At 45.1% G+C, this 107,397-nt stretch overlaps 3 protein-coding genes across 4 annotated transcripts; 1 reads left to right on the forward strand and 2 right to left on the reverse strand.

Moving 5' to 3' along the window:
• Positions 1-9,117: 9,117 nt before the first annotated feature.
• Positions 9,118-29,197, reverse strand: hsf1 (heat shock transcription factor 1). Of its 2 annotated transcripts, XM_035429965.1 has the most exons (14): positions 28,667-29,197; positions 27,692-27,800; positions 27,450-27,586; positions 26,219-26,343; positions 22,393-22,468; positions 22,122-22,183; positions 21,377-21,473; positions 21,079-21,215; positions 18,328-18,540; positions 17,553-17,630; positions 15,080-15,185; positions 14,631-14,696; positions 14,407-14,470; positions 9,118-12,474 (listed from the first exon to the last, which is right to left on the reverse strand). In XM_035429965.1, exons 1-14 carry the CDS (start codon positions 28,796-28,798, stop codon positions 12,275-12,277), a joined length of 1,602 nt encoding a protein of 533 aa, XP_035285856.1. In that variant the 5' UTR covers positions 28,799-29,197; the 3' UTR covers positions 9,118-12,274. The 2 variants fall into 2 exon arrangements, with proteins under 2 accessions (XP_035285856.1, XP_035285857.1); XM_035429966.1 differs by lacking the exon at positions 17,553-17,630 and having other exon boundaries at positions 28,667-29,196.
• Positions 29,198-29,797: 600 nt separating this feature from the next.
• Positions 29,798-101,360, forward strand: bop1 (BOP1 ribosomal biogenesis factor). Its single transcript, XM_035428174.1, has 16 exons — positions 29,798-29,953; positions 30,436-30,687; positions 37,213-37,380; positions 81,976-82,130; positions 82,407-82,524; positions 83,286-83,387; positions 84,823-85,035; positions 85,822-85,983; positions 86,116-86,196; positions 88,220-88,289; positions 96,872-97,004; positions 97,319-97,499; positions 98,130-98,418; positions 99,321-99,405; positions 99,528-99,635; positions 100,396-101,360. Exons 1-16 carry the CDS (start codon positions 29,855-29,857, stop codon positions 100,547-100,549), a joined length of 2,370 nt encoding a protein of 789 aa, XP_035284065.1. The 5' UTR covers positions 29,798-29,854; the 3' UTR covers positions 100,550-101,360.
• On the reverse strand, positions 59,324-66,770 carry scxa (scleraxis bHLH transcription factor a). The gene is made up of 2 exons (XM_035428184.1): positions 65,876-66,770; positions 59,324-59,825 (listed from the first exon to the last, which is right to left on the reverse strand). Exons 1-2 carry the CDS (start codon positions 66,359-66,361, stop codon positions 59,787-59,789), a joined length of 525 nt encoding a protein of 174 aa, XP_035284075.1. The 5' UTR covers positions 66,362-66,770; the 3' UTR covers positions 59,324-59,786.
• Positions 101,361-107,397: the final 6,037 nt, after the last annotated feature.

Consider the following 107,397-nt stretch of genomic DNA (forward strand, 5'->3'; position numbering starts at 1 on the left):
GTTGAGGTCAGGGCTCTGTGCAGGCCACTCAAGTTCTTCCGCATCATTATCAACAAAACCATTTCTATATGGACCTCGCTGTGTGCCTGGGAGTATTGTCATGCTGAAACAGGAAGGGCCTACCCTAAATTGTTGGGGAAGCACAGAATTGTCTGAAATGTGATTGTATGCTGTAGCATTAAGATTTTCCTTCACTGGAACTAAGGGGCCAGGCCCAAACCATGAAAAACAGCCCCAGACCTTTGGTCATATAGAGTAAGTCATGGTGAATTAATACATTGGGCTGTTCAATGAAATTTGCTTCATATGGATACTTGCATGAATTATTTGTTGTGCAAAGCAATACAGAATATAGGCATGCAAGTCTGGCATGTCTTCACTGTTGGATGCATATGTATGAAAGAGATCTGACTTGTCAGTTGTAACAGGTGGTGTAGAAGGTCACACCATAATCCCTCAAACAGATGTAATGGGTAAGTTGACCTTTTTTCCAGGTCATATATCATATGAAGGATGAGTGGTACACACATGCATCTTAGATTTTCTACATGAAAATTCCATTAATCTAATATATGTATATTGACAGGTCTCTTTGTCATTTTTCTACGTTTTTAGACAAATGCCTTTTTTCAATTCCCGTGCTATTCCCATGGAATGTTTTCTTATTTCAGGACAAGGGAGCTCGCATGAATCAGTGCCCCACACAGACATTACAGGTATCAGCTCTTATTTTTCTAGCTTTTTTACACACCTTTGGTCAGTTATGCAAAAACATCACCTTATAGTTCCTACATGAAATTACAAGCAACAGAAATGCATACACATATAATGATATGCCATTTGGTCCAATAGCCATATTATTTATCACAAATAATGTATAAATTGTTTAGCATTCTTTGTTGTTTTTCCATTATGACAATGTAATCATTACTCTCCCACAAAATATATCTCTTTTAAACAAAGAGAAGCTTGTGCTGGAGCCATGTAGGTAGAAACCTTCCACTAAAGCTGATCTTTTACAGAATTTTGTTGAAAACTGACAAAAAAAGAGGTATCAAAAATGTTTGACTACAATTTCAGACCAAAAAGACAAGGAGTGACAATGGTCCATAACACTACACTATCAATTTTTAAAAAAATCACATCATAATTGACTACATATAGCCTAAGTAACCTTGATGAGAATGGTGTTCAATGGTGATGGGATTTTCCATTCTTCTCAATTTTCAGCCAGTATAACGTTTTCTCTATATTACAAAAGCTTTACACAGGTATACTATGATAGCCATTGAGGGCACTTTGGTAGTTCATAATCTGAGTGTCATTGTATGAACAGATCTGGGAGTGGAACCTGTGACCAGCTCCCACGTACAGGCAGACATCACAGGTAAGAAATAAACTCCTCGGTGCTGCAGGTTTCAAAAAACAATACTGTATCTGACATTTTTACAAAAATGACAAATACATTTGGGCATTCATCATGTAACCCCTCCTCGTTCTGCATATTTGACTAGATTATTTCAGTCCACAACCTTACTTTCAAGCCATCTTTTTCACCAGTTCAGTTCTTTAGCACCCCATAATTATCACCACCAAATATCTTCTATGGCTTACTAAGTTCAATAAATGGTACTTTTCAACTGTTCACAAATTCACAATTTACTATTTAGTCATTAGGCAGACGCTTTCATCCAAAGTGACATACTATATACAGTATACACATGTATGTCTATATCTATATAAGTATGTACAAAAATATGAGCATATACACACATATATAATAGACAGCTAAAGATATAAACCATGGCATGTTGGTGTTTTAGCTCCAGGGGACATGCTCAGCACCAGTGTACTGGATACTGCAGGTAAGGATCTGGGGTTTTAGGAATGTCCTCACCAATTTTATTCAGCCCTTATAATGTTCATCCACTGTGTTGTCAGTACTGGATTTAAACCTAACTGACAGCAAGCAAAGATCTGTAATGTATCTGATTATACATTCCCTTCATTAGTTTCATAATGTTTTCCCATTGCCATCGGCAGACTTAACCATGTAGCGTAGCACCATAGGTCAGGAATATTTCCCACTCTGGGGAAATGAGTGATTTTGCTGATGTCTCCAGGTTTCATGCGGTAATATGTGGCTCATCTCCTTACACAGGGCTTGGAGGGGAGGCCTTGGCCACTGGGTATACAAACAGCACAGGTCAGTGCATTCCTCAAGTATATATATATACACAGTTATATTCTACTATAGTCCTGTGGCATGGGAGGAAACGTTGATTTAATTCTGGTGCATACACATTACTGAAACACCCTAACTCTTGAGGTGAGTCCAAAATAATCCCCTAACGTGAAGTTTAGCCCTCCTTATTTTTGGGTAATTATATCTAGTTGTGATTTATGAGCTAGTCACAAAAATTGTTCTCCAAAAAAAAAAAAAGTATAAAATAGTGATAGTAATAGTTTTGCTCAAACTGATAGTCCATCGGTGCAGTGGTGAATGTGGAATAAATGTTTATTTCTGGATTTCAGAATTGTTCCCTGGGGCTGGGCTCGAGGCAGGCTCAACGGGTAAGTTCAGCCAGCTCACAGCTTTTTCACAGTGGTATTAAATAGGGTTTCTACATAATCATGAACAACACAATCCGTATTTGCGTGCTGTTTTGAATTCCTGGTAATGGATGTCAGACTGAACATATGTAATTGATTCCTCTCACCTCTCGTAGTCAGATGTACAGCTTGGCATGTGTGCTTGACACTCTCTCAGCGCATATCATGTGCAACATGGCATCGCTCATCCGAATGCCTGTTTTTCTGCGCTTCAGATTCAGCCAACCTGCAAGGTGAACACATTGAGACGGCAGTTCCAGGTGGGTTCGCCTGCATTTAGTGTCTGACTGACTGACCAATCACAGTCACAGAATTGGTGCTCACGCCGCCAGGGGGTTTAAGCAGCCTCAGTGACTGTGTTAATGTGGTGCTTCAGTTACAGGAGACGCACTCAACACCATGTCTCAGACAGACGGCGTGGGTATGGGTAAGAGCTCGTGCACTCATTAGACCCACACCGTTAAAGTGGGTCTCCAATGCGACTCAATAAAAGACACGTATTTCAATAAGGAACCTTGTTTCTAACCTAACATTAATTTTTTTCTGAACTATAGTTACAGCTGATCCACAAGGAGTTAATGATGGTTTAAGTAAGTTTGGTCATTGCCATTATTTTTATATCACTCCATTTCCAAAAGAAGCAACACATTCTAACAGAGAATACACCACACACACAAATCTGTTAACTGAGAATGCAATATACTAGGAGGCAATAATTATGCAGTAAACTCATTTGTAGCTTTATATTCACAAATAAATATTGAAAATTGGAACAGGTGGTTGGGATGCTAAGTGCAGAAATATCTTTTCCCAGGGTATCCAGACATGGATTTGGTTGACCCTATTTGAAATTATTCTGTTTGCAGAATAACTCAACCCCCAAGTTGTGGCAATCCTCATATTTAAACATCAAAAGCATTCATAAAATAGCAGCAGCTCCAGACACAATTTTGAATGGACACTGCATATGTTGATTTGGTCCTGATGCAGTATACATCAGTAGCACATAAACAGAATCTGAATCACTGACCAGAACAGAGCATGACACTGGATGAATTTGAATTGATTGATTGAATTGTTAGCACATCTTGGGAATGGCTATGTAATTCTGCATAATTCATGCCTCTCATAATGTGGCAGTGTGTGTGTGTGTGTGTGTGTGTGTGGCAAATAAATCCACTGCCATAAAAAGCTCTTCCTATGATATAGTTTCATGCAGTTTGTTCATGCCTTGTCTTTGTCTCAGTAGGTCAGACAGGAATCACACCACAGGCCCAACCTGCTGGTAAGTTTAATGGGAGTTCACCCTCTTTTCCGCGCACACAAAATGGCTCCAGGTGGGGGTGGCCTGCGGACGGACGAGCTCGCCTGAGCGGATACTCAAGTGCCCTTCTCTTTTTTCTGTTTTGCTTGCTCGTTTCAGCTTCCGCAGCTGAACAGTACATCACCTCTGGTCAGGGTCCTGAAGGTGGGTATCTCAGATAGCCGTTACCTTTCTTACACTTGTCCTTCTTCCTAAGACACCCCCACACTACTGCTGAAAATATGTGTGCCTATAAAATGATATACCAGTATCATAGATATGTACTGGACCCATATCTGCCGAAGACATTCCAACATGCGTATTACAATAAAACACAGTACTGTCCTTGCACTCGAGCAGTGTTTCTTAAACTATGGGTCGGGACCCAAAATGGGTCATGGGAGTGTGTGAGCTGGGTTCCGGAACAAGTCTGTAGTCCACTAAGTTATGCCAGTATGTGAAAGGTACAACATTTCTAATTTGGGTCCCATTATTCATATTTAGCAGCCAGTGCACTAGAGGGACTGATCCCTATGTGTACACTGACGAAGAACCATTGACAAAAACATTCGCCTTCTTTTGCTAATAACTTTTGCACTTTTAGTTGATCATTTATGATTATAACCATTTGAAGACAGTCGCTTGATGAGCACAATGGCTGTGTTTTGAAGCTTTCTTTATTTGTTACTTTAAACTGAGAACACGTCCTGGCTCATTTTAATTTTGCTCATGAGATTTCATGCACTAACACAATCTTGGACAATTAACTAAGGTGTATTTGCTTCAGTGATGAATATGTACACTATACATGACTTCATGTTCTGCAGGTCTTGTGAGAAGATGATCTGTCTTCCATTTTACTTGGAAAGATTCTGAGTGTTCATTCTCAGTGATTATTTCATGAAGCTTTTTGTTTTGAAAAAATCTTGACAGTGCCAGTGCTAATTGTAGCTGGGAGCCTGATTGGCAAGTAGTGGCTGGTTGCAGATGATTGGAAGGATGTACAAGTTAGACCCTTCCCAAATGTATGTAAGATGTTACAGCAGTGGGTGTGTGTGTGTATGTTTGCATTTGGGCATTCCAAATTGAGGAATACAGGAAAAATGGGGGGGGGGGGGGGGGGGGGGGGCGAATGAGGGAACTGCAAATGGTGCCAAAAGTAACCCCACATTAAAATACAGGATGTATAAATTACCTTCACACTCTATGGTATAGTGAATGGTGAAGACCGATGATGGTGATGACAGGCCAGCCACTTAGGGCAGGCAGAGTAACATCTGACTGTTCAAGGTAACAGTATCATGTTTGACGGCTTATCTTATGCAATTATGCAATTACTCAATACTTTTAAAAATATTTTCTTTTACCACATTTGGTTTAGTGACAACAAAACTAAAGTTGTCAACATACAGTGCAGTAGCATATCTATTATTCAAAATAAATGTCAAGCCATACTGGGATTTATTTGAATCTGGGCTTCGCCATTTCTGTGGGCTTCAACATTTCTCTATGACCCCCCTCAAGGTGCAGAAAATGTGGAACTGGAGGATTCCTGCTGATTTCCACATCAAGCCTCGAGTGAGGATCCTACGCTACAGGTTCCAGTGTATGAACCAGCCTACCTGGAAGAGCAGCGAACCAGCCCACTAGCGATAGTCTCATTTGTTTTATGTTGTATTTTGACTATTTAAACAAAGATAACACTGTAAGTTTACTTTTACTATGTCTGTTAATAAACACCTGGCAAATCTTATTTGATGTCAAGTGAGGGGAGAAGAAAGAAATTTTTAAAAACCCACCAGGTTTCAGGGTGTGGCTTTAAACTGAACATTGTTACCCCGTCAAAAAATTAAGATGTACAAAAGCACAAAATTATTGAAACTTTTTAAGCTTCTATTTTTGCAATATGTGCAAGTACTGTATTTCTTTATTTAGATATATTTGAGCAATACTCATCACCATTGTAACAAATTGTACATTGCCTAATGTATGTCATTTGAAAATAATCTTTACATTAAAGTTACAGTCTATTTTGAACATCAAATTACATGTGTTCCTTCTGTTCTATAGAAAGGAGGCATAAATTTAATTATTTTATTGAGTAGAACCCTTAAGTCATATAATTTCATGATCTCAAGAACAAACAACTATTAACTCAACTGACTAACTAACTGAACCATCAGTCTGAGTAATGCTACTTGAGGCTACATTAAAATACAAATATGGCATACATAGCACACCACTTAAACCAAATTACTTAATTAAATTTGCCAACCCTCGATCCACATAATAAAAAAACCAGAAACATCATGAAATTCCGCCATTTATTGACCAATAAACAGCAATATACGTACACTTCCCCCATATGAAACAAGCCCCAAAGTTCATTTGAACAACCAAGAGATTCTCTCATCTTCTCTCATATAGCTTATTGGAGGAAAAGACCATAATATGAAAGTATTGCAGAATCACATATCACTCTGCAACTTTTGTTTAGACAGATCTTTCTTATAAAATTGAGACCGGGTAAATGGAGGGTAGAGGAAATGCGAAAATGCATTTTGATGAAAATATGGAATTAAATTTTGCGCAGTTAACTGACTGCTATGGAGACTAATTTGCTCTGTAAATGCCGAATGAACTGCTGAAAACAATATGCTAAGGAACATCATGAAGGAGAAATTAACAAAGAAGCAGGAGTAACATGCTTTCTATAACACACCAACACTGAACCAGCCCGGCAGAAATTAAATGCCCCCTTGACCATTTCACTGAAAACCTAAATTTTAGTAATCCAAACAGTAAAGACACATTTTCTCAACCAGGTGCATAATTATTTGTAGTGGATATTCACACCACTCAAATACAATGAAATGTATGAATATCAAGAATACTTCTGATAAAAGGTTCTACAAAAAATAAAGAATTAACATGCTTTAATATAGCAAAAAAACAAGTAGACTATGAATCTTTGCAGCATTCCTTGTATATAAAAAAGAAAAAACATTTCATCCTTTCAAATGACTACTTCCAGTGTCAACTGTGTGACAGCCAAGTGTATTACTGTATTTGCAATGTCTGGCATTGCATATATATTCACTAAGGTCCAATTAATACTGTAGAGGCAACCGATGATTCCTAACAATCATCATGCTCTTTTAAAATATAAATACAAATAATGTGCATATTTTAAAACTACTAATTTCCTGTAGTTTGTCTCACTATTGGCCATCCTCCACAGAAACATTCCATGTGTCCCTAATCAAACATGGTATAAAAACAAACAAAAAGTCATTTCAGTAATATACAGCAATGAGAGGGTAAAACAAACACAGGCTATATTTGCAGCTATCGCATGAAATGCAGAAATCTTGTGGCTTTCAAGTGTCTTTTGTGCACTCAGGAGGATATTTTCAGCACATTATTTTCTTTTTCAACTTCTAAAATTTCTGGGAAGTTGGCATACACTCAAAATATTTAACAAAAATCTGGAGGGCAAAAACATTTAAAATTTAAATTTAAATAACAAACATGTTTTAAAAAAAACAAAAAATACATTTTTTAAAGGCATACTATGCAGGATTTCCACTATCATAAATCATAAATATCATAAAACAATGCTCAGTCATGATGATGCACAATGATGCACTGGCAATCTGTGTCAGTCCTTGCTTGTCTGCCTGTATTTGTTACACTAAAAAATGTTCAGGACGTTTCTGGGTGACATTTTTTTGTGTGGGCTATATATGAAAAGCATGTGACTAACAGAAGAAGAAGAAGAGGAAATGTGTATAGATTGGCTACATTGAGTGGTGCGTTTTCAGCTGGGATAGTGCTGGAGAGATAGGGTCACCTTGGTGGCTAACCTAATGCTATCCCAATGGCTGTTCAGTGTTTGGGTTAGGGACCTGAAGTAATTAGCTAACTAAATTAAGTTGTGTTTGCTAACATTAGCTAGCTGGCCATGATGGCCCAAGAATGTTCTGTAGGGTCCAATATTTTACAAAGTAACAACTCAATACAGGAGAATAAGATTCCAATCCACTAATCTCGGCTAGGTAATGAGGGCAGTCCAACGAGTCAGAAAACCTACCACCTATATATAGGTATTTTTTCCAGATGTGACTGCAGTTTGAACTACTACAGAGCAATATCCTTGGTTGAAGAGACATTTTTCACTAAATTCATTCAGCGATTTAGGTGAATGTGCAGTCATGTGCCTTTGTTGCCACAGGGGTTGGCTGGCTACTTCGCCAGTCTGCTGAAGGGAGAAGCCAGCCTCCCATCAAACTACGTGGTGGGAGAGGCAAACGATTTGATGTGCATGTGAATATGTGTGCTTATCTTACAGACTGAAACCTGTCGGTGCTGTGCTAGCAGTGGCCAGCTTAGATCTGTTCCATTACCACTAACCTAAAGTCAGCTAGCATGTAACTTTGCTTTTGAAAGAAACATGATACCAACAGTGCAATACAAAGTCATATAGCTACCGATATAGCAAGACAGAGCAAAATACACTACATCACCAAAAGTGTGTGTACACCAGACATCTAACATCACATCAAAAATTATAACTATAACAACCTGTACTCTTCAGGGAAGGCTTTATACAAGATGATAGAGCATTGTTGCAGGGATTTGCTTCCATTCAGCCAGAAGAGAATTGGTGAGATCGGGCACTGATTGGGCGACTAGGCCTGGCTCACAGTTGGCTTTACAATTGATCCAAAAGGTGTTGGATGGGGTTGAGGTCAGGAATCTGTGCAGGCCAGTCAAGTTCGTCCACACCTATCTCTACAAAACCATTTCTATATGGACTCCATTGCGTGCCCGTGGGCATTGCCATGCTGAAACAGGAAAGGGGCTTCCCCAAACTGTTGCCACAAAATTGGAAGCAAAGAATTGTCAGTAATGCCATTGCATTAAGATTTGCCTTCACTGGAACTCAGGGGCCCAGCCCAAACCATGAAAAACAGCCCCAGATCAAGGGGTATCCATATACCTTTGGTCATATAGTATAACTACTTATTTTGTTGGTGCATTAGCTTTGTCATCTTGGGGGTGTAGGCAGGGTTGAGAATGGAAGAAAATGTTTTAGACTGTAAACACAGAAGCGAAAAAAACAAATCCTGCATAGTATTCCTTTAAAAAACTGTCATGTAAATATAAGTATGGCATCAGCAAAGAACAAACCACACACAACCAGTTATGTGTATTATATTTGCCAAAGCCTGTATTTGAACATTTTAAAATAACCATGATAATCTGTGACAAAACATGCCAAAAACAAGGTTTCATCCTTATACACAAAATCTTTTCATACAGGAATTCTCACGCAGTGACATTTGCCAAACTAACAGTTTGAAAAGAATGTTAAGGTTCATCTATTGGACACAGAAATAAACACCTCAACACTCATCAGCATAAAAAATAAAAGTTGCTTACAAATTCAACATTTTCAGGAATTGGTAACACCCTTATACAAAGCAATGCTTGGCAATGCAGTATGCCAATATACAGTTAAATGCAAAAGTATTGAGACTGTGACAGAATATTCGTTGTTTCTGCTCTGGACTGGAAATAAAACAATGCGAGGTTAAAGTACAGACAGTCAGCTTTAATTTGAGGTTATTATAATTTGTGATCCATGTAGGAATTACAGCTCTATTCATACATGGTCCCCACATTTTAGGGGAGCAAAAGTAATGGAACAATTGGCTGATCACCTGTGTCTTGGCCAGCTGTGTCTTTGCATCACCAGTACATGAACAAGAAAGCTAAAAAAAAAAGTATAGAGTTAATTCTAGGTGTTGAATTAGCATTGTTGCTGTTGTCTCTGAACATGAATCTGAATAAACCCAATAGAGACATTGGGTCAAAATAAACTGTTTGATACACTGCAAGAATGACACTGTAGGGGATGACCAAATACTTCCGACTGTGAATACTACCATAAAGAATAGACGACACCAGCACAACCTCAGAGCGTTCCCTCCAAGATGCAAACCACTGATAAGCCTGAAGAACAGAGTGGTCAGGTCAGAGTTTGCTAAAAGTAACAAAAAACATCTTTAGTCAGATCCATCCAAAGGCCTCAAAACTGATTGGTGCTTCACCTTCCAGGACAATGACCCCGAACACACTGGTAAAGCAACACAGGAGTTTTTCAGGACCAAAATGTGGAATGGCCAAGTGAATCTTCCTGCAGACAAGACTGAAGGCAAAACAACCTAGGAACAAACAGGAACTGAAGATGGCTGCAGTACGGGCCTAGCAAAGCATCACCAGGGAAGATATCTAGGAAGATATCGAATGCAAAGGATTTGCAACAAAGTACAAAAAATTATGACTTCATTTCAGGTTGTGTTCATTCGTCCAGTTACTTTTGCTCCCCTAAAATGGGGACAGTATGCATGCAATGTAAATACGCTCAAATTAAAGCTGACAGTCCACACTTTAACCCCATATTCATTGTTCTACTTCAAATCCAGTGTGCTGGAGTGCAGAGCCAAAACAATAAAAACTGTCACTGCCCAATACCCGTGTATTTAACTGCAAATACAGTGCACACACAGTATATATATATATATATATTTTAAAAACCCAAAAATTTTAAGTAACCAAGTAACACGTATGAAAAATAGTTCTGTTTTCCTTCAGTTAAACCTGAAATGTAAATAATGATCAAGCCCCCTTTCAATAAAGCAAGCCATTTCTAAACAACCCTTTAAAAATAAAAAGAGTTCTTCGTGGATCTTTATTTTTCTGAAAGACAATCCATAAAACAAAAATATGCTGGTATGTATAGGATGATATGGGAACGTGTTGACTATTAAAATTGCTTTTAAACATTAAAATGTATGCATCTACAGTGTACATATGTACAGGAACCTTTTATTATATCATCTCTTTTGGCTGTGTACAATTAATCTGGCTTTCAAAAGCAAATGAGCCAATGCAATAAAAGGCAGATATCTTTTTTATAAAAAAGACAACTATTGCAATTTACACTCAAGATTACAATTGTTTAACCAAGGGTATGGTTTAGTTCAATAAAAACAAAACAAAAAACGGTAGCATGACTGTAATCTTAGTGGTATAATGAATAACAATTACAAATTTTTGTTTTTTTACTTTACCGTTTCAAACCCACATTTTTCTCTTTGCAAGAAAGGGTGAACCAAAGACCCATGCTCTCCTTTTGCAAGAAATAAGTCAACAACATAATTTATATGCAAAAACAAATTCCCTGTTTCCAGGATTCAATATTATCTTTTGGAAACGTATAAATATTCTGTGCCTAAAATGCATATTACAGAAGCTATGTACAGCACAAAGGTCTATCTGTTAAAAATAGATGGTTAGCAAGCTGCTCGAACACCAGAAGGCAAGAATACAGAACATTTCAGCAACACACCAGTGACAGCCTTCTGTATGGGCAATGTTCATCAGGACAGGAAAATAACATTTCAGATTGTACAGCCAAGATATAGACCAACTGCAATGCACTTTCCCTCAGCTTTCAGAGGTTCATTTTTAAAGGCATACTATGCAGGATTTTTACCTAGAAAATATTATAAAAATAACCATGCTGAGACACATCTATGACGCACTGGTAATCTCTGTCTTTATGCACTTTCACCCAATATGTGCACCTTCACCTTATTTTTTCTAAAACATGTCTGGGACTTTACGGGCGGGGCATTCTTTTCTGTGTACGGAGGAGTGGGTGTGGCTGCAGGGCCTGTGGTTCGGGATCACATTTCATCAGGGTGTTTGTTGCTATGTATGATGCCCAGATTCAGTGATGGCTTGTCCTCTGTTGGACCTGTAAAAAAAACGTCGCTTCCAGCTACCCAGCTAGCCTATGTAAGGTGGGGAACTCGGGGTGAGTGGGTGGGGTTGAAGACAGAGTAGGAGACTTTGTTCATTGTAAACACAGGACCAAAGCAAGGCTAAAAATTCTGCATAGTACGCCTTCAATGTGTCCAACATAATACTTATTTAGGTACTTGCTAAAAATATTTTTGTAGAAAACAAGAACGATCATGCAAGGAGCTTAATCGTTTCTATTGCTTAAATTTATTTAATTGAGGATAAATTTATTTATCTTGGTTAAGCTACCCTAATACATCTGAAAAAAGAAAACAAAGATAAACCCAGCTTTTTGGGATATTAAGCAAAAAAAAAATGCTTTCACAACTTGTAAAAAAACGATTGCCTGAATTTACAGTGTTCTCAATTTAATTTCAATTTTTTTGGTTCACCTGTTCATTTCAACCGCCTATGAAACTGGAGCGACAGACACAGCTGTACATCCTTTGTAAAATAAAACTAAAATGAAAAGCCTGTATGTGTTTATGACAGCTTGGGGTCCTCTGTGTCACTGGGGGGGTAATCACTGGAAAGCAGGGAAATGGTAGGGTCCTCCGAGTCGTCGCGGAAGTAGGCGTCGCCCTCCAGCTCCAGCAGAATGGGAAGGTCTTCCCCGCTGTTGTCCATGTTGATGGGGTCTGCCAGGAGGACCTGCTGGGACGTATACTGGACCAACTGCTTCCCTGCGAATCAAAATTCACCCAGACATGTCTGGCTTCTTCTTTTTTTTTTTTTTTTTTTTTAAACAACCGTACAAAAGCTGCCGTGTTCTCCCTCAATTCGGGAGGGGCACCATCCTTGCACGTGTAGCCTGCTGGCTATTTCATTCATCATTTGGTCCACAGGCTCAGGAGCACAGACTTTGCCTAGAGGACTACTGCTTGTAGACCGCAGAGACCGGTTCCCACCAATTCACCGGCAATTAGCATTCGATTCCGGCCTTTGGGATTAGACCGAAAGCTAAATGTTTTATCTGGATGTGTTAAATGGAAGCCCCATGTGATACTCATTTTCAGAATGAAAGTTTATTTTTAGGACGTGCCATATACAACAGGATTTTTCCTGCACTAACAATATTTGGCTGCCAAACTGCGATTTTGAGGAAAAATCTGAAAAGTTAATTTAAATCTGCTAGAAAATTTGCGTTACATAAAAGCCTATTTTAGATGGGCGCAAGAGTGTTTGCGATGAGATGAGGTCGGCCATCCACACAGAGTGCATGTCACTCTCAGTAGTGACAGGACAAACGAGGACTGGCAGACAAGAGTCGTCATGGCAACGGATTTGCTAAACCTGACAAACAAGATGCTCAGAACGCTTTACAACTGTTTTAAAAAGCAGGAACGCGCCATCATAAATGTGTTGTGACATTTTTGGCAAGTGAGGCGTACCAACCCCCCCGGATATAAATGTCACTTTGAAAAACAAACTACTATTTTTTAACGAGTGTCATAGCCTGTACGTGCATTGGCATTGATTTTTACGTGAGCCGATACACAAGAAAACAACCCAAATCAACTTTATTTCACATTATTTCAATGTGCTATAAGGGCGATGAACGCATGCTTAGCCACTGAAAATTGAATCTTGGGAGTTTGTTGAGCTTGGATGCTGCAATCCAGCACAATGCGACCGTGATGTGGAGAGTGGAGCAGCCTTCTCGATTCCAAAGGAATCACTCCTTCGATGGCCGATGGCAATGTCGGATACCCGATGATGTGGAAAAGGAGGAGACAGGATAACAAATCTATTTCATAATGTAGAGTAACGTTTTGACTGCAGTGAGTCATTCAGGAGCGGATAAAACCTTCAGCAAACGCTCTGCATGCTGCAATATTTTGACTGCGACACACAAGTAAATAAAAACGTCTTTTATATTCATTGTTTGTATCTGGCAGCTTACCCTTTTGACCGTTCTTTCATTTTTTGTGTCATATTTAGAGTCTAGCACCAGCTAGACTGTCAGGCCTAAACAGCAAAGGCAACTGAGAGCGTGGATGTGCTACACAGTCAGCTGATCCCAACATATAATTTACATTTACCTAAGGTACATTTATAACTGACATACTGTACTTAAAGATGGAGGTAAGCATATAAATAATAAATTAAATAATAAAAGCATAGTGAAAAAATACTAATGGCCAGATTTTTATCGGCAAAAATGCCCATCTACGTTCCCTCAAAATGTTGCCTGTGTATAATGGCCTTACAGATTGTGAAGGCTATGGTAATCATCTTTAATGGAATTAAACGAAAATCCCAGCCACTGTTGGGAACCAATACAGTGATGAGTTACAGCTGACAAACCATGTACCCACTCTGGTCCTCTTAGCCATGGACAGATTTAAAAAAATGAATTTAAAGATATAACATCCAGAACCAATAGAAATTGCACATGCAAAACAAATATCGTATTCGAAAAATAATAATAGGCAAAATCTATGGCAGGATGCACCACGTTGCATGAACACATGAAGTAGGCAATCGGTAAGATATTGTTTGGTAACTGCTGTTATCCAATAAAACAAGTTTGTGATTTCGTATACTTTACAAATTATGTGCTAAAAGACCATAATTTCTGCCTATCGTATTATAACGAGGGAGGGTAGACTTACCAGCATCTGTTGTGTTTTCGCTCGATTCATTTGACTTCTGGTCTTGTATGAGCAGGTCTTGGATCTTCAAAAAGAAGCAAGTTAAAATTAATGTACACACCTTATCCTTTTATAAATGAGCTAATGGAAAACAATCACCATAGGGCACTGTTGGCAAGGCCAGAACAACAATTCCACAAATTATTGGTACAATAATTGGTAACAAGTTACTCAATAATACTTACACTGGCAAGGCTGTTGTCCAAATCCGGTAAACTGAATTCGGCGTTTGATAGTGAGGAACTGAACACCTGTGAATGGTGAAAACCTGGGTCACTACAAAATACACAGTGAAGCTCATAAAAATAACCCTCCTCAGCATCTGCCAGCTACAAACAAATATTAATGAAAAAACAATATTGTTTAAATTAAAACATAATGCAATCATAGACTGCTGACAGATTAACCTGTCTAGTATTTCATCACTTCTGCTACATGGCAGACACAGAGTGACTTATACAACCAACACAGTACATACTGTCCATTTTATATCAATTTATTTATCAAAACAATTTACCTTAAACTCTTTGCTCAAGATGCAATGGGCAGTGTCTGATCCAAAATATGTACCTGCAACTTCAGTTCATTTGGGTCTTTACTTAATATTGCCATATCGGAAAATCAGGGTACTTACATCAAAAAGGTGCGAAGAATCAAAATTGATAGCCTGCCCATTCATGATTGTCTGGAGGTTCTCCAATCCGGAATCGATGCCTTCCAAATGGTCGCACAGTTCGGACCTAGGATTGAGATCAGACGGGGGTCGTGAAGTGAGCACAGGGGGTTTGTCGCGACACTGTCGGCGGACACATCGGCCGTTGTGAAAATTGCTATGTGAGAGAAATGGTGCTTATTCAAACAAGTGGGTCGCATTCAGGCAACACAGCAGTTCCACACGTTATTGAAAAACATTTTGAGCCTGTCCCCAGACAGTTAAAGACTGTGACTGTTGCTGACTAGCGCTGAGAAATCAAAGACAATTTCAAGGTACGAGCCCAAACGATTAGTTCAAGCCTGGATGAATGGTTTGGGCTCTTTCAGTCTTTTAGCAGTCCCTGTGCAGGTCTGCTTTGTTAACCCACTGAAGAGTAGGTTTCTTGGTATATTATTTTCTCGAACACTAGAAGTCAGTGTTCTTGAACTCCATTGCTTTCAATCACCAGACGTGCGTTCAAGACGGCGATCGTTCGCTAATGTTTGCAAATGTATTCAAACATATTCAAACTTTATTCTGTCCGCTGCGGAAGTTAGCTAACGTTACCTAACAGTCTGAAACGATAGTGCAAACAACAAAAATGGCTGCTGACAGGAAAGACACTGAGAAAACAAGTAATTTCACAATCATTTGGCTGTTATAATTGACTTTGATCAATGTAATATTCGTTCTGACCTTTAAAAAAAAAATGTAAGCAGAAAATCAGCTGGCTAACATTGTTAGACCTAATCTAGCTATCTTGTTTCACTTATGTTAATGTTGGCCAAGTTGTTTTTTCCATTTAGTTGCATCCATCCGCAAACTTAGTTCACCACGAACATTCGTCATCTTTAACGCACGTCAGTAGTGACGGTTACATCACCATTAGAATGTTCACTCAAGAACATTCAAATCAAATATTTGTGCACTTACACCTTAAAGGGGCAGTTAACCCAAAAATGAAATTAAGGTAGGTTTGCACTTACCCAGAGTACTATCTATCCATCCAGATATTTTTGCTGAGATGTGACCAGTTTCCGAGATATCCGCTGCTGCTCAGCCAGATACAACAGACCACAACGGGTCCATAGCAATGCTGAAACAATGTTTTAAAACAATGTTGACACTGAGCCCCAGAATACTGGCGTGCTTCGGTTGAGACTGCACGGCTATATAGTTGGCGTAGTTTTTAGAAAGTAATTTTCGATCAAACCATGCACAAGTTAAGCTCTGGATGTACACGAGTAACTGTGGCATTACTTTTGGAAAGAGATGTTGTTGAGATTTTCAAATGTAAATTTTTTCCGCTTTGAGGCCACAAAAGTTAGAGACTGTTGAGGTCCACAGTATCAGGATGAGCTACAGTGGATACCTAGAAAACTTGTCAAATCTCAGCGAAACTATCTGGAGGACAGGTAAAGGGTTAAATCTGAAACAGGAAAACGATACAAGCAGTCTGTTTTTCCTCACACATTTTACCAGTACAACGCATTATCAGCTAAAGAAGCTTCTTGATAAAACAAAAATAAACACATATATATATACACACTGATGTCACCAAACAAACTAAAGCCAGCACTAACTCTAGGTTGCTGTGCTAAGAATATCGGTGTTATGCGGCTGGCCTGTACTTGCTCCCGGTTCTGAATCCCATTGTCCAACTGCCACTCACTATTGTACAATGATTAAGGCGTACTCTCTGCAATCCAGACAGCTCTGACAAATTAACCCCCCCAACAATTAGCAACTGGAACATCTAAAGCAGACAAAAGTGTATTATTTTTTCCTCTTTCGAGAGTAAATACCAAGAGAAGACCATAGAACTGTCTGTGAGCAAGCCAACCCTTCTTCTCTGGGGCACAGGAGGATGACAAGATTTACAAGGCCACATACTGCAGTTTCCACTGGACAATTCGCAACTCCATAAGGAAACGAGTGTCCGACACAGAGCTGACAATGGACAACGGATGGGCGCGGAATAATCTGCGTCTGAATTCCCGGCAATTAGCTGGTAACCAAAGGTAGCCCAATGTCTGATTTAGTGCCCCCTTCTGTATTCAAGCATCACCAAGGCTTTTTATTCGCACAGCAGGCATTCAAAAAATCTATGTCAAAGGTTGCCGTGGTGACCCTGATGGGGTAACACAGGTCAGTGTGCAAGCATCTTGAGAATGCGTAGCTCTGTTGATGCTGATAAAAAATCCACCTCATACAGGACAGCAAATGACAATTTAGACCACGCCCACACACCACCAAATTATTCACGGCTAACGGGCAAGTGGTGAAAGCACGACCGGTAGAGCCAATCGGACTGCCCGGGTATAAGAGCAAAGTGCACAGGGATGAGTCAGTTTGGTTTTTAGGGCACAGTGTTGAGCGGTCTGGGGACAGGGAGCCATTATGAAATGCTAACCCTGGTAGTGGTCTGGGATGAGAAGAGGTGGAGGGAAGACTTGAGCAAACATAAGAGACTTCTGACATCTGTGGAGCACTGAAAGATAGAAACACAGAAAGGCACTGGAGCAGAGGGAGACACGCGGCTCACATGGCACAGAGCTCTAAAGCCAGGGAAGGGGGGGGTCGGGGGGGGGGGGGGGGCGGCCTCAACTGACGGGATGGACAATATAAACTCACAATGCCAGTTGGTCGGAAGTTACTTAATGGTGAAGGCTATACGTGCTATCTTTATAGGGATTATATGAGCAAGCTAGATGCTGTCGTGTGCCTGAGCGATGAGCTGAAAGAAGTAGCTGAATGGCGAAGCGCGAGGAATCTACGCTGTGCGTGTGGCATGTCGACACCATGCTAGCATGCTAACCGCTAACTCTTAACCCCTAGGGCCTCATTTACTAAGACCTTTAGCACGTGCAAAACCTTTTAGCAAGACCAATGATCGGGGCAAAACAAATACATTGATCAATCATTTGTCGCGTTATTGGTTTTGCGTGGGCTAAAAGGTCTAAGTAAACCAAGCCCTTGCTGCACCAGTTTTAAATGGAGTTTGTGTGTATTAAAGCATGGAGACATCACACCTCCACTGCTAGTGTGGCCCACTCCTGATGCGTGTATGCAGTAGCATATGTACATCATTACAAACCCCAGAAGGACCCCAGAAGCAGACGCTCTTAGATTGTGATTAAATGGCGGTCAGACAGCGTTCTGGCCTGGGGGGCAGACGGGTCACTCACTTTTCCAGGCAGGCGATGCTGAGACACTTCTGCTCGGGGTCGGGCTGGGTGGAGGCCACGGGCTCGCTCTCCTGCAGGATGGAGTTGATGAAGGTCGTGGGCGACAGAGGGGTGTCGGCCACGGAGCACACCTCCCCCGGGATCACCTCCTCCACCTCCGGGCTGAGGGGGGGGCTCCCCGGCTCTTCCTTAATGCGCACCAGCGGGTTCCTCCTGAGGCAAGAGGGGTCACACAGGCCAGCCCTGTTAACAGAGCGCACCGGTGCGCGTGCCTATTCAATGGTGAAAGTCAGCCACTCCGACTCCAGGAGTATAATCTGATACAAGGTTTACTGGGTTGGGAGAGAATGTTCAGTCTAGATTGCAGTTCTATGACCGGTCCAACTCTTCTGTGCTTCACCAATTCTGTACATGCAGATGGACTTTTGACACATCCTAGACAGTGTTCTCCTGAAAAAAATTTTATTTGTGGGTGGTGGTGATCGTGGGGGGGTGAGAGGGGGTGCTAAGGGGTTAGTGGTAAAGTTTGCACTGGTGACATCATGCATTTAAAAACTGCACTGTGGTAAATAACTCCTCGAACCCGGATGACGCTAATTGGGGTCAAAAAACTCCCTGATGAAAACTCCCCTTTTCTGAACGTAGGATTGCTTTCTTTTCTTTTTTTTATTATGAAGTGGAGACTTGCGACTCTCAAATATGTTGAATCAACAAACGATAAAATCAGATTTAATCTGAAAACCACGAATACATTTTGATAAATTTCAGCTGTTTTGTCACCAACAGTACTAGCTACTGAAAACACACACAAAGCAGCATGCAGCACTGCAGTTGTAATACTTTAGAAACATTCCTCAGAAATAAATGTTATCAGTTACCACTGTAACCAGTACCACGTCATGCCATACCTCATTCTGCAACGAAGATGACTGCTCAGGACGTGAAACTGAAAGTGCACTTTCTGTGAATAGATTGTTTTCTCCCATAAAGGACGACGTGCGATTGAGGACGAAGTGAAATAAAAACCGACGTATTCGCGCTACTCTAATAGGCTACGTGTAGTTTTTGCTGACCTGTGTATATCATCTACTACTGTTTTGACTATTATAACTACAGAAACATAACCATTGTTTCGCCGGCATTACAAAGCCTACAGTTATTCTGAAACTGTGTTTTAAACATTGGGTTTCATGTTACTTCAGTAGGCCGTTTATAACCTACATCAGTAGCTTGTAGCCTAATCATTCAGTTCATGGCAAAAATATATAATTCATAGTTGTATTTTTATCTCATAGTTATATAACGTAAATTTATTTAAATTTTTTTTTACAATTTATTATAGTTAAACAAGATTATTTACCGTTTGAATTGATTGTAGTTTCATCAAAATAAAATAAAACATTTTATTTAACCATTTCAGTACTCTGAGTATATTTCCTCCAGGTACTCTCTTGATATTTTTATATATTATAATGCATTGGACATACCATATACCATTTGGACATACCATAATGCAATGGTACGTCCAATTGACATGGCTCTATGATGTGGCCACTCCATACAACCTATTCTTGTAATGCAAGATGAAATACCTGAGCTGACACTTTTGGTTTTGGAGATATACTCAAGTGAACACACATTTTTTCTGTAAGCAATCATGTTTTTTTCCCCCTCCTATTATAGGACCTACCAGCTAATCCATATCATATCCAGGCCTAAGCTTGACATTTTCTGACAGGGGTAAGTGTTGTAAACAAAAAGAGAGAGTGCATGAGGGGTTATTGGATAAACCGGTATAATCGGCACCCAAAAAAAAAAAAAAAAAAAAAAAAAAAAATAAAACCAAGGGTAGTGAAAAAATATCTAAATCACCTTGCGGTTCAAGGTTAATAAAAGAGGTATACGAGTGGTAAATGAGTAGCAAACTGCTCAGAGAACAGATGGGTAAATTTAAGAAATTACGGTCCTCGTACATCTGTGCGTGCGCCCCATGTTCCAGGGGCTGAAGCACATATGGCCGCCTCCAAGGACAGGACGTTCGGCTCTCACAAAGCCTCGCTTTCATTAGCAGTGCTGCCGCTACAGCAAGCATCTCACTATCGCTGCTACTTTCGTCCATTTTTGCTATATAGAATTCGGTATTTGCCAGATGACTATTGCAAACAACAAGGAAGTAACGGTGAACAAGGAAGTGGTCAGAATCGTTGCGACAGTAAGCAACCATAAGGAATGCCTTGTCGCTTTGATGTAAACAGGTCAGTTTTAGAATGTCACAAATCTTGAGTTTTGCGAAGAGTCGCCAGTTGCAGCTCATCACATCGCAAATCTGGTTGCTTAAAATGGCCACAATATCAATGAGAGGGGCAAAGAAATATAATTAAAAAACACACGACTTAAGTTCTTCCTTGGGCAGGGCTGTTCGTCAATGAATTTGGTTCACAAACTGAATTTAGTTTTAGGACACCGGGTGCCTCGTTTATGAGAGTCAGGAGATGTATTTCACATCCAATGGCCAGCTACTTACAACTATGGCTCAAAATTCTGTTTTATGTACATGGGATGTCGAGGTCTAGGGTACTTGGAATACAAAAATTAACCAATATGTAAATTACGGACACAAAAAAACAACCCTGAAGACCGCCACATACATCCTATAAGAGACGGACAACACATGAAGGTTGGTGTGGGGGCCGGGTAAGCTGACCCTGGATCAGTTGCAGCGGGTGTACTATGCTTATAAGCAGCACTCGCCTGTTCTCTGTCCAGTCGCTGGCGACTTCGGTGGGGCTCGTCTGCGCCAGGTCCGTGACGTCAGAAATGATCGGGCCGCATTTGACGGGCGAGTCGGGGGGGAAGAGGCTCGCTCCCGCGTAGGCTGCCGTGGGGGCCTCCAAGGACACAGGAGAACAAAGGCACGTGAGCATGCACAGAAGGCAAGAGGCCGCCACTGAGCCAGTGCCATAACCGACGAGGACACAGCCAGGGCTAATGTACCACAGCGTATGAATCAAACGGCGGACTGTAAAGTGAGTAAGAGCAGCGTACTTACCGGGAAGGTGGGAGCACCCTGCCGGTGCTCTAAGGAGTACTGCCGGCTGAACTTGGGCATGGAGTGAGCTGAGCTACTGTCATTCAGCATTAGGGGACTGCAGAGACGACACACAACCACTCTTTTCTATACTTAGCATCGACATGTCAAAGATACATTTTGGATAACCCAGATCCCACAATGGCAATTATTACGCACCATCTCATTGGCAATTATTAGACAGTGGAAAGCAGGTGACACCCTTTGCCGTAAACCCCTTGTTTGTTTATAAACATTGGCCTTGAAGAGATTTCCCACTGAATATCTGTCCAGACATGAGTACTGATTCCCTACAAAAAAAAAAATCTATCTGCTTTGTGGGGCGTGTCCATCAAAATGTCTGAAATGCTCTGGACCAGAGAAGCGAAAATGATATAACTGCCCTTTTGCTCATGGGATTCAGTATGAAAGTGCACCCGCCCCCCCCCAATGCTCCAGCTCCTTAATGAGACAACGATAAATTACATGCTAGCAGAATGCTCGGTGTTTATTTTGAAATGCAAAATTTAGGTATGTAATGGTCTCCTAAGTGGTGCAGGTAACACTTGGTTCTTATGGCACCATGGACAAGGCCTTGAATACCCACAGAATTGCAGAATTCCATGAAGAAAGTTTCCGATACACCTCTAGGTAGTCGGCAATTACAGTAACCCTGCACCCCCCCAAGGGCGGGGAATCGAGTTTGAGAAGATTTAAGATGGCTTACATTTTCCTCTTCATCCCGAGAGCTCGGTTGGACTGCACCAGGGTGATCAGAAACTGGATGAGCTGCGGAGACAAAAAAACGAGAGTCAGTCGGACCGTCCGCCAAAAATGGCGTCAATCGCCAATATGACAGCTGAGGCCCTAACAAGCGCGATCGCCAGCCAAAAAAAACTCTGCGGTAAACGACACTAATAATCCGCCAACTTGAATGTGAATGACCGCGGCACATGTTCCGGAGTTTGCTGAACAGATGCGCTGATTTTCGGGATCACCTTGTTGACGACTTTCTGTTGCTGGGCATGCTTCTGCCGTAGGGTGGCCACCTCCCTCCAGAGAGCCTCGTTCTCACTAGGAAGAAGGAAAACACGCACACAGGAGACATTACTGACCACAAAACAATGTTAAATAAAGAACCAACATAAAGCACCGACAACTGGGCGACACAATTCAAGCATTGAAACTTAAATTTTTTTTGGAACACTTTTTGGAATATTCTTGTTTAGAGCCACCAAAACCCCTGGGCTGTCTCTGGCCTGAACCCCTATAGCCAAGGCATATACAAGACACGTTCCTGTCCAATTAAATTTGTAACGTGAAAGCTGAGGGGTGTGAGCTGAAATCATCCTCTGGTACAGAGGGGACAAGACGGACAGAGGGCTCAGCTGCAGGCAATTAAGAGAAGGCCCGCCGCTCTCGTCCTCGGTCCCCCACCAAGGAATTTCGGCCTCCCGCTTTTACAGAACAGTAAAAGTGCGGCAAAAAGATGAGGAACACTTTGGAGCATTTATTTTACTAAGTTAATGGCTAGTGAAAGATCTTAGCAGCCTTTATTTATTCAGGTTTTTTAGTGCAGTCCATAAAGGTTTCCCCCATCCACCTGGTCCTCTTAAAGTGGGTCCCTTGACTCCGTTTAAATGGTAGTGCGTGCGGTCGTAGCCCACTTCCACAGTCGACCTCAAAATAAACCCTTCAAATGACCCGGTCCGAAAACAACAACTGCAATCATCAAAAGAGGCTCAGAGTGAGGCTGAACTAGAGGTTTTAGCTTCTTCACGTTACGTTTGCTGTTGACAGAGACGTCTCGTAGAAAAACGCAAACAAAAACGTTCAAGTAAGCTGGGACAGTCATAACACCGGCATCGGTGTCACACCACAGAACAGAAAATCTGCCACAATTTTAAACTTGGGTCAACCATGGGTCAAAGCGCTAAAATAAATATTTTTCTTTGTTCTTAAACACACTTTTGTTTGTGTAAATAATTACGGTTGCAAAGCCAATAATTGCATCACAACCATGTATGATATCAAAAGAGTTTTAAAAAGTGCAAAACAAAGAAAAAGACCTTGGGGAAGGAAGTCGGCTACCCCTCAGTGACTCAGTGGAGCTGCACATCTTCTCAGCGTTACCGACCGCAGAGCTCCCGACGCGGAAAGTTCTTTATCTTTCTTTATGGCGCTCATCGGGCGGCTCTGTCGCCTTATAAAAGCGCGGGTTCCCGTAAAAGCGGTCTGCACAGGAAGCAGCTCCACCGGGGGCCGTCCCAGGAAAGGCCCCTGGTGCGCTGCGCCCGGGCCGGGAGCTCCCAGCAGGCCGAGGGGCGGGCGGGTTTATAGGGACAGGTGCGGATTCCGGAGGAGCGAGGCCACTGCCGCACGCCCCCCTCCGGCGTGTGCCGTCCCGCGTGGCCCTGCAAGGACGTCCCGGACACGCCAACTCATCAACTCTCTGGACTGACCGTCCAACCGTACACTGTCCGCACGTGCTGGTGCTTCGTTAAAATGAGGGACCTGCCATGGTGTTCCTCAGTTGCACCATGTGCATTCACAGGGCTGCTTTCGATCAAAGAGCTCAACTAATGCGTAGCTTGTGCCAATCAACGGTGCTGTGCATTAACTTGGTTTGCCTGGTTCCATGACCTCAAAATCTCACATGAAATCAGCAGGCGAATGCTTATTACAACTACAAAGGACCCAACCAGTTTAGATGGAAGACCAACAAGTAAACGGGGGCAGAAACCTACTTCTGGAATGATTTGAACATATCACAGGCAAATGCTAGCACAAAGCGCACAAAAATAAAGATAAGGCAAGACTGGTTTATACACCCAGCTGGGGCCTGATTTCCGCTCCCATGCGGTGCGCTTTGAGTCTAACCGTTTTGCATGGAACACTCGAACACGCGGCAGACTTCTAACGACCGAGGGGCCTGGCCACGGGAACTCGCCGACTCAGAGAGCGCACGGAACGCAGATATCACGATGAGACCGAACACCACGATGATAAAGATAAACTGCCGTTTCGCAAGATCTTCTCTGTTCTCTTGCGATAGCGCAGTGCGGCAGAGAGGTGTTGCGCTGGTCTGCGCACGACAAAGTCAGCAATGTCATCGGGGAACGAGGAGGAGGAACACTTGCCTTTAAGAAGCAGGGCCGACACAGACAATGAAGGGTCTGGGGCAGCCGGAGGACTGCGCAATGGGGAAATCGAGAGGTTCTCCTTTAAGATTAGTGACAACGGAAAATTTCGCACCGATAACGCTTGCTTAAAACTGTGCCTTGTGTCATTTTGCAACACGATAATTCAATATTTCTTCGATTTGTGGGCATACTGCAAAAGTGACACTTGGGCTGTATGGGAATAAAAGTAATGAACTATGTCACCGGGAAGGGTGCGTATTGAACAATGGACTACTCTGCGTTAGAACAACACTGCACAGTGTAAAAACGATTATACAAGCATGCTCTAGCAAAGCATTCGGGACAAACTGATCTTTAGCTTGGAAACAAACTGGGATCCAAAACATGCCTCCCCTTCGGGACAGGAGATGTAACAATATCCCAAAATAGCACTGACTTTCCTAATGTGTCGGCAAACATTAGGTCTACTCTATAAAACACACGTTCCCCTAGCTGTGTCATGATTGGTCATAATTTCATACACAGAATCACCGCATTCCGATGTTTGCACTTTTGACTAGCGGTCTTTTAAGTGTGTGAGCAGGCCTGCAGACTGAGATCAGACTATGAGCCTGCCTATTGCGTATGCGCTGCAGGAATTCAGAAGCTAATCGCTGGCTTTAAATAAACTGGCTTACGCAGACTTAATGCAGCAGTAACTGATTCCCGGGAGAAGCATACATACTTCTGATTTCTATATTTACCATGCAACCAAAGGGATGCAGAAATCCTCAATGGGAAAACAGCCGTAGAATAGGCAAGGTTTAGGTCTCTCCCACAAATAATTATTCTCAGGGGTCCAACCCAGAAGTTATGAAAGCAGATTGTTTCGGTTTCTCCTTTCACTTTCCCCTTTTCTTCCAAGCCTATTTAGCGACAGCCCTGATCAAATCAGGCTCGACGCTATTGTTCACAGTCCACAGATTTCAGTGTAGCAGCTCCCTTAGTCCCAAAGTGCCAAGCAATATGGCAACCAAACACGTCTAACGGCATCGATAACCATTCACAAAATGAAGTCATCCTTCTATTTCACACTCAACAGGGCAGGGAGAAGCATACATATTCGGTCAACTCCACTGAACTGACCAGCTGGACCCTAATTTTGTACACGAGTTGCTCCAATGTGACACTTTTCTGCAGTAAAGATGATAAGCCTATTTTACAAACATCAACGACTTTCGAGACCATCTACTCATTCAGGTCTTACTGGCATGTTCATCGGTATGAACTGTAGATGCAAGTACTCTTTAAAAAGCTGTGGTCTGTTGACAGCATCCAACAGAACACATTTTACTCCTGCCGGAATTTTTCAGCAGTAGACCACTGCATGCATGTAATAAACTGTCACGTATTCAACAACAAGCCACATTTCTAAAACGATACGTTTCTTGACCACAGCCGTTTTGCTCGCTTTTAAACTATGAAAAGACTGACATTGCACAACTTCTTTTGAACTTTTTTTTTTTCTCAATCATGTCCCTCTGCTTCCTGTTTTCTTGGAAAAAACCTGTTAAGAACACAATAGCACGAGGGGCGGGGGGTGGGGTGGGGGCTGAGACAAGAGAGGGAAAAAAACCGAGGCGCAGTATTTAGTGCTGATATTGCACCACGGTCCCTGAAACTACCTCGGTCTTTAACTTACTGCTTCATGGCACTGATCTTGGAATCCATGGCTTCCTGCTTTCCCCTCATATGCTGCACATCATTCAGTAGTTTGGAGACCCCGTCTTGGCCGAGTTTGAGGTCCTCGTGCTTAATATTAGAGACCTGCGGGGAGAGCGCAATGAAACCGAATAAATTTCAGTTAAATCCACCTCAACGTTCCTTGAACCCATGAAACACAATGGATATGATGCATTTGGTATTATGTTGCAGCATGAACTGGTCAGTTGGCCATAGGCACGAAACACAGATGGAAAAACCCATAAATCAATAGGAGAGAGAAGCTTCTGCATTAAGGTTCAGGCTTCTGGCTCGTTGTCTCTAACCCACCTAGTCCCATTTGGCTGCAGTCCCGCATCTTTAAGATTATCTCAATCTTTGATGCCAAAAGAGATTAAGTTACAGTGAGTGATATTCAACAAATGGCGAAAAAAATAACATAAAATGGCATATTTGATTAAATTCACCTTTTTTTTATTTTTAGCCTGTTTTCATTTCATTTCCATTTAAATTCTGCCTGATTAAAAAAAAATATTGCGTAAATTAAAACAAAAAATATGAACACTGGGAATTAATTAAAGTTATGCTAAAGCACATCTGTGCTCAGACAAAATCCATTGCAGTTTACGGGAATATTTTAACATTTGAATATACTAATGCCAGAGGGGATATTAAAATTCAGGTCTTCTGTTTCCATCCCCACTCAGGGCTAAGCCACGTGTCTTGTTCTTTACAAAAAAATATTAGTTATTAACAGCATTTTACGGTTCATTAACAAGCGACTGGATCCTGGAAATTTCTGAATGCCTCAATATGATCATTACTAGGCTGAGGTTTCCAAATTGCCAAATAGATGCTTAGATTCTATGATGCATAATGGCATTAAATATTTTAACTAATGTGGGATAATGCAGTCTTTCCTTGGTTAAGTATGTTATTATTATGTTGATGGAACAATAATATTTATTTTTTGGGACAGTTAGTCTGAACTTAAAAGCTTTCATGACACAAAATAAAATAGCATTTAACCCAAGCCAGACATTTAGTAAAGTTACACGATACACCCATTTTATGAAATATTCAATAACAGAGAAATCACCGGCCAACCTCAACGCATGACACATTGCTGCCACTTGTGACAGTTCACCCAAGCAACGCTCAGAAATGCTGTTTGGTTTTTGGGGTGGAGCGGGGGCTTGCTGTGTACTCACAGCGGTGACCTTTCTCTTGATATTCTCTAGCAGCAGCTCGTGGCCTCTGACGAAGTAGGGATGCTGAAACTCCGTGTCGTCTTTCTCCGGCTTCACCAGCCCGCCCTGCTCAATGTGGACGACCTTGCGGAAACCGTCTGTCCACAGTGATGATAGAACAGTTTTAAACATTCGCTCTTACATAAAAATGAACACCTCAAAAAGAGAATAAAAATGGAAGGGTAAATGCTTTTCTCACTTACACATATTAAGTTGGCGGACAAAGCTGGCCATGTTATTGTGTTTGAAGTATTTTGGAAGTACTTCTTTAGAAAATCTTCCCTGGTCAAACACATGGAAGCTGTTTCCACTCTAGAAAAAACAGAATGTATATAAAAAAAAGATCTTGTAGCAAACATAAGGGCAAAAATTATTTGGACAACTTTTTTCACCTTTTACAACCAACACTAATAATTATGCAGTGTCACCCCATTATGTAAAATAATGTTATTACATATTACAAACAACTGAAATAACATCTCCATGTGTATGCTAACAGTTGTTAAAAGGCTCCATTGATTTATTAGCAATGCTCCAAATATTCCTATATTCGAATAGGGGTATGAATGCTGTCACAAGAACTGTATACATAGGCCTATATACTGTATACATTTTTCAACAACTTTGCGTTTTAAAATCTAGGCTACACTATATTACAATACAATACTACTTTTTTAAAATTATGATTAGGTTTATCATAAAATACCAAACAGCCTTATTGACCGATCTTGTAACACGATGTCCATTTTTATTTTAGCAAAACCGGATCCGTCCAAGGCTGCAGGCTAAGCCAATTGCTCATTTTTATTCATAGAACCACACCCCCTCATCCAGCAGCTGACGGCCTTAGTCGTAGCTGTTTGAGTAAGGCTAGATGGCCAATGTTAATTAATAACAAGACCCGAATTAAAACACTGAAACAGGGTGCAAGCAGACACTTTGCCTTGCTTACGCCAATATCATATATAAGGTACGCTCATTTATCTAGCTAGGTAATCGTGCGAACTGTAGGCACGTAAGCTAACTTATTCAGCACTTGGGTTTTTAAGTGCGTAGCTTGCACGTATTTGCATAAGTTTTACATAAATAAAACGGTTGTGGATAGCAGACTGGTTGGAAATGTTCTTGACATAACTGCGTTAACTAAATGTTAGTTGTTGTTACTTAGGCTAACTTACCGGACTCCAGCAAATGAGAGGGTCCGTTTCTGGATCTTCCACCAAAGTCCAAAGTTTCGTTAGGAATGCAGGGACATTACTTCCACTGACCAACACCCCGCCCGTAACACCACCATTGTATTCCATTTCCATAACGGAGAGTAACAGTAAACAAACTATAAAGTAACGTTAGGTCACGACGTAGCCTGGGTGACATCAACCAGGGCCAACTGAGAAATTAGACTTACATTAGCAGACTCGTTAGCTAACCAGCTGTATAGCTAGCTAGCAGGCTAGTCTAACAGAACACAACAGACCTTGATACCCCCTCTTTGATGTCGAGAATACTTTAGTTATTAAAATATTGTAGTAACGACCCTTCTCTCCCCTGCCACTAAATAGCTGCTTTTAGTCGATGTACTGACTTTAAACTGCCCAACCCCAAACAGTGGAAATTTCCATTAAATTAACATTTCCACCAACTGCGTAGAGACGAAATCATCGTTGCATAGTCGCATGGTAGTCGCCATTTTGTGACATCATTCGCGAAAAATTACAAATAATCTCAATGTAACAAGACATACGTAATTCGTCAAAATTCGTTTAAAACTATATATCTTAATAGTAACAATTACAGTGTGTGTATAGCTATTATTTCTATATGTTACTAAAACTTTCAGTAATAGATCTCTGAACTTTGACCCTTCAATGACGTTAAAAAAACTTACCTTTTCATACCTACAACTTGCGGTGTAAATATTTTGAACCATCCGTTTTTTATTGTTTTCACTAACATAATTAGTACTATTTCTATAATTGAACTCTTTTACGAAAGGTGTTGCCGATAGTTGGGAATGTCACTTTAAAAAAAATCAAAGTTGAAATTATTGGGATTAACGTAAAAATTACGAATGAAATTGAACTACAACTACAAGTTCCACTAGTTGCTACGACACCTTGTGCTCCGTGGGAGTTGTAGTTCAACAGCAATTTAGCCGTTTTACGGTAATCGGCCGATAAAATAGTTTTTTCATTAACGCATAATTAAAACAGTGACCCAGAAGTATGTAAGCTATTACCTTCACTTTGATAAAGGACGTTAATGCGTCGTTGACTATGCCTTTTTGAAAGTCCGTCCCGGAAATGGTTCGGCATTGGTTTCAACTATGAACTCTAACCTCTGTGGAAACCACATGGTCGGTTCGCAGCATGTCTGTTTCCAAAATTGTATTGCAACAAAACGGGATCATGAGTAAAGCTAAAGAGAAAAGTGTAAAAAGAAGAAATTCTGAAGAGGACGAAGAACAGGTAGAGAGCAATGAGATAATTACTACTGTAGATGTGTGGTGCCATACATCGGAATGGTTATTCAGCTTTTACTCAGGAGTGATCAAGCTAAAGAGTAACTCACTTCATAGCAGCTCGTCTACTGTTACTATATCACCTGTGAAATCTGGCTAGTCTGCACGATCTGTAAAAGACTAACTCGTATTTGTTTTGCTATTTGGCCCATTTAATACGCATGTGGTCTTTTTAAAAACTTGCTTTCGGTATTTGGCTTGCTAACTAGATACTCCAGCTTCACGGCAAATGTGTAAGGTTAGGGAACTATTTGGATAAAATTCGCATCTGCTTTCCGGTGTACACTGTATCCAAACTGTAACTACTGGTTCAGACTTTTATCCTCTTTTGTTAGTAAACCAGATTTAGTCGTTATTAACCAATTGCTTTTGTATGATATGTTCACTACGTTTCTTGTAATAATGAAAACAACAAAAATGTTCTTTTAGCTTCCTATTTTTAATACTGATGGTGGGGGCAGCAGTCCTAATGATGATGAAGAGGAAGACCTGTCTGACAGTGCAGAGAGCGTGTTCTCAGGTCTAGAGGACTCCGGCAGTGACAGCGATGATGAAGAAAGTGACGATGAGCATGAAGAAGAGGCACCTACTGCTGATGAAAATGGAGAGACTAGCACTTCTGTGGAACAGCCAGAAAAACAAACTCCAGCTCTCCCTCACAGGACAAAGGACAAACCTCAGGTAAATGTAAACCATCTGAAATGGGTAGTGATTTGATGGTTATTTTACTCTCCTCGTGAGCGTTTGATATTCTTACCATACCGCTGTGATTAGCATTTGGATGACTACATGCTCGCCATCTGCATGCATCACTAGCCACCTGCCTTGCCTGGTCCCTCCTTCAGCCCAAATCCTGCCTTTAACATACCCCTATTCCAAGCTCAACTCCTTCATGAATGCCATCAGCTCAGCCCTATTCTGGTCTAGGTCCCAATCTGTGAACACATACTCCAACCCTAAATTTGGCCATTTGCATCACTGCAACTTACTCCCAATTCTGGAGAGCAGGCTTCCACATGCATACAGTTAAATGAAAAAGTATTGGGACAGTGACACAATTTTTGTTGTTATGGGTGCATTCCAGCACATCGAATAAAACAATGGTAATGAGGTTGTGCAGACTCTCCTCTGTAATTTAGGCATATTTACATGTGTACTGGTGACCCTTGGTGGAATTACAGCCTGTTTTATACATTACCCCCCCTCTCCATTTTAGTGGAGCAAAAGCAATTGGTTGCTCAGCTGTTTCTTGGCCAGCAGTGTGTGAAATTTGTTGCTGTTTTCTCAACATGAGAATCAGCAAAAGTGTCAATGCCAATAAAGCAGGTCATCATGAGGCTGAAAAATCAGAATAAACCAATCAGAGATATGGCTGAAACATTGGGTGCATCAAAATGGGCCATTTGATACATTGTTAGGTAGTGAATAGCCAAAGAATACTTTCACTTGTGAAGAAAAACCACTCTCCAAGATGACATAGATGTGTCAAAGACTACCATAAAGCGAGGACTACACCAGCATAACCTGAGAGCGTTCACCACAATATGCAAACCACCGGTAAGCCTCTAGAACAGAGTTCTGGAACAAAGTCTTATTGACAGATGAGACAAGTATTTACCTGTGCCAAAGTGACGGAAAAAAGAATGTGTGGAGGAACAAAGGAACTGCGTATGATACATTGAGTACAGAGCCTGAACAACAGAAATTGTGTCCCTGTCCCAGTAATTTAGCATTTAACTGTATGTGTATACTCCAAGTTGTGTATAGCCAAGCTGCCACAGGAATGGCACAGGCAATTTTTGCGCAGAACTATGCACTTTTCAGGATGTAGATGCGGAAGTTGTGCTCAGTTTTTTTTAATGTCCATCCCCTGCCATAATCTTCAGTGTAAATTCAGTTTTTATGCTGCTGTTTGGTTCTGGCTTTTTGAGGTTGTTAAATTATAATGACACCATGAAGTTTTGTTAAGAAAGTAGATGGGTGTCAATTATTCAATGAAATGATGCAAAGTAAGCCTGTCGTAAGTGACAAATACTCTTACTTGAGAAAACATTCCAGTCATTCACCTGTGTGTATTAAAATATCTGTGCCCCGAAAGGAAGGCGTGATATTCTGTAACTATTTTCTTTTTATCAGATTAAAAAAAAAAACTTTAAAATCTGGGGATGCTGCGCGGTACCACAACCAGCTGAAAGTCACTGGTTCTTGGTGTGGCAGTAAGCTCCAAGGTGTGGAGCCGACTCCTTATCGCAGTACTGTGCCGCAGTGCCAAGTTACCTGCAGCGTTTCGCTTGGTGAGATGTTTTGGCAGGCTGGGTATCGCATGCATCCTCAGGCACTCGTTTGGTCATTTGGTCGATTGTGCGCCTGTACTCTCCCCACAGTATGCCTGCACTGGCTGCCAGGTATTCTTCAGCTTATTCGCTGCATACTTCAGATGGTCGACTGTACTGTGGTAAGAAACAGCTGTTGGTTTTAGTGTGCTTCAAAGGATGCACACGGCGGTCTGTGGAATTGATGGAGGATGCTGTAGGGATAGGACAGAATAAAAGCACATTCCTTACTTTGAGAAAATAAAAAATGGTGAGTAAACAAAGATAAAGAACCTGAGACACATCTGGGATGTCAGGTGAATGTCATTGACCGCTAGAGTTGATTTATTGGTTGTATGTAATTAGGTTTCAAAGCGCTACCTCCCCCTAGTGGTGAGGTTTGTGCGTGATCTTGAAATTGCACAGAATGTCCTACATACAGTATGTTGATGTTCTACACATTAGATATTGTGAAACTTCATGCTCTTTGTTCAAAGCTAACACCCTCACAGTGAAAACACCCCAACCTGGCACATATAGCCATGAAATCTCTCAGACACACTGCCTAAACCGTCACCGATGTCACACAAAAAGAAAACACTTCAGATTAGCTGCTGAAAAGTTCCCACCAAAGGGAAGAAAATAGCTGTACAACATTCAAATACTACTGACTCACAAACACACACACACAAATTCAATAGTGCAAAGTTGACATAGTCATAAGGGATTATTTATTTATAGACCTATTTATTTTACGTTCAGGTGAAAATTACATCAGGCTGCTGTTGTGATTACTCTCTGTAGACCCATGACAAGACAAGCATTTTGAATTTGTGATGGTAACAATTTTAACAACTTTAATTTGAATTTTAAAAATCAGTAAACACGAACAGTAAGGAAATTTTGGAATTGCTACTAGCGTTAACCATCTGCTTCTGTAAAAACTGCACCATCCGAGTCATGCATTGCATTGAGAACTCTTAAAGGAATAGCTCTCTATGGGTTTGTTTGATATTATTTCAGCTTTGGTGTATGTTTTCAATTGGCCCAGTTTTTATGTGCAGCGAAGTATTTTATGTGGAGCTGTATTGCCGTGGGTCCCGTGTATGTGCAACTGCAGTTTGTATGGCTGTGGAGACCCAACCGCTTCACGTGTTCGTTTGCCAAAGAACATTCATGATCACATTTAACCCACTCCTCATTTTAGTGGGTCTGGGCTACGCCCGATTTATGAGAACAGTGCTTGTTGTCGTCCGTTGGCCAATCAAAACTCGGCAAACTACTGCACAGCCGCACAATCCACTTTAGTGAGATTCAGAGAGTGTTGAATGTGATCACAATGGAACCTTTTTTGTGAAATAAAAGTCAAATTTGACAGGGAAGAATACAGTGAACAAAAGCCAGTCGGTAGGGCATCTGTGGAGGGTGGAGTCGGTTTGTGGTCATTTTCCTTGACGAGTGTAAAGACGTGGGAAATCGTAATATGGCGGCCTACCTTCATGCACTTGTTTATGTATTTTCAGCTGTGCATCTTTATTTGGCTCTTGTTCACGTTATAAAGTAATAATGCTATATAACCCAAAGAATTTTATTATTCATCACGTATTTAAACGCTAAAAGTATGCCCCGTTATTTGTGAACAGCAGCATTTGGGTTTGGATCGTACAGGAGTGGTTCTGTATTTTTGGTTTATCTGTCTGTGTTTTTGGGGTTACTTTCTGGTTGTCAGCTGTTCCGTTCACGTTCTGGTCTCTGCCATTTTAAAGTGTATCCATTCACATCGGGTGCGGGCGGGAAACCCATGGGTGCAATTCCGTTCAGATACAACATTTTGGGACCATATTTATCCCGGTGCTCAAGACCGCGAGGAAGTGGATGCAGTGTAACCAAGGGCTAACAGTAAAGATAGCATTTCAGTTTTAAAAAGAAAAAAAAAAAGCAAGGCTTCACAAATCTGGCTGGAATGCTTTTGATTGTCGTGAAGTTTTGGGTTTCGCTTTGCTAAATGGGAACAGTGAGCGTGCCTGACAGATTGAAGTCCTGTGTGTGCTGCTATCAGGCGCGTTCTGGCAGGCTGCTTAGCGATAGCGGGACGCGAGTGGAGTGGGACGGAAAGGTAAGGGACACTGTCTGCCCCCCTCAAGGGCCAGACACCCCTCCAGACGAACAGACAGACAGACAGACACCCGCACGCTGAGCCCTGGGATCAGACTCTGGTCACCGCTGGCAGGGAGTCGGACACGGCAGCCAGGCTGCTTCCGGCTCATTCACTCACTCACTCGCTCAGGAGCTCACTCACTCACTCAGGACCTGCTGAGGAGGCTCTCGGCCACGCAGCACTGCTGGTATATTTAACGAGCACGTGAAGCGCTGTCTCGAGTTAGGAAGCACTCATCTGTCATGCCGGCAGCCTGGAGATATCCATTCTGTTCCATGACCCGACATGTTATACATTTTCAAAGAAAACTGTGGTTCTTTATTTATTGAGCGCGTTCTTATTGGGCTGGGCTATTATCAGTTGTTATATGTAGCCTAACCATTAGGCTGTGTGTTTTTTCCAGTATATAACTGTATGCGAGGTCTTTATGACGGTGGAACCGTTTATGCGCCTTTGCTTTTACTGCAGCGAACGAGGTGAAGTACCAGCGCGCCTCATCTGGAACTTTAACTTCTCTGTTTCACGGCGCAGTGCCCCATCAATTACCCCTCGCCCCCCCCCCTCTCGAACGCGACGCTGAAACCTATTTACTCGACTCATAATGCGGTAATTTACGGCGGACTTGTCCAATAACGTCAGAACCCGAAGCGCAGTGCCGTAAATCACGCGAGACCGCGACTCGAGAGCCGTCGGGGGGGGGGGAAGGGTTAAGTGAAATCTGGCAGAGCGTCGCGTTTTTACGGTATCGAGAAATTCTGGAACTAATTCGGAAACCTTGAAATCTCTGTCTGGAATTAGACCCCGTTCAGCCGGACACACTGTTCCCTCTCCACCAGCCGCGCAGTGCGCTTAGTTCCCAGGTTTTTTTTTTTTTGTTAAATTCCCGAGCGGGTCTGGACGCGGCGGCGGGGTCCGTTACACTCCCGGCTGAAGTTAATGCGGCCGGCGGCGGGGTTTAGGGTCCCGGCGGGGGAGAGAGGGGCCCGCGCTGTGATCCGCCCGCCCGGCGCGTGGGCGGCGGCGGCGGCGGCGGCGGGAGGCGGGAGGCTCGGCTTTCCAGGAAGGCTCCGGCAGTCGCGCACGCACACAACGCGCTCGCCCACGCAGGAAGTTTACCTCGCAGACGCGTCTAGCCCGCTTCCACCGCTGGCCCGCCAGCGCTCGGCCTCTGGGAGAAGGAGGGGGGGGGGGGGGGCGCCGACGCAAAGGCTTTGCCGCCAGGCGCAGCTAGGCCCGAAAACCCGTCCGCGCCGGAGATCCTAACTGACGGAGCTCGGCGGCTCCTGTGAGGGTCGAGCCCGTGATTGGGCGGACGCGGCGAGGCGGCGAAGGCCTGCAGGTGACCCCGGGGCCGGAATCCGCCCCCTCCGAGCGGATCTGAAGACGGCGCGGCGGCGGGGCGGGGGATGAAAATGAGGTTTTGGCGGGAGGGCGCGCGCGTGTGGGCGTACGCCGTTCCGCGTGGGTCTGCGAGAGCGCTCACAAAGGGATTGGAGAAGGTCTGGATTTGAAGCCCCTTTTACGCGGCCATAAATCCCCCGTTTTAAACGGCGCCGTATGCGAAATGGCATCGAGCGGCAAAGTTTTGTTGTCCTCTTAATGGGGGCCACGGTTCGAAAATGATTTTTACATTTATTTCCGCCATAAAGTCGCACTCCACTTGTTTGTCTGCTGGGTATTTCTTTTTTTTTTTTATCTGTCGAGACCTGATCCGGTTGGCCTTTCCTGAGTCCCACACTTCATTTCCCCGGTGGTTGTGGTCAGGCAGGCAGGGAGCCAGGCCCTGCTGGAAGTCCAGCATGGCTGCTTTTCGATCTGCAGTCACTCTTCTAAGACCTCTGTTTTTTGGCTAGATGCACATCATCTGGACAATTCATCTGGCTTTCACCCCCTACCTCCACGAAACCCCCCCTCCGCTCTTCCCCTCCCCCGTTCTTTTACAGTAAACAGATTGATCCTGTTAGCGTCCCGCTGTACCGAGCTGTAGCACTTCATAAGGTGGTCCCGCTCGCTCACCAGGGCCCCCTGTGTCTTTCGCATGATTGCTGCGGTGCGGGGGGGGTCAGATATGTCACCTGAGTCATCTTCCAAACGCGCCTCGTAAGATTCGAGAAAATGGCTGCCAGCAACCGCGTTTCCTCCCGGGGTCCTCCCCATTGTTCGCCGGAATAGCGGGCCCTTCGCTGCCGGTTAGGTCTCCACACATTCGGAATTTTCGGAAAGGATCAACTGCACAGCCGCCTCGATGTCAATTTAACTAGTCGTTGGGGAGGAAGTGTTTCAGCTTGCCTTTTTGCGTCCGAAAGATTCCGTTTCCCCCAGTAGATATAAATCAGAGCGAGTTGCTTACCTGCCCAGAGGTCCTCAAAGACTTTCCTCCCTTTTCTCTAGAATAAATTTGACAGCTGAAGCCACATGAGTAATGGCTCACAGTAAATATTATATTCTGGCAGATCTTTTCTTTCTTCTGCTTGTATGTAAATGGATGCAATTTGTGCTGAATTGTCTTTTACGGTCTCTGTAAATCACGTACAGGAAGCGGCTTTAACAAAATAAACAGATATATCGTAAGTCATGCAAAAACACTTATGTTAGGCACCCCAGATTTCAAAATATGTGTACAATTTTCCACTGAGTAGAAATGAACATATTAGCTACTTTATGAAGGAATTACAACAAAAAAAAGCATTGGGGCTGTTTCTCATGGTTGTTTGTGGTCTCTGCTGTTCACCACAGGGCAAGAAACAGAAGCCACCTCAGAAGGAGAAGATGAAGAAGGGGAGGGTGAGTGTGGCAGAGGTTGGAAGAGAAGGGGAGAGCGGACGGTCGGAGCCGAACAGCGACGCGTCGAAGCCCACACCCCCGCAGGAGGACGAGTACGAGCAGGACACCTCGGACGAGGAGGTAAGGAGACGACGTCATCGTACGCGGTCCAGAGGTCATCACGCATGGAGGGTTGTGGGTTTGAGTCCCGGCCGGCCGGCTCCTCTGCGTGGGGTTTGCGTGTTCTTCCCGTGTGCGCGTGCGTTTACTCTGGGCACTCCGGTTTCCTCGCACGCCGAAAGACATGCACATCAGGTCAGGTGTACTCCTCCCGCTGCCCTTGACCAAGGCGCCGGCCTGGACCCTGGTCCCCGGGTCCCCGGGTGCTGCACTGTGGCTGCCCATTGCTCCTGAGTGACTAGAACTGGTTAAATGCAGAGGACCAATTACCCCACAGGGTTCAATAAAGTGCCTTGTATCTTATTTAAATCCCACCGCTCATGTGGAGCTGCTGCCTCATTTGATCTGAGAGTATACCCAACTGGTTTTATGTGCGAAAACCTCAGTTGAGCATGTGATGAGTCTGGTCAAGAGAAATGATCATAGCGATCAAGAGAACCGCTTTGGCCTTAGGTAACGATAAGGAGAGAAACTTGAGGATTGATTGGCAGTGTTGTCTGAAGTCATTTGAAAACTTGTATCAAAACTTTTTGTAGTGGAATTGGAGAAAGTATGCAGAACAGTGAGTGGTGAAATCGACTGTTAGATTTGCATTCAGACTAATCTCGCACATAATTCTCAGTATGGCAGGTTAATTCATGAAATCCTCTGAAAAAGTTATCCTCAGCCTATCCCAAAACACTCTGTTCTCTCTCGTCCTCTCTTTTCGGAAAAAGGAACTCGATGCCAATGTTACGATAAGGGGAAAAAAATTTGAGAACAATCATTTGGGATGCATTTTAACGTCCGTGTGAAAAAAAATATTTCCTCAGTCGCTAAGTGGGACATGCATATGATGGGCTCTTTGAAAGATAACCAAAATGCATTCCATTATTGATCCCAGAATTCCCTGCAGAACTGTTACTTTAATTCCTGCAGGTGGGCACGGTAATTTTCCCACTGTAACTTACTGCTGCCAAAGTACAGCGTGTTCAGCCAACTGTAGCCAGAGTTTAAGCAAGTGAAGAAACAAACCGTTTAGTACATCTGAACCATTGAGTACATAAATATGAAAGTAATCAAAAACGTATGACTTTTTTTTTTTTAAAAGCAGTTTTTTTTTTTGCCCTCAAAAAAATATTGAAGTCGTTCAGCATGGTTAATTGAAGGGACATTGTGGTTGTAATTATATATAATTGCCGCTTATAAAAGCTTGAGATGGATTGGCTGTTCGATGGGAAAGGATGTTAACTAGGGCCTCTGTAAACTGGTCCACTGTCTGAGTGGAGAAGTAAAGAGCATTTATTATTTTTTACTATTTATTATTTTTAACATTTTTTTTATTGTTACCTTTGGCTGCAGCAGAGTACATGACATTAAATTTGTACCTGCTCCAAGATTATTTGTAGACTTTTGCGTCCTGGAATAAATATTTTAAAGGCTGTATTCAATCCTATGTGATGCTCTGCATGAACCCAATCACTGTCTGCTTGCAAAGGATTTGATCGGGGCCTATTTCCCCCAGGAAGAACTTTTTATTTTTATTTAAAAAAAAACGCTTTTCACAGATCTGAAGCCTCAAACATTAGTGCTAACCTTCATGCCAAATGAATGTGGCCAGACGACTGTACTTTGAATCTTACAATATTTGAATGGGCTTTTTACTTTTCGGTGAACAGACCTTTGTGTCTATGGGAGTATCCTCTCCCTTGGTCAGTTTTCAGAGCTCGGAATTCCATTGACTCGTTCAGGTAGTCATCCAATAAAATCTCTATCTGTCAGTTCCTCGTCCAACAGACCAGGTACATTTTGTCCAATCGTTCTGTGTGCTGAGATCAAAGAGATTACAGTAGGCTAAATGCTGAATAGGCTGGTTCATTGGTCAATTAAAAGCAAATGCCACACTTGTCCAGGGTGAAGAACACACTCTGAATCCGTATAATGTCTTCAGATAATGTCTCTTTCATTTGCATACTGTATGATGTGTTTTTTATTTGTACATTTGTCTGCATCTCCACTACAGTTTACTTTAACCTCTTCACTTGGATACCCAGTCTGGCCCGTCCATACTGTTTGGCTATTGTTGGCTTGTTCCTGTTACAGAATGCTAATTTTTTAGTGAAAAGAATATTTTTCTGAACTCCCAGATAGACGCTAGTGTCATGCTTAGGTATAGTTGCCGATGTATAGGTGCTTGTTCAATGGACGAACTACACGACAATGTGGCAATTAGAAACTCCAGCTAATAAAGCTTGAATACAGAGTTAGTTTTTTCTATTCATTGTTTGATTGCAAGAGCTCTGAATGAGTTGAGCAATCTCTGGACGCCGGCGTCCTGGCCACTCGGAGACGTGCGCGAAGGGGTTAATATTTTCTCTGAATGTGAATTTTGACAGATTTGCCTTTTCTTTCAGTTGTAACAGCTTATGCAGGGTTGTTCTGTCATTTGTTGTGGAGTCTGCAGTGTTATATATTCGGGATGGGCAAAAAAAGCATTGCTAAACGGTTCGGCCTACACGGTGCGCTGCCCAAGCTAATGCCAAGATGTGCTTTTAAATACATAGTGCGGAAGCCGCCGCAGTGTGGGCTTAAAAAGCAAATACTGTGGCCTAAGAGCGCAAATCATGGAAAAGCGCCGTGTGTCGGGTAGTAGCCCTACAGAGCGGACGACTTCAAATGTGCTGAGAGGCTAATAAGTGGGTTTACTGAATCTTGAAAAAATATATATGTTGTACCAAATAAAAAACAGAAGAAATGTTAAATGAATATGTTTTTAGTACAATGAGAGTTGGATGAGGCTGGGCTTGACGATAGGGCATTACATGCTTAATCACTCATAGTCACTGTAGAGCGTTTAGGCTCACGTGTATCTTACATGGTTTCGCATCGTTCCAGTGCCGTTGGAGTATGTTCGCTCAGTGTCACAAAGATTACATTTTACTTTATTTTCTGAAATCTGCTCAAAGTGAGACCAAATGGCGCTTTTTCAGTTTGATTTTTGCCCTGCGTGCAATCAGACGCTTCGCTTGACAGCTGATCAAGGAGGAACGTTGTCCCATGTCAATATCGCTACCTCATTCACTTGTCGAAACCCACACCAAAAAAAAAATTAGACCATGCTAGTCACAGAGAATAGGACACTGAAAGGAAATGGTTATAAATAGTTTTAATGATTTTGCCTTTTAAAAATGCATTGAATCATTCATACATGTTCCTAAAAAATGAGCGTTTTTGTTAAAATTTAGTGACTAAACCTATTTCATATAAACGTGTCCTGTAGTTAAGTGCATAACATATCTTTATTTTACATATGTCACCCACACCCACTTTAAAAAGGGGAGCGGTGGCAACAGTAGGCCTGTGTGGCTGTTTCAGCTGCAGAGCTTCCATGTTGTGGGTCACACTACTCTATGCATGAGTGGCCACATTCCTTCGGTACCAGTGGTTGATTTTTACTGGTGTAAAAAATAAGTTGTTTTCTATACTGCCTCATGATGTTTCTACATTGCGTACCCTCCTCCTTTAGGATAATGTCTGTTCTGTTGCTTGGTATTCCTTGTGCTGAAGTAGGAATCTATCGGACCTTCCCTAAACTTACGCATACATTATGCTGTGGAAACATTGTGCAGTTTGCAACGAAGTCAGTCTTCGCTTTGTATTGTGAATTTGGGAGTGTATGCTTTAACTGTGATCACCAGCTGTTGATGGATCCCACTGATTGAAGACTTAAAAATGGAAATTGTATATTGCGTAATTGTTTTGGATAATTTATGCAGTTGAATTTTAGAATATTTTGGGTCAGTAGGTATTGACATACTCTTGCAAATGGATTTGTTTCCTGAAGAATAAATTCAGTATGTCTTCAGGGTGCTGTAGAAGATGGGATGCCGTACTGAAGCCTTGAAGTCTCTAGACCATCACAATTTTGTTATTCACTTGTCTGACATTCTTCTGCTGTTTAATTTTTAGGGTCCATTGAAAGCTGTTGAACCTCGCCATGCTGTGGTTTGAAATTTACCAGGCCATGTAACCTAAATTGCTGGCCATCCAAATCAGTTTCTGGCAATTCGCTGTGGATGGGGAATCCGTCGTAACTTTAGTGTTGTTCCCTAGTTTGCTCCCAATATAAACAGGGGGTTGGTGTATGTGTCCCGTCAAATTACAAAGAGCACATCCCCCAACAGCTGCTTCACTGACATCAAGGCCATCGGATTGTTTAAAGGTTTTGAAGAGGACTCCCTGGTCTCCTTTTTAAAACGTTCACCATTTTTTTTTCTTCTGCTTGAAATCACAATTTTGGCCTCTTGAGTCACTGCTTTCCTACTGACATCCACATAAGGCGTACTGCAGCTGAAGTGTCAAATTCTCTTGTGAACCTGGGACTATTTTCCATGCTACAAGCCATACAGTCCTGCAGTAGAGCTGGAACTGTTCAGGGGAGAGGATTTTCTCTCCCTGTGATGGCTGCTGATAGCCAGTGGGAGTATGGCATGATATCGGAAAGTGGTGGTGCAACCTGCCAGGACTAAAGTAGCCCTGGGTGGTTCATACCCATTCAACCTTTGGCATTATGGACCCAACTGTGCCATGTTGCCGTGGATCATCGGTCAAACCCAGGCTCGAATCCGAAAAGCCCTGCCTGTGGAGCCTGGCCCGCATTGGCTGCAGATTCTGATTTATGGAAAGAGATCTCATTTTAGAAATGTAGCCTACTGTTCATTAAATGGCTGGCTGAAGTGCTGTCATTCATAACTGTCAGCTCCGGTGGAGCCAGGGGTGTCTGTTCCACGGGAAACTTGTTTGCAGGGCAGTGGCTTTGGGGCGTCCATTCAGCAACATGACCATACGATCCTGGGCACGTCCACCGGGTCTTCCATCCCCTGGATGTGCCAAGTGTCCCTCACTAGGGAAAGCCACGAGGTTTCTTCACAGGAAACGGTGAACCGAAAACTGAACACGTTTCACTGCGGTCCGACCATCAGTGTCAGAGTTCTCCTGAAAATATCTGTCTGCCCCCCTGCCTGCCCCATACTACGCTCTCCAAAGCCGAATTTGTCTCGAGGGTTTATTTTATGAAATGATCCTTTTCTTTTTCCTTGTTAGAGCGTTTATTTTTTGCTCTCGTCTCAGGAAGTGGCTGGGAGCGGACGACGGGGAAACATTTGTCTTCGATCTCGCTTAGCTACTTAGCGTTCCTTCTGCGTTTCAACTTTCCATTCGCGGGGTGCGCTTATTAGGAACCTCAGAGCCTCGGCTTGTACGTGTGGTCAGGGTAGCGCTCCAGTGTACGAGCGTAGCCGTGGTGGTCCGGAGCCAATTTGGCTTGTAGCGAATTAGCCCCCTGCTCGCGGACAGCGGCGCGGCCCCCCGAGCCTCCCGCAGCCCTCGGCACAAGCTGTCCACAAATAAAAGCCCGGAGTTTGAATAATCCACCCCCACCCTCCCCCCCCCCCCAATTCCCTCGCTCGCCCCCCCCCCCCCCTTTATAATAAAGGGGCGCTTCCTGCTCGCGGGCTGAAAGGGAATATGCGAGACGGCCGCGTCTGTCCGAGGCCTCGCTGGGAGGAAGAGGTTTTTCCCCCGCAATGGCTTTTCCATGTGGAGCGCGAAATGAATGAAGACACATTGTGGAATAAAAAGCGCGCCCGGCTCCCGTTGGAAGCCAGCTTCCTGACTCGCGCGGCCGCCGCGCTCCCGGGCCAGGCCGCTCCGCGCTGCGCCACGCCGCGCCGCGCAGGAGGACTCAATTCGGTAGCAGCGGAGGGAGGGGGGTGTGGGGGGGGGCAGGGGGGAGAGAGGAGCGGGAGGGAGGTACGGAACTCAAAAAATATTCAACGGGAGGCCAAGTTCTTAACAAGTTGGAGCGCGAGCGAGCTCCCCCTCTCCCTTCTGGAAGGCGCTCAGGTTTGCGTGCGGCGAGCGCTCTGGATTAGTCACCCGCCCGTGCGTCCGGCGGACTGCTGGCGAGCCCCATGCGTCTGGGCGCTGAGCAGAAACTTGGATGGGATTCTTCGGGGAAGGCGTTAGTTAGCCACTGCACACACCACCCCTCCCCCTTAATTTGACAGTGTAGTCTTTTTTTTTTTTTTTTTTTTCAGTCTGGGTATTTCTGCCAATGTTTCCTCATGATGTAAACCTTGCTCGGGTCCAGAGCATTGTGCTCGCATACCTGTGTGTGTGTGTGTGTGTGTGTGTGTTTTTTCTTCCTTAGAAGGCTGGTGAAGTCAAGCTGTATTTTTAGGATGTGTTTTCATCTCAGAAAAGATGGAAGTCTGGGGAGCTTCAAGAATAAACCCATGATGTGAGCATCTGTAGCCAGAGGTTAGAGATGCATGGACCGCCTTTATTCTTGCTTCTGATTGTGTGGCGGGTTTTTTCTGTTTGGTGTAAAGCCTTTTAGTCTGCACCTTTCGACATGCTGAATTCTTGATTTTTGTGAACACGTCACACTCCCATTTCCTTGTAGTTACCACATGGTGTTTGGTTGACTAATCATTAATGTGGGTGCATTTCATTGATTTCTCTCTCTCACTTGTCACTCCCATTTTTATACGATTTTTTTATTAGTCTGTTTTCAAATGTGAACGACGCTTTATGGTGGAGAGTATATTGTTCTCCATATGCTTTTGGAACCCTTATGAAAGCCATGCGAGCCTGCAATGCGTAGGTCCAGCACGTTTTAATTTCTCTTGCCATGTTCCAATAAAGGCTTTTAACTTTACCACTAAGTGTGCCTTGGATCCCTACTTTTTTGCCACTTATAGTTTTTCATAATTTTGACTGGCAAACTAAACCATTTTTGATGCATTGATATAAAGAAATGTAGCTTAAAATTACGAAAAGAGAAAGAAAACACCAAGAACACTTGGCTGGCTGCTAGAAGTTCTGGACACTTCAGTCATTTTGCTGAGTAATGCCAACATTAGATTGGCCATTTGGCTTAGTGTCTGCTTATTTTCATCCTTTGCCATCATATTTCATGACTCATTTGTCCGTGTGATGTTTGTACCTGGTCATATGACCAAAGCCCTTGGCAACACGATTAATACCCATTTAAAGAGGTATAATTTGCATTGCTGCGCAGTGCCACAATTGCCTACAGAGGGCAGTGTTCAGATATAAATAGACGCCATAATTAAATGAATGCAGTGGCAAATGAAAGTTTTGTGTTAACATGTATATGCGCATATGTTACGGGCAGTTTTTGAATTTCCAGTTTGTTTGCTGTAAACGGTTGGTCGAACGCGAGCTTGAGGCTGAACGTGTGAAACCGTGGATCAGGAACCCGTTGTGTAATTGGCTGGACGGCCACAGGGGGGCGCGTGGCGTGGTGCGCTGGAGCAAGTCTGGCAGCTCGCTGAAAGGCTGAACCCGAGAACCCTAGATGACCCCGCCGGCTGAGCCGCTCGACTCAGACCCACGCTAATTGTGCAGAGAGACGTATATTACTTCTCCAGATCTCTCGCTCTTTCTCTCTTCCCCCCCTCTCACCTCTCTCTCTCTCTCACACACACACACACACACACACACACGCCCATGCACACTCTCTGTAACCACCGATAGCTTCTCCGACATACACTTTTGATTTGCGCCACTCCGGCACTTCGCTGGAAAAGAAAACGTTGCTGGAGAAGGAAATTTCCACTTGTCTGTCACGTCAACTTTTTTTTTTTTTTTTTTTTTTCCACTCGCTGCATTTTGCGATGGGCCGTCCAAGCACTTCCAGCGCACGGAAATAAGTGATATTCCCTAAATTCAAAGGGGTAAACTGGAATTAAGCCGACCCGTATTTCTCCCCGCAAACAGCGCGCGAAACCCGACGCCGCCGTTGACAAAAGACAAAAAAAAAAGGCGGACAGGTTTGAGCGCGCGAAGGTGCGGAGCGTGAGAAGCCGTCGCGCTGGAATCAGAGAACGGCGGGGGCGTGAAGTTATCGCAGGGCCGGTGGCCTTCGGGGACGTTCGCTACGCGCGGCTCGGGGGTCACGGCGTTCGCCGTGCGTTCGGCTGAAGCCGCTGCTAATTCCTCGTAGCGCTGTTTGTTTGTTGTTGTATCACACGGCCCTGTGTAACCCACACCCCTGGATACCAGACTCCGTAGCAGCGGTGAGCGACCGGCAGCCCCTGGACTGTCTGCGTGAAGCCCGATGCCGCAAAATATCAGGAATACTTTACAGTGCCTCACAATCAGTAAATATTTCATGAAGCACAATGCTGTGTAGCGAAATGCGTAACTTCTAACAAAAATGAGCAGGCCTATATTTTTTATCGTTTGTCGTCCTGAACCGTATTTTTGTATTTTGTACATTTCATAAAATGCTATTTTGTTCCTGCTGGTCCATGTATGTATGTGTGCTCAAGTGCTTGCCACCCACTGAGGAGAAATTGGCCTGCTTATAAGACAAGGTTCCTATTAGCTAGTTGCTTCTTGTGTTCAACCTTTTTGGTAGGCTTGGTGTTTTTGTCATCAAAAAGAAAATGACACTGTCTGATGTGTCTGACATTTTGTTTCTATCCATTTTGGGAGTATGAAATGTCAGGTGTAAAATGGAGGCTGATGAATATGTGAAATGATTTTGTAATCAAGGGAGAAAGATATTTTAGCGGTATGGAAACACTGGACTGGTTACTGGAATTACATGCCACGAATGTGCAATGTAAGATATACGTACAACACCAGTCACAAGTTAACATTATTTTTTGTCGACAATGTTCAATTTGTGTATCTCTAACATGACACAATGACAAACCATGGCGGGGGGAGTCCTAAATGCACAACTAACCAAAAATCCTTTTTACGTGCGAAAGACTAACTTGCAGATAACTTGCTAATAGTGTTGACAACTGAGTTAAGAATGGACCAGTGAATCAGTGACACAGCAGGCCTTGTCCTTACTGTCGGCTCCTACTAACCTGAAATGTCAAGGAAACCTGACGTGTGTGTGTGTGTGCGCGCGCGCACGTGTGCAAGCAGTATATAATAATGTGCTTGTCTAAGGCGGTGGCACTGCAGTGGGTGCACTATGTGGCCCTTCGCCTGAGGGGCTGGCCACCAGTCGTGAGTGTGATTTACAGCGGATCAGTCGTGTTTAATTGGCCGTCTTTGGTGGTTTGGAAGGTAGCCGGGTTGATTTCTTGGCCCCATGGCTTGCTTGTTATTATCCTTCATTAAAACGCTCGCTTAAAAACTCCCCGTTCAGTCAGACTGCCCCCGCTGCCCCTCCCTCCCTCCCTCCCTCCCTCCCTGTCTCTCCTGTGCTCGGAGTTCCCTCAGGCTCAGGAGTGAGTGGAGATCAGCCGTTTACTTTCCGTTAGCAAGCAAAACAAACACGCTCCATAATACGATACGCGGGGCGTCCCCTTCTCCGCGAGGTTAGCCTCCCGTGCCCCCCTCCCATTTGAAAGTCTGAAAAACCCCGAGAAGGTGGTACATGTGTCTGGAAGTGGGGGGGTTTTGGATAAATTTTTGGTAATCCCAAAGTTTAATTTTGTGATTGGGAAGGCTCCAGGTGCTGGGTAATGCGCACCAGATGGGATCTGCGGCGATCCCAATTTTCCAGCGCTGGCTGAGGGCAATAAAAGCTGGGATTTTCACAGTTCCGCAGACAGCCCCGCGCTCCCTCTCTCAGAGGGTAATGAGAGCGAGCGAGACCGCAACGTTATACTTTATGTTTTTATTAAAGGCCCAGATTGACAGCAGGGGGAGATTTTTTCCAGTATTAAAATCCAGGCCCAATTGATGAGGACAGAGTGCACTGGGCTCCAGCTGCTGGCTGCAGTGTGGGGCTCAAGGGAGCAAAGCTCCTCTCTCTCTCTCTCTCTCTCTCTCTCTCTCTCTCTGTCTCTCTCTCTCCTCTCTCCCTCTTATCCTCTCTCTCTCCCCTGCTCTCTCTCTTCCTCCTCTCTCCCTCTCTCTCATCTCTCTCTCTCTCCCTCTCTCTCTCTCTCCATCTCATTCTCTGTCTCTCTCTGTCGCTCTCTCTCCGTCTCTCTCTCTCTCTCCCCCTCTCCGTCTCTTTCTCTCTCTCTCCCCTCCTACTTTCACCTCTCTTGTCCTCCTTCCCTTTCTGCATCATTTCTTTCCTTTTTCCTTCCTCTTTCTCTCCCTCCCTTGTGCTTCCCCTCCCATTTTCCGTCTCTCGTAGCACTATAGCCTCCAGTCGTCCGCTGGGAGCAGGCAAATGGAACAGAGGAGGTTAGCCCGTGATCAAAACAGCGTTAGCTCACTTCCAGTCCTGAGGTAGAGTGTGTTTGATGGCCTCCAGGCGACGTGGAAGAAAAAGCTGTCCGCGCTTGTTAGGGTGACAAGAGCACATGTCAGTGTGGAGTGTGTTCAGGTCTAAAGAGCCCCTGTTAAAAGTGCTTGCATTCTCAGCTGCACACCACCACCAGCCACACCTCAGGCTTTCGCCCTCCCCTCTCACTGTCCCCCCGTAGACAGGCTGTGGGGCAGTTCCTGCTTCCCGCCAGCAGGGGTCACTGTGATCCAACCGTGAAATCGAACCAATTAAAGAAGCGATTGCGAGTGGAGGGGGCCCGGGTTTGTCCCTCCCCGGCTTTAAATATTTCTCAACCGGATCCCGAAGATGAAAAACTGGGCGAGCAGAAGAAGAGAAACCCAAAGCGGCTCACCGAGTCACGAAAGCCACCGTATTCTCAGGACACGCGTAAAGGCCTCCCCCCCCCCCCTCCCCCCCCCCCCGCGCGACCGGGGTTAGCGCTGACCGCAGAGGACGGTCCAAACTTGAACTCCTCACCCCCCGCACAAGCCGTAAAGAGTCGGGGATTAGAAGCCTCCATCACAAAGCTGGAGAAACCGGAGACCGGGTCCAGACCGGCCGACCGTATGTGAACCGCACAGCGGAGAGCACGGCCCGGACCCTGCGAAATGAATCCTTTCCTGCTCGTCTTCATACGTGTCATTTCAAAATGCGTCTTACTGGCACTAGATTCAGTGGCTTGAACGCCGCCGTGCTCGGCCGTCGCTAGCCAGGTACATGGGTAACGGGGAGCGGGGCTTCGCTACTGCAGGCAGGCTGAAGTAACCACTGCCAGCCCTCGGCGGCCACTAAAACTTCCTTTATGGAAGCCGGGCGTAGCCGTTAAGAGCCCAGGAAGCGGAGCCGCTCGCGCTTTTTTCCCAGAGCCATCGGCGTTTCCCGGTGTCTGCTTCTGATTTGAGCTCGCCCCACCTACTGCTTTCTTCATTCTGAGGAGATTGTTTCTCTCTTTATTAAAGGCCATAACCAGCCCTTACGTTTTGCATATGGTGAGTTTTATTTCTTTTTTCTTTTCTTTTTTTTTTTTTTTCTCTCCCCTGAAAGCCATTTGGCTGAAATTGATTTTTTTAGGAAGAAGGCGGAAGGAAAAAAAAAAAAAAAAAAACACTTAATGATTAATATATTTTGTATTACGGCAGACGCGATGTGGTTTTTTAAAAAATATCTGCGCCGTTAAAACAAAGAGCAGTTTTGTGCTCGGTGCCATTGGCCCGGGAGCTGCTTTCGATTTATCAAATCGGATCGGCTCGGAGAACACGGGTGGTGTTCGGTTACCGGGCGGGGAAGGAGCGCTCGCGGACCGGGGCCGAGCGATCGGACGCTCGCTCGCTCGCTCGCCGGCCGCGTCGTCCTCCGCAGGGGCTTTGCTGGGAAGCCGTTTCCGATTGAACTTTCACTAAATGAGTCATTTCGGAGCAATAAACCGCCACACGGCTACACCACAAGCCCTGCTGCTTTTGAAGCGCTTCGGTACGTTTCAGCGCTTCGCTTCAAAGGAGCAGGGCATTGTGTTACTGGTGTTGTGTTTGCGTGGCTAGCAAGGGGAACGCCGTGCCCTCAGGCTTTCTCTCGACTCGAACGTTATCGCTAGCGCCGCTGGGCTGCTCTTCCTCTCTCTCCTGGCAGTGTGGCCTGTGGGACATCTGCTGTAGTCTGTCTAAGGCTGTACGCTCTTATATTCACACACACACACACACGTGCACGCGCACACACACACATTCCCTGGGCCACGGATACTCAAATCTGGCCCTGGTTTTCTTTTCTTCCCAGGTGATTAACTGGACAATTAGTGCTGCTGATTGGCCAGGTCGTCTTCCCAGGTAAAGGCAGGGTGGAAAACCAGCAGTTTCTTGGCCCTCCATGGACCGTGATTTGAGTAGCAGGGCCCTTGGCTACAGGTGGAATATTTCACATTGTTGAATACACCCGGTGTTCGTAACGATGCGTTGCCTGGCACGGTGACTTTGTGAATGATGAAACTGGCTCTCATGTCATGGAGGTTCACGAACGGTCTGACAAACCGACGAAAATGTGACAAACCGATGATGATTTTGGTCTCATGCCTGCCAATATCAAAAATTATATCGATCAGAAAATCCCTCCCATCCTCTTTACTCTCGGGTGTCAGGCAATTGGGTAATTTCTTTATGGATTGTGCGAGTGCTTCCTGCTTTCCAGACCGTTCTACGTAGGCGACAAAGGTTCGCATTCAATCCCCTGTTGTTCTTCTGAAATCGATACGGCGATAAAATTGACAGATCAGCGGTAAATTATGCGGAATCTTGGCCTGTCACGGCGCTGTCAGCGGGAAATCTCTTTTTAATAGTCTTTTTTAAGGAGAGCGGAGTTGTGTTTTTCTTAGTCGGGGAATGTTGATACAGAGGACGTGTCCGGGGGGGGGGTGGGAAGCGGCTGGATGAATCGCACGCCGGCTTGGCTGCCCAAGAGGGGTCCAGGCCGCGGGACGAGGGACCCACACAGGTGCGTGGAGGAGGGTGGGGGGGGGGGGGGGGGGGTTGGGGGGTGTGGGCGTTTTGGTGGTGGGGGTGGGGGTTGTGGGGAGCGAGGGATTGCCAAACTAGCCACCTGTCGTTCCGTAGTTTTTAGGACTTCCTTTCATCCGGTCTTCAGCACTGCTCCCCGTCGGCCCAGCGTGCGTCCTGCCAGAAGGCCTGATTGAAACCAACTGCAGGCGGGGGCTGCCATGTGGGGGGGGGGGGGGCGCTCAAAGTGCACCCCTGGGAGCTGGTGGGGGTGGAACCGGCGGTTGGGGAGGATGGAGGTTTGGGGGGTGGAGGGGGAGGGGGGGGAGTCTGGCCCCCCAGCGCAGCCGAGAGATGAGCGTCTAGACCGCTTTGCCTCTCGTTCGCGTCAGACCTTCCTGCCCCCCCACCCCCGTCAGCGGCCGGCCGGTTTCTTTTCGCGGCGAGAACTGCAGAATCGCTTACCGCCCTCCGTCCCTCGAACGCTGCGTGGGAGGACAGCGGTAAAAGTGAACTGTCCTCACCAGAGCCCCGCCGCCTCCGCGCCTTTCATCTGGCTGCGGCTCAGCGGCCTGCACCTCCGCGAGCCGTCTGCACCACCGCCATCCGTCTGCTCCTCCTCCATCCGTCTGCTCCTCCGCCATCCGTCTGCTCCTCCGCCATCCGTCTGCTCCTCCGCCATCCGTCTGCACCTCCGCCATCCGTCTGCACCTCCGCCATCCGTCTGCACCTCCGCGAATCGTCTGCACCTCCGCCATCCGTCTGCACCTCCGCGAGCCGTCTGCTCCTCCGCGAGCCGTCTGCACCTCCGCCATCCGTCTGCACCTCCGCGAGCCGTCTGCTCCTCCGCGAGCCGTCTGCTCCTCCGCCATCCGTCTGCTCCTCCGCCATCCGTCTGCACCTCCGCCATCCGTCTGCTCCTCCGCCATCCGTCTGCTCCTCCGCCATCCGTCTGCACCTCCGCCATCCGTCTGCACCTCCGCCATCCGTCTGCTCCTCCGCCATCCGTCTGCTCCTCCGCCATCCGTCTGCACCTCCGCGAACCGTCTGCTCCTCCGCCATCCGTCTGCTGCTCCGCCATCCGTCTGCTGCTCCGCCATCCGTCTGCTCCTCCACGGCCTGCTCCTCCGCGATCCGTCTGCTCCTCCGCGATCCGTCTGCTCTCCCTTTAACAACGGGGCCGCGTGTCCCGTCGACCAAAAAACATGGCCGCCCTCCTCGCGTCAGGGCACGGGATTCACGAACGACGTCTGCGACCGCGGCCTGACCGCCCGCGCGCCTAAATGGCTTTCTCTTCTGTCGTAATGCGGCCCTGTCCGGGAACGCTTAGGGGCATCCTCAGACATTTAATTTCCAATAAATAACGACTTCTTTGAGCGATATGCCGGATGCGCGTCCAGGTGGAAAAATCGTTTAAAGGCCCGGCCGGCCAAAAACGCAAATTTCCACATGCGTACAACTGAAGGTTAAGCCCCGCGTACGAGGTCTCCGAAATAATTTATTCATCGTGCTAACGTGCTGCCGCGTCCGCGACGGGCGACAGTCGGCCTGGCGAGTTTTTTTTGTTTGGTTTTTTTCCCCCCTGCATCTCAATATAAGTAAATTCGGTTTTGACCCCAAAATGACCTTTTTTTGAATTGTGGTTTTTCCATTTTTGTAATAATGAACAGGCTTGTTTTTATGGGCCCTGCTTCATTCAGCGGGGGCGAGATGTTCGAAATTAAAAAACGGGGGAAAAGGAGGGGGTGGGGCCTTTTGGTGTCCAGCGGCAGCCTCGGCGGCGTCAGGTGAGAGACGCAACGCGACGCAGCTTTGCTGCGAGGCGTTGCCGTCGGTTGCGGTGTCCGTGGACGCTCGCTCAGTATCGCGGCTCCCTCCCTGTGGTTAATCCTTCGAGACCAAAGGTTGATTTTAATGTTTTGCCTCAGATTTTACTGATTGAACCGGTTTAGCCGTGTTAAGGAAATGTCAAGCTTAGGCCTGCATATGATTTGGTTTAGTTGGTAGGCCCCATTGTATGAGAGAAAAATAATCATTTTCACTTGCTAAAGAAATGTGTTCACTTGAGTATAACTCCAAAATCGAACGTGTCAGTTCAGGTATATCAACATGAGAACAGGTTGCATGGAGAGCCGCATCACAGAGCCTTGTCAATAGGACATGCGGTTGCTTTATAATGTATAGAAATATCAGCAGCGTACCTGGCGTAAATATGCTCAGTGAACTGAAATGGTCAAATAAATTGTTTTCTTTTTTGATGAGACTCCAACCAAAACGAACAATACATAACTATATACAGCAATAATTCATTATAAAATAAAATAAATGAACATTATACATAATTATATTATATAGTTCACTTTGTCCTAAATTGCATGGAAAAAACGTCCTCATCCCCAGAAAGTGCACTGTCACGTTCATCACCTGACCCATCATCATCTGTTACTACAATGAAGTATGACTTGAAGCGGCATGTTTCTGATGTATTGCAGCTGCAGAGCAGTGTCTCTCCGTGGGTTTTCAGCAGATGCTAATAGCGGAGACGAAACGGACGAAACTCAGCGAAAAGTAGGCGTAGTTTTCAAACGCGGCCCTGGTTTGAGAGTCGCAAGTCACCCCCGCATAAAAAAAAAGAAATGGTCCTGTGTTCAGAAACGAGAGAGTTATTCTACGGAGATTAAAGAGGGCGCTGTTTGACGCGAACGGCGTCATTCGGCTTTGAAGGGTCAGAGCTCGACAGACCCGGAAGGCGGCGGGACGGTCTGCGGCGAGACGGCCCCAGCGGAGGCTGCGGCACGGGCCAGGAGCAGAGATGATGTCATCGGCCGCGGTACCTGAGAGGTTGAGCGGAGCACCGCGGGAAGTGGTCGCAGCCGCAGGCCCGCTGTGCAGTCCAACTGCAGAAGCCCCAGGAAGCTGGACCGCCGTCAAAGTTCAGCCGAGGGGGCGGGGCCAATGGCTCGCTCCCTTTCTCGAGTATCGCTTTCTTTGCGTTTCAATCCAAAGCTCCGCCCACGCTCTGCAGCTTCCCGCTGGCAAGCCCCGCCCCCCCCCGTCTCCCCTCCCTGTGTAAGGACAGAGACTGCGGTTTCACAGTTTGCACTGTTGGTTGATGACCAGCAATGGCTGACAGGTGCAGGGCAGAATAGCAGTTAACTGTATGTCGTTCTTGTTCAAAATATGGCAGGAAAAACTGTCATCGAGGGTTGTTTTTCTTGGAATGGAGATCGTTACCCCCTCCCCATCCCCCTCCCCCATTCCTTCCCACACACATTTGGGCCACAAACCCCAACCTCTGCCATTGAGCTTGAGCTCAACCTTTCTCCTGAAAGTGAGTGATAGCATTTTTATTTACACCTGCTCTGAGCTGTAAAAATACAACAAAAAATCAAGCTCCATAAATAATGAATCGAAAGCGTCATAAGAATGTGTTGTTGGGTCATAATTAAATAGTTATCCCGCCAGCCTTGTATTTAGACAGTAATTTGATTCAGAAGGCATTGATTTCTTTGCAATGTATGTGGTCCAGAATGAACACAGAGATTTTCGTTTGTGTTCCTCACATGCTTTTCTGCCGATGAATCATTGGCATCTCTGGTTACGATAATCAAATTGTGCAGGGCTCTGTATTTGCATGCGTTTGCTCAGCTTTGGTCAGTGTTGCACGAGGTCACGCCCGCATTTACATGTGCTTTGGGGTCAGATTATTTCACCATTTAGTCAAATGATGAGAGTCCACATTCAGGTTTTTCCACAGGGTTCAGTAAAATTTTGAGCGATTTGACTATTTGGAAGAGCGTACAGGGGAGCACTACTTTGCCATTGACCTCACTAAAATGAATTAATCTCTCCAGGTAGGTTTTGCTTGTGGGAAACGTAGGGAGATGAGCCATTGGAAAACAGCTGTCGGTTGCCTGTTCAAATTCCTTCTGTGACGTTCAGAGGATTAGCTTCCCTTTCGCTTCAGTGCTTTCTCTAAGAAATATCATCGGTTATGAGTGATGTACGGCTTAATGACTTTTAGGTAAAGAAAGGACGAGACCACAGAAAATAAATAATGGTTTCATAATGCGGTTTGGACATCTTAAATGCGAACACTTGTTACTAGAATTTTGAAATTAGTAGCTTTTGTTGAAATTGGTTTTCTGTCCTGCTTTTTTAGAAGTAACGGAAGCTTGAAAATGAGAGCAAAAAATATTAAATTTGAATTTATTTGGTTCAGTATGTACCTTTTTTCTCTCGGCTAAGCGCAAACTGTTTGCGTTAGAGAGAAGCTGGACTGCATCAGCTTAAACAGATCTGCATCATTAAAGACGTGCTGGAACAGCCAAGGCCTCCGCAGCCAAAGTATACACACAGCATGATTTACAGTGTGACCGTGCTAATTTTGTTTTATTTTTTAAAGATTAAATGATCCCACTTTCGTTTTACTAGCCTGCTTATCGTGGGCAAATGCTTAATAACATCAGGAGAAATGTAAACATCGTCTTTTAAATGATCCGCAACTCTTGCTTACTTTAAATATGTTTATTTACAATTAATATGCCGTGATTAACATTTTTAGTCAAGTCTTTTCCTCAGAGAAATAATAATCTTTAGTGGTGGAGATGCAAATGTGTCCTATTCTCCCAGATGTAACACTAGCGGTGTAACTGTACACGTATTCGTACTGAAACCTTTGATACAGGATATTCGGTTCGGCACGCGCAAACCCCGACAATAACAGACAGTCTTGTTTAAGACATGCTGAATAGTTTTTTTGTGCTGAACTTAAATTCACAATAAAGTTCCCGTGATGACTTTGTGCTAAAGTGCCTTATTTAGTTCTGCATTAAATTACGGTCAGTTTGCATTGTTAACATTTTCATAATAAATGCAAAGAAATGTTAGCCTATATTTCACATAAAAAAATTTTTCCGGCTGTACTAAAAATGTACCGAACCATGAAGTCTAAGCCAATGTGCAGGACGAATCAAGATTTTGTGTACCGTTACACCCCTAATATCTGCTCACAGAGATCGTCTGTTGCAACCAGTTGTGATATAACATTACAGAATTGAAATGCTCAAAGACAGAATGGGTATCATTTCAGTGTCTTTGTTATGAAGAGCTCTGATATTGGCTGTGGGGCAGAGATCAGTTAAAGTCTGGCTTTTGTTGTTTGCTTAGCGGCCTGTCTTGTGCATGGTGAAGAAAATGAAAGAATGAAAGAGAGAAAAAAAAAATGGAAAAGCCACAAGCTGACACCACCTGGGTCTCACCGCTTTACCACCACAAACGTTGGTCTGTGATTGCGACTGATTGGAATATCTCGCCAATTTCTACCCCTCTTATCACCGAGTTCTGAACATTTGGTCTCGGGAGATAATGCGGGAGAAGAAGGAAGAAGAAGAAGAAGTCGAAGAAGTGGTTTAAACGGTCGTGTTGTACTGTTGGATGTTCACAGAATGCATATTGGGCAAGATATTGCCAACTGAAACCAGATGTCTGTGCTGAAGCATATTGTGCCTTCTGATGGAGTGTCACACGCTGAGGTGTGCTGTCTGTTGTAAGAACAGCAAAATTACTTTCAGTTGCAACCACCCTCGTACACAGTCCCAGCCACTCACGGCAGGGTCAGGAATCTGTTCTGTAATGCTGAACTGTAAAATTGGTCCGTATTTTGTCAAGATATTGATTTAAATATGGAAATATTTATTTCTGACATTATTTATATGTACTATATTTTTTATGGTGTCTATACTGTGTGTTAATTGTGGTGATAATAGTGGTGTTATGGTAATGGAGAAGGTATAATCGTAGCAATTTGTCACGGTGGACAATAATGAGTAGGACTAATTAGCTGAATGGACATGGCAGACGCGCGCATGCACACACGCACACACGCACACACACGCACACACGCACACACGCACACACACGCACACACGCACACACACGCACACACACAACACACACACACACAACAGCACATCGCAGTTTGTTTTGTGCCGTTTGACCGGACCTGTGGCTCAGTGAGCAGCCTGGGCTTTATCGCTTGGCGGTGTGACGTGTGAAAGAGAGAGAGAGCCCTCTGGGAGGCCGGCAGGGCGGACGAGCGCAGCGGGTTCGAGAAGCGACTGGGGGGCGGAGGACGGACGTCCGAGCGGCGCTCCCCAGAGAGCCGCTGAGGTGGATGAGAGAGGGAATGGAGAGAGAGAGAGGGACAGCGAAAGAGAAAGGGAGAGAGAGCGGAATTCCACAGGTGCGGTTGCTTCCTCCACGGTCAGACGACCAGTTTCGGCGACGGGCAGGGTGCCAGGGACGCCTACCTGCGTATCCCATCTGCCCCCATTTAAAGGCCCGCCCGGCCTGGAGCCCACCCGTCTGCCTCCCTTCACTGTCAGCGCTCCTTTAATGGGCCACTTTGTGCAGTCTGCACCCCCCCCCGTCTCCCACACCCAAACCCTCGTACCCCGCTCCTTACTCCTCGTCCACCGCTGCCCAACCCCTGTCCACCCACTCCCTAACCCCCGTACCCCACTCCCCAACTCCTGTCCCCTGCTTCCCAACCCCTGTCCACCCACTCCCTAACCCCCGTACCCCGCTTCCCACTCCTCGTACCCCGCTCCTTACTCCTCGTCCACCCACTCCTTAACCCTTGTACCCCGCTCCTTACTCCTCGTCCCCTGCTTCCCAACCCCTGTCCACCCACTCCCTAACCCCCGTACCCCACTCCCCAACTCCTCGTCCACCGCTTACCAACCCCTGTCCACCCACTCCTTAACCCCCGTACCCCGCTCCCCAACCCCCTTACCCCGCTCCCAAACCTCCGTCCCCCGCTCCCAAACCCCCGTCCCCCGCTCCCACACCCCCCGTCCCCCACTCCCCAACCCCATGCGTAAATATACTAATGTATGGCAGTTATATTGCACATATTCAAATGAATTATGTTTATATTTAAGTACGCTGATTTACGTGCTTGCTGCTGTAAATAACTGCATTTGGTTTTATACGATGATCTATAACAGCGGTTATGTAATAGTTTGCCATATTTTGCTCCAGTATATTGTACAAAAAGACATTTATTTCAAGGGTCTAATGCTACATTATCAAGCATGCAACAACTAAGATTTTTCCTCTTTGAAAGTCAGCCATGAAACCTGGAAAGCAGGGGTTTTAAAAAAGCCATTGTTTGCAGACAACTCTTTGATGAGTTAGATTAGATTTAAATTGAAGAAATACAAGGAAGCTTTATAATTAATGTCTCGTTAGTGGCTAAGAATGATGGTCTCTCTCTCTCTCTGTATTTATGCACAGATGAAAATGGTGTAATAAATATAAATACAAATTTAAAGATGTCCACAATTAGTCGAATATGAAATATTTATAACTTTATTTGCATAAATATGAATAAAACTAAAAGGGACCATAGTTATTAGTTTTATTCTGTAAATGTAGAAATTGTGTGCAAATACAGTGCTACCAGGAGGATCTTTGCCTCTGTAAAATACCTGTTTGTTGTTTAGTTTTGATTAAGTAGTTGAAAGAAATTCTGCTCCACTAGCATACGGTGTTGAAAAAGCCCATTTCTGAATTTCAGTAGGTACATTACATTTGTTTAATGGATACGCTTGATATACAATATTAGGAGCACTTAATCAGTTGTGGCAAATTCAAGGCATAATTTAATTCTTCAGTTTTGTTTAAGAGTTTTAAAATGATGATGTCTTGTTCTGGTTTTGTGGTACTGGCATTTGGTTCTGTAGCATGTTCTGTCTTTCTCGAGTGCAGTAGCATGTTTTGTTTTGTCCTGTCTTGGTTTCCTCTTATTTACTGATTGACATAACAGATGTGCTTATCTCCTAAAAATTGCCCAAACTTTTTTCCAGTGTTTTTTTTTTTTTTTTTTTTTTTAACCGAAACTTAGTCATTCAGAAAGCATTTACACGGCTGCATTTCGCTGGAGCAGCTGAGGTAAAAGAGATTGCTTGAGGTTATTACAGCACAGTTGGGTTGTTCAAAGCGAAAGTCAGAGCTAAAAGCATCAGGGCCTGAGGTTTGCCGAAGGCGCTTGCGGAAAGTCTAATCGTCGTCACGATTCCCGATGAACGTCCCGGTGCCGTAGCCGCAGCTGTAGTTCGCTCGCACTCTGAGACCGCGGGCTTTCCGTCCCGCGCGCGCTGATTAATCGGAGGAGAGGGCTCTCTCCCCGAGCTTGCGTGATTCGTAACATGCGCATGTTTCAACAGTCTTGTCGAAGTTGTAATTCTCTGGAGCGAAGCGGAGCAGAAAGACATCCATCTTTAAAGCGGTCTTGCATTAATAAAATAGGCTTGGTTTTTATTTAGACGCTACGCTAGGCAGCCCATAAATATGTCACTAGTCCGAAGATGCGATGGAAATACAGCTTTTGCGAATCTCCAGGGACAGGTCAGAAGGATTTTGATCCCAATCTGTCATGGCTCTGTTTCTCATTTGAGGGAACATAGCTGAAGTCCTGCTGAGGTTTCTGTGGTAGCTTGAGCGGACATGCATTATGTATGTGTTACTTAAAGATGTACATCAGCAGGATCAAATTTTCAAAATGCTACGTCTATACCTGTACCTGCGCACACAAGTACACGCAAGCGCGCACACACACGTGAACACACACACACACACACACGTGCGCACACTGCAATAATACAGCAAAAAAAGCAAAAGCATCTTCATGGACTGGATAGGGTTCAAAAACCATTGCTGGCACATAGAACTGAAAGCATTTGACCATATTTTTCACCGTAGTAAGTGTTTATCTTTTTTTTGTGAGAGATTTATTTATTATTTAACAACAATTAAAATGACTGATGCATTGAAGCCAAGGTGTTTGTGAACATATTTTATTTTGTCCAATATAAATGCAGCATTTTATTTCAAACCAAATATTCGCCATTCGATACAGAACATCAGAGACACGCGAGCCCAGCAGGTAGTGGTGAGAACCTGGGAGAGGAGCAAGTCGCAGCCTTGTGTGAGCCACGAACCTGCGCAAAGCGCGACACCATAACGTGTGAAAAGTGAGGCGCAAGAACAGCTGGACTCCCCACCCCCACCCCCGCCCACCCCTCCCTCTCTCCCTCACAGGCAGGAAACAAGCCATGGTGATCTCGCTGATGTAAATTTTCTCCGCGGACAGATGCTCTTTTTTTTTTTGGAGCACACTTGGGCGTGTCCGCAGCGGGCACGCTAGCGTCCGACGGCCCACTGCTGTGTCTGTCCGTTGTTCTGTGTCACGTCACCCCGGTCCGTCCGTCCGCATTTTTTTTTTTTGGAACGTCGTACGCTCAAAAGCAGGACTTCATCTTTCATCTATTAAAGGATTGTTCTGTTTGGTATTTCTTTAACGATGCGTGAGTGTACCCAGTTTAGAATGGAAACGGAAGCCCTCGTCAGACGAGCTGAAGTCCGGGAAGCCCAGTGTCTCTCCAGTCTGAGAATCCCATTTAAGCAGCCGAGCCTTCACGTCCCAGATTTCTAACGTATTTAAATATATATATTTATATTTGCATATATACAACTGATACATGTCTTGTTTTGATAACAGGTCCAGGTTGTTTGTGTTGCATAGTTCACTGCTTTATTATGTGATTCCATTCCCGTCGGTATTAACTTCTTAGAGCTGTTTTCCTTTCTCTGTCTTTGCCCTGAAAGAGAAAATGAATATTTATATTATTCATTAGACTTACAGTAGTAGCCCCACAGCAAAATGCAATTTAAAAAAAATAAGAACCTGGACAGATGAAGCAGCCTCCCTTCTATTTTGTAAAATCTTTTCCAAATTCTGAAAGTGTTGTTTGTTTTACCTTATTAATATTCAGGGGGAAAAAAAAGAAAGAAATCAGTGATGGTGTAAATTGGCAAAGGCGGTTCATTGCCTTTATCAAAAGGACGTGCAGCCTCTCTGACAGGCTGAGAATTGCGCTCTCTTGAGCCGACTGCATTTCCTCCACATGCCAGTTTTCTGGCTCGGAAGGGGGCCTCGGAAAGCAGTTCGTATTTTCTGTTCTCACCTCTCCCTGTTTTGGGGCGCACCTGGCTCAGATTACCCTGGCTGGCGGTGGTGAAAGCGCGAGTGGCTGGAATGTCATTGTTTCCTCCTGTACAACATCTGAAGTTGGCTGGCGCTCGCAGTCAAAACACGCCGCTTAAACAGTAGGTGAAATTAAATCTAGTTTAAAAACATATAAAAACTTTTTTTCCCCCCCATTTTCCCAGTGCCACCTATAAGTGGCACTCAAACACCTGCAGATCACTTAAACCAGACTAACAGGATTGTGTGTAACGTTTATCTTTCATATCCTGTGTTTGGTATGATAATATTTTTCCGTCTTCACCTTTAGAACACCTTCACCTTATTAGAAGACAGTTAAAATGGAAAGGGATTAAGCACTGGCTAGATTATTCAAAGGCTTTCTTTAAATGTATTTTCTCTAGTTTGAGTTTGAGAGGATTTTAATAATTTCTTTCATAAATAGGCAAAACCTTTCTCCCTCAAGAGATGTGCTACGGTCATCATCGCAGAATATTAAATTACCACGTATAGAAGCAGGTTATTTCCCCCCTCCCCAGCCCAGTTGTCACCTAAGACTTGACTTTTAACACAAATATTTTGTTTGGTCCTGGCCTGACAGGTAATGTTGGCAGATTGGTAAATGGTTACAATGGGAGGACTTGTCAGCTGCTCGTTGTGTGTGTGTGCGTATGAGGTAAGAGGGGGATATGAGTTTCCAGCTCTGTAACTTTACCCCTCTCTGTCACACGTCTGTTTGGGTTATTGAAAGCAGCCCCTCTCTCTCTCTCCCCCGGCCCAAGACGGCACATTTCACACCCCTTAGCCGTGCCGATTAGTTCTGATAATGTTATTCATATGAAGGGGATTAGCTGTCATTTTATCACAGAACTCGCGAGTCTCAGTGTTCGTCCCTGTTATTCGAAGAAAAACCCTGATGATGTAATTTGTCTGTGTTTTTTTTCTCTTTTTTTCATTTTTATTTTACTTTAACTGCATATAAGGATTGTGAATCCTATTTACTTGACTAAAATAAATGTAAAATCTTCGAAAATTATGTAAAATAACTTTGTTATAGTGAGGGGTGTTTATCCATTACACATGGTGAAACTACTTCATGTAAAAGTAAATAATTACTTGACAGCAGTCGAAATCACAGCTGCAGTAAATTACTTTGTAGACCAGTGCATTTAAATCTGTGCCAAATTAATGAAAGATTTTTTTTTTCCCTTTATGAAACTTCTCGAAACATGGGTCGAGGCCTTATTTTGGAAAAAGTTCCATTTTAACGCGGGAAGTGTAAATGCAACCAATCGGTAAGTGGTTCCTTCGTTTATCTTCATCCTGTCTGGTTCTTTTGCGCTGCATTTTGTGCAGTATTTCGCGCTGCTCCCGTTTTGTGTGACGCGTCGTACGTGTTCGCGGTTTTGCGGTGACTGACTCCTGTCGCACGGTGGACCAGCCCTGGTGTAACCGCTCCCGCGCGTTGCTAACGAAGGCGCTCGCGTTGCTAATTACAGAGAGTATCGGGCCTAGTTTGGGCAAACGGCTCTGGGACGTGGAATCTCTCCTTACTCAATTAGTGATTTACCCGGTTACCTCCGCAGCGGGAAAAGCAATACGGCAAGCCGTTTTCGCCGCACAGAAGTAGTTTCCCTCGTGCTCGTGTCGAACATTTACATTTGGCACGTCTGCCCCTGTGTGTATGGCTGTGTAATCCCCCAGCACTGTCAGGGGCCAGGCCAGGCCGTCACCTGGTAGACGTATTAAGAGGGAGAAAATTGCACCCCTTTACTGATGCAAGATAATATAACGTTCTGCATTTTTTTTTACGTGCTTTATGCTTTTCATTAAAAAAACATCCCAAACCTGTACCGAAAAAAAAGGCCTGGCCTCACAAAAAAGGCCGTGGGCTGCAAGGTGTGACTCGATTGCATCTTACCACAGCCCTGTGGTCCGTTTTTATTGCACATCCTCTCCCAAACGAGCGAAAAGCCGGAGGGCCTCGGTGGAAAAGTGCGGTTTTTGCGGAGCCCCGAAATACTGAACCGGAGGACGAATCTGTTTATGCGGAGAAACGCAGGCCTCTGCTGCTCCGCTCAAGATGGACGCAAATCTTTGCCAGATGTGTAAAAGCGCGGGCTGGAGGAGGTATGGAGTTTGACAAGACGACCCCGCAAATGAGGGGAGCGGGTCGGGTACGCGGGTCGGGACGCGGGCGCTCGCGGCTCGGCTAGCGCTAGCGCTTCGACTTACGCACCTTTGATGTTATCCTAACGTCTGACAGCCAGCGAACAGCAACATTAGCGCGTCATGAGGTTAAGATTATGGTAATGGTTGCCTGTTTTTTTTTTTTTTTTTTTAAAGTGTCTGGGCAACGTGCAGACAAGCGCCAGTTCCACTCGTCAGTTTTGATCTCCCTGCAGTTTGTATTTTTTTCGGCGTCCCCCATCCTCGCTGACCCACTTGCCCCGACTGCAGCCCGGAAAACGGAAATATATATTTGGCGGCTCTTTCGCGTTTGAAATTCAGAAATCCGTCAATGTGTTTCCTTTTTATTTCGGTTACTTTTTTACTCCCCTGCTTTGAAACAATAAAGAAATGAGCCTTGGCTGAATGGGGCTTTCATGGTGTAATGAGCTCTAAGTATGGGCGAGGAGTGAGTGTGGTTTAAAGTGAGTGGTTTTAGCTCCTAAACCCCGACTTCAAAAGAAAAGGCCAATCTGTTTCAAATATCAGCCCAACCAAAAATTGTATAGACACGGCTTTAATACTGGATAAAACACTTAAAGCACTATTATCTCATTTGCTGGTTTACTCTGCCCGAGTCAGAGGTAGAATTGTTTCCAGCCATGAGAATAGTGTCCAATAGGGGCCATTGTTACTAATGATGTGACCGGAAGTTGCTTTATTTCTCAAATCGGCATTGATTATGGTGAAATGTAGCATTGAAAGATTTACATGAAACAACTTATTGAAGAACAAGTAAAATTCATAAAGAAAATAACTCATAAAAAATTATAAAAATTGTAATATAAAGCTGTAATATTTACTAGTTTAGCCTCAGTACTTCTTGAGCCAATCAGTAGGTGCCGTTTCTATAAGTGGTGTGCGAAATAGCAGTCGGTGTTGATTCTGAAGTCCACAATGCCTTCAGTTGTGTTGCCGTGTAGTTTCTGGAATGTTCTACACCGGTTGGTAGCGCAGGAAGAAAATCACCAAATTTATGCAGATCACAAATGATGTATTTCAATGCAAAGCAGTGTGCTGTAGGCTGCTGTGACTCCCTGAAGCACAGGTGTCAGTCTCTTCAAACAGTGAGAAAGAGAGAAATACACTAATTTTCTGGTAACTCGACTGTGCCTCATGGACTGATGGTTCACACTCGTGGCACCATAGATATTTTGGCTTGAAAGGCATATGTAATCCCTTAGACCTTCTACATTTTGCAACTTCCTTGGCCAAAGTTTGTCTTTGAGATGAACAGCTAAGTTGTAACTATCTGAATATTATGCAGTTATACGTATATAATTGTGTTAAATTTGAGAATATATCATTGCTGCCGCCTCTGCTGTCAATGTGGGAGAGCACGGACAGGCATGTGCCATTCTCCGAAGCACATTCAGCCGGAAGCTGTTTATCGCAGCGCAGCTGAGAGTCGGGCTGTAATCAGACTGAAACCCTCCCAGACCTGGCTGAGGCTACGGCCGGCTGTGCATGGCCTAGCGGGGCCACCGTCCATGGTCGGCGCTGGCACGGTCCAGATTTGAAACCAGACATCCATACACTAGGACAGTGCTTTAAGACGATGAGCCACCCAACAGCCCTCTAGTTCAGTGCTTATTGAATCTACTTATTTGTGCAACTGCTATATGTTTTAAAAATATTAGCACTTTATGCAGCCTATGTTCACTTAATAGAACAAATACCATATTAGTGAAGTGAAATTAAACAAAATGGAACCTGTTTTACTTCCATTTTATGCAGGAAGAAGACAATGAAATGCACTTTATTATTTTTGTTTGAAATCAGAAATATAATTAAAACGTGTATGCGTTTTTAGAAAACCCATTCAGATAACATGCCATTATAAAACCAGTAGTTTTAACAGGAAGAAAAGCACAGGTATCTAGCATGTTGAAATGTAGTTGTGCTTTAAACTGATTTAAAATGGTTTAATATGTAGGCTGTTGTTGTATTATAGGAATAATGATGCTGTGACATCTAAGATGCACATGCTTGAATCAGATGGGGCTGAGGAGAAAAAAGAAACCTTATGTTCTAATGCGTTTCAGCTGCTGAGAATATGAAGCAGATTTTAGCAAGTGGTGAATTTGCTTGACAGCATTATTACTTAAAAATCAGGGAAGAGTCAGGATGTTGGGTTAAAGCCTCTGGGATGCCACACAGGTAGCCTTGGGAATAAAGCAGCTGACGAGGCTTGACCTTGCGTGCAGTTCTGCTTCCAGCTTTTAGCTTTTTTTTCCCTGCGATTTAAATCATGCCAACGTGCTTCTTCTGCTCACTTTAGAGGAAAGTTAATGCGCGTTTCTGCTGGAGATTCTGACTCTCCGTTTGATTGACTTTTACTGAGGAAATGCTTTCTGGAATCTTTTTAAGTTCCCTCGGATAAAATGAGGCATTGTGGTCGTGATTTAACCAGAAATGGTATGGAGCGGAGACCGGAGCGCATGGTATATTTCAGATTTGAAAAGCCTTGGCGTGTAAGTCTAAATTACAGCTCCCTCTCTTTCTGGCTTTTGTATTTTCGTGCTCTCTCATGCCTGAGCGTGATACTCGGTTTTATTTTTAATTTATTGCGCCGTTAGTTTTACAAGCTTCGGTCAACAAAAGTGTTTACAGACGAGTACATAGAGACACAGTCGGGCACCAAAAGTTTGTCTTCTTCGAAATGCTGTGCTTTGGTAAGTGTGGAGAAGTATATAGCCTGCGATGCTGCTTAAAAAGCGAAGCACGTCCCCATTCGACTGCCCATTTCAGGCGCTGACCCCCAGGACCCCAATTGCCCCTGACAGCGAGGGGTACAGGTGTGCACGCTGCTTTACAGCTTCACCGCCTGCAGGTGCTACACAAAACGCTGTGTGAACCAAAGTCTCTGTGCTGAAAAGTCAGCAGACTGACACGGAACTGTTGATATTTATAAAAATTCGGTTGCGTTCCTTTCTGAAAGACACAAACGAAAGGGGAGATTCCAGTGACGCATTACCTGAAGTAACGTGAATCTCTACCGTGGCTCTTTCCACCTGACACAAGTTCTGTAGTACAGTCCTGGGAACCTGTCTGAGGCCCTTTTTTAAAAGGATTTGTTTCGAATCAGAACTTGGACCTTGTTTTATGCACGGTGATAAACGTGCATTTTTTTCAGGGTTTTAGCGGAAAAGTCATATTTTATCCCGTCCGGGTCTTGAAAGAGTTCCACCCTGTCAGGCTATTTTAGCGACTAAGCATTCTCAGATTGGCCTGGTTATGATACAGTCGTCCGAGCGACGCATGGATAGATGGGATGGATTCCCGAATGCAGAGATTGCGCTCTTGACCTCAGATCGCTTCTCAGGGAAACCCAGAAGGGCTAAACCTCGGTGGGGTCGCGGTCGCGGTCGCGCTGCGGTGCTGGCGGTAAGGCGGTCAGGCGGTCAGGCGGTAAGACGGTCAGGCGGTACTCACCAGTCTCCTCTGGTTGCTGAGGCAGAACGTGCAGATCTGCTTGGGCTGGGGGCTGTCGGAGTCGCGGGCGGGCGAGCTGTGGTGGTAGAAGGAGGCGGTGGTGTGGCAGGGCTGCCCGTCGCCGCAGGCCTCGCCCACCAGCAGCACGTTGCCCAGGTGCGAGATGTAGCTGGAGGCCAGGCGCAGCGTCTCGATCTTGGACAGCTTGCGGTCGGCCGGCTCGGTCGGGATGAGCGTGCGCAGCGCGGTGAAGGCCGTGTTGACGCTGTTGGTGCGGTCGCGCTCGCGGGCGTTGGCGGCGTTGCGCTGGCGGCCCGTGCCGAACGGGCCCGGCAGCGTGTCCAGCAGCACGCCGGGCTGGCGCTGGCGGAAGGACTTCTCGTCGGAGCCCGAGCTCTCGCTGCCGTTCTCCTCGTCCTCGGACAGCATGCTGATGTCGGAGTACAGGAACCTGCCGGGGGCCGGGCGCACCATGGCGAAAGACATCTTCCCTTCCTCCGTCCTCCTCCGTCCTCCTCCTCCTCCTCCTCCTCCTCCGCCGCTCCTTTCTCTGTCTGCTCAACGTCCGCACACGGGCAGCCTGCGAGCCGCTGCTCTCTCGCGCGCGTGTGTGTGTCGGAGCGAGCAGCCGTTAGCGCTCCGGTACCCTGCAGCTGATCCTTAGGAGCTGAGAACGCTTTGGCCGCTCATGGTTCTGGCGTAAAGTTCCTGTGTGGTTTCCCTTCTGTGAGGGGAAAGGAAAAAAGAAAAAGGGGCTCCCGGTGGCGGCTGGCTCTTTGTCAGAACGGCGGCGTCTGGGGCTGCTCTCGATCGCGTCTCTCTCCCGCTACGCGGATGCACGTGCGATTTCTGTCTGAGTGTTTCAGTATGGTTTTGGGCTTTATAGCCGGTGGGAGTGTCTGCTGCGTTTCTCCCCCCTTCGCTGCATATGCAAATCCCCGGGCTGGCTGCCTGAGCCGGAGTGGATCTGCTCTGCTGCTATTGATACACTTTTTAACCCTCTAAATGCTGGCTGTGCTAGGGAATGGGGTGTAGCCTCTCTTAGCAGGCATGGTAGCAGGCTGTCTGAACTTAGTGTCCTCTCAAGGGCTCTCAACCTGGCTGGTGACAACTGGGCTCTCTACTGTACTGATTAAGAAAGCAGTACACGTGCGCTTAGACCTGTATACACACAGGCGCGGAAATACGCACACACATGCACTCACACACACAATTACTCGCTCACAAAAACACAGGCCCATACACATACGCACATGTACACACACAGGCGCACGCATATACTCACTCACTCGCACACACACAAGCACAAACACACGCACACACGTGTACACACACACACTCAGAAACACATACACATGTACACACACACACACACACACACACACATGCACACCCTCACATAAAGAAACAAACACACATGTGTACACAGTTTCAGAGGCAACACGCATTCATCCCAGATATCACTGGTTCAAAGGGTGGACTATTGTTTTGATTAGTATCTAAGAGTTTACCCACAAAATTCACACCAAAGAGTCAGCGGCAGAAAAAATGTATGGATTAACAATATAGGAAACCTGTTGTCTGGTTTTGCGTTGTCTTTCACCAAGGCTTTTTAATGTAAGTCTTGTGCTGCCGTGAGACTGGCTTCCTGGGCTCGGGCCATCCGCAGATAGCCGGGCAGATGTTCCCCCAGTAGCTGGGCAGACTTGCTAACAGATGGAAACGCGAGCCGGCTCGGCTGCGCGTTCTGCCATTAACCTCCAACTGGATTAGCTCGGTCACGCCGACCAAAACAAAATTTAACAAAATAACACAAACTGTACTCCCTGCTGGGCTGCGTGTCATCTGCACCTGCTCAGTCCTGAATCATTTGTAAGGCAAAATGAGATGGCTTTCCTTTGATGTTCCCCCTTCATTTACCTGCCGGTTCCCTTGTGAGGTAATTCTGCACCAGGTGCAAAGACCTGAGTTTGTAACAGGAGGGTTGTGGCTTCAAACCACTATTTGGGACACTGGCATTGATCCCTAGAACTATGGGACCTAACCAGACCTATCTTTCATTTTATATGCATACTTGTACTCTTAAATTGTGTCTGTTAAGTGTCCAGGCTAATGAATATATTAGCCTGGACACTATATATATATATATATATATATATTATGTAATATATTATGTGTATGCGTATGTATTTCTGTTTGTCAATCTGTGTATTATCTGTGTAAAACTTTTGTTAAGCAAATTAATAATTCAGTGTAAAAGCCAGGTTTCTGAAGAATTTTCAGTAATCAGTAGTGCATTGGTATTAGTGCAGTGCAGTATGTCTGTCCTGGTCAATCAGATGGTAATTTCTTATTTTTTATGTATTTATTAAGTAAGATGAAAAAGTAATAGTTTGGTCGCATGGAAAATATGAAATTATATTTATGACTAGTTTTTTCCCCTCAGAAACATATTATAGGAATTTTTAACTTATACGGTCAGTGCCAGCCAGACAATTTAATGATGTGGTCAGGTGCAGTCTGGCTCTTATTTCTTCACAAATGACAACTTCTGCTTCTCTTAAGCAGTGATAATAGCATCTGAGGAGTCTAAACCCAAATCTGTAACGGAGATGTTGTAAAACCACTTAAATATAGATGTGTCCTTTTCTTCTGGGCCATCTAAGTTAGTGAGGTAAGCCGATGGATTGCATTTGAAATTTTGGCCAGTCTGGTACCTGATTACCCAGAATCTTCCGGAGGTCTGTTATATCAGCCACTGTCCCTCTTCCTAAAGATGCCTTCATGCTGTTTGGTGTGTAATGAATGGGGTCCAAAGGCTGCCTCCTCTGTATTGGGCTACATTAAATATCGCTTTATTTTTGCGTGCGGTCTATGAGGAAGTGGTGGAGGACACAATGGAGGTGATGCAATGAGAAATCCGTTGGCAGGCGGGCAGTCTGAGCTTTGTGCCGTGTCCGATGCGATCTGTATCTCTCCCTCCTCCAGAGCCTCTCCCCAATAAGAGAAATAACTCCAACATATGCTTCACTTGAAATCGCTTTCACACTAACTGGACGCACATGCGTTTAATATAGTTTTTAAGGCAGTTTCTGTACCACCGTAACTATTTTTAATCCTTAATAATCAGCAAAACTATCCAAAAAAACACAGCATGGAAGCGATAGCGCAACAGTATGAATTCAGGAAAAAATTACCTTGCAAATGACTTTATTCATGGCTTGACTGAATGACAACCAAAAAGATTTTTTTTGTGGTTGGAGAGCAGTCCTATACATTAGAAAAGTTAATAAAAAGGCATAGAGTGAGAATTTTTATTGTATTGGGTACTAAGTCATTATTTGCGTTTGCACACAATAGCAGTGTGACCGTTTCCTCATGTAGAAACACATTTGATTATCTTGTTCCAAAGAAATAATATTTCCTTCTGTCACCTACGTAACTGTGAGAAATGCTGAAGTTGCCTGGCTTTTCATTTCCCTGCGAAACCAATTTTAAGGTGAAATTGCTTTAACATTTATTGTCCATAGTGCTCGCGGCACATTGAAAGTATCAATTTGCCTTCGTACAGAAATACTATCGCTCTACAATTCCAAATACGTATATATATTTTTTCTACTTTGTAATGTGTCAATTTTTTTTGTTGACATTCTTAATTATGATTATATTCATTCTTATTTAAGAACCCAATTAATGCATTTATTATGTGGGAATTGACAAAGTAATAAGTGTTTTTGCCTTCAGCATAACATATTTCCGACATATGAATTGAAGTTTTCATATTTTGTTTAGTAAATTTGAATAGAACCTTTGTCAATTATAATATAAAAAATGTGGGTAATCTGGATATAAAAGAAATAATAATTTTATGTCCCTATAATTAAAACAAATGTGTTCCTTTTTCTAGCCTGTAAGAATACATGAGTACTTGGAGGTTAATGGTATTTTTTTGGAAAGGGCCAGCAGCATTACATTACATTTTCGATAAAGTTTGGTTGATTTGAAAAGCAATTTTCAGCAGGTTGGGAGCAGGGATTCCGGACTCCAGTGTTTGGATTGGATTTGCAGAGTTACGACAGTTTTTAAACTTTAGTCCATTCAGGAAAAAATATTTTCGACAACATCTTTGCCTGAAGTGTCGTTAAGAACAGTGTAGCCATATCATATCAAGCTTGGCATACCAGGCATTATAAGAATTAAATATTTTTTAGAAGCTCCGTATGTATTAGGTAACATGAATTGTTTTATATTTTTTGTAATTATGAAAATGTCTCAAAGTTACCAGGCTATTTTCTTCCTTTCAATGAGCCTCGTGAGAGGATTGGAACACCCGGAATTAGTTGTGACTTTAATTGCTACGGTTCTAGAGAAGTACATTTCAGGTTTTAACACTTAATTTTATTTCGGTTGAGCGGAGATATTTGGTGGCAGTCAATTTTTAAAGGAAGGATTCGGCCGGTAAAACTGCAGCTTTCATTAAGGGTATTTAAACCCCCTTCAGTCCTCTGGTCAGATGGTACCTGTTGGTACCTCATAAAGGCCGACAGAACTGACGCTGGCTGTTATCCCCCTGTCATCCGCGGGCACCCCGCCACCATCGCCCCGCTTTAAAGCATCAGGGCCGTCCAGCATCTGAATGTAATTACTCCCCTTTACTTCCTTCTCTCTGGGCTGACATTTAATCCCTACACCCATCTGTAAAACGCTCCTGCTGAATCTTTGCACCCCCCCCCCCCGGCGCGTACGCACACACACACACACACGGCGGCCGACCCGTTCCGGCGTGGGCGCGCGGCAGGTAGGAGGCCTGTCAGAATTCGGAAACGATCCCCGGCAACGGGCCACAACCCGAGCTGTGTCCCGTGGTCTGCTGTCCAGCCCGGGGATGTGGGGGGGTGGCGGGGATGGGGGGGGTATCTGGGGGGTTGAGCGAGCACCGCCGCCGTCTGGAAGCTCCAGAAAGCGGCCTGCGTCGTTCCTAACGCGGCACAGGCGCGGCAGCTGCGCTCGTCACGGCGAGCGGCGGTGTGGGCGTTCGCGCAGGCGGGCGGGCGGGCGGGCAGCCTGGGCGGAAGAAAGACCCCGCCGGGGTAAGAAGAGCCGATGACTTCAATTAATTTATCTGCGCGGCGAAGGCGGGCCGGGGAGGGGCTACGCAAAAAAGCAGGAACGCAATTAGACGGGCCTTTTGTTCCGGGCCGAGGCCGCTCTTACTCCCAGTTTTCCATCATTAAAGTGCTCCTGCCCCTTCTTTTATTGCGCCTTTTCTCTCGGGTGCATTTGCAGTGCATTAAGCATATAAACAGGCCTGGAGTACAATGAGCACGTAATCGGTCCTGCTTTTGACTCCATTCTTTCCCCCTGAAATGCATTGGTGGGGGGGGGGGGGGGAGACTGAAATCAACAGAGCCCTTTTCTCCTGGAGTCCTGCGTCCGCTCGCCTCTCTGACGGTTTACTGTTGTCAAAAGGTTACGGTTTTTGTATTTTGAGTGTCATTTTGAATATTAAATGGAATATTTATACTCCTTTTCCACAACACGTGGTAAATGCAGTGTGAACATGTCTCAGCAGAGCCAGTGGATGCCATAAACACTGAGAAGAGGGCGATCTACCTGAATAAGCAGAACTGCCCTACTGAGACACCTCTTCTCCATTTCATTAAGATTTATCGAAACGGCTAGTGGGTGTGCTTGGAACCGTTCCTCCAATAGCACGGTGAGGTTTTGTCGGATTAGAATGTGAAAAGTTTCTACTCCCAAGTTTAATTAAGGTTAGGTTAAATATTGTCTTTTGGCGGTTTCTTGCTTTGGATGGGATTATAACGATTCCTAAAGCAAAGATACCGCAGAGGGCATTAAAATATATTCCATGAAGGACCGCTAAATAGCTTCAAAGAATTATGTCGGGGTACTGGAATAGAAGTGAAAATATCTAAGTTTGGCAAAAAAATTGCCTAATATCGCCTGATATTTGCAAGACTACCATATTAGGCTTTCTGTGGAATAGATTTGCAGTGATGTAATGAAAGTGAAAGCCTCAGCTCTGGAATGTGCCATAAGCCTCTATTTTGTATTATTCATACGGCGTTCTCGGTTTTGGACATCATTTTGTAGTCATTTTCCAATTTCTTCCGACCGACTGCCGCTTCTCTGCCAGGTTCTTCCTTGTTAGCGGTGGCTGCCTGTAACGCTTTCTGTAACAGGCCGCGTGCAGCCACCGCGCACTGAGCCCGCAGCCCATTGGCCGGCCCGCCCGCGTTCCGCTCGCTGTCACATCGCCCCGTCAGAAGGATGACTCACGGCGGAAAGGGGAACGGGGGATCGGATTGCGAGGATTCGGTGGGGAACTCGGCGTTTGGGCGGGGATTACCGGGGATTGCGAGCGATCGCGTTAGAGGCCGCGCGAACGCGCATTCACTCACAGTTGCGGCGAGCCGAGCAAGTTAGCGGATTTGCGGACGCCGCGGCGTTTCGAGCGCCCCGGAGCGAAACGCGAGCCGCGAGCGGAGCGGGCGGCTGGAGATTCCCCCGCGCGCTCGACGGTTCGAAACCGTTCACCTGGCGCGCCCCGGGCCTGCCCCAGCAGCTCTTTCGTTTCGGTCGTGTAAAGCTGTCCCTGCTGCCTGGCTGCCTAGTTTCAGTATAAAATAAGCTTTTGCCTTGAGTGGGGTTGCACCCTCCATGTCAGCATATCAGATGCTGTGTTTTTTGGAATAGTCGGTGCGGCTGGATGCAGACTGATCCATATCTGTGATTACATTTTGTGGACGAAAGAAAACGTTTCATTTGGAAATGTAATCCCCCGTTTGGGAATGAATGCTTCGCTGTCCGTGACTTGGATGTTGAAAAGCGATCAGTGAGATAAGGCCTAATCCACGATGAAAAAAAAAAATGGCTTCATCTTCTAGACGCAGCCTTGTGAACAAAAGCAATAAGATTTTTAATTTGGAGCTCGCTGGTGCGCGTTGAGCAGTAAAAGTGGAGTTTGTGTCGAAGGTCGTAAAAAAGCCTCAGATGTTCGTCGTTAATAAAAACACGAGGCGTAAATGGAGCGGGCGTACGCAGACTGGTCCGGTTTCTTCCGAGCGTGCGGACGGTGCGGCGGAAAGGCCGCGTTTGTGGAAACCGGTGACGCAGCGCGATGATCTTACTCTTTTCTGACATGAATGTCATAAGGACGTTTGTGACTGTTAATGCACCATGATAAAAAAGTAGTAGTTAAAAAAAATTTCAAATAAAAATCCTCCCATCAGTAAAAACTTTACATTCTCCTTTCAGACTTGGAAAAGAAAAGGGACTGAAATGTGCGGTCTTCCATTGTTTAATGTTGGGATGTTTCTTTTTGTGTGATCAGTTCTGGTGGTGATGCTGCAGAGCCTGTGATAGGCTGCTGACGGTGACCCACAAGTGACCCATCAGCCAAAACCAGCCTTTTTGCATTCTGTCAGAGGCCACACTGGCCTGTACATTCATGGTGTGAAGGTGGGGCTTCTGGCTCAGAATACCAACATGCTATTGGTTGTCATATTTTAGTAAGGTTGATGTTTAGTGTATTAAAGGCATCTCATGTGGATATAGAAAAGTTTCCCCCCAAAACATTTGAAGCATTTTTCAGTGTACATGTCAGATGAATTATTTTGTACTTGTGGACTTTTCCTGTGTGTGATTTATCCCCACTGGTCACTGGTACTGGTACTGTAAGGAGGGCGGATCGGAGGTAAAGTGGCGGAAGGGGGGGGCGGCGTCTCCTTTTCCTTCAGGGGTGGGGCTCCACCTTCCGAGACGTCGGTAACGGCGGACGGACGTTCGGTGCGTGTGATGTACAGGTGCCGTAACGCGAAACCCCCTCCGCCTCTACCCTTCCCAAATCCAGAGATCCCCCAAGCAAACAAACCGTCCGTAAAACGTCTGGAATATCAAACAGCGCTTGGCTAATAGACCCCTGTGCATGTACGGAGGAACTCAGAACCGCAAACCTGCGCAAAAAAAACAAAAAGCACATCCGCCACCAGCTGCTGAAAGCATTATCTGCGTCTGGTACCGATTTCTGAGCGTTCACGATACGCGGACCGCTTCAACGTGTTAATTCAACGTATCGGCTGTTTTGACGAACCGTGGGGAAAATACGGTTTGCAGCTCGTTCTTTGTGTCGTCAGTCGTGAATAGCCGTGCGATTGTCCTCTGCCGTTTTCGCGCCGAGAGTCCTTACCGCCAGAGGGAATGATGGTAACCGGGGATTGACCAGTGCAAATACACACGTGCACACAGGCCCGTGCACGCGCTCGTGCACACACGCCCACACCTACTCATGCACGTGCACGTGTATACACTTTTCATTTGTAACTAGATAACTGGATTAAAATTTCCTGGTGATACGTGTTTTTAAAATGATGGACCATGCTAATTTATTCACTTGTTTTCTATCACACAGGTCTTCCACTGATAACACAAATGCGTACCTTATTCTTTTAATGCAGCGTTGTTATTCATGAAAAATGTTGTTGTAATTTTCCAGAGCAATAAAACAATGTTTACAAAACAAACTCTGCAGATCACATCTTTGAAACCATACTTTTAACACTTCCCAACCACGGTTAAGTACGTGAAATAGGCTACATTTAATTTGTTTGTTATATTGTAGAATTTTCAAAACGTCGAAACAAAATGAATTACAAAACAAAAATGTTTAAAAAAGGAATTCCCAAAGACATTATCTCTTTACCAGTTTGCTTTATATTACTGTCATTACTTAGAGTCTCTGTACCCTGGGGTAGCTGGACGGCTGTTATTTAACAGCGTAAGAGCAGACGCGTGCTGCCTCCCCGCAGAGGATGGGAGCTCCATCCTTGTGATGGTTTAACATGCTGTGGAAACACAGCGCTGTGCTCTCCTGGGCAGGATGGTGAACATGCGGAGGGCTCCGGGGATCGCTCCCCCCTTTCCAGCTCTCTCTGTGTCCCGCTCTCCCCCCGTCCAGCTCTCTCTGTGTCCCGCTCTCCCCCCGTCCTGCTCTCCCCCGTCCAGCTCTCTCCATGTCCCGCTCTCCCCCCGTCCTGCTCTCCCCCGTCCAGCTCTCTCTGTGTCCCGCTCTCCCCCCTGTCCTGCTCCCCCCCTGTGTCCCACTCTCCCCGTCCCGCTCTCTCCATGTCCTGCTCTCCCCCCTGTCCTGCTCCCCCCGTGTCCCACTCTCCCCGTCCCGCTCTCTCCATGTCCTGCTCTCCCCCCGTCCAGCTCTCTCCATGTCCTGCTCTCCCCCCGTCCAGCTCTCTCCATGTCCTGCTCTCCCCCCGTCCAGCTCTCTCCATGTCCCGCTCTCCCCCCGTCCAGCTCTCCCCCGTCCAGCTCTCTCTGTGTCCCGCTCTCCCCCCTGTCCTGCTCCCCCCCTGTGTCCCTCTCTCCCCCCATCCCTCTCTCCTAGCCATGTCCGCCGTTCCCGCTGGAGCCCGGCCCCGGATCGCATCCGTTTCCCAGCCGATCCCTCCGAGTTTTCGTCGCGGCCGCTTCCCGCCGCGGGGATCAGCTAGCGCCGCGACGCCTCGCCTTTCAAAGCAAACAGAAAATAAAAGCGGGGTTCAGACAAACGAAGGCGAGCGGCGATTTATTCGCCCGCCGAGCCCGCAGGTCCCAGGAGCGCCCGCGAGCGCTGCGGATGTTTTCGGGGAAGCCGGTCCCCAGAAGCCCTTTTTTTCCTGTCCCGTGGAGCCCAGTGGCTGAGAACGCCGAGCCTCCAGTAATGCAGATCCCAGTCCAAAAACAACTTCCAGACGAGCGCTCCCGAGCGACAGCAGGTGGAGGCCGATTTCGGGAGGGGTTCATTTGGACAGGGGCGCTGGGGAGGGGGAAGCGCCTCGCGTCAGGTGAAACGGGGTCTGAGGTAAAGGCGCTGCGGGCGGGGAAGTGTGAGGAAGTGAAGCGTACTCCTCTATCCCTCCCCTGATCCCGGGTTCCACCCTGTCATCGTTCTCGGAGCCAAAATGGCTGCACGAGAGCCACCAGCACCTGGACTGGATCGTCAAAGCCTGTCCTTCAAGCCCCGGGCTTGCGCAAAACAAGCCTCGACACGAATTAACCTGACTGCCATTCGCAGAGCGTTCCAGCACATTTCAAATGTTACGCTCATTATTACTGCCAGTAGTGATTTCCTCATAAACAGAGGGTTAAGGTTCGCTTGTGGGTTCTGCCTGCGGGGACCGTCTGAAGTGTGTTCAGCACAAGCAGACGGGGTGTTCCTGGTTGACTGGGGACTCTTAGTCATGCCCTGACACTGAAGCTGAGTCACTCAGTCACTGTGCATTGGGGGAGACGGCAGTTTCCCCAGTGTTAATTGGAAATATCTGGAGTTCAGAGTCACGATGAGTAAAAGTTTTCCCTTTCAGTACCACACATGCTTGAAGAAATGAAAAAAAAACCTTCTCTTGACCTTTCAGGTCTTCAAATGGGATATGCCTAAAATGTATTATATGTCTATTTACACACAAGCAACCACGTGCATGTGCACACACACACACACACACACACACACACACATGCAGGTGTAAAATTTGTGTATCTGTACACACATTTTCTGTTTACATTTTCATTTTTATTTTGAAAGTCCCCTTGGTGTCAGTTGTGAGTACAGCAGGTGCTAGATTGACAGTTGAAACTTCACTCGAGGGCACTGATGCACTGGATATCAGTGCAGCGGTGTGCTTTCCCCTCTGTCTAGACAGGCTCGGGTTCCGCTGCTTATTTAAATAAGCGGGTGAGCACTATATGGGCCTTTTTTTCTTTCAGGGAATAATGGGTACGTTAGTGATGTAATTCCTGTCTGACAAACTGGGAACAGAGATCCTGGGGTCTACTCAAGAATTCATAGAAACGTTATCCTCTCCAGTGCTTTTAAATTCAAATCAAAGTCCTTCAGGGTAGCTCACTTGGCATGCCAAAAAACAGGCTGCTAAGTAGCCTCATAAACTGTCTATGAGGAAATTGACCCAAAGCATGTTCGTGGCTTTCAGTGTGCTGAAATGTAAATCAACATGCAGTCGTATGCCCAAGTCATTCTTTGCCGGTGTTTTCATTTCGTCTCTGGGTTGTCAGTGTACCAATTTTTCTCTACACATTTTACTTCCATTTCAAAACTTAAACTTAACTTACCCATGTGTGATGTTGACTGTATTTTACATGTAGAGCTTTAAGTTGGTAAAGTGGTAGCTGTAGTGACAGTCTCTAGCCAAACAGACTTCACAAGCTTGAGCAGCTGTGTCTGATTTGCTGTCCCTCTCAGCAAACTATTGTCCATTGAATAGATTTACTAGTGCCACCTGATTTTCACCTGATTTGAATTCTTAGTTTTAGTTTTCGGTTTCATTTCGAAACTGTGAATTTTGCCGCCATGCTCATATCATGCGTTGGTACTTTCACAAGCTGCATTTACTGCAACTGTTTTTGGTCTCTTAAAGTTATAAGAGCTGTGTTTGCTACAAAAATGAACTTTTTTCATTTTTTAGATTTCTATTTCTGCAGTATCTGTAATGAAAAGCCCTGCGTGGTTTGGTAGTGGATTGGTTTTTTTTCCTTTAAATGGGGCGCATTCTGTGGTTAAAAGAGATACATACATTTATACGTACATTTATTACTATAAAAGTTCTCTCTGTTAAATTTCAGTGAGTCTTTTATCTGTATAATGGATTATCATCATGCTGAAAGAAAAGCAAAGATATAAACATTTACCAAAGGGGGTGGTCATTTGGTCATTTTACCTGGTCATCCAGACCATAGCTTTTCATCCAAACGGTAAGTTTTACATCGATCCCCTTAAGGCACAAACAGGTCATATGACCTCCACTCCTCCTTCCATTGGCAGATAAGAAGATGGAACTGCACATGCTCAAACGCTCCAGTTCCCCAGCCCAGTGCTTAGCCAAGGGTCCTCAGCTGAGAAACCCAATCATCATTTACTCATCAGCTGCCCGAGGCTGACGTGCACATTTTCCTTTTGCTCTTGGCATCAGGCAGATTTTTTTATTTTTTTCCTCTCCTCTCAGCTTTTTTTTTTCTGATTTAAATGTAAAAATTTTTTTGGTCTGGAGTTTTTTTTTGGTCACGCTCTTCACCGTACTCAAATAAAACGGGACACCGTGTAGGCTAGGGGCTGCGCTGACCGCAGTTAGGAGCGAGGTCCTGGATTCCCCCAAGAGGGGGGGGGGGGGGGGGGGGGGGGGAACGCCGCGGAGACGACCCCCGCGAACAACGCCACGGGTCCTGTCGAGCGCATCGGCAAGCGATTCGCCCAAACCTTTCTCCCGCGGGACGCCTAATTGGCTTCTTCTCTCTTTTTTTTTTTTTTTTTTTTTGTCAAACTCTTTTTTTTCGTAATAAAAGATGAAGTCACGCTCCTCTTAAATTCCATGCTGCAATCCTGCTGTCATCCAGCCAGCTAAAGGAATTCGGCCGACCGAGGGGTCAGCGGAGCCGGGGAACGGAAAGAGTGAGCCACGCGCCCGTCTGAAAGAGAGACTCCGCGAGCTATTCGCCAACCGCAGCTATTCCCACCGCGCACCAGCTCGTTCTCTTTCTTTTAACATCGATTCCAAAGCGGCGTTATGGCGGACGTACCAGCGCTAAAATAAATTCACATTTTACTCATTTTTCATTTGTTTGTTCGGTTTTTTTTTCCTGGGGGGTTGTATATAGACCTTTTTCGGCTGAGGGATGTGTCGTACCCTCCGATTCCTGGCGTGCTGCCCCTGCTGCTGGCCACGCCTCCTGCCAGACCAACCTTTACTAAATGAGTGACTGCCTGGAGTCTTTTTTTTCACAGGCCTGGCTGCTTATTTGAGAACCCATTTCCTCACCGCACTCAAACTTTCAATTTGTCAGGTTGTGAAAATCATTACGCAGTTTATACGTTATGCATCGATTTGTCGAACCTGCAGTTTCGTATTCTTCTCGGTGAAGCTGTGAGGGAAGCACTTCTATCGGACGGTTTCTGTTTTCGTTCATCGGTTCCTCGCCCAGCTCACTGTGAAGGCCGCTCGCGAAATACGGTGGGACTGGAGCAGATGGGCTGTGTTCCTCCACGAAAGGGAATGTCGCCTCTGCACTTCTGTGCTGTCAGACTGGTGCGATTCGTGAACGCTTGAATTGGAAATGGAAAGAACCCTGTCTGTGTGGCATGTCTTTGAGGCAAGGTGACCACACGTTCGAGATGTTGCCATTTTCCACCTGCTTAAGCACAGCAAGAATCGTGAAAGCAGACACACTGAATATTGCTTTGTTCAGTACCATTGCTAACAAGCTGAGACAGACATCCTTAAATGACAGTCTGGTTCTGCTCTGGAAATTTTAATATAAATAATAAAGTAAAATAATTTTTGAAGTCATAACTTGAGAATATGAGAAAAAATGCCCCCACACAGTCTTTTGCACAGGAGTTTCCATGTCTGTGATTTTGGATGTGGACTAATTACTAAATGACGCTCTTTCTGCACCAACTGACAACACGGTTTCATCACAAACCTTTGTGTCTTCTGTGTTTTGTCTTCCCAGAAGCTCTCGCCATGGCACGGCTTTTTGTAAAACATGAACCATGTGAGAGAACTGCTTACTGTAGGGCGGTGAGTTGATTAATGGGGGTCTTTGAACACTTTCAACAACGGAGGCTATTCTGAGTGAGCAAACTAGGTTTCGCAAGTAATTCTGTCTTACAAAGGGGCACTGGAAGGCCCTCTCAAGTTTTATTGTTCCTGGAGCAGAGGGTTAAGTCTCGAGCTTTGCTCGACGGAGCTCGAGGTCTCCCGAGGTTCGGAGGGCCCTGCGATCTTAAAGATGTCGACCTCTCGCAGTGCGGCTCGTCTGCGCTACCGGCCGCAAAAAAAAGGGGATGAGATATGCGGGGTGATCCGGGGTCACGGCCCTGCCCGTTTGATGTCGTCATCCCACGATGCAGCGACCGGAGACGTGCGCCCCCGAGGGGAGGGCGGAGGGGGGAGGAGGGAGGCGGGGGAATCCTTCTCCTTGCACTCACAAAGTTTTCCTCCAGGGTTGTGCCAAAATGGGTCTGTTTCAGTTCCAAAATCTCACCAGGAGATTAGGATGAAATTAAGCTGTGTTGCTTTTTCCCAGGGAACTTCCCCCAGCCCCCATCCCCTCACTGTGGATGGCAATGTGTGTATGTTAACTTTAGGAAGATTCTCTATATAGTGGAAACATGGTCATATTTATTTTGAGGGGCTTAGTTTCAGGATGTAAAAACTCCATTCACTTTTTTTTTTTTTGAAAACGTGGAGTGCTGTTCGGGCATTTCCCACCCTTGGTAGGGGATGAAACCCGGTTGAATCATCGCCTCAAACATTTAGCAGTAGGGTTGAAAAAAATTTGCGTCATTAAAAAACGTGTTCAAGAGGGTTCAACACGTGTTCAAAAGGGTTCAAGAGTGTACGTAACAATTTTAAATGACACGTAAACTACCAATAGCGAACAAACTATCAATTGTACATCATTTGCTTTGAGTTGGGTTTAGAGTGAGGGGTCAACAGTCGATGGATGAGTATGATACTGTTCCTGTTTGGAGGAAGTGGGGCGTAACCTCTTGTTGGCTATGGGATGCTAGTTAAAGTGACCCAAGCATCAGTTACAGAAAGGAAACAACAGCATAATTTCCCCTGTTCCAGTGCTGTCGGGCAGCCACAGCAGGTGCCCTCATTCCTCCAGGAGAAGTAGCGGGATGATTCAAAGCCGTTTCCACAGTCGGCCTCTGGGCCTCGGGCAGTACGCAGCGCGTGATACAAGCGCTGCGGGAATACATTTCGTTTTACGTTTTTCCGGGAGGTTGGGTTTCCAGACAGGAAATGTCAAATTAGCGCTAGAGCTTCATTATTCACCGTGTCCTTTGACCGGGCGGAGCCAAAGCTACCTGCCCCCGACTGCAGCGCAGACACAGAGGGGGCTGCTGGGACGGCTCCGCCCGCGTGCCGTCTGAGAGCGCGGGCCAATCAGCCGACACAGAGGAGAACCGCTCGCCTTCCTGCGTCACCCCTCCAAACCTGCGCGCCATTACAGACAGAAGGCCGCACTCCTAGAGCAGGATGCAGAGGGTCACACGATGCGGTCACACACTCCGAATTTCACTCTGGAATTAATTATGAATTCCCTCACCTACACGTTCAAAATACTTATTTTGTATTTGGCCTAACTTTCAAATGGTTTGTGTCAGTTTCTTTTTCTGCTGTTTGGAATAGAACTGATGTGTGGCTCATAAGTGCAGTTCGCCTGATGGGTGTAATATACGACATATACTGTATATATAATATATGGGTTGGTGTTTGTTTCGGGTACCTTTAGCCGTCCAATACTTGACCTTGGAACAGCGTGCCAAACAGAAATGTTGACCTCAACGTTTATGTGGAAAAAAACCTCAGGGCGGGTGTTTAGAAGTGTAATCAGACCACACCCTGGTCTGGGCCCATTTAAAGAGGCATGACAGCTCGGCCCAATCCTCCCTAATTGGACGCGGTCGAGGCGGTTTTATTGAAATCATTCACAGGTGCTGTCTGGAGTTTTAAAGGGAGGGCACCACTTCTGAGAGGTTTACAGTAGTGTGTGTGTGTGTGTGTGTGTGTGTTTCTTTAAGGACAAAGAAGCCTCTCATTTTTCAAATGCTTTCTACACCCATCCATTCCCATAAGCTGCCTGGTTTAGACGGCCATTTGCTGATGTAAAACAAGTGTGCCAAACACCCAGCGGAATGAAACCAGCCTGGGATGATGTGCGGTGTTTGTCATGGCATCGCGGCACGGCAGGGTTCCTCAGCGGTGGGGCCCGGGGTCCTGTACCTGAGCGTCAGCGCCAGCCTTAAATCCTAATCCTGGCGCTGCGCTGGGGGAAAGGGGAGTGCGATGAGTGAAAAAGCGTTAGCAGCCAGGGCTCAGACAGGAGGGGGGGGAGAAAGCACAGCTCAGGACACGGTCCCGCATTACTCTGGAAGGGGAAAGGGGAAGCTGGAGCTTTAGCGACACTTCCTCGCCTGATTGCCCACCTGTGCTGAAAAAACACCGAAGCTGTCAATAACGTCTCCTACCTTCCTTTCTTTTTTTCTTTTTTATTTTTTTTTAAAGGATATTCGTAACACTGTTGGCAACATTCCGATGGAGTGGTACAACGACTACCCCCATATTGGCTACGACCTGGACGGGAAGAAGATCTTCAAGCCAATCAGAAACAAGGATGAGCTGGATGAGTTTCTGGACAAGATGGAAAACCCTGATTACTGGTGAGATCTTAATAGCACAACTAATTGAATGAGAATGTAGTGCAATATGAAGTTGGTACCCCAGCAGACAAGAGAGACTGGGATTAAATTGTGTTTTGGTCTCTCTGTCACTCTCTCGTTCTCCTCTTTCACTCTTTCGTCCTCCCCGTTTTATTCCCTCTTATTCCCCCATTTTCTGGCTTCTGCCTTTGCTCTGTTGTACCCTCTCTTTCGCTCCTGTTTGTCACACTGCATATCTTTCTCTCTCTCTCTCTCTCTCTCTCTCTCTGCCACTAGGCGCACTGTCCATGATAAGATGACTGGCACCGATATCCGGCTCTCTGACGAGCAGGTGGATCTCGTCCACCGTCTCCAAAGGGGTCAGTTTGGGGATGTCAACTTCAACGAGTACGAGGTAAACATCGGCCAGTCGCCTCCCTCCACCCCACCCTCCCCCCACCCTGTGTGTGCGGCCGCTGCGTTCGGCTCACAAGCTTCATGCGCAGCATCCTGCTAACTAGCATCCTAGGCTACTGACTAGCGTCCTAGGCTACTAACAGCAACCAGTGTGACCAAGGTTATCCTTATTAAGTTGTGCTCTCCATTTGTATTCCCACATAACCCAGTCTCAGTCTGTGCTTACCCTGTACAAATGGTTTGAAGACACTGACAAATTCCTTGGCAAGGACATTTTCTTATTTTATTGAGACATAATTCCTTTGCAGTTGTGGCTGAATTGTGTTACGGGTTTGGTTTACAAGCAGATGTAGTAGCGTCTAGGTTGTGTCATTCACATCATCATGGGGATAATGGTGAAGCCTTCATTAACACTTATGCTCATAGTAGAAGGCCTGTTTCAACACACTTACCAGAAGTATGAGTCATCCTCCAGAAAGCACAGTCACTGCTAAAAACAAATGTTAAATCACCAGCTTTGAACTTCATTTGCATGAAGTAAGATACAGACTACAGTGATAATAAAAACTGTTACGCAATTGCAGAAGAACTGTTTTGGGATTGTAAAACGTTTAGTGCAGCTGTTTTGTCTGGAAGTTTTGTGACACTGAGAGCTCTTCCATCTTGAGCCAGTTCAGAATTAGCATCATGCACCTCACCTCATTATCCTCCTACTTCTCACGGCGGCCATTTTGCTTGCCCCTCTCTCATCCCCAACAGCCTTCTGTGGATTTCTTCTCCCACGAGACCATGATCCACCCTGTGAGCAACCGACCGCAGGACAAGCGCAGCTTCATTCCATCCCTAATCGAAAAGGAGAAGGTGAGGCCCTCCCCTGTCAAGTCTATCCCCATGAAAGTGTTCAGTCATCAGCCAGCTAGTTAGCTAACACTGGCTAGCAGCAGCAATATTATTGCTGGCCAGCACTGGGTGCCAGCTAGCTTGCTACTCATATACTACTGCAAGATGGCTAGATATCTTTCTGGCTACCTAGCTGCAGCTGGTGTTTGATACAGGCAAATACATACCTTTCATTAGTACATTTATGGCTGGCTAGAACAGGTAGCCAGCTATGTATTTGTTAGCAGACACAGCCTAACACCTTTCGGTAGCCTGCAAGCAAGCAGACTCAGAGGCCTCACCCCAAGGGAACAGTGCACACAGCATGCCTGATGATGTGTTAGGTAAATGTTGCTGTTTTTAAAAGGTAGTGGAATCCAAAACAACTTTGGATTGGTGGTGAACCTTCTGTGACCTGCTGCTTGTATATTTGATGTACCATCCCTGCTGAAAATTCCAGTTTAAACCAGCTAGAACTAAGCTGGTTTAAGCAGTGTTATTGACACTTTTAGCTTGTCAACCAGCTGACCAGTCTAGTCACCAGCTGACCACCAGCTTACTCTACCAACTTAACCAGTTTTGACCTGCCACAGGCCAGCTATGACCAGCTGAAAAAAAAAACAGCCTAAACCATCTTAAACCAGCTTAGAATCCCTGCCGGTTTTAGCTGGAATGCTCAGCTCCTGCCCAGAATTATCTTTAAATCAGTGTAATAGTTTTACTTTCAGTAGCCTTTCTTGTGCAAGATCAGGCAAGCTTTTCTCAAGCTACACTGTCAAATTCACCCAGAAACCTCAACTCAGGAAAAAATTGTGTTTGTAGCAGTTGTAGACATTTTCCAGTGAAGCGTGCAATTTAAGATTTGGAAGAGGCTTGCTCTGGGCAGATGGACACCTTTCCTGGATGTTTTTATGAATTTCGATCATGTAGAAAATTGATATTTATAGTCACCATGAATATGGAACGATACAAAATTTTCATGTTTTGAACAATTTTGCCCCTAACCGCTCCCATATGCGTAGCATTAGATATAATGATTCCCACATAGTTCTCAAAGTGGAAGCGGAGGTGAAATTCTGTAGTAATGGGTCTCCAAAATGGAAAGCTTAAAGTAATTGGACCTCCGATTGAAAGTGAAATTGCAGCGTTTCACCCCTCCCACAGTGGCTGAGGAATCGTGTTTTTGGATATCGCTCCCAATTTTCTTATTATGTTTTTTCCTTCTGCAAAACGAAACACTTATTGGAATTTTAGGCGCATGCATATAAGTGCGTTGCGTTGGTTTCTTTGCGGTAGTCTGGCAGGACCGTTTTATTCTGTATATAAGAAAGCAGAAGGTTTTTCTGTGTTTAATTAGGTGTGTATTAATTATGCTTGTGTAATGTGCAACGCTGCTGCATGGCCCTTCGTGTGACAGGTGTCCAAGCTGGTGCACGCTATAAAGATGGGCTGGATCAAGCCTCGCAAGCCCAAGGAAACCGGGCCGCAGTACTACGACCTGTGGGCCAAGGAGGACCCCAACGCCATCTTAGGCAGGCACAAGATGCACGTGCCCGCGCCCAAGAGCAGGCTCCCGGGGCACGAGGAGTCCTACAACCCCCCGCCGGAGTACCTGTTCACGGAGGAGGAGGTAGGGTTCGGCCCCACGCTTATCAGCGTCACAAAGAAACCGCGTACGTCCCTGCGGTTTTCATAACTGCGTACATCCAGGCTTTGTCCAGTAATTATTACAATACATTACAGGCATTTAGCAGACGCTCTTATCCAGAGCGACTTACACAACTTTTACATAGCATTTTACATTGTATCCATTTATACAGCTGGATATATACTGAAGCAGTGCAGGTTAAGTACCTTGCTCAAGGGTACAACGGCAGTGTCCTTACCCGGGAATCGAACCTACGACCTTTCGGGTACAAGCCCAGTTCCTTACCCACTGTGCCACACTCCGTCCGTACAGTAAAGGTTGCTTAACCGCCTCCACAATAAGGCTCAGTCTTTAGCTCATTTGACAAAAAAAAATATATATTTTTTTTTTGCTGTCTGATTATATTTACTGTCTGTTTATCAGGGTATAGTACCGTTTTTGCATATTGCTCAGTATGCAACTAAAAATGAACATGTATAAAGGAGTACCAGATGCTGGCTGTCTTATTGTATGGTGTTCCTGTTGGAAAATGAAAATATACTGGGGTTGGTATTTGGTTTTATGTACCGTCCATAGATTTCATTGTGCAACAACCTTTCGACTAGTTGGAAAGAAATAAGGTAAAGAGAGGTAAACCGTGGATCATTTTGTCGGTCGATGGCCCAGGATGCCTTTCAAACTACAACGGAAACCTGAGAGGGGCGTCTGGCTCGCGCGTCTGCCAGCTAGCCGTTTGCTAAAGTCGTTCTCCCCCCCCCCCCCGCGCAGAAACTGGCGTGGGAGCAGCAGGACCCCGAAGACCGGAAGCTGGCCTTCGTCCCGCAGAAGCACTCCTGCCTCCGCGCCGTGCCCGCCTTCTCCCGCTTCATCCATGAGCGCTTCGAGCGCTGCCTGGACCTCTACCTCTGCCCCCGGCAGCGCAAGATGAGGGTAGGCCTGCCTGCGCCCGCCGCCGGCTCCCGCTTCGCCGCACCGTTCCGGTCTCCCCCCCGACGCTGGGGTCGGGGCGGGGTTGCCCAGACCACGTTCCAACTGCTCTCCCCCCTTCTGCCTTCCTTTCAGGTGAACGTGGATCCCGAGGACCTGATCCCGAAGCTGCCCAAGCCCAAAGACCTGCAGCCCTTCCCCACCACGCAGTCCCTGGTAAGACCCCCCCCCGCCCCCCCTCCCCGGCCCTGGACCCGGCAGCCATTGTGATTGCAGTGAAACCAGCTGTGACCGGGTTTAATGACCTGTGAACGGGGTGTTAACGTAAGAAGCCCTGGGATGGAGCCGAGGAGCGTTAGCTTCGCGTCCTCGCTGCGGTGCGAGTGTCACGGCAGGCAGAGTGAAAGTGAGGTTAATGGCGCTGCTGTGTCACGCAGTACTGTAGCTCTGCTCCAGGGCTCTGCTGCGCTCTAGTTTTAGGAGTGTTTGCTCCCGAAATTTGATGTGTGCCAACTGGAAAAATACTTTAGGTGCACATCTACTAATTGGGATGTGTTTTCTTCCTCCTGAAGTTTTAAACAAAACATGTGCTTTTGGAAAAAAATGCTAACTGTTCTGTATTAGGAAGATGGATCACTGAGGACAAGTTTAAAAGGAATTGTCTTTGTTTTTGTTTTGTTTTTTCAAAAGAGGTCACTAAATTTTGACAACATGACGTCTCATGAGAACTGGAGCTGCTAAGCAGACGTATGCCTGAGAGTGTGCTATTGTGTGCGGTGTATCAGCTGTTATGAGCCCTGAAAAAGAGCAATGGGTTCCATGTGTTGGTGCTGAAATCCTGTAATTAGAGCTGGGCAGGCCTTGTGAGGATGACTCTTAAAACCCTGTGTCTGGACACCTAAGAGTGTGCGTGTGTCTAGGAAATGTCTTCCCTTTCCCCCTTTTTACACTCCTCCTCCCACTGCAGACACGCACACACACACGCATACGCACACTCGCACACACTCTTCTTCTCTCGGATTTCCTGTCTAACTTCTGCCCCCCCTCTCTCTTTCTCTCTGCCCTATTTCTCTCTCTCTCTCTCCCTCTTTCTCTATCTTCTGCTCTCTCCTTCTCTCCCCCTCTCTTTCTCACCCTCACCCTCACTCTCACCTTTTATTGATTGTGTTTGAACGTGACCTCTCTCCCCCTCTTTCTCTCCCCCCACTCCTTCTCTCTCTCTCCCCCCTCTCTTTCTCACCCTCACATCTGTCACCTTTTTATTGACTGTGTTGGAACGTGATCTCTCTCCCCCCTCTTTCCTTCTCTCCCCCCTCTCTCCCCTCTCTCCCCCTCTCTTTCTCACCCTCACTCTCACCTTTTATTGACTGTGTTGGAACGTGACCTCTCTCCCCCCTCTTTCCTTCTCTTCCCTCTCTCCCCCTCTTTCTCACCCTCACTCTCACCTTTTATTGATTGTGTTTGAACGTGACCTCTCTCCCCCTCTTTATCTCCCCCCCACTCCTCTCTCTTCCTTCTCTCTCTCTCCCCCCTCTCTCTCCTTTTCTCCCCCCTCTCTTTCTCACTCTCACATCTCTGTCCCCTTTTTATTGACAGTGTTTCAACATGACCTCTCTACCCCCCTCTCTCCTCTCTCTCTCCTTCTCTCCCCCCTCTCTCCTCTCTCTCTCCTTCTCTCCCCCCTCTCTCCCCCTCTCTTTCTCACCCTCACTCTCACATCTCTTTCACCTGTTTATTGACAGTGTTTCAACATGACCTCTCTACCCCCCCTCCTCTTCTCTTTCCCCCTCTTTCTCACCCTCACATCTCTTTCACCTGTTTATTGACTGTGTTTGAACGTGACCTCTCTCTCCCCCTCTCTCCTCTCTTCCTTCTCTCTCCCTCCCTCTCTCCCTCTCTCCCCCCTCTCTTTCTCACCCTCACTCTCACATCTCTCTCACCTGTTTATTGACAGTGTTTGAACATGACCTCTCTCTCCCCCCCTCCTCTCTCTCCTTCTCTCCCCCCTCTCTTTCTCACCCTCACTCTCACATCTCTCTCACCTGTTTATTGACAGTGTTTGAATGTGCCCTCTCTCCTCTCTCTCCCTCTCTCTCTCCTTCTCTCCCCCCTCTCTTTCTCACCCTCACCCTCACATCTCTCTCACCTGTTGATTGACAGTGTTTGACCGTGCCCTCTCTTTCTCACCCTCACTCTCACCCGTTGATTGACAGTGTTTGACCGTGCCCTCTCTCCGCAGGTGTACCGCGGCCACTCCAGCCTGGTGCGCTGCATTAGCCTGTCCCCCAGCGGCCAGTGGCTGGCTTCGGGTAAGTGCCCCAGCTCCTCTGCTTTGATGTGGGGGCAGGCCCCGCTGCCGTTTCGTTTATTTCAAGCTCCGGGCTCCTCAATAGATCATTTCTTGTGGTCGCTTGTAATATAAGCAGTAGCTAACCGGCCCGCTTATATCATCCCCAGAGCACGAGCCATGATGTCATGCCTTTGGCTTCAATGTGCCGATCGGTACCAAAAAAATAAGCGATTCGTTTTTGGGGGACAGGGAAAATAAGCAGGGACACACTGTGGCGAGAATCATTAGCTTGCGCATTCTCCGAGAGAATGCATCAGTCAGAGATAACTAATGGTCACTTCTCTCAAATAGAGAAGCCGTGGTCTCTCTCTCTCTCTCTCTCTCTCTCTTTCTCATAGTTTTTGGCAGGATGGCCTCAGTGGAAGCCACATAGGAAATATGAAAATGATTAATGCAGGTTGTAAAAATTCAGTTGGTTTGCAAAATCACCCTGAATGTGTCTTTACGTTTTAAAATAAACCATCAGCCAAGGATGCAACATATTTGTGCTTCATAGTGATTCTGAAGAAGCAGCTCTTAAAGACAAAAGATACCTTGAAGGATATTGGGGGACAATAGTGTCATTGTCCATGGTATTAAACGTATGTATTTTAAAATAAGAAATACAACAGGGCTATTAAAATGCATTGAATGGCTAGCCAAACTTTCTGTATTCTGTAAATCTTAGGGGGACGGTCATAGTGTTGGTGTTAAGTTCATTAAGTGTGATACAGTAGTTGACAGTTCCATGAGACCAGCAATCTTGACAGCTGAAGAGCACAACACACATATGATTGTCATTATTCATGGCAGTAGTGCTGTTAGTGGATTGCCCTTTGGATGAATATAAGCACTTTTGACTCAGTGTGTTTAATTTTTTTTTTTATGGCCAAAAAAGCCAAATGATTTTGTTCATTTAGCAGTTTGAAACATGTCGTTCCAAAATGGCTACAGCTCCCCAGACAGTTTCCTGTTTGCTGCAGCTGCCTGTCTGGCTTTCCAGATTTACTTATTGGGGATGACATTTGAAGCGACTGGTGAGGTCAGTAGCAGCCTGCTTATGTAAACGAAGAGGTGAGCTCAGGAGACTCAAAGCAATGGCATGTTTTGTCGAGGTGCTGCTGGGAAATGTAGTCCAGATTTGGCTGAAGTGTACTAAACAGGCTGTAAGTCCCAACTTCACTTGTGCCCTTTGCATCAGATGCAGATAAGGATGTTGAATGTGACACTGACTTTTTTCACTGATGTTGTCATGTAATGTTTCTTTAATGAAGTATGGTTTCTACCTGCCGCCAGTCAGAGGAAAGACATGATTGGCTTTACACGTCAAGACCGCTGGAATGGTGGCTAAAATTTTTTGTCTTTGGAGAAGAGTTGTTTTTACTTCCTCAAACTGCATGTGCACATCCAAACTGATTGGCACTGAATTTTATGATGAGCGGCCTTTTAAATTCATGGAGTTATTGATTTTATACAAACTGTCCATTGCATGTTAAGATAGTTGTTGTATTATTCATTTTTCAGTTCACCACAGTAATAATTTGAGAACATAAGCACTTTGCTTCAGTGCAACAGCGTTACTGTGAGAGAGTTAGCGCATTGCTACAGTGTTTAGCATTACTGTGAGAGTTAGTGCATTGCTACAGTGTTCAGCATTACTGTGAGAGTTAACGCATTGCTACAGTGTTCAGCATTACTGAGAGAGTTAGCGCATTGCTACAGTGTTCAGCATTACTGTGAGAGAGTTAGCACATTGCTACAGTGTTCAGCATTACTGTGAGAGTTAGCGTATTGCTACAGTGTTCAGCATTACTGTGAGAGAGTTAGCGCATTGCTACAGTGTTCAGCATTACTGTGAGAGTTAACGCATTGCTACAGTGTTCAGCATTACTGTGAGAGTTAGCGCATTGCTACAGTGTTTAGCATTACTGTGAGAGTTAACGCATTGCTACAGTGTTCAGGATTACTGTGAGAGTTAGTACATTGCTACAGTGTTTAGCATTACTGTGAGAGTTAGCGCATTGCTACAGTGTTTAGCATTACTGTGAGAGTTAGCGCATTGCTACAGTGTTTAGCATTACTGTGAGAGTTAGCACATTGCTACAGTGTTCAGCATTTCTGTGAGAGTTAGCGCATTGCTACAGTGTTCAGCATTACTGTGAGAGAGTTAGCGCATTGCTACAGTGTTCAGCATTACTGTGAGAGTTAGCGCATTGCTACAGTGTTCAGCATTACTGTGAGAGTTAGCACATTGCTACAGTGTTCAGCATTACTGTGAGAGTTAGCACATTGCTACAGTGTTCAGCATTACTGTGAGAGTTAGCACATTGCTACAGTGTTCAGGATTACTGTGAGAGTTAGCACATTGCTACAGTGTTCAGCATTACTGTGAGAGTTAGCGCATTGCTACAGTGTTTAGCATTACTGTGAGAGTTAACGCATTGCTACAGTGTTTAGCATTACTGTGAGAGTTAGCACATTGCTACAATATCCCAGTAATACAGTGAGTTTGCCTGTTTCTTCAGAGTCACAGCACTGCTGCAGAAAAGCTAACTATATAATAGTATAGCTGCAGTGGCTATAAAACTCTGCAGTAATGTTCTCAATCAAATCAAACTATTTGAATTAGGAAGTTCCTGGCTTCATAACCTTCATAAAAGTGTTCAGTTCCGTTGTGGGATCATTTTGAGGGGGTTCACTGTAGAGCTCTTGCAAGCTTTGTCTTCTTAAGGCCCTGGAAATGGCTTCATCAAAGGCAACAAGTGGTACTGATATTCCTGTGACAGTGTGCTGACTTTTGCACAGATGATTTTAACATGGTGACAGAGGTAATCTAATGCTGCTTAGTCCAAAACAAAAACAGAATGGGGAGTGGCCATGGTCACAGACTGATGTGTCACATGGCAAAGACTCAGGAACAAGGGACACTACGGAAAAGATAACAGCAGTTTAGTGGCAGCATCTGTTAAGCCTTCCATTACAAAGGACTTAATAAATCTGAGACACAAAACCACTACAGTCAGTGCTACTCTTTTTGTCTCGCTGTAAAATATATTAAACTAGTAATAAAACGTTCTTTCCCACAGTAAAAACAGCACTTGACAACCTCCCAGGAATTTTTATTTGAAATAATAAATTACTCCAGCCCCCCCCCCCCCCCAATTTGTTTTCTTATTGTGTGAAGTTTTAAGATAATTAATTCCATGTCAGTCGAGCCTTACGTTTATTAAAATGCATGAACCCTCTGTGGCTCAATCCTGATTGAATTAGTAGTATTATAAAGGCTGCTTGTTGTTCCTGGGGAGGGGGCCACTGATGCCAGCTATTTCTGTAAAATTCACTATAGTGTTGCTAAAACCTAATTTGGAAAATATTGTCCTGATGACACAAAGCCAAAGCCTGTAAAAACCTCAACGATTCCAGTATAATGTGTGTGTAACAGGAAACATCAGCAGTGCCATAAAGTCATTTGCCATGGTTTTGGGCCTGTAATCACAGAGGCTGTATGCCCCACATGCTTCTAACCCTTATCTGCCGCCTTCACTTCAGTAGCGCGCGGGCTGTAGCAGCCAGAGTGTGACATCGTTCGAGCTGCATGACGGAGCGGACAAGCTGTATAATCGCAATGTGCACGCGGACACACACTCCCTTGTGCGCACGCGCGCACACACACACACACACACAAGCAGGGAGGGGTAAACAAAATGGCACTGGCATTCCAGGCTAATTATGCGGACGAAGCGGGACGTGCTGCGGTGTTCCGTGGCAGCGGCTCTCGTGTGAACCCCGGACGCAGAGGCCAGTCACGGCCCAGGGTAATGATGCCGTTCCCCTACAGCGGTGGCTACCGGATTCCGTCTGTGCTGCGAGCGGGAATTTTTTTGTGTTTGTTTTTTTTCTCCCTAACTGGGAACTTAACCCTTTGCTGTCTCATACCCTCTGTTACACTGGGCTGCCAATCCGGTGGGCTGTTCTCTTGACCTGACTCGAGGACAAGGGTTCAACCATTTTAGCTCGAATGACCTGTTCAGTAGAGCGACCGTTCAGGCGGGCCGAAAACCTGCCCCCCTTTAGCCTCTGGGATTGCCGGAGGTCTACGCCATGCTCTGGGAACGTCCCTGGCCAGTCCTTCAACCCTGCCAAATTTAGACATAGCTGGAAAACCCGAGTGTTGCTTAGAAACACAACTGCTAATTAGCTTGGCAACGTAACACGGTACGAGGGGTCACCAGTAGGCAGCCCGGGCACACAGTGTACTTCAGGACCACGACGAGAAAAGGAGTGGGATATTCCGCTGGAAACAGAAAAGACAAAAGGGGGGATTTCTTTGTGCGTCCAAATAATGCGCAATCCCTGTAAAGTGTGTGTAAAGTGTTATTATCGTCCACAGTGTTCAGTGTATTGTCAGGGTTGAGGAAGTTTTGTCTGTGGGTAGTGTTCAGTTCATCGTCTCTTCGTCCCCAGCCTCTATTTGCATTACCGAGTGAACTGAACACTGCACAGAATGAGCCTCCTGAATTCTGACACAATGCACTGAATATTGTGAATACTGATATTTGTTGTATTCTGTCAAGAAGTTTTATTTTACTGTGTTTAGTGTTTAGTTTACTGTCTCTGTTTATCCCCAGCCTCCTCTTACTTTCTTGATGGTGAACTTAACCCTACACATACAGAACTTCCTGGACACCGACTATTGTGGATAGTAATATTCTTCAATTCAGGAAGCTCTGTTTGTGTAGCGTTCAGTTTAGTGTCTCTGTTCGTCCCCGGCCTCCATTTATATTAATGACAGTAGTGCTACTTGTTGACATCTTGTTTCATTTCTCTGGACGGAGGCCAGAGGAGCTTGCAGTTCCTCACAGGCTGTAAAAAGAGGCAAGATTGAAAATAAACAGCGGGAAAAAAAATCTTTACAACTCGAAACCACTGCACGCTTGATGAAAGACCATAAATTTTAATTTTTTCCCCTCGCATTTAAAAAAAAAAAATATCATAGTTTCCAGAGGCCGTGCCTTGGATTTATGTCCGCAGGCTGTCATGCCGACAGTTTTTAAGGAGCAATGGGGAGATGCCTCGAGCCCGGGCCTCCCCAGACACGCACCGAACGCGAGGCAACGGGTGTTCCACACGGGCCCGTCCTTCTCCAAACCGCCGGGTCTGTTCGCCCCGCTGCACCGGCCCGTCCCGTCCCGTCCCGGTACATTTCCACAGGCGACCGCAGCTATGTGCTCCAGACGGGACTCTCAAAACCACCGGCAGGACGCGGGCTTCGGAAACCGTTCCTCTTTCTATATCTGTCCCCCCGAAGCGCTTAATACTTAAAAAGTGATTATGGTTTTAGAGTCAGTTAGGCTCCGCCCTCCGGCAGTGCTGGTACCAGAACGCCAACGTTTCCATGTTGTTTTTCTTTCCTTTATGGGGCGTGCAGGTACAGAAATAAAATCAAATACTTTCACCAGGGTTTCTGCACTGCCGAGAAGCAGTCGGGCTGATATCGGGAGCCTTCGTTTTTGTTGAGGGTTGTAGTTCTATTCCTCATTGGCCAAAATAAACAAAGAACAGAGTTTTGGGATTCAGTTCATTAGAATGGGAATTTGTCTTAGAATGACAAAGATTACCATGGCAACATGATAAGGCCAGTTTTGCCCAGGGATGTTTTCTAAGGGCTTAAACTGAAGAAGTGTTAAGTGGGCTGCGACATGAAGCAGATTGGTTAAACACAGACCGTTGTGTTTTAAAGTTTCCACCTCAAGTAATCGTTTTATGACATTGAAAAAAAGACAATTTGCGGGCATGTTCTCAGCATGCATAAATCTGCTTTGTAAGGAGGCTTTGTATTTATTTTGTGATTCATCCAATAAGTGTTTTCCTTGGGTTTCATTTCCAAATACTCCATGGCCTTTTCCAGCAATGCTGAAGCTATTCTCAGGGTTCAGTTAAATGCACATTCACTGATAATTGTCAGGTGAAGTACTGATCATTTGAAGTATAAAAGCCCAAGGGGCCTTTTAAAAGGTAATATGAAGCTAGGTCGGATATGAAGCAGAGGGATGCCCTAAAAACTTTATTTCCCCATAAATCAACTGTACCGTGCAGAGGACTGATATTTTGCGTATATGCCCTTTGCCAGAATGCACATCCCCCTTTACAGCATTCCGTTATGTAATATTATGTTAGAAAATATAACCATATATCTCCAGTCCAGTATATTTTAAACTTGGTACACGTCAATGGTTGTGGCCATGTACGAATTGTTAAATTCAGATTGTTAGACAAAAGAACATGGTTTGATAAAACAGTCATTCTCAATTTGCATGTAAAATATGACTGTTGGGGAAACTGCGATCTCGCTGCCCTAGAGTGCATGAAATTTGTTGCGCATGATCCTTGGGAAGACCTTTATAAATGTTGTTCTGGAAGTTTCTTTGTAAAACAATATGACCCCTACAGCCAACCAAGTTTCAGGTATAATTGCATGACACTTTGCTGGTAAGTAGAGGCTAATTACAAATCATCATCCCCCATCTAATTGTCTAATACCACTGATATACCACTGATTAGATGATTCCAAATAATTTAAATTCAAATTTTAATTTCTATAACAAGATTTCACAAATAGTGTATCACTGTACGCTTCACAGTCTGCCCCAGCCTGAAACCCACAAAGCAAGCGAAAGTGGACAATGGCATGGAAACGGAATGGCATGTAGGGAGAAACCTTCGGAGGAACCGGACTCCTCTTCTCACCCAGCTCAGGGTGTGGGTTCATCGGGACAAGACAGTCAAAATACCTCCAGCTGAAATCTGAACCAGCTGTAGGTTCTTTAATGAAGTGTTGGAGCAGGCAGTTTCTTTGCATCCTCCAATGATTAGAAGTGTGCGATTTTAGCAACAGTTCACAAATGACACTGTGAATGTGGGCTTCAAAAGTGAGACCAGAGTCAATGGGAACACCCAGGTATTTCACAGCCACATTTGGTCCAGCTAATGTATCCTCAAGGTTTAAGGAAAGTTTTATAAATCCTCTTCATTTTTAGGACCTAACATCAATATTCCATTTTTATCTGAGCTCAAAAGCAGAAAATTAAGTTATCATCAGCAATATATTATTCTGAGAGAGCTGTAGTGCCATACCTGAGATGTTCCTGAGATGTTTGACTGTGTCATCTGTACAACAGTGAAACTTCACACTTTGTTCTGACTGGTATTTCAAAGGGAGCATATACAGAGAAAAGTGAAGCAATCCAAGCACTGGCTCCTGTGGAACACCATATTTTACCTTTAAGAAAACAACAGAAAATCATTTATCTAATTGAACAAACTGATGTGGTACATCACAGGGCTGTCAGACCCATTTTGGAATGCAATGTGATCCTTATTCCAAGATTGTGTTGAAACAACTTAATGAAAAACTTCACCATGGTCTAATATAATGTTTTCTTTGGTTTTATGTACATTTGTTCATGCACTAGACATTTAATTCATAGAATGGGACAAATCATCTCACGGGTGGTTGTAACGATTGTTGGTAGCCATTTTGTATTTGGTTCCAAAGCAGTTCCAAGTGTTTTGAGAATCTTGAGTAAAAAATGCTGTATAAATAAACTGTACTGCTTGATGCAGATGGATACTTAGAACATGTACAGATTCCATAAGCATAAGCATGACATTTATTTAGCAGACACTTTTATCCAAAGCAATGTATGAAAGTGCATATCATGGTCATTGGAACAACTACAAAACACAGGTTCAGTAAGGTACAATACTCATTTCCTACAGTTATTAATACAGTTCTCGTCCAAAAATGCAGACTGCCTGGAAAAAAACAATAATTCTCCCAGTCCCTGTACCTTCGGTTATGGACATCACGGTCTTAGTCCCCAGTGTGGTCTTCAGTAAAATCATATCCTGCCCTCCGTTTGCCAAACAGATTGATGAGGTGCACGTTATAAACACAATATTCAGAAATGATACCTCGTGCGCCCACATTTGGTATGGTTCATATGGTCTTTTGGACTATTTCTAAGGCCTGTTATACTACTCTTCCCTGCATTCTCATCCATTTCCTCCTCTGTCCTTTCCTATTCCCCCATCAGGCCCTGCTACAGCAAAAAACAGGTCACATACCTTCCACACGTTTTACTTTAGAAAACACAAGTAAGAATATCTTCTGCTGTAATGCAGTGTTAGGCAAGTGGGTTCCTGAATAGCTCAGAAAAAACTGTTGAAAACCTAGAGCACATTTAAATAATACTACTGAATTGCCAGGGTTAATTGTGTCCTTAGTGAAGTTATCATTTATTCCTTTTTCCTTGCTGGAGTGATCATATGTCTAAGCCTAAGGTGTGGTCATTCCCGTCCTAAAAAGTTGAATTTGTATGATTTTTCTTGTCCGGCTGAGCCTTTCAGCAGCAAATTCAGCTGTGCCCCCAGCCGTGAGGGTGGTAGCGGTGTGGTATGAGCTGATAAACTCGCTGGTCCACACCAGCACACAGGTTGTTAATGTAAGGTGACCCAGCTGCCTCTGAGTGTGCGTTCCCGCCCCCTGCCGTTTGACCCCAGGCTCTGACGACTGCACCGTGCGCCTCTGGGAGGTCAGCACGGCCCGCTGCATGAAGACCATCGAGGTGGGCGGAGCCGTCAAGAGCATCGCGTGGAACCCCAACCCCGCCATCTGCCTGGTGGCGCTCGCCTTGTAAGACCCGCCATTGGCCCTTATCTCCAGGCTTCTACACACTGCTTACAAGTCCAAAAACTCTCCACAAGTTTTGTTGTGTTGGGGGAATGCCTTCGAGTTCCTCCGGCAGTGGTCCTCGACCCTGTTCCTGGGGATTTGTCGTCTTGTAGGTTTTCATTTCAAACCTGATTTTGCACACCTTCTTTGTACTAATTAGCAGCTCAGTGAGATTACCCGCTGTTGTATGAGGAGTACTCTGTTTGGATTGGAATGAAAACCTATACAGGGTAAGGAAGCACTGGCCTAAGGGGTTTGCCTGGGTCTCTCCACAGTAACCAGACGGTGTTGGTGTTGAACCCGGGTTTGGGAGACAAGCTCGTCTGCAGCAGCACCGATCAGCTCGTCTCCTCGTACGTGGAGCCGGAGGAGGAGAAGGCGCAGTCCGTGCAGTGGGCCGCCGCCGAGGGGAAGGACCACGAGAAGGGAGTCCGCCTCATCATCAGCCACCCGAAGGTGCTCAACACAAACACAATGCGCACTTTCCACCCATTGGCCTACGTCCCTCGTGTGACACATCAGAGCCAATCACAGTCTGATTCAGAGAGATGAGCCACATAATCAGTCCTTCCCATCCAGGGCTATGACGCCCACTAGGCGCTCAAGACTAGATTTTCCATCCAGTTTTTATGATTAGCACTTACACTGCACACTAACTACTGGTACCTCTGCATGCTTGACTACGTCGAGACTATTTTCCGTCTCGACCGGTTTTATAACCTACGAGCAGCAGTTTGGCTGTTGTTTGGCAGAGCTCGGAAAATTGTCGTCGGTTGCATTTTCATATGGAAATGAAAACGGGAACTGCAGCATTCCAATTAAAAAGGAAGGGAAAATATAGGAAAATGTGGCTTCAGACCCATTGAGCGTCGCGCGTCCATTCACAACCTGGGAGTAATCATGACATTAAGCGGCCATCGCCCCGCGTTTTCCCTCCGCGCGGCGAATTGGAGCCGTCGCTGTTTAATGAGCCGCACGTGCGTGACGAAGAGCCCGTTACTGATGAAACTGACAAATGGAAGCGAGAAGTGATGTCTCCGCGCGGTGTTTTTAATAAAGCTGTTCTCTTCCCTCCCCCTTCGCTAGGCGGTCAGGCAGGTGACCTGGCACGGCAAAGGGGACTACCTGGCCAGCGTGCTGCCGGACAACACCAGCCTGCAGGTGCTCATACACCAGATTAGCAAGCGGCGCTCGCAGAACCCCTTCAGCAAGAACAAGGGCCTGGTGCAGTGCGTGTCCTTCCACCCCATCCGGCCCTACTTCTTCGTGGCCACGCAGCGCTCCGTCCGCGTCTACAACCTCATCAAGCAGGAGCTCACCAAGAAGCTCACGGCCAACTGCAAGTGGATTTCCAGCATGGCCATCCACCCCGGAGGTCAGTTATCTTGTGGATTATTCTGTCCCTTGGGCTTATCTGTTTATGATTCTACTGGACTTGTAACATGATCATCCATGACTGGCGGGGACGCTAGACTCCAGTATTTGTATAATATCTTGTACTCCTGTTTTAACATATTTTGTATTTGTGCTTAACACTGGTCCACTTGTCGTTTCTAGAAAGGGACAGATAGTTGTCCAAGATAAGCTCATATATGGCAAAAAGCTGAAGCTGATATAACTATAAAGCCCTGACCCTGATTCAAGCTGGGCTTTTGAACGGTTGAGCGGGTTAAGGCGCTTAAGCTGGTTAAGGCTCAATAGCTTAGACGTTACAATCTGGGTTTATCCTTGTCTTTGTATTCCACCATTTGTCTCACAGTTTTACAGACAGTCTGATGAATGGTGTAATTTTCAGGCCATATTTAAGAATATCATGAATATTAGGGAGAAATGGAGCGATGCTGAACGAAAGGCAAACAGGTCCCACTGGGCTCAGGCTGGCCCAGGTCTTGCAGGGTTTCTCAGGTTATTTCTGCGTAACGGGGTTACCAGCACCTCCATATTACCACTTGTCATCAGTGATAAATTATTTCTGACTGCCGCTAGCTCTCCTGTGGTACAGTGTGGAAAATACTACTAAAAGGACAGGTGCATCTGATGAGTGGTTGGTGCTCTGGCTTCCAAATGCAAAAAATCCGAACTGAAAAGGGAGAGCGATTTAAAAAAAAAAAAAAATTGTAAAAAAAGCGGTTATATAATCATTTTTTAATACAGTGTCACGCTGTCAGTGGAGCGTTTTCTGTTAAGTTTTCGGCTCAGCGTGGCTCGATTATCTGTGACACACATCTGCGTGCCTGAGGTGCGCTCCAACCAGCCTGACTTGGCGATTTCCCGCAGGCGACAACGTGATCTGCGGCAGCTACGACAGCCGGCTGGCCTGGTTCGACTTGGACCTCTCCACAAAGCCCTACAAAGTTCTCCGGTGAGTGTGGGCCGTCCAAACGTAAAGCGCCTTTTAATTGCTCGGCCGAGGCACGGGATTAGCAATGCGAGGCCTGTCTTTCGTTGGTCCTGACTCGTTCTGTCGTCCCCCGAACTGGCCAGGCACCACAAGAAGGCCCTGAGAGGGGTGGCGTTCCACAGGCGCTACCCGCTCTTCGCCTCCGCCTCCGACGACGGCAGCGTGATCGTCTGCCACGGCATGGTCTACAAGTGAGTCCCCCTCTCCAGTCTGTCTGCCGCCGTCACCTCTACATTCGGTCCACCCCACGCCGATCCTTCAGCAGTCAGACGCTCTCTTTGAGAGCTGGTAGGGAAGCGTCAACGGTGGAATGAACCAAAACGCTAGTAGGGCTCTTTGTACTTGAACCAAAGCGGCAGTGATATTTTCCATTTTCAGTCTCGGAAACACCTGCTGAAGCATTAGCTGTGAGCCATGTTTGTATACTGTTGTGCTTTTATGACTAGTGTAGCCCTCAAGCCCTCACTTAGATTTTAAGGACCAAAGGCACTACCTGCTAATTATGTGTGTAGTTTATACTCAATTTACCAGTTCAAAGTAATATGATTTTAATTTTTGATTTTCTGAAGTCAGGCAATTTTGCGAGGCAATTTTGTGTACAGCTCCCATTTTCTCCATACTACACTAAATTGATCTGTCTTTGCTCACCTGTTTTATCAGTTAACTTGGTTATGATTTTTTTGCGCATGCTAGTGAAATGTACATTCAGTAAAGACTAGTCATCAAAAGATTCGTGTTAAACGTTGCATTTGATGTCTGACTTGCCTGACTTTTTCTTATGGTATTAAGTTCAGTCATTAAAAAAAATTGGCATAAATTTTTGAGGTTCTACAAATATGATGATATGACTTGTAGTCTGTGTCACCTGCCACACTGCTAAATTGTAAAGGGAAATGAAGCAACAGCAGGTGTACTGACCCGCTGACCTCTGACCCCTGTCCGTCCCTACAGCGATCTGCTCCAGAATCCTCTCATTGTCCCTGTGAAAGTGCTGAAGGGCCACACCGTCACCAACGACCTGGGTGTCCTGGACGTCACCTTCCACCCCACACAGCCCTGGGTCTTCTCCTCTGGAGCCGACGCCACCATCCGCCTGTTCTCCTAGACCTCCTCATTGGTGCTCCACACTAGGGGGCGCCACTCACCGATTCTGACTGTACCCCAAAAGCCTGGGATGAGCAGTCTTCCTCTGGATGTCACTAGTTTGCACGCACAAAAGCTGCTGTAACCAAGTCCGTCTGAGGAGGACTGGGAAAATTTTCTGATAAGTGCCCCCCATTCAAATTTAGATTAGTGTCTTGTCTTTTGAGTGATGATGTAAACATGTTTTGTTCATTTCTGTCAGGGAAGTCCAGTGACAGTAGAGCAAATTATATATAAAATGGCCTTTGTATTTCTCATTTATTCCTGATTTTAAAGTCGCAGAAGCTATTGTTGCCTGAGCGGAGAGAGCCGCATCCCAGAGAGGACATTTCTGTGGAGGCAGAAAAAAAAGTTTGCTTCCACACACCGACCCAGGTCTGGACAAGGCTAGCCTGTTCCAGCTTTCTGAAATACGCAGCTGCCATTGCTGTGAGCATAGCACATAAAGCCCGACCACAAATGCATGGATTCCGAGACCCCTTATGAAAAGTAAGATGTTCGTAGAAAAGCGTGCCAATGGAAACAGCCATCCAGACCGTAGCTGTTGCTAGCCTTGACAACTGCTTCCCGGCAAATAAATGTGCAAGTTCTCCCCTTTAATTTAAAAAAGGGAAGACGTATCAATTTGAAGTTCCGCAGGCCTGGTGTCGGTGATGTTACGGAGTAGGTGATAGATTGTTTTTTACCCGCTAAATACACCAGACCTTTCCTGTTTCGTAAAAAAAGAGAGAGAATTATGCTTTTTAATTAAACGTGGTGTTCCCTGAAGCGTCCGAAGTCGTCTTTCTTTTCTGTTTGTGTGTCGCCGCGGGTCACCGCGGGTGAATTCGCGCTAAGAAACATACGCAGGAAGGGCTGTGGGAATAGGACTGATTTCCTTCTCCCCCAGCAGACCCCAGAAGCGAGCGGTAAAACAGCAGCGTATTATGTGTCCTGTTTAGCCAGGACTGCGCACCTGCACTTCGCCAGTCTCGACAGACCAAATAACACTTCTGCTTTCGGGGAGTGGGGGGGGGGGGGGGGGGGTGGGCCTAGGGTTGCACTGGACAGGGGGGATGTGGGGGGGGGGGGGGGGGGGGGGAGCTCCTTAATCACAGCCTGCCACGCTTCTGCTACTCCACTCGCGTGATGGTTTGCTGCAGCGCGTCAGACTCACACTCGGGCAGAGTAATGGACAGTAAATGCTGTCGATCATTTTCAGACTGTGACTCTGTGCCTTGCCTCATACATAATTTAGCCCCAGTTCCTGCTTGGTCAGCTTCCCACTTGTTGTGTTTTCACAACAAGTGTTGGTTGGAATATGTGTCTTTATGCTTGTGATTGGTGACAAGTGGAATGTAGCTTTTTGTTGTGCAGAAGTGTGTATAGAGCAGTCCATAAGCACTCCCCCACTTCTCCCCTGATAAAGGGCAACTATGCCTGAGTTGTTCTGTACCAAATGAATGCAGGCTAACACAGGCCCTCACAGGTACAAAGGCTGTTATGAACAAAGTCTCCACAATGTGCATTAAAGTAGTAAACTTTTTAAACTTTAAAATTAGAGTATGTATCAAGTATCAAGTGCCTTTCTGTGTGTGTGTGTGTTTGTGTGTCTGCGTGCGTGTGTGCGTGCGTGCGTGCGTGCGTGCGTGCGTGTGTGCTTGTGTCTATGTGAGTGCACCAAGGACTAGTTCATTAGTTTGACATATTTTTTTTTTTTGATAAATATTACCAAGCACCACACATGCTTGGGCTTTTGTGGTGGTTTCTTCATAAACATACATTTGATCATTAGGAGCTAAACATTTGACTGGTGCATTAAGATGACATTCCCTTGAGAAGGGGCGTATGAGTGTTGAAACAACTGCTCTCCATAAATAATATTTGTGTGTCTGTGCACTACTTAATGTGCTCCTTTCCTGAAGTTCTTAGAAATGGCCAGGACCATTTCCTTTACCGCATTCATCAGTTGGCGGGGGCTGTAGCCGGAGAAACCGCTGGAGTGGCTGTCCACAGCTGTCCCCCTCTTTGATGTTTCCTCTTTCCCAACTCGCTTGCGCCTGAACACTGGAGAGAAAAACAGACATGCATAAAATCATTTTTAATCAACGCTATGGGATGTCCTACTGCCCCGTTCTTTTAATTAGGGAAGGCTTTAAATTAAATTGCCAACAGGCTGTGAATCTTGCATTTTTTTGGGAGTAATAGATTCTCTTGACGGACGGGCTACCTCCAGAGCCGCTCGGGCCCTTCGAATGCCTTGCACATGTTCCAGTCCCGACTGACACTTGAGTGCAGAGAAGCTGAGGTGGGCTTCTGTTCCCAGCCGAAGGGACACAAACAAATTCCGTGTGAAACGTCCCTTCTGGGAACTGCTATTCTAAACTTTAAACCTGATCCCTTAATGATCACAGGACCCCTGACCCGGAGAACAAGCATAAGGATATGAGCTTTTAGCTTCAGGCCCAAATCGCAAAGGTGAGTGTTACAGGAAATCCAAAATATCAGAAGTTCATTATCTGTGAATTACTAGCATATTCCATAAACTATGCCAAATTATTTCATGTAGTGGTATATGTATGCAACAGTGTAAAAATATTAAATTAATAAAATATATATTACGGATTTCCAAATGCATTCTACAGTAGGTCTAAAAATGACAAATGACATAAGTTGGGTACACCAACAAGAGAAATTCTAGGCTTTGACATACAATATTTTTCCAGTAATTGGATGGGTATCAAATGCAAGGTCTTCAGTCACACCAGCAGGCCCACTAATGGTTATTTCTAACACCATGCCTTGTTCATGTGATCAAATCAAGAGTAATGCATCTATTTATCCAGTTCAGTGGATAACATTCTAATGGGAATTCAAGTGCTGGCATTTTTTAAAGTCTCCCAACAGATATAGTGTATTGTTCGGAAAGATGCATTGAAGGTGCTGCTTTGCTTCAGGAATGCAGAAAGGGGTTGCTCACTGGGAGTGAGGTTCTCTGAAAAAGAAAAAAAAGAGACCTTTTTTATAAGCTAAGAATTTGTAGTGGCTAACAAAGCATATATTTTACTTTTTCATTTTTTGCTTTCTTCACTTTTTTGGGTTATTGCTCTTCACACTATCTCTTTAGGAAAATAACTCACTGGTGGAACTGATGCATTGACGAGATCTTGCTATTGTGGTCTGGTACAGAGAGTTAAATGAGTTTTATCAATATATTTATAACGCTAAAAAAAAGTTTGGTTTGCGGACACAGATTTCTTTCTTGGATTTGAGTTTTCAGAAGAGTAGTGATGGTCTTCTGTGCACCACTGCATTAAAAACAACTGATCGAAAAATGAGTGGACAATTGAAATATTGAGGCACATTTGTGATCATGGGTGATTTTTACACAACGATACTGTTTGGAAGGAGTTGTTCACAGATCCTTTGTTAGTTTCAAAAAGTACAGCAAACAATTCAAAGCAACACAAACTAGTGCACAGCTACTTTTCTTGGTACAAAATAAGAGCACATGGCAGTATCAGAAACCTAAGTATCTTGGCTGTAATCCTTGTTTAAACAAACTTACAACTAATCTCTTATGTTAAGGACTTGAACAGGATCAAAAATATCAACTGTTTCATGAACTGCAATGCCACATCTTTTTTACTGTCTGGGGTGTCCATTAGGAGCACTAAGCACAGGTTAAGAGAGTATCAGAACACAAATATGCAAATAAAATGCAATGAGGATTATCCAATAGCCAAACACTTTAAGGCAGTTCATTGGCATTGAGGCAACTGTCAAATCAGTGAGAGGTGTTGATTGACTGAAGAGGCTTCACCAAAGTGGTTGCGCACTCTGAAAAAATTTTTTTATTAGTTCTAGAACTGATTTTTTTTGTACTTTTCTGTGTGTTCATCCCATTATATGTCTTGTCCAAGTTTTAAATTGAAAAACAATTTAAAACTCTACTTCAACAAAACAATCTCTTCAGCATATCAGCAATGGCAGGCTTTTCATTTTCAGGCTTTTCATCGGTCACTGAAGATCATTTTCTGATCTTCAGTGACCGGTGTGTATTGTGGCCTTTTGCATGTATTTCCCTGTGTTGCGTAAGTACTCTTTATGAAAAGTATGTTTGATGTTCTGGTCCTGGTTAAAGTCAGGATGTATGAAGGGAGGGGGGAGTTATATAATAGTTTTTCCTCCCCGACACTCTTAATAAGCTGAATGAATGGGGGATCTGCTGTTCTTGTAGCATTTAAAAAATTTACTTCACCTTTAATGTACTGCACGCAGCAGAAGTTTCTGCTGTTTTCTTTCTTTTTAAAGTTTTGTTTTCTCACCTTTTCTTCCTCTCAAATTTGGAAGTCAGTTTTGAGTTACTGCCGTGCCACCTGCTGCTGGTCGCCCGCAGTACTGTGGCTAAAGTGTGCACACTACCCCCGCGTACTCATCTGCAGGCCTGTGACCAAGTGCGTTACGCCCTGCAGTCTGCGCAGTACTACAGGGGGGAGATGGTGCTAATCGCAGGAGAGGCATATTTCTCACTGACCACCGCTGGTGGTCCGTAGGCACCTAGTGCGTTATGTGGAACTAATGTAACTGTAACTTGAGAGACTGGCTGACTTAAATCCACTTATTCCTGACAGGATAAAGCCAATTGAATCCCACCGCTGCCCTGGCCATTGTCAATAGTACTTTTTTCTGTACGTATCCGTGACTTAGAAACTGGTTACCTGCTTTTAAGAGCAAAGTGTTCAGAGGTACTATTTCCTCACGTTTTGGCAGCCTTTTCATCACATTTAGGTTTCATTTAATGAGTCACACAACTTATAAAACCCCACTGTACATTTGTATCACTTTTGCAGTTGCCCTTAACACGCCTCTGCTGTTTTTTGGATTAGTTTGCATTGATACAGTCCGTCCCCTCAAGGGAAAGTGGCTTTTAGGAGCGATTGGTTGGCTGTTATCGTGCGTCTAGCCCACGACACCAGGCTGCGTGTACCTGTGGTTTTCCTCTCAGTGAAACTCGGTACCGCTCCCATTGCATCACATTGAACAGTTTAAACGAAATGGAAGTAGCGTTGGCGGACTCCCAGGGTTTCCATACTTTCTTTTTTCTTCTTCAGGGAAGTACGGTCAAAACGAACAGCAAACATGCGTTTTATAAAAACTCATTTAAATGGAAAAAAATCCCACCCTAAATGGAAGAAATTAGAGCCATGCTATCACCTAGTTCTATTTTAAACCATTCCGAAGAGTAGGTCAGCATTAGCCATACTGATAGGCCCTTTCTTTGTCCTGAGGATCATTTGTGATGATCAACACCCTCCTTTCTGTCCCATTTCTGTGTTCTGCAAGGTTTATGCACTCCAGTGGCAAGCATTATTCAGAACAAACTGATAGGCCGCTCATAATATGTCATATTTCTTTCTGACATACCGCTTGGATTAGAAGATACGGTGTGAGACACGTTTTTGGTTTCACATTGGCTAGAATGGCGTTTGATTTCTTCCATTGAGATAAGCTCCCCTGTTGAAACAACATAGAGGAATCACAGCCTAATCATGCTTTCAGCTCAACTTTACATCAAGTTGGGATGCAGCTAGGTTTATTAAAATACTATTAAATCAATGATGATCAATGATCAATGGAAATTAAGAGTGGAAGCCTAGGGTTAAATTTAATGCCATTGTAACGATTAATTACTAAAAAACAAAAACATATCTTGTTAACACATTTTTGTAAATCTTTGCTTTATCTGACTCTGCCTTACCTATTCATACTGCTACGCATCAGTGCTGAATAAACCACAGTATATTCTGTATCTGCAGTGCATATTTCCCCTTGTATACATGATGGTTAGCCAGTGGATTCCAGTACTCCTTGCTCAGAATTAATTTGTTATTTAATCCTCCCAAGAGAGGGCTAGAATTCAAATGCCCCAAATTATCTCTGCTTGTCCATTATTAAGCGGTAAATGGAGGGGATCGGTTGTGGACAGAATTACTACCGCTTCTACATTATTAAGCAGTGGTAAGCCCCAGTAATTACATTTAGGTGCCTTTTTGAATACCACTGACATATTCAAAACCAATCCTTTTCACCTTTTGAAAGGATAGTATTGGGATTGATGGATGCCTGCCATATGTGTCTGTGGTATCACAGACATGGGCCACAGTGAAAGGAGTTAGTACCTGGATCAGTACAATAAATAAAACGGTAAAAATAAATCATTTACAATGGGAGCCTCATCACCAGAGACAGATGGTTATAGAAGCTCCGACTTCCCCCTTTTTCTAAAGTTGAGTCACTCAAGACCGTAGTGGCCAAGCTCATTATTGACATTGCGAGGATATATTAATATTTTCCCTGCGCGTGGTCTTCTGTGGACAGCTTTTAAAGGATTTTCCTAAATTGAGACCACAGTTAACAGATGAGGTTTTCCTGTCAAATTCTGGAAGATGGTATTTCTTAAGCAAATCTTGGTTCGTGACTGATTTTTGTTGCAAAGTGGAGTAGTTTTACAATTTGAACTCCACCGCGATGAAGTCAAATGCTCTGGCTTTGCTGAGCCCTGCTGTCTTGTAGAGAATTGCACACGGTTGTCTATGGACTGTAAGAACAATGCAATGAAATCATCCCTTTTCCTCTGTCAAGAGCTGGCAGCTCTCAGAGCAATACACTCCCCTGCAGAGCAATGCATCAGTGCTGGTCCAGCTTAAGCCCCACGCTATCTGAGAAGCCAACGCACAACCATAGCGGGTGACTCTATTTAACTACCTCATGCCGTATACAGTTTAAGTCTATGAGGTTTGCATGCAATTAAACAGAAATTAGCCAGAA

The sequence above is a fragment of the Anguilla anguilla genome, chromosome 8 (genome assembly GCF_013347855.1).
Source record: "Anguilla anguilla isolate fAngAng1 chromosome 8, fAngAng1.pri, whole genome shotgun sequence".
NCBI lineage: Eukaryota > Metazoa > Chordata > Actinopteri > Anguilliformes > Anguillidae > Anguilla > Anguilla anguilla.

Bases quoted from the DNA above. Each gene is read 5' to 3' on its own strand.
- hsf1 (XM_035429965.1), bottom strand. From the start codon at position 28,798: ATGGAAATGGAATACAATGGTGGTGTTACGGGCGGGGTGTTGGTCAGT. The intron at 26,344-27,449 runs GTGAGTACACAG...CTCTCCCCGCAG, and splicing joins TCAAGAGAAAGGTCACCGCT to GTCTCTAATATTAAGCACGA. The intron at 14,471-14,630 runs GTAAGTATTATT...TTCTTTTTGAAG, and splicing joins TGGACAACAGCCTTGCCAGT to ATCCAAGACCTGCTCATACA.
- bop1 (XM_035428174.1), top strand. From the start codon at position 29,855: ATGTCTGTTTCCAAAATTGTATTGCAACAAAACGGGATCATGAGTAAA. The intron at 97,005-97,318 runs GTAAGACCCGCC...GTCTCTCCACAG, and splicing joins TGCCTGGTGGCGCTCGCCTT to TAACCAGACGGTGTTGGTGT. The intron at 99,406-99,527 runs GTGAGTGTGGGC...CGAACTGGCCAG, and splicing joins AAGCCCTACAAAGTTCTCCG to GCACCACAAGAAGGCCCTGA.
- scxa (XM_035428184.1), bottom strand. From the start codon at position 66,361: ATGTCTTTCGCCATGGTGCGCCCGGCCCCCGGCAGGTTCCTGTACTCC. The intron at 59,826-65,875 runs GTGAGTACCGCC...TTTCTCTTTCAG, and splicing joins TCAGCAACCAGAGGAGACTG to GGCAAAGACAGAGAAAGGAA.